Source organism: Erpetoichthys calabaricus, chromosome 1, assembly GCF_900747795.2.
Source record: "Erpetoichthys calabaricus chromosome 1, fErpCal1.3, whole genome shotgun sequence".
NCBI lineage: Eukaryota > Metazoa > Chordata > Cladistia > Polypteriformes > Polypteridae > Erpetoichthys > Erpetoichthys calabaricus.
In genome coordinates this window covers 182736368-182880546 of record NC_041394.2, presented here as the reverse complement: position 1 = coordinate 182880546, position 144179 = coordinate 182736368, and the positions used below count along the sequence as shown (strand labels likewise).

Here is a 144179-nt window from a genome sequence, read left to right as displayed (position 1 = left end):
ATGTACATATATATACATATAAATATATATATATCTACATATATATACACATATATATACATATGCACATATATATATATATAAATATAGACATACATATATACATACATACATACATTCACATATATATATATAGCAAAATACCCGCGCTTCGCAGCGGAGAAGTAGTGTGTTAAAGAGGGTTTCTCCTTTTATGATAGTGCAAACTGTTTCTTCTTCATTGATGTTTTCTCTTGGAGAGCTTTTTTCATTTCATTGAAAATTAAAGCAGCAGCTGCCAAAATATGTAGCTTTCTTATTAATTTTTCAACATTGTGTAAAATAACGTTATAAAGTAACATAAAAGGTTTAAATACTGGTTATCCTTTTACACTAAAATATTACTAAAGAGATACAAAAAAAGTAAAATGTATATGTTGTTTTTCTTTAAGGAGATTAAATATTACTGAAGAAAGAAAAAAAAAACTAAAACAGCCAAATGGGGCTATGCATATGAACTTAAAAGGTTTAAATAAAACAGAAATATACACTTTTATTTTTACTTCCTTAACTTGTGGAGGGTGTATCCTGTAGCAAAGCCCTAACTTTTTTCGTGAAAGCCCGTTTCAGTCAATAAGTCTTAAAAAGAGGTGTAAAGATATTCACAATAAGCTACGCAAACCCACTAAGACATGCAATCGTTTAAATCAAGGCGCGAGTCGAAAAACACCATCCCATACTATTAGTTAACGATTAACACATTTCTATATGTATTGTAAGCATACAATACAACTGATAATATGTTGCGCTTATTTATCTGGTGTACCGACATTTTTGCACGTTTAACGGCTGAAATCTAACGTGGTTTGTGCCCTTCAGAATGAAAACAGTTTGCATTTACCTTTTTAATAAAAGGCGAGCTTTTAAGCCTGAGAAATCACCCCGTAAATGCACACGTTTAATTGCACATGTGTTAATATGTATGCTTACACAGTATTAAAAGACACTCAACAATTAACGTCATTTACCTTCGTTCGTTTGACTCGTGCTGTAAATCTCTTCCTTGTTTCGTGCTGTAAATCTCTTCCTTGTTTTCAGTTCATGTGATTACGTAGGAGGCGTGATGACGCGATACGTGACTCCGCCTCCTCCATTAGAGTATATGGACAAAAAACAGGTTCCAGTTATGACCATTATGCGTAGAATTTCGAAATGAAACCTGCCTAACTTTAGTAAGTAAGCTGTAAGGAATGAGCCTGCCAAATTTCAGCCTTCTACCTACACGGGGAGTTGGAGAATTAGTGATGAGTGAGTCAGTCAGTCAGTCAGTCAGTGAGGGCTTTGCCTTTTATTAGTATACTAGCAAAATACCCGCGCTTCGCAGCGGAGAAGTAGTGTGTTAAAGAGGTTATGTAAACATATATATACATATACATATATACATATATACACATATCTACATATACATATATATACATATATATACATATACACATCCACATATATATACATATATATATACACATATGAACATATATATATACACATACATATACATACATACATAAACACACACATATACATATATACATATATACATACATACATACATAGTGCGTTGTAACACGGGCTGTGATTGTTACATGGGAGGGAGACGACAAATCACAGCTTCCCGCTTTCTAATTGGGCCTGTGATTGGTGCTTTGACTGATGCCTAGATCCCACAGTACGTCCCCTTAGGAGAGGCGTTAGGCGAGTGTAATTGAATAGCGGTGCTGCAAGTTTAGCTGTACACCTGTTTTTAAGGCTTATTGACTGAAAGGGGCTTTCATGAAAAAACTTAGGGCTTTGCTACAGGATACACCCTCCACAAGTTAAGGAAGTAAAAATAAAGGTATATATTTCTGTTTTATTTAAACCTTTTCAGTCTGTATGCGGGCGGCAAGGTGGCGCAGTGAAAGGTGCCAGTTAGGAGACCCGGGTTCGCTTCCCTGCGTGGAGTTTGAATGTTCTCCCCGTGTCTGTCTGGGTTTCCTCCAGGTACTCCGGTTTCCTCCCACAGTCCAAAGACATGCAGGTTAGGTGCATTGGCGATTGTAAATTGTCCCTGGTGTGTGGGTGTGTGTGCCCTGCGGTGGGCTGGCACCTTGCCCGGGGTTTGTTTCCTGCCTTGTGCGCTGTGTTGGCAGGGATTGGCTCCTGTATTTAGGATATAGCGGGTTGTATAATGGATGGATGGACATTTGTATGCATAGCCCCATTTGCCCGTTTTCGTCTTTTTTCTTTCTTCAGTAATATTTCAGCAAACCCGGAGCTTGTCAGTTCAAATCCTGGTACTGACACCACTGTGTGACCCTGAGGAAGTCACTTCACCTGCCTGTGCTGCAAGAAACAAAAGTAATGTAACAAATTGTACCTCAGATGTTGCAAGTTGCTGGAATAAAGGCATAAGTAAAATAGATAAATATGTATTATACACATAGGAAGTATTCATTTATTTTCAGTTAAGTCATCTGCAGCAAACCTTTATAAATGAGGGTTTCTCCTTTTTAGATAGTGCAAACTGTTTCTTCTTCATTGAGGTTTTCTCTTGGAGAGCTTTTTTCATTTCATTGAAAATTAAAGCAGCAGCTGCCAAATATGTAGCTTTCTTATTAATTTTTCAACATTGTGTAAAATAACTTTATAAAGTAACATAAAAGGTTTAAATACTGGTTATCCTTTTACACTAAAATATTACTAAAGAGATACAAAAAAAGTAAAATGCATATGTTGTTTTTCTTTAAGGAGATTAAATATTACTGAAGAAAGAAAAAAAAAACTAAAACAGCCAAATGGGGCTATGCATATGAACTTAAAAGGTTTAAATAAAACAGAAATATACACTTTTATTTTTACTTCCTTAACTTGTGGAGGGTGTATCCTGTAGCAAAGCCCTAACTTTCTTCGTGAAAGCCCGTTTTAGTCAATAAGTCTTAAAAACAGGTGTAAAGATATTGACAATAAGCTACGCAAACCCACCAAGACATGGAATCGTTTAAATCAAGTATCATTACATCTTCCTTTCTTAAAGAGAAGTAAGGCAGTACTTATAAGCTTACATATATATATATATATATAGAGAGAGAGAGAGAGAGACATACATACATACATATATATATATATATATATATATATATATATATATATATATATATATATATATATATATATATATATACAGTGATCCCTCGCTATATCGCACTTCGCCTTTCGCGGCTTCACTCTATCGCAGATTTTATATGTAAGCATTTTTAAATATATATCGCGGATTTTTTGCTGGTTCGCGGATTTCTGCGGACAATGGGTCTTTTAATTTCTGGTACATGCTTCCTCAGTTGGTTTGCCCAGTTGATTTCATACAAGGGACGCTATTGGCAGATGGCTGAGAAGCTACCCAGCTTACTTTTCTCTCTCTCTCTCTCTCTCTCTTGCGCTGACTTTTTCTGATCCTGACGTAGGGGGATTGAGCAGGGGGGCTGTTCGCACACCTAGACTATACGGACGCTCGTCTAAAAATGCTGAAAGATTATCTTCACGTTGGCTATCTTATGTACAGCTGCTTCGTGAAGCGACATGCAGCATGGTGCTTCCCATACTTAAAAGCACGAAGGGCACGTATTGATTTTTTATCTGTCTCTCTCTCTCTCTCTCTCTCTCTGCTCCTGACGGAGGGGGTGTGAGCTGCCGCCTTCAACAGCTTTGTGCCGCGGTGCTTCGCATACTTACAAGCCAAACAGCCCTATTGATTTGTTTGCTCCTTTGAAGAGGAAGATATGTTTGCATTCTTTTAATTGTGAGACTGAACTGTCATCTCTGTCTTGTCATGGAGCACAGTTTAAACTTTTGAAAAAGAGACAAATGTTTGTTTGCAGTGTTTGAATAACGTTCCTGTCTCTCTACAACCTCCTGTGTTTCTGCGCAAATCTGTGACCCAAGCATGACAATATAAAAATAATCATATAAACATATGGTTTCTACTTCGCGGATTTTCTTATTTCGCAGATGGCTCTGGAACGCAACCCCCCGCGATGGAGGAGGGATTACTGTAGGTAATGCTTGGGTCACAGATTTGCGCAGAAACACAGGAGGTTGTAGAGAGACAGGAACGTTATTCAAACACTGCAAACAAACATTTGTCTCTTTTTCAAAAGTTTAAACTGTGCTCCATGACAAGACAGAGATGACAGTTCAGTCTCACAATTAAAAGAATGCAAACATATCTTCCTCTTCAAAGGAGCAAACAAATCAATAGGGCTGTTTGGCTTGTAAGTATGCGAAGCACCGCGGCACAAAGCTGTTGAAGGCGGCAGCTCACACCCCCTCCGTCAGGAGCAGAGAGAGAGAGAGAGAGAGACAGATAAAAAAAATCAATACGTGCCCTTTGAGCTTTTAAGTATGCGAAGCACCGTGCAGCATACTTAAAAGCTGCACACAGAAGGTAACAACGTGAAGATAATCTTTCAGCATTTTTAGACGAGCGTCCGTATCGTCTAGGTGTGCGAGCAGCCCCCCTGCTCACACCCCCTACGTCAGGATCACAGATAGTCAGCGCAAGAGAGAGAGAAAGAAAAGTAAGTTGGGTAGCTTCTCAGCCATCTGCCAATAGCGTCCCTTGTATGAAATCAACTGGGCAAACCAACTGAGGAAACATGTACCAGAAATTAAAAGACCCATTGTCTGCAGAAACCCGCGAAGCAGCGAAAAATCCGCGATATATATTTAAATATGCTTACATATAAAATCTGCGATAGAGTGAAGCCGCGAAAGGCGAAGCGCGATATAGCGAGGGATTACTGTATATACATATATCTATCTATCTATCTATCTATCTATCTATCTATCTATCTATCTATCTATCTATCTATCTATCTATCTATCTATCTATCTATCTATCTATCTATCTATCTATCTATCTATCTATCTATCTATCTATCTATCTATCTATATCTAAATCCCCGCGAAGTACTGCTTTTAAATTTTTATTAAGAAGAAAAGCTTTTTAAATTGAGGGAAAATATCCCAATAACAATTTGTTAAGGATCTGTTTTTTTGTGAAGCTGCCTTCACTCGAGTGATCACTTCGAGCTGACTTGCTGGCTAACCATAAGCGTTACCTGGTAGGTAACCACCCATACAATCAGATTGTGAATCAGACTACGAATGGCGTGAATGTAATTACCCCGATCTACATGCTGTCAAATAAACGAACCACACGCCGTGGCGCAATTTTAGGGGCTTCGCCTGTAGCGCTGACGTCCGAGGTTCGATTCCCGTAAGGGAGTGAAGTGAGTGGGTGGTTACCTACCAGGTAACGCTTATGGTTGGCCAGCAAGTCAGCTAACATCAGCCACGGTGCCTTCAGTTGTGAGAAGCAGATCATAGAATGGATGAAAATAGTTTACTGTCAAATAATGCAAAGAGTACGCGACACGTCTTTCCCCCTTATTCTTGGCTCATCAGGCGTACACACTCACTGCACTCGCTTACGGGAATCGAACCTCGGACGTCAGCACGAGAGGGGCTTCGCAGCGGTGAAGTATTGCTTTTAAATTTTAATTAAGAAGAAAAGAAAACCTTTTTAAATTAAGTCTTAAAAAGAGGTGTAAAGATATTGACAATAAGATACACAAACCCACCAAGACATGCAATCGTTTAAATCAAGGCGCGAGTTGAAAAACGCCATCCCATAATATTAGTTAACGATTAACACATTTCTATATGTACTGTAAGTATACAATACAACTGATAATATGTTGCGCTTATTTATCTGGTGTACCGACATTTTTGCGCGTTTAACGGCTGAAATCTAACGTGGTTTGTGCCCTTCAGAATGAAAACAGTTTGCATTTACCTTTTTAATAAAAGGCGAGCTTTTAAGCCTGAGAAATCACCCCGTAAATGCACACGTTTAATTGCACATGTGTTAATATGTATGCTTACACAGTATTTAAAGACACTCAACAATTACACAGTATTAAAAGACAGTCAACAATTAACGTCATTTACCTTCGTTCCCGCGTTTGACTTGTGCTGTAAATCTCTTCCTCGTTTTCAGTTCACGTGCTTACGTAGGAGGCGTAATACGTGATGACGCGATATGTGACTCCGCCTCCTCCATTAGAGTATATGGACAAAAAACAGGTTCCAGTTATGACCATTACGCATAGAATTTCGAAATGAAACCTGCCTAACTTTTGTAAGTAAGCTGTAAGGAATGAGCCTGCCAAATTTCAGCCTTCTACCTACACGGGAAGTTGGAGAATTAGTGATGACTGAGTGAGTCAGTCAGTCAGTCAGTGAGTCAGTGAGGGCTTTGCCTTTTATTAGTATATATATATATATATATATATATATATATATATATATATACAGTATGTACATGTATATAGTCACACACATGTGCCTAGGGTTGGCACTGTTACCTAATGCTTCTCCTGCTTTTGTTCCTAAAGATGCCATCCCCATTACGCCACTTCTGGGTTGTTGTCTCCTGGCCCCCATCCCATCCGGTCTGGCTTCCTCTTAAGGGGCACAACCGCCATTTTAGCCTTATTCAACAATCTGAATTTGGTCTGAAAAGACCTGCAAACCTTTTGCCTCTTTTCCTTGATTCTTAAAATCAAATATATGGGGTTTGCCTTTGAGGTGCACCACATGGAGCTCCTGACAGTTGGAGTGTCTGCTGGTGATAATTTTTAGTACTAGGTTACATAAGAAGGCAGATTTCATGCCAGTATAATTCTGTCTTTATATGTCTATATATGTGTAGTTACATTTTGGACTGACAGCCCACTTTCCCCAATTTGACACTCACAAATACAAACAATCCAATATTTTTGCTTAACAAAAGTTACCTATCTATGTATGTTACCAGCAATGTCTGAAATTAGGCATTGCATAGAGTTCCTAGGAAATGTTTGCAATTTGAATTGTTCCATATTAGAAGTCCCTAAATATATATATATATATATATATATATATATATATATATATATAGAGTGCATCCGGAAAGTATTCACAGCGCATCACTTTTTCCACATTTTGTTATGTTACAGCCTTATTCCAAAATGGATTAAATTCATTTTTTTTCTCAGAATTCTACACACAACACCCCATAATGACAACGTGAAAAAGTTTACTTGAGATTTTTGCAAATTTATTAAAAATAAAAAAATTGAGAAAGCACATGTACATAAGTATTCACAGCCTTTGCCATGAAGCTCAAAATTGAGCTCAGGTGCATCCTGTTTCCCCTGATCGATGTTTCTGCAGCTTAATTGGAGTCCACCTGTGGTAAATTCAGTTGATTGGACATGATTTGGAAAGGCACACACCTGTCTATATAAGGTCCCACAGTTGACAGTTCATGTCAGAGCTCAAACCAAGCATGAAGTCAAAAGAATTGGCTGTAGACCTCCGAGACAGGATTGTCTCAAGGCACAAATCTGGGGAAGGTTACAGAAAAATTTCTGCTGCTTTGAAGGTCCCAATGAGCACAGTGGCCTCCATCATCCGTAAGTGGAAGAAGTTCGAAACCACCAGGACTCTTCGTAGAGCTGGCCAGCCATCAAAACTGAGCGATCGGGAGAGAAGGGCCTTAGTCAGGGAGGTGACCAAGAACCCGATGGTCACTTTGTCAGAGCTCCAGAGGTCCTCTGTAGAGAGAGGAGAACCTTCCAGAAGGACAACCATCTCTGCAGCAATCCACCAATCAGGCCTGTATGGTAGAGTGGCCAGACGGAAGCCACTCCTTAGTAAAAGGCACATGGCAGCCCGCCTGGAGTTTGCCAAAAGGCACCTGAAGGACTCTCAGACCACGAGAAAGAAAATTCTCTGGTCTGATTAGACAAAGATTGAACTCTTTGGTGTGAATGCCAGGCGTCACGTTTGGAGGAAACCAGGCACCACACATCACCAGGCCAATACCATCTCTACAGTGAAGCATGGTGGTGGCAGCATCATGCTGTGGGGATGTTTTCAGCGGCAGGAACTGGGAGACTAGTCCGGATAAAGAGAAAGATGACTGCAGCAATGTACAGAGACATCCTGGATGAAAACCTACTCCAGAGCGCTCTTGACCTCACACTGGGGCGACGGTTCATCTTTCAGCAGGACAACGACTCTAAGCACACAGCCAAGATATTAAAGGAGTGGCTTCAGGACAACTCTGTGAATGTCCTTGAGTGGCCCAGCCAGAGCCCAGACTTGAATCCGATTGAACATCTCTGGAAAGATCTTAAAATGGCTGTGCACCGACACTTCCCATCCAACCTGATGGAGCTTGAGAGGTGCTGCAAAGAGGAATGGGCGAAACTGGCCAAGGATAGGTGTGCCAAGCTTGTGGCATCATATTCAACAAGACTTGAGGCTGTAATTGCTGCCAAAGGTGCATCAACAAAGTATTGAGCAAAGGCTGTGAATACTTATGTACATGTGATTTCTCAGTTTTTTTATTTTTAATAAATTTGCAAAAACCTCAAGTAAACTTTTTTCACATTGTCATTATGGGGTGTTATGTGTAGAATTCTGAGGAAAAAAATGAATTTAATACATTTTGGAATAAGGCTGTAACACTGTATGTCACGTTTTTATGTCATGTTTTTCGTCACGCTTTAAATCGGGCTTATTTTAAAACCTACTTATATATGTTTGGTATCATTCTTTTCAGAATTTATCGAACTTTAATGTGATGTTGTTAGATTTTCAGGTTCTTATTCCATTTTTAAATTATAAACTAAAAAATATCAAGAACTCACATCCAGCGAGACGAGACTTGGAGATTTAACCAAGCCCAGGGCCGGAAATAAAAGACAAAGAGTAGCACAGCTGCTGTACAGGCTTTTAAATGTTCGAAGCGCTGTGCGAGATGCAGTTCATGCGGCACGGCAGCAGCAGCAAGCCAGCAGCTGATCGAGCAAAGAGGAGGTAAAAAAAACTGTATTTGTTTACCATTGTGTCACCGTTTAAGAGGGGGTTTCAGAGGAGCAACCGCATCTCCTTGGGTGGTGTTCAGCCCCCCCTCTTCACAACGCAAGCAACAGACTAGCTGCAACTGGGGCTTGCCCCCCTAGTATATATATATATATATATATATATATATATAGATATATATATATATATATATATATATTTATTGTAAAAGAAGCACACAATAACACAGTTAAAGGGTTGGGGAACCATCTCCATATACTATAGAATCAGGAAATTGGTCTGGCACGTTTGTTACAGGCAACTGTAAAAACATAGAAACAAGACAGTCTTTAGGTGGAAAGATGGAGTATTTATGGAGGAGGGGACGACGAAAAGGATGTTGGGAACAGCAGGTAATCCTGGGAAGGTTGTGATGTCATCGGGAAAGGATGAAACGTGACTAAGGAATGCAGAAGTGGCACGTCCGTCCAGGCGAGCAACTGGCGATGCTGTTACGGTGTCGGACACTTTTGTGGTTCGTCCTTCCTATGAGAGAGAGAACAGAGAGATGGGTTAGTACACTGGCTTTCTCCTCCGTCTTGCAGGTCCACGCAGTGCATCAAGTCCTTTGGTTGCACCCAGGGCCGGATTTATATGAAAAGAGGCCCTAGGCTATTCCACTTATGAGGCCCTTTCACCTTCCATTTTTAAGTTTGTAAATTACATGAGAGACAATAAAATTTTGCTAACAATTTGAATGTAGGCCCCTCTTGATCTTGAGGCCCTAGGCTGAAGCCTAGTTAGCCTATAGGAAAATCCGGCCCTGGTTGCACCCTAGTCACACGTGTGTCACAATATATATATATATATACGTAAAATCGTTGCACAAAATCGTTGCACTTTTAGGCTTAGGATTTTATATATATAGAGTAGATATATATTTATATATATACTGTATATATAAATATAAACATCACCATAACTTTATATATATTTCACCTTAACTAAAGTTAGCTTTTGGATTTGTTTGTGTTTGTGAGTGTCAAATTGGGGGAAGTGGGCTGGCAGTCCAAAATGTAACTACACATATAAAGACATATAAAGAGAGAATTATCTTGGCATGCAATCTGCCTTCTTTTGTAATCTAGTACTAAAAATTGTCACCAGCAGACATTCCATCTGTTAGCAGCTTCATCCTTGCTTTTGCTCTGGTATTTCCATTGTTCTTTCTTTCTGTGTTAATTGTTGTAAGCCATTTATGTTTGTGCTTAATGCTTACTTAAATGCAAGCATTTTCTATTTATTGCCTTTTCTTTTGTTAATTGATTTTTAATTATGCGATATGTAATTTAATATTTTAATAGTTTTTCACTTATTGATGTTGATTGTGGGGGGTAAAAACCCTTAAATATCCACATATGCCTTCATTTAGGCAGCCTCACCATCTAAGGTCCAGTCTTGAGTTCTATACTCTCACTTTGTAGGTGGTGCAGTAAGAAACTGAAGAATTTCTGTATCATTGCCTACTCAGGGACGCCAAATAAATGTAGGAAATTTATATATTGATGTCAGAAAAGGAATTCACTGATTGATTAACATTGATTAATTATCAGTTTTGCCTTTGGTAATGCCTGTAAGTAACTAAATAATTTGCTTAAGCTGCCACTTTATTTTCCCTACTTTTCACTATAGGAGATGTTTCCAGCCATTAGACTTATCAAGGTAGCTAAAGACAACTCATTTTAGGAACAGAACAATACAATTTATTGATAAACACAAGGAATATAGAAATACGCTAAGTGTATTTATATTGAAATAAAAAGCAGGGCACTAGACAGATGAGGCAAATGTATAACACACAAAAGACTGTTTACTGGCAATTTACAGTTCTTGTTTATCATGACACAGATAAACCAAGATACCAAGGCTTTAAGGATTTGTTGCTCTGGGTCCAAGTGGAGGAGTCTTCTTGCACTGGACTGCACTCTTCGTCTTTTCTACATGGTCCTTTGTAAGTGGTGTGGTATGATGACGTCTTCCACAGATCGCTGTTAGGGTGTTTGCTGTGTCCTCTGCAACTTCACGGGGAAAAGCATTACTCTTTCTGGTACAAGAGTGCAGACATTAAAGTTCCCTTTTTGAACTGATGCTGCTTCCCATACAGGATTCTGGCACAGAGCCTGGCAGAGTGGATCCTAAAGAAGCTAGTTCAGAGTCTCAGCTCCAAGGCTCTATGGAAGGTACTTTCCAAGCTCAAGACAGTTTATGAGCTCTTTGTGCCACAGAGAATGGGTGGTTTCTCACCTTAGAGAGAGCGCTGCATCAGCCTTCAGCTGTCCCAAAGAGACTGAAGAGATGAATGTACAGTAGCTAGTGTTGAAGGAAGGCATGACCTCTGATGATTTGATCAAAATTACTTCCAGTTACAGAACCAGTGTCTGCTTATCACATCCAGCCAGAGTACAGTTAGCAGTTACAAGCCTAAAATGAACGTCCATTTGGGTGCCTTTTTGTCTGATGAAGTCTCTGCAGTGGTGTCAGCTCAACTCTGATTTATACCTTTGCTATCAAGTGGTGTTCAGAGTTGACCAAACTGTTCACAGAGCTGCAGTTCAGTCATTCACTTTAGTGTTCACTCTGGAATGCTGATGGGGATGCAGCTGGATTTCTGCATCCCTGTTAAATCTACTATTCTAACCAGGGACGAAACTACAGAATTCAAAACAATGCTTGCATTTGGTTGATGTCAATTGTGAATTGTCAATTATTTGAGCCACTCGCCTCCAAGAGTCCCCCCCCCCCCCCCCACCCCACTTAAACCTTACATTGATCATCAATGAATCAATGAATCAAGCCACTCTAAACTTCTTAATATCAAGGGGAACAATGGAAATTGCCTCCGATTCACCAAAAATTTGACGTTTTAGAATTTAAAAATGGCTTATGGTTTGTCCCCAATACCCCCCAAAAATCCCCACAATATTGCTATTTCTGGCTTTGCTGCTGTTGTTAATAAGCTTTGTGTGCCACTGAAAGCCTAGTAAAATGGGCAATGCCCTCTTTGTCCTACAGGACCCCTTCACATAGACCCTTTCTGACATTGTAGTTAAGGTTCTAGTTAGCCCTTATTTGTCGAAATGAACTGTTGTCTAGCTTATTTTTCAGTTTTATTCCTGGGCATTTTGTTATATTTGGGTATAAAGCAGTGTGAAAAATGTCCTATGGTAATGAGAAGGTCCCATTATTTCCCCATTGAAATCTTATTCTGGAACGATTGAAATACAAACAATTATCTGTGGAGAATGTTATCAGTTACGACAACAGATTAATCCATCACAAATAAGCAATCCATCTTGTACTTCTGACTAGCATCACTCAGAACAGCCACTTTTAATGAGCCATTCACACTTTGGTGTGGGAGCTCCTCAGTCATGATGATGCTTGCTTCCACAGCAATGAAACTTTGAGTTGAAAATTCCTTATTTGGGACATTTGTCTTTTTCGGTTTGCAATTATAAAACAATTTTGATCAGTCAGTCTAAACAAAATATCATTAATGAACACTGCCACACACCACTGCTGCAGCTTTAGTCAATTACGAAGACAGACTGCAGAAGCAGGCCATGTGAAATGTGAAGCAGGCAAAAGAAAATAAATAAATCACCTAACAATTATCTTCATCTAAATTTCTATTTTAGTCGATTTTCTTTCAAACTCAGTCATGGGCACTAAGTGATTCATAATTTTATAATGTGCGAGTTAAAAAGTATTTTCAAAGAGACCCCACAATTTTGATTTTGAGGCTGTCGGGGGGGCCCAAAGGGTTAATTAATTCTGTATTTTGCTCTTAGTTTCGATGTGTGGAACACTGTAGTTAAAAGAGTCTTCAGATTATTTAAGATAATGAATTTTGCAATTAACTCTGGGCTTTTTATCCTTCTTTATCCTATGTAGTTTAGCTTGCTAAGGGTTAGACTTAGTCTACTTCTAGTGGTTTCCTGGAGGTTTTATTTTTCTTTGACAAATATTCTGGTTCTGATAGTCCTGTTTTCATTGTCACTTTTTCTTTATTTTGAAGTTGTATTTATTTCTGCTTATTCTGAGTTTAAACGTATCTTCTGTCATGTTAGTGTATGATTTGGTCATATCATTTTATAACCCATTTAATCCAGAGAAGGGTCTTGGTATGGGGAGCTGGAGTCTATCTCAGATAGCATAGGGTACAAGGCAGGAACAAACCCTGAACAGGACGTCAGTCCATCTCATGTGTATGATTTAATAATTTGCATTATTAAAATTCATGAAATTATTAGTTTCCATGTCTTCTTTCACCCTGATGTCCATGTCTTCATCTCTCCTCCTTCGATCCGCAGTTCCTTTCAGGTTTCAGACACTGTCAGGTTTTCTTGGGGGGCACATCACAATACCATCCCCTAATAAAGACAATATTATATATGCATGCTTGAGGACCTCCCAAAGGGCTCAGTTAATGCCAAAGTTACTACCACCCTGACACTACCCATATCTTTGTTTTCTTCTACAACAGGGGTTCCCAACTCCGGTCATGAAGGGCCCCAGTGGCTGCAGGTTTTCATTCTAATCCTTTTCTTAATTTAGTACACTGTTTTTGCTGATAATTAACTTCTTTTGAATTAATTTTAATTGGCTTGTTTTTTAAGATTTGTTCCTCTGAATTGCTTCATTTCTTTCCTTAAATGGCACCCAAACAGAAACGAAATGTGAAGTGAGTGAGCCAACAGAAGACCAACTAAGTCAGAGCCTCAAACTCCAACCAATTTCATTCCAACCAGTTACTTAATTAGGCGTCGATTCTTGTTGTTAATTAAACCCGCTCTTTAACTCCATGGCTTGTTGCTGCAGTCATTGTGCAACAGCAGATATTTCCAGAATTGCTGAATTTCTCTTTTCTAAGAGCACTGATAAAATGTTTTGGGGATCTGAGCAGATCAACATACCTGTGGCTTTCTCTTTTCTGTATTTTCAGATATTATATGATGGACAATGTTGGTCTTGTTTTGCTGGTCATGTTTTGGTTCATTTTGTATCTCTTTATTCTTTGGTTGCTAATTAAGGATAAAGAAACAATTATGGGGTCTGAGCCTTCAAATAAAAGTAATTCAAAAGTAGTTAATTAGGAGCAAAAACAGGTCACTAATTAGGAAAAGGGTTAGAATGAAAACCTGCAGCCACTGGGGCCCTCCAGGACCAGAGTTAGGGACCCCTGCTCTACAGTGTGAAGCCGTCACCAGGAAACAACACCTAGCTCCACCCCAAATCCCCCCTGCCCCCCACTTCCCCCCATCCCCCCCCCCTCCCCCCCATACACACAGAGACACCTTCTCTGTCAGGAGAAGACAGATATAAATGGAGAGACTACAGATCATGGTTGCCATTTGGGTCCATGAAGGAGAGAGAGAGAGATGGAGCTATTCCAATAGTTACTAATTGAACTGCACACGAGAAGTGTACTATTTATGATGTTACATTACGAGATCCTTTTTTGTTTTGTTCAGAATTAAACAGGGAATCACTGGGTTGGCACCACAACAATACTTACATCTCATTTATCCTTCGGTTCACACAAGGTAACAACATGGACTCTGTACAGACTGCGGTTACTGAAACCCTTTGCCTTTCCTTTAGTTTTTAAGCTGCTCACATATACGCTTAAATGATCTTCTGATATTTTGTTGGGAAATTTATTTCGATGCAGGTTGTCAGATTTCATTTTACTAACCCTTTATCCCCATGGTGTTATGTAATTTATACTTATCTGGCACATAGAACTAAATGATTTGTAGCCTTTCATTTCATCTTAAATTAATTTCTTGTTTACAATAATCAGTTTGCATTAGCATATTCATGAGGTGTCTTAGAAATATATTCTAAATATATTAAAGAGGACCACGAAGTGACTAAGTGCATCTGGCTTTTACCTGGCAGTGCCTGGATGTTGACTCCATTTCTAGTATGGAGTTGAGATCTTCACATGTTGATCAGGTTTTTGTTCTCTCACATTTCAGAGGTACGCGGTGGACTGGTTTGGATTACAGCCTTCGGACAGGCTCTGTCATGGAGAACATGGATCAATGGACCATTAAACTACAAAATAAAGTAAAAGTATTAGCACTTCAATTTTTACACAAGTTCCTTCACATGAACTGCATTAAAACTGAAATGCATTTGATCTTGAGATGATTAGTCCTGACTTTATTGGAATTATTGGTGGATTGAGAGTGGACCTTTACCTACAGTAAGAATAAAGAGACATTTTAAAGGATATGAAATGTCTCACATTTTTTGGATGCTATGTGAGTATAAACATACTATTCAATAGAGAGTGCCTTAAGTAAGCTGCTATTTGTTTAAACAGTTATTTTTTTTGCTTTTAAATATTTCAGATATGATAAATCATATGCTAAGGGTGCGTGGTATGGTATGCAGTGGTTAGGTGCTGCCTCACAGATCCAGCATCCTGGTTTCAAATTCTTCACCCTGCTGTTGTCTTTGTGGAGTCTGCACATTCTCCCCATGTCTGTCTGTGCTTATTCCACATTCCCAAAGACATTTGTGATACATTAACTAGTGGTTCCAACTTGACCCCGAGTGTGTGTGTGCATTAGGGGGCCATATCTGATGCTACTGAGCTTAACTGAGGCCCATGGTGAACCTAGATTGGACTAATCTGGTTTGAGAATGTTATATCATGTAAGCGATATGCAGTAAGCCTACCAGTGTGGAGTCATTTTCTAACTTTTAAAAGCTATGGATGAGCCTTATGTTTTTCATTGTCGGTTTCATAGCATAGTATAATATGACTCACCTAATCCAATTCAGTGTCAAGAATGGCCACAACTTACTTAGGCAGCATCAGGTATGGTTAGAGTCATTAAGAGCAAACTCAGTCCATCGCTAGACCAGTCGTGGACACAGCCAGTTCAGAATCATCAATTAACAAAAGTAGTTTTTGGGATGTGACAGAAAATCCCAAGTAGCTGGAGGAGGAGAATCCAAGCTAGGTTGGGGAGAAGAAGCAAACTCTACATTAGACAGTAAATGGCCATAAGATTTAAACTCATGCTCATAATGAACATTTTTAAAAAGCATTAATGTTGAGTTTCTTAACAGATACACAGTTGTATAGTAATTTTAAATTTCAAATATTCAAAACCTCTGCTGCACCGTTGCACTATTTACATTCAATCAATCTTAATTTTATATAGTGCCATTAACAGCATGTGCTGTCATAAGGTTGATTTACAGAGCAAATAAGATTACAGCCCAGCACGGCCCACCGGTGTATGGTGCTCATCTGTTAATCTATATTGATACAATAGCTGTGATGATAAATCAAAGTGTAATTCACACGAATAACATCATTAATGCATGCTTTACTCTATATGTGAAGAAAACAATCTAGAGCTAATGCATTTTTTGACAGATGGCGCACAGGCATGTTTAGTCCTTTTTCTAGGTGAGGACATGAGGACTGGAGGTCCATCACCAGCACAGGAAAAATCCTTTTTTCTTCCTATGTAAGCATTGAATATGTTGTGCTCTTTTAAGAAGCCATATTCATCAGTTGCATATGGAAATAAAATATTGTGGCTTGAAGGGAGCGCTCCAGCCACCAAACATCCAACACAAGCTGATGCAGACACAAGTTCAGCACAAGCACAGGCTTCTATTCAGCTGTGGGAAACACTTAAGTAAGTTTTTCCCACTAAACTTCAAACACAGTTACAAAGCACCACGCACTTTGTCTTTTCATCTGCTTTCTCTCTTCTTCCCTCTGTCTCTGTTCATCTGCCTCTACTCCTTCTCCCCCAGCCTGCAAAGTCTCCGTCCCTCCTCAAGTAGTGGCAGCGGGCTCCTTTTACCCTGAACCCAGGAGTACTTCCGGTGGCACATTAGCATGGTCCGAAGCACTTCCAGGTGAGGCGGAAGCCCAGCAAAGTAGGACTCCACAGTCCCTGCAGCACCTCCTGGAGGCACCCACAAAACCCAAAAGGGCTGCTCCAAACTCCAACTCCCATGGAGCCTTGTGGGAGTCCAAGGGAGGGCTGCCATCTAGTGCTCCAGGAGACGTAATGCCCTGTATGTTTTCTCTCCCCCAGGTCATTCCACTACACAGGTGCCCCAGCTGGGTAAGGGCCCCAGCTGTCCGCCACAAGATCAAAACATTTTAACACTCATAACTGTACATAACCCAGATCCAAGTGCATCTACCCCACAAGGAAGAAAACTTGGCTCGGTTTTAAGTCTTAGAAGCAAATAATGAGATGTTGCAGCAATGCCTCCTCCAATTTAAATATATCTTGTGCTAAATAAAATACTCGTTTTTCTTTACAAATTCCTTGTCTATCCTTAGGTAACTTATTACGATTAGAAAGTTGATGGTTTACAAACATATCCATCCATTCTCTGACCTGCATTGTGCTTTACTGTATTGTTAGAAACGTGAAACTTAATTTAGAAGCATCAAGTATAATAAGGCTGGCATCACTCTTACACTCACGCTCACTAACTCCTGGGTCCGTTTGAGTTGTTGGTGAATCTAATGGCACAAGAATTCACTCTGATAAGGTGAGAACATACAAACTCCAAAGAGACAGAAACTGAATTCACCTCCCTTTAGCTGTGAGTCAGTTACATTATCCAGTGTGCCACACCTTATAAACACAATTTAAACAATGAAAATCTTACATTTCATTTGTTTATTTCATTAAAACATGGTTCGGATTTTATCCAAGATTTTGAAGCCTGCAGTGTGCCTGTTGGTTTTGTTCCAAATAAAGTCATAGGCACTAAAAAAATGACATAATAATTTCAATATTGAAATAATAATTAGCTTGATCAGAGCTTTTAAATTTTATTTAAATACAGGGGCTGTGATGACACATACAGACTCTTTCCTTGATCATTAAAATTAATGCTTTTATCACTTCACACTTAATCCCTGTGTTAAAAAAAAACTTCATTTTTCCTGTTCTGCTTTAAATAGGTTTATAACATACGCAATTGTTTTATTTATTCATAGTATGTGGGAAAATTGGCATGAGAGCACAATTTAAATCTTTGAAGAATACAAAACAATAAACATTAGCAAAAAAAGATGGTGAAAGGATTATGTACAGTAGGCTGCTTGTTATACAGCTAGCATGTGAAAGCGAACAACACTAAACAAGATGGCTCTATTCATACAGTGAACACTCCGTTTGTTTAGCAATACAATGAAATTTCTAAATGACATCCAAGTCGATTGCTTTTTTATTCTTATTGATATTTTTAGTTTGGTTACTTAAGAAATAAAAACACTTACTATGCTTTTAGTCCTTTATTGAAAAAATAGCAGTTGTGAGACAAAAAAAAAGCTGGGTGTGGAAATTGTAACAATTGGTTTCAATTTACGTTATTAAAAATGGCATTCCGTCAGTATTATATTAACATATCATCCTTTCAGCAAATGTGCCAGTGAGATCTCTCATAAGAGTTTGTGAGTTTTGGACACTTAGCGAAATAATTGTGTTAAATTATGAGTGATTTATACCTAATGTCTTCAAAAATGCCATATTGCCATAGTATGTCCTGGCTTCTTGGACCAAATTTCATCTCACCTTTAAGGAATCTGATGCCTTAGCCTGTTCTGCTTCTTTTGCATGAGGGATGAAAATGAGAGACAGAGGAGCAGCAGAAGAGATCAGGCAGTTGACCCACAGAACCAACAGACCTTCCCTTGGACTATCGTTTATACTTGTTTGTTCCCACTCTGCTAGCTGGAAAGTTTAACCTTACTACTTTTTGATATTACCTGATCTGATAAAATGGGCAAGAAAATGACGAAGCTCTTTATTATCATATTTTTTTTTCTTTAAAAAAACAATAAAGACCCAGCATGGCTGGCATTACAGATTGTACAGTGATCCCTCCTCGATCGCGGGGGTTGCGTTCCAGAACCCCCCGCGAAAGGTGAAAATCTGCGAAGTAGAAACCATATGTTTATATGGTTATTTTCATATTGTCATGCTTGGGTCACAAATTTGCACAGAAACACAGGAGGTTGTAGAGAGACAGGAACTTTATTCAAACACTGCAAACAAACATTTGTCTCTTTTTCAAAAGTTTAAACGTGTTCCATGACAAGACAGAGATGACAGTTCCATCTCACAATTAAAAGAATGCAAACCTATCTTCCTCTTCAAAGCAGCAGAGAATGTCAGAGAGAGAGAAAGAGAGAGAGAGAGAGAGAGAAGCAAACAATCAAAAATGAATAGGTGCTGTTCGAGCTTTTAAGTATGCAAAGCACCATGCGGGAAGCATGTCGCTTGACAAAGCAGCGGCAAGAAAGCCCAGCAAGAAAGGGAGCAATGTGAAGGTAGCCTTTCAGCGTTTTTTGAGGAGCGGCCGTATCCTCTAGGGGTGCGAACAGCCCCCTTGCTCACAATATAGTTGAGGAGTTTTATTTAATACGTAATACGTGCTCTGATTGGGTAGCTTCTCTGCCATCTGCCAATAGCGTCCCTTGTATGAAATCAACTGGGAAAACCAACTGAGGAAGCATGTACCAGAAATTAAAAGACCCATTATCCACTGATCCGCAATATACTGTATATTTAAATATGCTTACATATAAAATCCGCTATAGAGTGAAGCCGCGAAAGTCAAAGAGCGATATAGTGAGAGATTACTGTATTCCAAGTATCATGACTTGATAAATTAAGCACCCTAAACAGACACTCTATGACTTCTCACAGTCACATAATCTCACAGTCACATAATCTTAAATAAGGTCATGGGGGACCACTGAATATCCTGGCAGCATTGGGCACAACTCAGCAAACATACAAGAGTGGATTGGCAGTCCTTCAAAGAGCCTCCTGTTGCCTTTTTGGATACAAAATTAAACTAATTTGCATGTGTTTAGGGGAGTGAAGGGGAAATGTTACATCATTTTTTTTTTTTGTTCTTTAGTTTGCCTTATACAATTTCTTGTATCAGGAATTTGTTAGTTTTCGCATACAGAGTGCAGGGTCAGCCATTGTACAGCGCCCCTGGAGCAAATACAGGTTAAGGGCCTTGCTCAAGGGCCCAGCAGAGTAGGATCTCTTTTGGCAGTGACAGAGATTCAAACCGGCAACCTTCTGGATACCAGCACAGATCCTGTATATATTGTCACGCACATGTGCTATGGGAGCTTGTTGGAGACACTGCTTATGAGGTATACTGGGGAACAGTTTTTCGTGGGACGCAGTTTCTAAGCTCTCTTCTGCTTCCAGAACTAGAGTGGCAGAAGAGACATCCTGAAGAGCCATGGGGATGCTTCTGGTCCTCACTGGAAAACGTCCCACTTTATAAGAAATTTTATGGTATTCATTGGACTGTGCCTCACAGAAACTAGCAGAAGCGATAAAAATCAGATCACTGAAACAATCCTTAACAACTTTATTTTCTTTCGCCTTTTTTCATTTCCCTTCAGTTTATTAGCATCGCTGCTATTAAATTGGAATCTTGTTAGACACATCAATATTTTATTTTGTCCCACTTTCTTTCATTCTACATCATCAATGTCCCGAAAGTGTTCAGAAGCCATTAAAAAAGCAAATACAATGTTAGGTTATATAGCACAAGGTCTGGACTACAAGTCCAAGGAGGTTCTGCTCAACCTTTCTAATGCACTGGGTACTGTGTGTAGTTTTGGTCTCCAGGCTACAAAAAGGACATAGCAGCACTTGAAAATGTCCAGAGAAAAGAAACTAGGCTGATTCCAGGACTACATGAGTTGAATTATGAAGAAAGAATAAAAGAGCTGACCCTATACAGTTTAAGCAAAAGAAGATTAAGAGGTGACATGATTGAAGTGTTTAAAATTATGAAGGGAATTAGTACAGTGGGTCGAGACTGTTATTTTAAAATTAATTCATCAAAAACACGGGGACACAGTTGGAAACTTGCTAAGGGTAAATTTTGTACAAATAACAACACAGTCCCAAAAAGCACTTAACTCCAAACAACAAACATTCTTCCTCTGGCACCACCACTCCTCCTAGGCAACCTCGTCCTCTTCCTCCCGATTCTGGCTTTGAGTGGTGGTTGCCGGCCCTTTTTATAGCCCACCTGGAAGTGCTCCAGGTGCTTGATCACTTGCTTCTGATTGCACTTCTGGGCGGGGCTGTAGAGTTGTCCAGGCTGGCTCAGGGACCCATGCAGCACCCCCTGGCGGCCACCCCAGATCCCAACAGGGCTGTGGAAAACTTTATCTCCCATGGAGCCCTGCAGGAAACTAAGGCACCATCCTCAGCCAGGGAGGCTGCCACCAAGCGTCCTGGGGGAGGTATTGAGCAGTACATGATTGCTCCCCCGGAACATGTGTAGAAGGGGTGTCCCGGCATGGAACCTGGCTGCCCACCACAATATATATATTTATATATATATATATATATATATATATATATATATATATATATATATATAGTTGAAATTCAGACAGACAGACAGCAAATGTTCAAAACACACATTTGAATATTCCTTTTCTTCTTTACAGCACCACACAATGCATAAATCAGCCACAAGTTACACAGTCCCTTCTTTCCTTCCAACTCTTCAGTTGCCTCTACACCTCCACACACAGCTTCATCCTTCTCCTCCCAACTTTGGCTCCTCTACTGGAGTGAAACAGCCCCTTTTATAATACCCTGGATGTGCTCCAGGTGCTTCACGATGATCTTCTGGCAACACTTCTGGGTGTGGTGGAAGTGCTGCAATCCAGGGCCCTATAATCCTCCGGGTGCCCCCTGGTGGTGGCCATGGACCCCAACAGGGTTGAGCTTCTAAGCTCTGAGCCCCTAGCCCCGATGCAGACCAGGCCAGCTGCCCTCTCTTGGTCCAGGAGAGGTATTTTCCCTCTTCCAGTCCTTCTAGGCATCCCGGCAGGGCATGATCCCCAGCCGTCTTCCACTATATATATATATATATATATCTATCAGTATCCTTGGCTTAATTCATTCCAGAGTTCCCTTATACACATGAAAGTTGATTAATAGGTTTTGTGATTGACCCACTAAGGGAACCAAACAAGTTTTATTCTTCAACATAACCCCCATGAACACTAAGACACTTGTTTTAATGATCACAAAGCTTTTTACGACACTTTTGAAGCAGACTTAATTTTTTTCATCATTGCCACAGTGCATCCGGTGGAGGTCACCCTTCAGATCGGGGAGCAGGTGGTTGTCACACAGTACCAGGTCTAGAAAGCAGAGCTGGTGTAGCATTTCTTTGACTTCACAATTTCACAGGCCATAGTACTTTGTAACCCATGCATGGTGAGCAGGGGCATTACCAATAATTGCAACAAAGATGATAATATGAAAAATGCACAAAAAAGTGTACAAAATAACAATTAATGAATAAAAACAATATCTATAATGCCCAGCAGTTGAAAGACTGAAAGCTGCAAAAAGATGCAAAACAACTTGTAAATGCTATAAATATGATATAAAAGATTAGAAAATGCTGAAAATAGCAGCTTCAATATGATAAATTAGTTTACAAAAACTTTGGAGTTCTTATTTTGATGAGATAGATAGATAGATAGATAGATAGATAGATAGATAGATAGATAGATAGATAGATAGATAGATAGATAGAACTTTGTGTTTTAATTTGGATTTTTAAATATATATATATATAATATATATATATATATAATATATATATATACAGTATATATATACATATATATATATATATATATATATATATATATATATATATATATATATATATATGTATATATATATATATATATATATATATATAGTGGGATATGGCCGGCCATTCATCCCGGCCAATACCCCCAGGCCGCCAGATGGAGCCCTCCCTGCAACATGGAGGTGCCCCGAATTCCAGCACGGCCTCATGGACAGTGGAGTTTTAATGCACAGCCCTGCTGGATACCATGGGGGCCACCAGGAGTCGCTGCAAGGAGGCCCAGGGATTTATATTTTCCATATACCCCGGAAGTATTTCCAAGTCACGGGAATGGAAGAAATGATATACTTCTGGGCTGAAGAAAAAAGAGAAGTTTTTACCTGACCCGGAAGTGCCGGATAATCACATGGACTGAGGGCTCAGAAGCACTTCCGGGTCGAGAACTATAAAGGACTGTGGGAAATCCCAGACGGATGAGCTGAGTTGGGAGGCAGGGTGGCTAAGTGTCTGGGAGATTGAAGGATTGTTTATTTGATTATTGATTGTTATTGAGTATAGTGGAGTGGTGGTGCTTTGTGCACTTATTTATAATAATAAAGTCAATTCTTGGACTTTTATCTGGTGTCTGACGTCTGGTCTGAGGGTTCAAGGGGTCACAGGGACCCTTAAACTGTCACTGTATATATATATATATATATATATATATATATATATATATATATATATATATATATATAAACCTTCACATAACATGTATTTTCAAGTCTCATCATAAAAACTTTGAAGTGTCTGGAGTTCTCATACCTCCATAAACAGTAAATGGGCAAAGTGTAGATTTGGAAGAAAGGATAACTCTTAACTAATAGTAAATGGTGTGGCAAAAGAGAATATGCAGTTCAACTCAATAAAGTTGTTGTTTGTTGCTGATATGGTGGAATGAGACCAGCAATATGGTGTTCACCTTTTTGGCTCTGCTAACGCTAGCTGAGCAGCTACACACGCTGCCCTGTTTGCATGTTCTCTCTATGTCTTTTTTGTAAGTCATGTTATTGATTGTTTTATAGATTTAATTTATCATTGCTTTTAATAGTTTTTAAACATGGCCTGCTGGCTAAACAGTGACAAGCAGCTTGTATGTGAATGTGTGTGACCATTTAGGTTTTGGAAATTATGGGATTAGAGAAGTGGAATTATTTACAAGTATCAGATGAGGTGGCCATAAGATAACGGAGGTGTGTTAGTGCTGGAGAAACAGTGAGAATGAAACAAGAAAAATGAAATGAGAACAAAAGAGCAATTAATTGTCCGAGGTTTGTCTGGAAGAGAGGTACAGCATACAGCCATGTGCCTTTTCTTCCTCCTGGAACATTGACAGTTATAACTGAGGATGAACTAAGGCGAGTTAGAACACAACAACAGTTAATGATGCACAAGGCAGCATTGGTCAAAATGTGCAGGCTTCAAAATCTTCATCACTAAATAATCCATAAAAACAGTCCGCTGCAGGAAGTTTAAAATCCAGTAAAAAAAATACAATTAATAAATAAAATCAAATTCCCAGTGCTCTCTCTCTCTCTCTCTCTGTCTTATCTCAGCCATCAGGCATGCTCAACAGGGTTGAGACACTGCCACCTTCTGTCAGGGTCTGCTGAGACGCTCCAACACAGATTCCGTCCACCTGGACCCCTGGAGCCCAGAATCATGTCCCTGCTGCACAAAATTAACAGGATTGATCCACCCCTAGAATGGCTCTGCCTAAGCTCCCTCACAGGGCTTCTCCAACCCCTCACCTCCTTCCACCAGCACTGGCTCCAACCCAATTCTGCTCATCCTTCTCCATGTACACTCAGTTTCTTCCTTCCTTGATATTTTCTATTCAGACCTTTTATAATTCTATAAGGGTAGGTGCACTAATTGATCCATAGACCACTAATTGGGATTGCTGAGCTGATTGGACTCGTGCACATGAATGCTTAATCAGCCTATTCCAACATTAATTTCTCACATTGCTCCCCCTTATTTCATACTGTTCTTCAGGGTACACTTAGATACACACAAACACCCACTTCCAAGGTCTGCATTAGAACATTGGAAACATTTGGACAAAAGCAGACCCAACAATTCTCACGAAACCTATCCTCCTGATTTCTCTAAAATAATATATAGGGCTTTGAAGGTCCCCTGAAGTCCACACTGCTTGCTAACATATTCCATGTGTCTACTGCTCTCTGTGTGAAGTAAAACTTTCTAACGCTTGAGCAAAGTTTACACTTGACAAGTTCCCAGCTGTGTCACTGTGTTCTTGTTGAACTCTCTTTAAAATAACATCCACTGTACTAATTCCATTTATAAATTTAAACACTTCGATCACATCTTCTCTTAAGCTTCTTTTGCTTAAACTGAAAAGGCTCAGCTCTTTTAATGTTTACTCATAATTCATCTCCTGTAGCCCTGGAATCAGACTAGTTGCTCTTCTCTGGACATTTTCTAGTGCTGCTATGTCCTTTTTGTAGCCTGTGGACCAAAACTATACATAATGCTCCAGATATGGCCACACCAGTGCATTATAAAGGTTGAGCAGAACCTCCTTGGACTTGTACTCCACATAACGTGCTATATAACCTAACATTCTGTTAGCCTTCTTAATGGCTTCTGAACACCGCCGGGAAGTCGATAGCTTAGAGTCCACTACGTCTCCTAAATCCTTCTCAAAAGGTGTACTCTCGATTTTCCGACCACCCATTGTGTATTCAAACCTAAAATTTTTACTTCCTATTTGTAATACTTTACATTTACCAACATTAAATTTCATCAGCCATAAATCTGCCCAAGCCTGTATGCTGATCAAGTCTCTCTGGTATGATTTATAGGATTCCAGATTATCTGCTAATCCACCTGTATTGGTATCATCTGCAAATTTAACCAGCTTGTTACTTATATTCCTATCTAAATCTTTTATATATTTTAAAAATAGCAGCAGCCCTAGCACTGACCCCTGTGGAGCATCACTCTTAACATCCGGCAATTCTGATAAAGTTCCTCACACCATAACCCTCTTCTTCCTGTGTCTGAACCCATGTTGTCTTTCGGAGAAGATCACGTCTCGACCCAAGATTTTTTTATTATAATAGAGAAATGTGGGGGGACAAGCGCAGTGCTCAGAACAAACCATGTGCGAACACAGGGAGAACATCGAGCTTCCATGCAGGTGTGGTGTAATGGTTAAAGCCTTGGACATTCAGACCCTGAGGTTGTGGGTTCAGATCCCACTACTAACACTGTGTGACCCTGAATAAGTCACTTGACCTGCCTCTGCTCCATTTGGAAAACCAAAAGTAATGTGACCAATTGTATCATAAATGTTGTAAGCTGCCTTGGGTAAATGTAAATGGTCTGGATTCTGGCTTAGTCCCCTGTGCCACTCCACAGCCTTAGAAAGATGTAATGCTAACAAGGGCAAATATTTAAATAATCTTTTTTTTTTCATTCCATTACTGTGCTTTACGAGTCCATTTTTTGTAGAGAGTCATAAGTGGCTAGAAAGCTTTTAAATATCCATAATGCATTTCCAAAAGTAAAAAAAGATGTGTTGAGTCTATAAATTTGTTTTAAAAAATGTCATTTTTCATGTTTTGCTCAGATTGAATGTGCACCCAGTTTTTGTTTTACTATGTATTCTTTTCACTTAATGTATTTATTCCCAACAAATTTCTAATTTAACACTTCTCATATTTTGTGAAATACATTCTCAAACTCACTTAAGCCAATTCAGGGTGCATCACCAAGCACAAGACAGCAAACAGCCCTGAACCAGGCGCCAGTCCATCATGGAGGCAGCCACACAGGGCCAAATGAGCTTATCAAGCAACCTAACCGCCTGTCCTTGGGGATGTGGGAGGAGATCCTGAGTGCCTGGATAAAAACCTACACAGACAAAGTGAGGACAATATCAGGGCCTGAGATATGAACCCCAGAATGAGGATCCATTAAGCAATAGCACTTACCCTTTTCTTGTATAATAATGTGTGCAGAATTCTTAACTTATTGATTATGCCCCACAATAATATAAATAAAAGCTTAAAATGAATTAATAATTACAAGACAGACCAACTATACCTCCATTTTCTGATGCTGCTTTCTCCATTACAAGGTTGTGAGGAGTCAGAGTCAAGGATGGGAATAGGATGGTAGTCCAGATCAATGAAGCTGTTATAACAAATGATACAAACGTCCAAGAACTATTATTAGTGTGTATTATTACTATTATAAACATAATTTAACTTCAAGCAAAGCAGTGGTGAGTGTTACCATCTCTCAACTCCAGTGTCCTGGTTTCAAATCCTGGCCCAAATCACGCCTTATCACTTTGCATGTTCCCTCCATGTTCATGCATTATTTATTCTCAGTGTGCTCCTATATCTCCAAGGCTTTTGTGCAGAGACTCCATCCATCCATCTATCCATCCATTTCCTAAATCCATCTTATCCTGAGCAAGATCATGGGGGAGCTGAAGCCTGTCCCAGCAAGCACAGGGAGCAAGGCAGGAACAATCCCTGCCAGTGTGGATGGACCATGGTCCAGGCTGGGATGGGCACTGTTCACTTACCTGACCAAGAAAACAGTGCAATGCACGTTCGGAAAGGAATGTAAGACATCCCCTGACAATGGAAGCTGGTATGCTGGGACTGGCATCCCAGGAAAAAGGGAAGGAAATCATCATCTGGTTGGGAGATCAGCATCATTGAATTCTGAGGCCTTCCAATCAGGAGAGATAGCGGTCCAGGCCAGAAGAAGTGAGGTACGCTGTAAGGCTGCATGCCCCCCATACAAGCCCTTGTATGGACACCAGCAGGACAGCATAGAAAATATGGTCCAATAGGGATGCCCTGTTGGGTTTCATGGGGGTAGTCAGGGATAGCTATTGGAAGATAATGTTCCAAGATGGTTTCACCTGACCTGGAAGGGCATCCCGAAGACAATTGCTTTGGCACTGAAAGTACTTCTGGGTTGGGTTTAAAAGGAATCCTCCACTGCGCCCAAGGAGTAAGAGTCGGATGTGGAGGAAGGACAAATCTCACCTGAGGAGGGGAGGAAGAGGAAAAGAGAAGAAAAGGAGAAGAAAAGAGATCTGAGTTGTGGAAGAGATCAGTGATAAGGCACTTTGTGAAATAAAAATCAGTTTATTTCAACAAGGGACTTGTGTCAGCTTCATTGTGTCTGGGGTTGTGTCTGGGGGTCTGAATCAGGACCGTACAAGTCACAGTATATAAAACTGTCTGAGCAGTCGCTGGTGCCCTGTCCACTGCCTTGCACCCAAGATATCCTCTGGCACCAAGACCCATATGCTGGATTAGGAAGGTTTGAAAAATGAATGGATACTCATTCTGTTCAGAAATACACAAGCAATTTGTCATTTAAGTCTTCTCTTCAATTTAACAAATGTATGTGTAACACATGCTCCTGGCCTCTAAATATTTCATTATTAACTGATAAATGAAACACAGTTTAGCCAGTTATCACTAAGTTGCGTCGGCCCAAAGTAGGATCATGCTTGCCCTCCTGTGGTATAACGCTGTCATGGCACCTTCAGGCTGCTCAAACGTTCAACTAGAAAATGCAAGAAAACAACAGTAAACAGAATAGATTGCTGTATACTTTATTCCCACATTGCCAGAAAATGTAATAGAATCCCAGGCAGTAAGACCATTCGCTTTCATTGAATGACAGAGAGTTGGCAGGGATTTTATCATGTGTAAAGCATATTTATGTGTTTGCCAAATGAAGTCATAGCTTGAAAAGAACCGTATCCCCTTGCTGACTCTTATAGCGCTGGAGCCTTGCTGTGCAGCGCAGCCTTTTCTCATTAATCGAATTTCTTCATCTTAAGCAGGAATGTACTGGCAGGGTCCATTATAGAGCCCTTGGGTGCAGTGGCAAATAAGCTACAAGCATTTTATAAATGAGTAAAGTTTAGATTTTTAAATAGCAAATTTAAAAAGAAGGCTTTTTTTTTGTGGTTTGCTGTTTAATAGATCTGGAGAAATTTGAAAAAATATATAGGAGCTGGGTGTGTCTTTAAAAGAAATTGAGTTGGCTCTGAAGAAAAAGATGCGTGTGGGGGGGAAGGAGTAGGAAGAATTATATTATGAAAAATGTTACCACTGCCCCGCACTTTTAAAATGAAATCTGGTAAATGATGTGAGCCCAAGAGAATGCAGGCGGCAGTGGAGCAGCGATACACGAGGGGACGGTCGACATCCTAGGAATTGATTGCTACTGTATAATGTGTTTGAACAAATATTCTGCTGCATTCCCTTCCTTTCTGTTATTATCTATCATACTGTAATTTGTTGTCTTCTCCCCTTTTTTTCTTCAGTGCATTGCTGTTGTGAATCAGTTGACCATGACCATGGAAAATCAAGAATGTCTTAGAGGCTTGACCGAAGAAAAATGTTTTACACAAATGGATGGTCAAATGTTGTTTTGGAGGTGCCTGTAGCTTTGCAAGAGAGAGAAGAGCAACCAATTCATGTCTTGAAATGCGCGCCATGGTATTTATCAGCAAGCAGTGACATATACAGTGGAAATACGAATCAGAGTGATTTAGCTGTGTATGTTTTCAAATTAACATACAAATATCACACCTTTTCAATGTATATATATATATATATATATATATATATATATATATATATATATATATATATATATATATATATTGTCACACACGTGTGACTAGGAGCGAGCTGAATGGACCAAGTGGAGGTGATTACCTGCCAGGCCAGGGGGTGACGGGGTGCTATAAATTTCTTTCTGTTAATTCTGCAGATCAAATACGGGAAAACCTGCCTGAGTCGACGTCACTTCCGGTTCCGGCTCCCAGACTGAAGTCACTTCCGGGTTACAGACTATAAATTCTCCATATTGCCAAACCAAGTGCAGTTCATGTTGGGAACTCAAACAAGCAACATCAGTTGTGAACGTAAAATCCTTTTGCAGCTAGGAACAATGTACGGGTGGCTGCCCCAATCCTTCTTTAGCGGGTTGAGACTTGTTATTTCACAATATATATATATATATATATATATATATATATATATATATATATGTTATACAACATTACTATCTATCTATCTATCTATCTATCTATCTATCTATCTATCTATCTATCTATCTATCTATCTATCTATCTATCTATCTATCATATACCACCTTTTTATCTATCTATCTATCTATCTATCTATCTATCTATCTATCTATCTATCTATCTATCTATCTATCTATCTATCTATCTATCATATACCACCTTTTTATCTATCTATCTATCTATCTATCTATCTATCTATCTATCTATCTATCTATCTATCTATCTATCTATCTATCATGACCTCTTCGTGCCATCACAGAGCCCCAAACCCTAGACACAACCTCACAAACACAAGTCCCGGGTTCAAACAAGAATTTATTTTTAGAGAAATACCGCAACAAAGGCTTTTTATTTGGTCCCATGCAACCTCAATGCTCTTCTTTTCTTACATCTTACTTTTCCTCCCAGACAAACTTTGTCCTTCCTCGACACTCAACTCCAACTCACCTGGGAGAACAAAATGGCGTCCTTTATCCCAAGCCTGACAGAACTTCCAGTGCTAACATTGTGCACCCAATAAGGATTTCTGGGTCAGGCAAAACTTCCATTTAAATAAGGAATCATTCTCCCCACACTCTCCCAACCCCCTGGGGGCTCCCAAAAAACCCAGCAGGGCTGCTCACCAGAACTCCAACTCCCATGTAGTCCGGTAGATGTGTTCATGGAGATTTCTTCAGAGGTGTGCTGCTGTCTGTTGTGCTGCAAGACCTTGTGACCCCAGGAGGCAGCTTCCCTCCATCTTTCCAATATGAAGGCCACTTGGCCTGGTATAGAGCCTTTAATCCCAGTCAGGAAGCCAACAAACTAATGCCCTCTACCTACAAAGATACTAAAAATGACTACATTTATTGTACTTAATGTTGTTTTTAGTTGGCCATCTAATTTTCAGTAGTTTAAAACCTTGACTGCCTTTGTTGTTTGATGACACCGACATCACAACCAAATGCCTGATTCAATAGTTCTATTTTTCTGATTAATGCTTCATTAAAACAGTTCAATAATATCTGTAAAGTGGTGGCCTTTCTCAAATCTGCACTACAAATTTACTTTGGATCATACATTTGGAGCAACATTTGATCTAAGTAAGGCTCTAGCATAAACACCCATCACCCAGTGGTATTTGACAGTCCAAGTCAGTTTGATGCTATATTCGACTTGCTTCAGTTGCAAGTGTCCAGTGTTGACCGTGTCTGCCCACCACTCCTTTGTCTTAACAGGTCTGAACTTTAAGATCCATCCATCCATTATCCAAACCGCTATACCCTAACTACAGGGTCACGGGGGTCTGCTGGAGCCAATCCCAGCCAACACAGGGCGCAAAGCAGGAAACAAACCCCGGGCAGGGCGCCAGCCCACCACAGGGCACGCACACACACACCCACACACCAAGCACACACTAGGAACAATTTAGAATCGCCAATGCACCTAACCTGCATGACTTTGGACTGTGGGAGGAAACCGGAGTACCCAGAGGAAACCCACGCAGACACAAGGAGAACATGCAAACTCCATGCAGGGAGGACCCGGGAACTGAACCCGGGTCTCCTAACTGCGAGGCAGCAGCGCTACCCATTGCGCCACCATGCCACCCTGAACTTTAAGATGCTGCTTAGAAATGAATTTGCCCTTGTTTACTTCATAATACACAATGTGCTGGTGTGCATTGTTATAAAATACAGAATTATTTATAGAACTTGCTTTTGTCACATCTGCAAAATATACCAGACAGATACACTCAATGCCAGTGTTTTATAGCAAGAGCCCTAAGCACAACCTGACTACTTTCTGGGTGAGTTGAGCCATGTTTAGAGCTCCACTCTTATCCCAAATGTACAGACCTGACTTGCTGATATTCCTTACCTCGCTAAGTCAGTGTCACATTACGTGACTTCTAGTTGCTGGGCATTTCAGACTAGCTGGTGTTGATCTTGTTGCCAGCCCAGGTCAATTTAAATGACTGAAAATCTCTGGGTATGTGAAATTTATTGACTGTGTGCTGACCTTCCAGACCATTTAAGTGACGGCCAATGCAGCCTGATAGAGCTTTGACAATCTCAACCCTTTTAGTTCTTTGTTGCCATTCTGTCATGGTATGTAAAACACGAGACAACGCTGCATTATATGAATTGTACTTCTGGGTGAGCATTCATTGGTTGTCAGCACTCACACACACAAGGCCCCTGTGACTAAGTCAAAATCAAACATGACTAGTCCCCCACTAGTTGGAGTAAGTCACTGGGTGTGTCACATAACATGACTGACTTTATGGAAGTGTACAGGATGACTGTCTCTGACTCACTACAGTTATATAAATGAAGGCTTCAATTGATAATCTCTGGAAAAGTGATGTGGTGTGACATAGCCTTTACATGCCTTGGTGGGCTGCTGGTGTGAAGATTGAAACATCCATTGTCACTCATCTTTCCACCTCCCTGTGATGTCTGCTATCGGAGCACCAGAAAAGCTCTAGAGTCAAGTAGAGAGACTGCAGATACCTCAAGGCATGGTCTGTATTCTTCACAGTTGAGAATTGGAAGTCTGGACCCCACAGGCACTGTGATTCACTAAGTCTATATAGTGCCAACAGGCACACATTTATCATCACAGAGATTTTACAGGAATATTATTCATAGTTTATCAGTCCTTTGAAAGCATTCTAGGAACAGCGCCATAGTGAAGCAATGCAGGGCAGGTTATAGTGGAGACAAATGCTGGCAATGGTGTTGTCCATCCATCCATCCATTGTCTCCCGCTTATCCGAGGTCGGGTCGCGGGGGCAGCAGCTTGAGCAGAGATGCACAGACTTCCCTCTCCCCGGCCACTTCTTCTAGCTCTTCTGGGAGAATCCAAAGGCGTTCCCAGGCCAGTCGAGAGACATAGTCCCTCCAGCGTGTCCTGGGTCTTCCCCGGGGCCTCCTCCCGGTTAGACGTGCCCGGAACACCTCACCAGGGAGGCGTCCAGGAGGCATCCTGATCAGATGCCCGAGCCACCTCATCTGACTCCTCTCGATGCGGAGGAGCAGCGGCTCTACTCTGAGCCCCTCCCGGATGACTGAGCTTCTCACCCTATCTTTAAGGGAAAGCCCAGACACCCTGCGGAGGAAACTCATTTCAGCCGCTTGTATTCGCGATCTCGTTCTTTCGGTCACTACCCATAGTTCATGACCATAGGTGAGGGTAGGAACATAGATCAACTGGTAAATTTCACCACGACAGACCGATGCAGAGCCCGCATTACTGCGGATGCCGCACCGATCTCATGCTCCATTCTTCCCTCACTCGTGAACAAGACCCCGAGATACTTGAACTCCTCCACTTGGGGCAGGATCTCGCTACCAACCCTGAGAGGGCACTCCACCCTTTTCCGGCTGAGGACCATGGTCTCGGATTTGGAGGTGCTGATTCTCATCCCTGCCGCTTCACACTCGGCTGCGAACCGATCCAGAGAGAGTTGAAGATCACGGCCTGATGAAGCAAACAGGACAACATCATCTGCAAAAAGCAGTGACCCAATCCTGAGCCCACCAAACCGGACCCCCTCAACGCCCTGGCTGCGCCTAGAAATTCTGTCCATAAAAGTTATGAACAGAATCGGTGACAAAGGGCAGCCCTGGCGGAGTCCAACTCTCACTGGAAACGGGTTCGACTTACTGCCGGCAATGCAGACCAAGCTCTGGCACCGATCGTACAGGGACCGAACAGCCCTTATCAGGGGGGGCCGGTACCCCATACTCTCGGAGTACCCCCCACAGGATTCCCCGAGGGACATGGTCGAATGCCTTTTCCAAGTCCACAAAACACATGTAGACTGGTTGGGCAAACTCCCATGCACCCTCCAGGACCCTGCTAAGGGTATAGAGCTGGTCCACTGTTCCGCAACCAGGACGAAAACCACACTGTTCCTCCTGAATCCGAGGCTCGACTATCCGACGGACCCTCCTCTCCAGGACCCCTGAATAGACTTTTCCAGGGAGGCTGAGGAGTGTGACCATTCTGTAGTTGGAACACACCCTCCGATCCCCCTTCTTAAAGAGGGGGACCACCACCCGGTCTGCCAATCCAGAGGCACTGTCCCTGATGTCCATGCGATGTTGCAGAGCCGTGTCAACCAAGACAGTCCGACAACATCCAGAGCCTTGAGGAACTCCGGGCGTATCTCATCCACCCCCGGGGCCCTGCCACCAAGGAGTTTTTTGACCACCTCGGTGACCTCAGTCCCAGAGATGGGGGAGCCCACCTCTGAGTCCCCAGGCTCTGCTTCCTCATTGGAAGGCATGTTAATGGGATTGAGGAGGTCTTCGAAGTACTCCCCCCCACCGACCCACAACGTCCCGAGTCGAGGTCAGCAGTGCACCATCCCCACCATATACAGTGTTGACACTGCACTGCTTCCCCTTCCTGAGACGCCGGATGGTGGACCAGAATCTCCTCGAAGCTGTCCGAAAGTCGTTTTCCATGGCCTCCCCAAACTCCTCCCACGCCCGAGTTTTTGCTTCAGCAACCACCAAAGCTGCATTCCGCTTGGCCTGCCGGTACCTATCAGCTGCCTCCAGGGTCCCACAGGACAAAAGGGTCCTGTAGGACTCCTTCTTCAGCTTGACGGCATCCTAACCGCCGGTGTCCACCAACGGGTTCGGGGATTGCCGCCACGACAGGTACCGACCACCTTGCGGCCACAGCTCCGGTCAGCTGCCTCAACAATAGAGGCATGGAACATGGCCCATTCGGACTCAATGTCCCCCACCTCCCTCGGGATGTGGTCGAAGTTCTGCCAGAGGTGGGAGTTGAAGCTACTTCTGACAGGGGGCTCTGCCAGACGTTCCCAGCAGACCCTCACAACACGTTTGGGCCTACCAGGCCTGACCGTCATCCTCCCCTACCATCGAAGCCAACTCACCACCAGGTGGTGATCAGTTGACAGCTCCGCCCCTCTCTTCACCCGAGTGTCCAAGACATGTGGCCGCAAGTCCGACGACACGACCACAAAGTCGATCATCGAACTGAGGCCTAGGGTGTCCTGGTGCCAAGTGCACATATGAACACCCCTATGCTTGAACATGGTGTTCGTTATGGACAATCCGTGACAAGCACAGAAGTCCAATAACAAAACACCACTCGGGTTCAGATCGGGGAGGCCATTCCTCCCAATCACGCCCTTCCAGGTCTCACTGTCATTGCCCACGTGAGCATTGAAGTCTCCCAGCAGAACGAGGGAGTCCCCAGAAGGTATGCCCTCTAGCACCCCCTCCAGGGACTCCAAAAAGGGTGGGTACTCCGAACTGCTGTTCGGTGCATACGCACAAACAACAGTTAGGACCCGTCCTGAAGGCGGAGGGAGGCTACCCTCTCGTCCACTGGGGTAAACCCCAATGTACAGGCTCCAAGTTGGGGGGCAATAAGTATACCCACACCCGCTCGGCGCCTCTCACCGGGGGCAACTCCAGAGTGGTACAGAGTCCAGCCCCTCTCCAGGAGATTGGTTCCAGAGTCCAAGCTGTGCGTCGAGGTGAGTCCGACTATATCTAGCCGGAACCTCTCAACTTCGTGCACTAGCTCAGGCTCCTTCCCCTTCAGAGAGGTGACATTCCATGTCCCAAGAGCCAGCTTCTGTAGCCGAGGATCGGACCGCCAAGGTCCCCGCCTTCAGCCACCACCCAACTCACACTGCACCCAACCTCCTTGGCCCCTTCCATAGGTGGTGAGCCCATGGGAAGGGGGACCCACGTTGCCTCTTCGGGCTGTGCCCGCCCGAGCCCCATGGGTGCAGGCCCGGCAACCAGGCGCTCGCCATCGAGCCCCACCTCCAGGCCTGGCTCCAGAGTGGGGCCCCGGTGACCCGCGTCCGGGCAAGGGAAAACGCCGTCCAAGATTGTTTTTCATCATAGGAGGTTTGTTTAACCGCTCTTTGTCTCATCCTTCACCTAGGACCAGTTTGCCTTGGGTGGCCCTACCAGGGGCATAAAGCCCCGGACAACAGAGCTCCTAGGATCATTGGGACACGCAAAACCCTCCACCACGATAAGGTGGCGGTTAAAGGAGGGGGCAATGGTGTTGTATTTCGGCCAAATCCAACCATCATCCATCCATCCATCCATCTTCTAACCCGCTGAATCCGAACACAGGGTCACGGGGGTCTGCTGGAGCCAATCCCAGCCAACACAGGGCACAAGGCAGGAAACAATCCCGGGCAGGGTGCCAACCCACTGCAGGACACACACAAGCACACCCACACACCAAGCACACACGCAAATGCATAATTTTTTTCTGTATATTTCCTGAAGATCCATAGTTTTTTGTGTGTCTATCATTTTTCCAAACAGCGTATCCAGCTTCCAAGTCAAGGGGACTATTCTAGCAATACTCGGTATGTGGCATGTACCAACTCCAAAAAGGGGGCACCACATGTTTATTTGAAAGCCATTATATTTAATTGCAAACACAAGGACTGTTTAATTCACAAAATGTATCAACCGTTAAAGTTTTGTTTCTGTATTTGATCACTTTCCTGCGTACATAAAATAGCTGCCAAAGACTGGATACCACCAAGCAAACAACTGAGATTGGGGAATATTAGTTTTAGCGCTAAGTGAAAATTCAAGTTGTTACTCACTTATAATATTGCAATACTGACACCAAAATTCATTTTGCAAGTGATTTTGCGATTATGAAACATTAAAGTCACTAAAAAGAGTTTTTTGGAGGTGTTGAAGGAAAGTTTCATTCACACTTTCCTGTATTCAGCTGTGTAATACAGGTCGTCTGACTCATACCTCTCATGTCAATTCTACTTATCGCTCTCGCAGTGCAGTGCATTTGTTTAAAAATGTGGCATGTTGAATACTTTACGCACAAAGACAGACTAAAACATTACCGTGTTATCTCACAGGAAAATCTCACTACATGCAAATCCATCCCCCACTCCTCCATTACTTCACAAGAGCCATTTCCTGTTTCTTGGCTCTTGCAGATGAGGATGAGGATATGCATAGATAGCTAGATAGCTAGATAGCTAGATAGATAGATAGATAGATAGATAGATAGATAGATAGATAGATAGATAGATAGATAGATAGATAGATAGATAGATAGATAGATAGATAGATAGATAGATAGATAGATAGATACTTTATTAATCCCAAGGGGAAATTCACATACTCCAGCAGCAGCATACTGATACAAAAACAATATTAAATTAAAGAGTAATAAAAATGCAGGTAAAAACAGACAATATCTTTGAAGAATGTTAACGTTTACCCCCCCCCCCCCCCGGGTGGAATTGAAGAGTCGCATAGTTTGGGGGAGGAACGATCTCCTCAGTCTGTCAGTGGAGCAGGACAGTTCATACTGCAAGTGCATGTGATGACACCTGCACCCTCATATACACTCACACTCCGGACGTCTGGAGTCATACCCGTGTAGATCAGTGGTGGAGACACACACCAAAAAATGTTTGTAAAAATAGCATTTTTTTTTTATTTCAAGTGCCATGAAAAAATGTCAGTGTCATACAGTCATTAATAAACACAGTTCTCTGCAATAACACAGAAACAAAACAAAACAAAAAGCAAAACAATAACAAAGAGACGAACATAACAAAAAAACATAAAAATAACAGCAGCAAAAAACAAGAATAAGTGCTGGTGATGATGTACAGTATGTATAGTGGCTCAAAAGAAAGAGTGTAGAAATAAATAACAAAAAACAAACAAACAAAATGAATCTTCATCTTCCGTCGAACAACAAAAAAGCAAGATGACAAAAAGAAAGCAAAAAGCCAAAAATATAAGTAACAGTGACTTTACTTACAAGAATGCTTCTTCTCGTTTTTGAACCCCACCCACTCTGCAGATTCACACCTACTCACCCGATGATCAAAACCCGTGCCCTATTAGTCTCAGTTCAGTTTTATGTGCCATCTACCAGTGTCCTGGCCAATCCCTGTTCACGTATGCCTCTCACAGCCAATCAAACAAAGACGTCACAATGTCCACCATGTTCTCTCGTCATGCGGGCTTCCTCTGTAGTTCACATGGATTAAGCTGACGTCCTTTCTACTGAGGCCACGGCACTTTGGTACTCAGGGTGAGTGCATTTTGGTTTGCCTACCTGAAGTTATACAACCAACTGATCATACGTCTGTCTGAAACACAACTTCATGTTGTAGCTCAACTGTTTCTTCCTTGGAGCTTTCATCATCACTATTTCATGTACCAAAGGTAAATAAACTGTATAACTAATTATGATAAGCAAATGGAGATATAACCAGTTATAATACTAAACAAAACAAACTCTGTTATACAGTCACCCACAGTACCCTGGAGCTTCTAACTTCTGATGCATTTTTAAGACTGTGACCATCTTTGTTGTCATCATAATTGGCAAAATGGGAACTGAACTACTAGAACACGTCTAACAGCTCCAAAAAATGCTTACATGTGACAGGAAATGAGTCCAGTGATTTTTTTTTTTTTTTTTTTTAATAGTAAACTTAATTTAAATACTAAGTGATTGGCAGATGTATGAAGAATTGTCATGTCATTTGCTAGCTGACCACAGTCACTGGAGAATATGCTAGCTAGCACAGGGTGCAAGGTAAGAACAAACTTTGGAGAGGGTACCAGTCCATCATGGGACAAACACACACACACACACCCCTGCATGTCTTTGGACAGAGGAAGGAAACCCACACTGACACAGGGAGAACATGCAAACTCCACACAGGGAGGACCCGGGACACGAGCCCTGGACTTCTTAGTGCAAGACAGCAGCACTACTGTTGCACCACCACATATGCAGAATTAATACATGTCAATGTTTCTTTCTTCTGTCACTGTCACAAATTTCATTGAAAGCACTTTGTTTCAAAAGTTTGTTGTGTAGCAAAACACAGAATTTCACCACAAAAATTCAATTTAGCACTAATCATTTCAATCATCATTAATTCATTTGTAACTCAGCCAAGGTAGCTGGATAACAAAACTTTCAGGTCTCCTATTTAGATTTCAAAAGACAAAGCCTGACACTGTTTATAGACTCTGTCCCAGAGGCAGCTTCTGGAATTTGGCTGAACCCCCTGCTGAATTAGCCCCACAGGTGGACCCAAGAAGGAGGCCCATTCAACCAGAGGAGAAGCAACCACATAAGAGGAGGACCAGATACTAGCGGAAGTTAGATAATACAATATCTAGATCTGTGCTAGAAACACACACAGACGTTGGAAAATCAGACTGTACACACTTGGGAGATGTTACCAAGTAGTATAGTGGACAGTATTGCTTTGTGGGTTTACAAAGCTTGACTTGAAGTCATTTTGTAGATATTAGATGAATAGGATTGACTAGCTTGCTGGGCTGAATCATTGGTTCTCATCAAAACTGACATATTGTTTTAAATCCAGATTTTTTGCTTGGTTTCTTTATCTGCATAGGCCGATGTGTGATATTATGCACATAAATTACCTATCCTTCCAATGTATAACTAGCATAATGATGGTCCGAGTTGAAGGGGCCGCATCATCTCTCAGAATCAGCACCACTCCTGACTGGGGTGCCAGTCCACTGCATGACATGCTTATTTATACCAGGCCAGTTTTAGTTGTCAAGTAACCAGACTTGAAGACTGCAGCAAAATTAAGCATACACTAAACAAGTAATATACAATTTCATGTTCACAATGACAGCTAACACAGCATGAGCTGGATTTAAAATCTGAGGTTTTATTATAAGCTTGAATTTTTATGAAGTTTACAAAAGGCTATCCGTCCACTTTCTGAAACTCTGTTTTCCACTACAGGGTCAAAGGGAAGCTGAGTCAATTCCAAAAGCATTGAACACAAGATGTCCAGCCAGGGTACACACGTGCAAATACTCACTGAGCCAATTTAGACTTCGGCGTTTTGAGGTCACACGGGAAAACTCACCTGACCACCAGGAGAATGTGCAAAGCCAACAGAGAGACAGTGACCAGACTTTGAACTCAGGCCCCAGGAGTTGTGAGGAAGAGGCTCTAAGCCACCCTGAAGAGAGTTCATCAGTATCTGTACATTGTTTCATGGCCGGAGGGACTGCTTAGCCCTTCATTCAACTGAAAAACCTGTGTTCCCGACAGACCATTAATGGAGTCCTTTACCACCAGGGACCTCATTTATAGAAATGAATAAGAACAAATGTTGGCACATTTCATGCTTCCTGCATTCTCCATGGAAAGTGTAGCATTTATTAATATGAGTGTGTAGAAAAGTGTGTTGATCTGCTTACACCCCTAGTCATGCCTTTACACAGTCTGATGGTTGTGTAATGGAGTCGCACATCAGATAAAATGGAAAAGCGAGACATTGTAGACATGCTGCCTGGAACTACCTGGAACTCCAGAGGGATTTGGCACATGGGGACACCTCGTCAGTTACCTTTGAGAGATAAAACCTGAAGCAATATAGCATAACATCATATAACTTCTGTTGTATGAAACTCCTCATCATCCTAATGTTTTAAATGGATGGAATAGCAGTAATAAAGACCACTGCCATCATTTGGAGTCAACCACGTTGCTTTGCTGTTATCAATGACACCAATAAATAATGCAAAACTACCTCCATTTGCTTTATCATTTATGTTTAGAGGAAGATGAGTATTTATTTAGCTGTGTTACCCAATAATAATCAACGTAGCATACTCAGCATTAACATTTGCAGTGCACCATCATTTGTCATGCATGTTGTAATACACTTTTCATTCTATCAGATGGCACATCACAAACATTAGCACTGCTGCTACAAATCCCACAACAAATGGCTTATTACAGAGATATCACAACCAGATGGACACACAGATACAGAAACACTTGCCCTTTTGTTAAGGTGGAGTGCACTTACCTTTCCACATTCTTCACAAGGTAGTGTTCTGAAAAACTGCATGCTTTCTTTAGATGAGCTACAGGACTTAGCAGATATTCTATATATGTAAATTGTCTAAACCTTGTACAAAAGATAGGGCTGTTCTCAGGCCAACCCTGAACACAGGATGAATACTATCCATCCATCCATCCAGTATCCAACCCGCTATATCCTAAGTACAGGGTCACGGGGGTCTGCTGGAGCCAACCCCAGCCAACACAGGGCGCAAGGCAGGAAACAAACCCCGGGCAGGGCGCCAGCCCACCGCAGGGTGCAGAGGAATACTAAAGATACCAAAATAAAAAAACAACAACTTTATCACAAACAAAGAACACAGAATCAGAATCAGAATCAGCTTTATTGGCCAAGTATATGTACACATACAAGGAATTGGACTCTGGTTTTACTTAGCATTGTCCCTGATGCTATGAGATTGACTTAAGTGTTCATGAGAGTGATGGCCTGAGGAAAGAAACTGTTCACATGTCTGGTAGTTTTGGCGTACAGTGCTCTGTAGCGCCTACCAGAGGGAAGAAGTTGAAAAAGGTTGTAACCAGGGTGTGATGGGTCTGCAATGATGTTTTCTGCCCGTTTCCTGACTCGAGATCTGTATAAGTCTTGAATGGAGGGCAGATAAACACCAATGATTTTTTCTGCAATCCTGACTGTCCGTTGAAGTCTGTTCCAGTCCTGTTTTGTGGCTGAGCCAAACCAGACTGTGATAGATGAACAGAGAACAGACTGGATTACTGCAGAGTAAAATTGGATGAGCAGCTCCTGAGGCAGGTTGAATTTCCTGAGCTGGCGCAGGAAGTACAACCTCTGCTGGGCCTTTTTAACAATTGTGTTTATGTTTAGTTCCCACTTTAGGTCCTGGGAAATTGTGGATCCCAGAAACCTAAAGTTTTCCACAGCAGACACAATGCTGTTGAGTAGTGTGAGAGGGGGCAGCACTGGGGGGCTCCTCCTGAAGTCCACTGTCATCTCCACAGTTTTAAGCTTGTTCAGCTCCAGGTTGTTTTGACCGCACCAGAGGGCCAGCTGTTCGACCTCTCGTCTGTATACAGACTCGTCACTGTCCTTAATGAGGCCAATGACAGGGGAGGAATAAACAGAAGGAGCAACACAAGTGCACACAAGAAACCCTGATGCATCTCTGTAGGCCTTCCTACACAGTTGGGCAACCGCCCCACTTTATAACTTTGTCCCTTAACCAAGACTTCCTTCCTCGAACCACACTTTTATAAATCTTCCCACTCACCGCCCAACTCCAGGTTCCATTATCCTTTGGGCTTAAGGAGTTCTTCGGTTCCATCCCTTATCCCCATAACACTTCTCGGGTTATGAAAGTCAGAGGGACTGTCTCTAATGGCCGCTAAATACACCTGAGCTCCTGCTTTCATTTCAAGGAGCAAGCCATTCCCTAGGCAGTCAACACAGACAGTAGAGGGGCCTTTTACTGCCCCCTAGTGGACAGTAGGACTTCTTTTCAAATGTTTCTTCTCCTTTCTCTTCACAGCTCTCCGGGACTAACTACTCGCAGGCACTGACAAATAATGTATGCCTTGGCAGTATGCCATCTTTTACTAGAGACGTTTTTTTTCATCATCAGGTTCGTGTTAAGTTTGCTTTGCCTTTTTTATTTTTCAGGCAGTCTTACATAGTTTGTCAACTGAAATCGTTGCATTGATATTTGTGTGCTGCTTCACTTTTAGCCTGGGGCGTATTTTTGAAAAAAGAGACTCTCAACTTTTTACGCTGTTGCCAGATTTGTTCAGACCTGTTACTCCAGTGCTTCAGGTGACTCAGTATCAAATTCTGTCTTGTTTGGATAGTTCAGATTGATGTATGATTTAATGGCATACTTACCATATTGTGCAATATTCTAGGGCCCCCTAGCACTGGTCTGTGGGTGGGGTACACTGGGCATGTGCTGTGTTGAGTAGCTGCAGTACAACAGATAATGCTCATTTATCACAAGCTAGCCTTTAACACACTTGTCCCCTTTAACCTGGTCTTGAAACTTAAAGATCTTAGCTTTTGTAATCCTACCTGCAAATGTCTGCCGGATTTCCTATCAGGCAGACTGCAGGTGGTACGGACAGGTAACAGAAGCTCCTCCACATTAGTCAGAAACACCAAAGCCCCTGAAAGCTGCTGCTTCAGCCCTAGAGTGTGTTTGCTCTTCGTTTCTGACAGTCCCATAAAATGTGGCAATAACCAGGGATTCTACCCTCATAAATCTGTAAGTATATGAAGAAAATGATCTGTTTAAATAATCATTTGGTTCCACTTTCACTTGCATTATTCAGTTTCCATATTGGTTTTCAAATAAATGCAATTGGCCAAAAAGAATTTCTTGTCATTGGTAGTGGCGGTCTTCATCAAAACAAAAACACATCTTAAGCGTGGTTGAGAAGTGCTATTTTTCAAAATTTGGAAAATAATGTGTTCACATAGGTTTCCTTGCACTGACATGTCCTTGTGGAAAAATGCATGCTCCAAAGCATAAATTTCAAGTCCCTAAAAGTTTTATTTAATTCTTTATCCTTGTGCCATAGGAAAGCTGAGTTAAAAAAGAAAGAGCACTGTAATTGGAGCCCTGCATGCCAGTGTGGGAAGACGATGCCAAAGCGAGAAAAAGAAGATGGTGACACGAGAGAAAAAGTGACAGAGCTTCAAGTTAAAGACACCTGACCTTCTCACAAAAAGCACGGGTCAATGGAGGACAGACAGGAGGTCAATGAAATCCCTCCTTTGTTGGCAGGTGCTCAGACTGTCCTGTCTGGAAGACAGCAGGCAGCTTAGCAGCTCCTTTGGACTCCATGTCCTTAAAGGGCTCTGCAGGGCTCAGAAACAGCTGATGGGACATTTTCCATGAAGAAGTTTAACTAAGCCAAGAATATTAGAGAAAAGTAAAGGGAAAGGATCGTTAGTGGGATTTGAAGATCAGGGTCCAGAGAAGTTGGAAGTGTTTTGACAGGACTTGAGAAACAAGCAAGTTTAAAAGCTTCCTAACCTGCCAGACAGTTAAAGTACCTGGTAAAGGATGGCCAAAAGGAGTTTATTTGTGTTTATATCCATTGCATCCATCCTAAGCCTTTGCCTGTACCCCACATCTTGCCATTATTCCGGATATGGAGGGACAGAAGGGGACTCATCTGCAGTAATTTCACAACTGTTAGAACAGCACACACATTTGGCTGTAATGGCACAACGTATCTGAAAAGCAGTGTGTGTATTTCGATGGCACACATCAGAACAGTTAATATAGGTGCAGATCGTTGCCAAGTTGGGCCCGTTTCAAATCGTACCCAAATAAACAGCAGAGGGGAACAGCTCCCCATGTCTGGGTGGATTTTCTTCTGGGATTTTTGTTCACATCCCAATGACATGTAAAGTTTTATTATGACTCGAAATTGGTGTTGTGTATGTGAAACAGTGAACGTTGTGGGAGCTGTTGCACCATTCACAGTCGTTTCTTGGCTATCACCCAAAGCTTCAGCCACCATGAACCTGACCTGAATTAAGCAGATTCAGTAAAGAGTAGATGGAAAACATTAGAGGCAATAATTTGTATAAAGCAATTTGCAGTATATTCAGAAAAGTATTAGGTCATAGCGGTTGAAGAGATGGGTCTTCTTAACTTGAAGACAAACTCGCATTCTGGCATACTAATTGGTTCCTTATCTCTGACTGGGTAGTACACAATTTCTTGATGGGATAAGTGGCAGGAAACAGTTCTGTGATACCTGTAGATGTTGAGTGCTGCATGTGCTCTGCACTGAGTGGCTCTGCACTTATGTAGTAGTAGTACTCAGCTACTAATTACTACCAAATAGAAAGGAATTCCCAGTTAGTAAAGATCGCAAGGTTGAACCAATTAAACACATGCTCTTTGTTCATACATTTTAAGTTTAGCACACACTGAATGGTTTAGTGAGGTCTTCTGACACAGAGAAGATCAACGTAATGTGAAGAATACTGTATGCCCTCATATTCTCAGCAGCCTAATGGCTGGCTACAATCAAACCCATTGACCCACAATCCAGTTTTGTGCTCTACCATACTTTTTGTCAATACTTTGTCACTCTCCACAACAGCTTGGGATGTGCTGAATGTGTCACGGAACACACATGACATAATAAAATGATGGAATCAACTGGCCGGTTAGCTCTCGTCATAAGGAATATCCACTGCTAGGTAGTGACCTGATGTGGCAAATGCAGCTGCAATTGCAGGACACAAGAGCAGATCATCTGATGTGATATGGTGTCACGTTACCATTGTCAGCTGGTGTCTAGTGCCATAATGTCAGCAAATGACCAGAATCATCAATTAGCAGCCCGTGTGCAAGTTTTCTCTGAGCCCAAGACAGAAAGACACCACAGTAGGGTACAAGAAGAATTGCCCCCTCAGTTATGGATGAAAGGATTTCTGAACACTTTCACTCAACTTGTGCATTGTGAACTCAGTGCAGGATAAAATCTCATGCAAATCACGCTGGCTAAATTCGGTATTTCATAAGGAAAGGAATAAAAACAATAGGTTTCGCAGTTTTATAACAATCCTTTTAGGTAATTTCTCAGCTTTTGTGCATCAGTGCTTACTGGTGATTTTATTTGTGTGTATTGCTTGTTTAATAAATTAATTGCACCTCGTTGCACAGTAATTGTGGATATTCCACAAATAAACTGTTTACTTTGCTTTAACATATAAAAATACTAGGGGGCTTTGCCCTCTGCTCACTTCGCTCGCCAACCCCCCGGCCCCTGCGTCCCTGCCGCTCGCATGTGAGGATTTCACTTTCACCAAACAACAAACCTTTTAATTCTCGCAGATATGTCTCTTCACTGGGAAGAAGCACTACTTTTTCATGATGGCAACACGAATTAGACGATCTACAAGTCTAAATCTGAACAATATATTCAACCTCTTCTCACTGTTCCGTTATTTCATTGAGTAATAATTTCCGTTGGTTTGCGCTAATGCGATCTTTGCTATCATTTTTTTGAGACTTTCGAATTTTAGTACTTTCATTATCTTTCACCCGCTCTGCATGTGTATCACGTCAACGTTTTTGAATTCTTTACGATGTTCTACTTTGTCATCTACTCTTTGTCTTTTATTTCTGGCCCCGGGCATGGTTAAATCTCTTGGCACAAAGACTCGTCTCGCGGGACTTGACAGTATCTCTCTGAAAAAATCATATTTCGTCCCAGGCTAAAATGTCTCATGTCATCCCAGGATTTTTTTATATAATAGAGAGACAGTTGTGACTCTGACCTGTGATGAAATATGCAGGTGAGAAGCTGTGGAGGACAGGAAAAAAGGAGCCGTGCTGAACAGTGCATCATGTGGGAGTAAAAATAATGAGAAGATGGACAGCAAAATGAGCAGAGCTTAGTACGATGGAGGCTCTCCTAAGGAGGTTACCAAACTGGGTGTCTCCCAATGCAGACAGGAAGGATCAGTCTAGGTTCCTGCCAGAAAAGAGCTAATAACTGGTCTTTCCAAGATCCATTGTGTCAGTCCTTTCTTCACCATACATAACATTCAATCTGTTAAGGAAGGAAAGCAAGGTCATGTTTAATTTTTTTGAGCAGAGGTTATTAGTAACATAATGAAATATCTATTAATCAAATAAAGAATACACTCGGTTTTATAATACCGAATTTTAGCATGGAGTATTTGTTGTTACTGCAGTTTATTGGAACTGAAAGTGAAAGTTTCACTTGGGTAGATGGAAAAAGTCCATTTTTAACCCAAATCTTCCTTCTGATAGCCATGCTGCTAGACATCCTCCAACAGATTTCCTTCAGTTATGTTAAAATTTTGTGGAATCTATAAATCAAACTCATAACCAGAGAAATACAATAATTAAAAACAATAATTTAATAACGAGTCAAATTAAATCATTTTCACCATATTGGCTGCTTCAATGATAAACTCAGCATCTGCCAGAGGGACGATCAGGAAGGATGAGGTGCTTGGGACAGAAGCAACTCAAAAGAGGCACCTGGAGCAAAAGTGTCAGGTGCTCAAGCACCCACTGTCCTGACTGGGAGTCCCAAAAAGAACTTCCAAATAATGTAGACTAGAGGGGGAGATACTGTCAAATCCCGGCTGGATAAATGGGCAAACACAGACACTTTCTAAAAACAAAAAGCTTTTATTGCCACATATGATACTCTGTAATACTGTGAAGCGTTGAAGAACACAATGGCAAAATGTAACACAAACAAACAAACAAAGTCCCAGATCACAAATCCAGAAAATGGTCAAAAAACAAACTGAGCAAGAGACGGTTTCACAAAACCAGAATTTCACAAAAGCAGAGCAAAACTGTGTAGCACATTTGAAATGGAGCTATGGGATACACTCCAGATTTATAGGGTGGAGGGCAGAGGCTGGTGGTGATTGTCAGATCCCTCCCACAAAGCACATTGAACATAACCTAGGCAAAGAACTCAAAGCACAGAATATATGAAAGTAACATCAACATAAAACAATGACCAAAAAGTGAATAAAAAATGCAAGAGTATGAACCCCTGTCAGGACAGGAAGCCTGGCTGACGTATAACACCTACAGGTCCCCAGCCACCCCTACAGACCACCAAAATATCAGACATAAACACACAGTAGCTCCACATCGATGTTGACTGTAGATTTATTAATGGCTTGGGACATATGATCATCCCAACTGGCATCACCTTTCACTCAACTTTAGATATTGTCTGCCAGAACATGAACATGACGTGCAGCAGTTGCTGCTCACAGAGGTAACAGTTTCACAGATTCAACAACTGTAGCCATCTATCACTAGCACCCCTGATAAGATGCCTACAATGAACTCTTTTAATTCCCCCACATCTCTGAAGGTCTTATTGTGCCTAACCAGTAACCAGATAGATTGGAGGAAAGCACCTGTTGCCCCTTCTTATTCATTTTCTGAAGGGCTGAGTATCTTTCTGCAGTGATCATAGCTTAGTTCAATCTTCCTGCACCAGGCCTCACACTGAGGTGGATAAGCTTAATTTTAAGTGTCTTTCTTCTGAAGATAGTGGTGCCCTCCATTCTGCTTTTATTATGAGAGCACCAGTTTCGTTGCAGATCAGACATTTCGAGGTAAGGAAGAAACAAGTAAAATAATAGTACTCACTAATCATAACGCTTGAGAGTGGTGACATGTTGCATGTTGATTAAGTAAGAATTTCACTGTAGTACACATGACAATAATGACCCTGTAAACCTATATTATAAAGGCGTACCGCTCTGTCTGCTTGCCGTTACAATAAGGGTTTTCAGTATCAATATTCCTCTCGAGACATTTTGACAGAGACATTTCTGCCAGCTAACACGTTTTGGCAGTGACCTGACTAATCAGTTTACATGATTGGATACAATCACGATGGATTTTCACGAGAAAAAGTCTGAGTTTAAATGATTGACTTGCTCATTTGGAATGATAATAAAATCAGAAGGAATTCATTGTAACATATGCTTGATGATTCCTTATCTTGCATAGATAAAAATTTAACAGGTTTCAATTAACTTATCATATGTGTGTGTGATGTAACTAAATAAGGCACTGGGTGAGAGTGGCCAGGAGTGAGTCTGCTGATACTGAATACTGAAGGAGTATTTGCCATGGAGAGAATTTGGCCTCTGGTCAGACCCATTTGATGACCCCTGATTCATGACATTTCCGAAATGTATAGCTCTTTAGATACCTTTTTCTGCCAACTTCTGTTGGTATGTTAACTCTTTCAGGACAAACGTCGACTTTTGTCAAAAGGAGGGGTTGACAGCAGTAATCCACTGTAAATGTTGACAAAACCCATCACTATGTTTTAGTTGGACTCTCTTTCCTAGAAGGAAAGTTAGCTTCATTGATTTGACTGAGATTCCCAGCGCAAGCAGCAAATACCAAAAAAAACGGTATCAACATCAAAGCGAATGTGTAAAGCAAAATATTCCGAGGATGACATTTTGCATATTACCGTTTATTTGGACTCTGACTCATCGGACTCTGATTTTGATATAAGTGATCGAGGTACCAGCATCAGCTGATCGATCCCTAGCTGATCGTGTCGTTGACGGGCGTACAACGGCATTCGCCTGGGAGGGCAACCACTTACAATGACTAGAGTTACAAAATCAGACTATGATGCGCCTCAAACCGAAATTGCTCTGTCGCCCTCGACATGCAAAGACAGCATGGCAGGCAGACTATCAGGTATTCTTGCATAACTGGCAGGCACAGCATGCAGCAACAGATGTTTTACGTTGATTTCTGTGTGAAACCATTGCTTTGTATGTTTTTCAGAAAACTGTGTTTTTTTGGAAAAAAATATTCAGCCCTCAAAGAGTTAAGAGGTTTTTTTATCACTGGAGAATTTGTTTTCTTCAAGGTGCAGTCATTAAAGCAAATTTTTATTTCTGTTCTGTCAAATGTTTATTATTTCACCATTTTGTTGGTTTTCCGGTGTTGTTGTCTGGATGCAGCAATTCAGTACTAGTGCCATTGCTCTAGAAGGTGTGTGTCGATACATCACAAGTGCAATGGTTTAAAAGCTGAAGAGCAAGAGTTGGGGTCATCTGAGACTGCAGATAAACAAAACAGTTCTGTGCGTGTTGTTTTCCTGAATTCTGATTGGGTTTACAATTGCTGTTCTTTTTGACTTTGATTGTTAGTTAGTATTTGGGCTTTGGCGGTGTTTGTTCTGGTTTCTTGAGTACAGATGTAACTGCCTAAGAGGATTGATGGGCATCCCAGCCTGGACTGGAGGCCACAATGGAAGAACAGGCGAGCTGGCTGGCTGGAGTAGGAAACATCTTCATACCCGGCTGGAATTATGTAATAGTTGGACCAGTGGAAGCCAGGAGCTGGGAGCAGTTCCATCCCATGTAGGACAGGTACCAGTGTCCTCTTGTGACATCCCAGTTTGGGCAGGGATGCTTGGGAGTTGGAGTCCGGAAGTACAACCCTGTTGGGGGCCCTTGGTGCTGTCGGGTGAGAACCTCCTTGCTTTCTATATGACCCAGAAGTGCTTCCAAAAGAGACACACTGTGGTACCGGAAGCATTCTCAGGTCCGGCTTGAAAAGGAGCCCACATCTGGGAAATAGAGTCAGAAGGCAGCAGGCGGCACTCAATGGGAGGATGGAAGGAGGAAGAATGTATTTATTTGTGTATACTGTAACTGGTCTTTGGAAGGGTGATTTTAGAAAGATGCTAAGGTTTAATAAATATCTTGTATTTAAACCTATGCATGTGTTGGGCTTTACTGTGTCTGAATTCTGGGGCTCCTTGGTGGTTGCAAAACCCTTACTGCATTTATTCATTTTATCCATCTCCAGGTCTGTTTAAACTTCTTTCCTTTTTCTTTCCTGGTTTTTCTGACAGAACACATGGGATATAGCATGTGTATGTACACCATTAGTGCTACTGCAGAGTCACTGCTTTGTACAGATGGCTGCAAGTCACACAGGTAAGATCTTGTCAGTGTCACACTCCCAAAATCCACTTTGGTATGCTGTGTGTGTTATGTGTCATTCAGATTTTTTTAACAGTGAAGATTAAAAAATATGAGATGGTGAACCAAATGACAAAAAAAGAACTGCAAGAAAGAACCTGAACCATAAGCCAGATTACCAACCCATCAAAAGCAAAATTCATAGTCAAAGCTTTAAACTAAGTGTACATCTGTGACAAAAGGTCCGTGGCAAAGTGCAGCCTTAAATAAATAATCAAGTCCCAGAGCGAGCAAACTCCAAATGAGTGCAGGTATGCACATGACAGCACTACTCTGGGCTTGATTGGGGTGCTTGGCTGATTGCACATTCACATGTAAAGGCGAGCAGATCAGTCAGGTGCCTCATTCACACTGTGCAGTAGGCATAGTACCACACCAGCACCCAACTGGGCAGTATAAAGGGAGCCTACATGGCAGACAGAAAAACCAACAAGGAAGGAAAAAGAAAAGAGAGAGAGAGAGAGAACCATGAGTGACAGCAAAGTATCAGATACGTGAGCCAATGTGAGGGACAAGAGGCAGAGCGGCTGGTAGCCCCGCAGAGGAGCAAGCGATCGGCGCTCCAGGTGTGGATTGTCTCCGCTGAATTCATGAAGGAGTGGGTATGATGGTGGTGGTGCTGCCATCCTAGGGGTCCCTAAAAACCTAGAAGAACAGAGTGGAAGATGGAAAGACAGTCGGCACGGAGCATCATGGCAGACTGGTGGTGTCGGGGAGATAGGGAGAGGAAGATGCACTGGGCTCAGGAAGGATAAGCAAAACAACCCAATGATTGCATGGTTTTATTCTGATTTTATTTATTTATTTATTTTGATCATTTATTTGATTTTAACTCATGGGCATCACTGATTTTTATGGATTATTTAATTATTTATAGATGCAGTACTGCACTTTTTGACCACTTTGTTTATTATTAATAAAACCATTTGACACTTATTGCACCAACCCCTTGTTGAATATGTGCATCCTCATTTGCCCCGCTCATCTCTGTTCATGACTATCGATGGTTCCAGGTTCAAGAGGCTCCTAGAAGCAACTCGGGAGGGTGGAGCTAACCCGGAGCATCACAATATCCTTAGTGCTCACTGACACTAATTCTTGTAACTTTGTTTTGAATTAACTCTGCACTCAAATGCCGGCATCTTATATAGGAGGAACATGATGGCACTGTGTGTCACATGATGCCTGTGCCACTTGATTGGCAACAGATATAGCAACAATCAAAAATTAGATGGCAGCACCAGTGACCAACAATGATTTCAAAACAGTGGCCAAATGACACCACTATCATAATGTTGAAAATAGTAAATAATTTGCAAAGCTTCTTATCTTTCTACCATGAAGTCACTTCACATATACAGTACCAATGGGGGGTGATCAGTCTTTCTTTCTTTCTTTCTTTCTTTCTTTCTTTCTTTCTTTCTTTCTTTCTTTCTTTCTTTCTTTCTTTCACACACACACACACACACATTTGAACTCCTGTTTAAAAACACAATTGCTGATAACTGCTGATGGCACTGCATCTTTTACATTGTACAACCACTCTATTAAAATGCTCACTCTTAGTTTCACATCATGAAGACCTCTGAGAGACTGGTCCTGGACTATATGAGCCCTCTTGAGGTAGACCACCTGGACCAACTTCAGTTTACCTATCAGACAAAGATTGGAAGTGGAAGATGCAATTATCTGTCTGCTCCGCAAGGCTTATTCTCACCTGGACAAAGTTGTCAGCACTGTGAGGATTATGTTTTATGATTTCTCCAGCACCTGCAATACCATCCAGGCACCCCAGTTAAGGAGTAAACTCAGAGATATACAGGTGGATGAGTCTGTGGTGTCCTGGATAATGGACTATCTGTTCGGCAGACCGCAGTTTGTGAGGCTCAAGGGCTGTGTTTCTGATATGGATGTGAGTAACACTGGAGCACCACAAGGAACAGTCCTGTCTCCTTTTCTCTTCACTCTGTACACTTCAGACTATAAATATAACACAAGGTCATGTCACTTGCAGAAATTCTACACTAGTGGTGTAAATTGATAATGGGGTTGAGAAAGAGTATAGGAGTCAGGAGGAGAAGTTTGTTTCATGGTGAATACAGAATTGTCTGCATCTTAACATCATCAAGAGCAAGGAACTGGTTATTGACTTTTATCTATGTCCAATCACTATTCAGGGAGTAGATATAGAGGTGGTCAACTCCTATATGTGGAGGTGGTCCATGTTAATGACAAGTTAGACTGGTCTTGGAACACAGAGGAGGGCTCTTTTTCCTTAGGAGACTGCGATCCTTTAATGGGGGAAATGACAACCTTCACATCTCCTATAACTCTGTTATGGCCAATGTGATTTTCTACACTGTGGTGTGCTGGGCTGGTAACATCACTTCAGGTGAGGCCCTCTGAATCAACAAGGGACATACTCAGTTATGGGACACACACTTGGACCCCCTGGAGGTCGTAGCGAAGGAGAGAATTAAAACAAAACTGAGTGCCATTATAAACAAAGCTGCACATCCTCTCTCTTACACACTAACACTGAGGACTTTCAGCCAATGAATCATTCAGCAGAAGTGTGTCAAGAAACACTAAAGTGGCTCTTTTATACCAACAGCAATAAGCCTGCATAATGCCTCACTGTGACTGTGAAGTCAATTTATTTGTCATTCTAGTGTGTGCTCACACCATAGTTTATCTATCTATCTATCTATCTATCTATCTATCTATCTATCTATCTATCTATCTATCTATCTATCTATCTATCTATCTATCTATCTATCTGACACATTCTAGCACTTTCATTTAAACACAGTCCAGTTGCTATATATTACAGTAAGGCCCTCAGGCTGTCTCTCTCTCACAAGCACAAACACACATTTGTGCTCCTATTGAAAGACATTGTTTTCAGGGCTCTTCTTTTATTTCTGATTGTCAGTGCATTTAAACTGTGCTCCTCAATCACATGTTATTTTAGTGCAGTTTTACATACGGCAATCCAGTCCTAATTAAGGATTTAAGCATCTGCTTATCTCAGCATTTGTATACATTTATTTACATACGGTACTGGCCAGCTTGGAAGCCAGGCAGACAAAGTGACTCGTTCAGTGTCATAGAGTGAGTTGGAAGTGGGGACTGAACCCAGAATGCAAAATTAAAATATTACCACAATTTACTTATTAATCACAATTATATGTGCAATATTAAATAATCAACCAAAGCCTAATGACTGACACCATCCTAGTAATAATCACATCATAGTTTTGGGGCAAATAATGAGACTGGAAGAAACAGGTATGAAGTGACAGATTTCACAAAATTGGGTCACAAAAACATCACAAACATGTCCTCACGTTCTGCTGGACTGTGCCTACTGAAAAGTGGGATGAGCAGGGAGTATTGACTAGCTTTTCTTGGTGGACTGCATGTTGTGTTTTACTGGTAGCGCCTGGTGCACGGGCACTTGCCTCTTTTCTCTATCTTAAATACAGTGAAGTGTCAATATAGTAATAAGTAAAAAAGGAAACATGTCAAGCAAATTTAACTTTTATAAATTACTGTATCTATTTTACCAATGATGTATTGAATAATTTTTACATGTTACCAATATTATATCCCACATTTCAGTAGTAGGGTGTTGTATTGTGTTAGCCATGATGGATGCAATGAGAAGTCAAGCAAAATGACACCTTTTATTGGCTAACTAAAAAGATTACAATTTGTAAGCTTTCGAAGGGAACTCAGGTCCCTTTTTCAGGCTGTTTGTAATAAAACTTACCTGAAGAAGGGGCCTCAGTTGCCACACCAGGAAGTGCTGCTGGAAGATTGTCAAGGAGCACCTGAAGCGCTTCCGGGTGCAATATAAAAGAGGCCGCCTCACTCCATTCAAGGAGCTGGAGTTGGGTGATAGAGGACAGAGCTTGAAGGAGACAAGTGGAGGTGGCAGTAAAGAAGAAGAAGAAAAGAAAGATGAAAAGGACTGAGCTATTGTGGGTGATCTGTGTACTTTGTGGTGCTGTAGAGAAAAGGAGAAAAAGAAAATAAAAATGTGTGTCCTTTTGGGACTTGTGTATCTCCGTGTCTGTGTCCGGGCTGATCTTTCACAATATATATATGTACAGAGTATACAGTATGTTATATTTTAAAGAAAAGGTGATACTGTAGATTTAATTTAGTTTAGTTTAATTTAAGTAACTTATACAGCTTTGATAATTTAAGCCAACTTTGCTTTCACCTTCTAATTTTGCTCAACACTTATAACTTAAGGAAACTTTGAAAAGTAACAAAAACAAAACAGCAACCACTCTGTAAGAGAAATAACTAACTTATATTGCCATAACCTTTGTTGGAGGTTATCTTGGCACAAAACAGAGTAAAGAAGGTGATGTGTACAGCACAGATGTAAAAGGTAGCAAATTGTACAACAGAAAGTGTAGTTTTCTTCCCAAGCTCTCCTCCCTCAAGTGACCTCTTCAACTACATAACCGAGCTCTATAGTGCAGTCGACTTTGTTTGAGTTAATTCTAGGGTGTGACTCCCAGAAATCTGAAGAAAAGACAGTCATTTGCTGACTTCTCTCCCTCTGTCTCCCCCATATCAGCAACATACCTATCTGTCAATGAAGTCCTTCACTCTAGATGGAGTGAAGAAGCAGTCTGCGCAGAGTCTCCTTGCCAGATAAAACCAGTTTCTGCTCCCTGGTGTGGGTGCACTGCTCACACCATCCTAAAGCCAGCCCTGTGGCTTATAGTCACAAATGACAGAAACAGTTCTTGGCACAAAGAAAGCTATGAATTCTGACTCCTTCACATCGGTTGGAAAGGTCAATTTGAAGTATGGCTAATGTGTAGTAAATATGGCCCGTACCACTTATTCAAGACAGGTAACAAATTAAACAGCTGAGACACTGCAATTGTCCAACAGAGGTCTATTAAATAGCATATTCGCTGCACTCCATCTTGTACCTTTTTCTACGCTGATCTAATAATGTTCTGCTCTGTGCTTTACTGTACTCTCTGTTGATTAGTGTATTGTACAACTGCAGTTTCCCTTTATATTCACTTCCTTAATTATTTCTTTTTATATTTTTATTGTTGAGAGGAGAATAAACAGGCATAGGAATTTCAATGTTTTGGTTGCATAGAACAAATAAATATCAAATGAGAATTTATATAGGATTCATTACATTCAAGCTGAAATGTTAATTGCTGATTGCTTTTAAGGTAAGCAGTTATTTTTCAAGTATGTATGCAGGATGTGATATTGTTGGATAAATTATTCTTTACTTTTGCTCATCCTCATGTGCATTTATTTAGTAGCCTGTATACATAATGTTACTGTTTAGGGAAGACAACTTGCATTAAAATAGTATTGTTGACTGCAACATAACAATAGTGGGCAAAAAGGTCAAAACACATATATGAATTTATGCTGAAATAAAGATGTTGAGTTTTAAAAGGCTGCATATTGTCATGCATCTGTGTTACTGGATCACCATCCAGGTTCATCTAAGGTAGGTAATACCCCACCAGGGCAAGAGGAGCCACTGTTGCTAATGGTGTTGTCTCTTCTTTGCCCCACAGCACTGAGAAGATGCCCATTGAATATAATTAACCCCGCCCCATCCGGTCAGAGACCAAAAAGAATCCAACACCCCAGAATCGTGGCAACTCAATTGGACTCAGACTTATGAGCCAATAGCTTTAGAAGGCAAAAGGGCTACTATTGTTTCTGTATAGTAATTGCATGTTTGTATTTTGGGCTCTTGTGCGCTTGTTTTGTTTGGCCAGCCAAAGAGATTAAATTGGATGACCCAGCTGGCACACCAATACATTTCTGGACTCGCACAGTAATTCTTCCACCTGACTGCAATATATTTTTATTAAAATTCAAGTTGTGGGTGGTAAGGGGCTTCAGTGAGTCCCAAACCCCAGACACAACTACAGCAACACAGTCACAGGTACAAATAAAGCATAATAGTTTTTACAGACTTCATGAAACAGTGCAACTCTTTCTTTCTTTCTTTTCCTTCCACTTCCTCCAGGTAAGCTTTGTCTGACTTTATGCCTGGCTCTGAAACCACCTAGGGAAGTCAAGATAGTTTCTTTTATGTTGAACCTGGGAACACTTCTGGTGCCAGAACATTGCACCCAGAAAGCACTTCTGGGTTAGATGGAACCTCCACACAACATTGGAGTCCTCTCCTTGCAGCCCCCCAAGGAACCCAGCATGGCTGTCTTCCCAAACTACAAATCCCATGCAGACCCATGGGGGTCCAAACTGGAGCCAAAACAGAGGAGTACTGCCACCTATCATACTGAGGGAATAGCGGTTCTGGCAGGCAGAATCCCCCCAGTCCATTTTCTCCCTAAATGTGACAGGGAACAGGACCCATGCTGGCTGGAATGTGCACCCAGAGTCTTCTTTCCATAATAGCCTCTCAGCCAGATAAGGGAATACTTCCCATTTGAGACATCAATCCATCCATCATGGCTATTATTATTATCATATTATCATTTAATCTTTAATTTATGTGCATCTGTATTATAATCTGTAGCTGCTACTGTATTAAACAGTAGAAAACAATGGAATGACCAAAAGAATACTTCCTCTGAACTGATATGGACACTATAGATAATGTCTTTATTTTCAAATAATGAATCTTTTGGGTTGATTTTAAGTATGGAGTATCTACCAACATCTAAACTCTTAAAAATAATGGTTATAAAATGGCACACTTCTGGGTTGTGGGGTTCCTTGTAGACCCATTGGTTGACAAAGAACCATTTTATTCAGGTGAGGATTTTTTACAAGCAGAATTGGTTCTTTGGGCTAGGAAAAGGTACCGAATATGTGGGCAAAACAAATATCTTTAATTTATATAAGCAGTTGGCTACCAAGCTAGATACTGACAGATCAGGAAAATCTGAACTAAGCCTGTGTGACTGAATACTGGAAGAGTGCTTTCAAAATCAGGAGACAAGTGGTATTTCACAAAAATATTTGTTCATGGTTATTTATGGAACCTGTTACAGATAAGAGGTTCTTTCTGGATCCTTCATGTGGATGGTTCTTTTGAGAACCAAAAATAGTTCCTCTATGAAATCATTCTGAAGAACAACTTTCTGAGAATGTAGATCACAAGCAAGCATGGAAGATAATGATCATATTTAATGGTAGTTATCTAATGATTTAGCAGTTCATTCACAGCAAAGTAAGATGTTTGAAGGTAAGCCCTGAAGGATCATCAATTGGTGCCACAGGAGGACCCATGAATGTCATGGACTTTCTCTCTTTGTCAACACAATCTTATTAGTCATGTCTTTTTTATCTGCTTGGAACTTGGCTCCTGATTGTCAATGTATCATTTTCAAGGGCAATTAGACAGACCGGCCTTTAGTATTTCCATCGGTATTCTTCTCATTGCAAAGCCTTGCTATTGCAGATTGTTCTCATCATTTCCTCATGTTTCAGACAAAAAAAGAATAATCAAATGGATCCCCTTTTTAATCTTCTATCCAGCAGGGTCTTCTTTGCATATCACACCTTACTTATTAAAGAGACCTGGGTTTGCATCCTGGGTCCTCCCTGCATGGAATTTGCATGTTCTTCCCATGTCTGCATGGGTTTCCTCCCACAGCCCAAAGACATGCAGGTTAGGCGGACGGACAATACTAAATTAGCCCTAGTGTATGGTTGATGTGTGTTTGTGTGTGTGCGTTCACCCTGCAATGGACTGGCACCCTGTCTAGGGTTTGCTCCTACCCTGCACCCTATGCTAGCTGTGAAAAGCTGTTCAGGACTAAGTGGGTTAGAAGATGATTGACCTTACTTATTCTAGATGAATTAAACAAACATCTGTTTGTTTATTTTCAAAGACCGGTGAACTGGCAACACTAAATGGGCCCTAGTTTGTGTTTGGTGTGTGTGTTCACCCTGCTCTCTGTACAGAGTTTGTTCCTGTCTTTCACCCTACGCTAGCTGGGAAAAGCTAACCCCCCAATGTGCAACCCTGATCTGGTTAGAAAGTGACATGACTTCAATCCATTCAGGGTCACAGGGTATCAGGGCCTTTTCTCACAGCACAGAAACCAGTGCTGCATAGGGCAGCAGTCAAACACACACTCCTCCAATTGCTCACACATTTTAAGGATATCAGTTAGGGAAATATGAAAATCTTTGGGATGTGCCCATGGTAAAACACACCCAAACACCTCCATACACGCTGTTCCAGAGAGTGTGAGGCAGCTAAACCACAGCTCCACCCGGACATGTGTATGGAAAACTAAACCCTGCATTATCAGCAGTTTGGGATGTTGAGTACACATGATGCTGAGTAACATACTCATATGTTGAAAGTAAGTAAAAAGTGAACAGCATACAATATAGGTTAATTAACAGTTTATTTGTTTTTATTTATTTAAAAGGCCACTCTTTACATTACCACATTTCTCTATTAAAGTGCAGAAGAGACAAAAAGGTAATTGGACGTTTCTAGCAACAAGACTTTGAAAAAAGAAAGGCTTACTTGTTTTACAAAGAAGTGAATTATATAATACATTGGCCATTGACCGAAATTATTAACACATCTGAGGTACAGCACGCTAGCGAAGTCTCAGTTAAAAATTTTTTAAAAATCAAATGGTGTCTATCTACATTCATTTTTACATTAAAAAGACCTTTAATATGAAATTTTGAATTATCTATTTTTCCAGGGTTTGACTGAAATCCAGTTTAGACTACAGTCTTCAAGCACGTGTACCACAGATGTACTAAGTTTACACAGCAGACATGGTTTCCTTTTTTTTTTTTTTTTAGAAAATCTAAGCATTATTACAACAGAAACAAAATCAAAAACAAAAAAAACAAAAAACAGCCCCAATAAAAATTAAGCTCTAAACTGAATAAACACTAAGGAAGGTCGCCTAAGGATTACATGTGCCTAAAGCCCTCCTTTACCAATACTGAAAACAATCAGTAAGAATAAAAAAACTATTGCTCTAAGCTTGTTAATGCAAACTTAAAGAATTATCTGTAGACTTTAATTGCTGTTACTATTAGTTTGAAATGTGATTACATTTTCCATACAAAAATAGTTCTCCTTTTATAAACAAAACCAACCACTCATTTTCTGATTCTTTCCAGATCACAGCAAATCTTTGATTTCATGCTATTGTATTGCATGTGTGAGCCTCTAGAGAGTAAAAGAACTATGCTCAATAAAAGTTTATTTATGTACAAACTCTGAGAAAAACAAAAAAGCATATATCATATATACAAATTCTATTCTTTTTTTGGTGATACAGCTAATTCTACTTTAGGGAGTTTCAAGCTTGACTTTGTGCCACTGTCACTACTTGATGTTGATGAGACACGAGACTTTTTAGAGGACAGTGAAACTCCACTACCTTGCGCTTTCCCTGACTCCTCGTCACTAAATGTCACTTCGTAGGATCCCTTGGATTTAGAGCCAAAACCTCCAAAGGTGCCAAATTTAAGCTTGCTTTTCTTTCCTTTCACTTTACCTCCTTCCATGACTAGCCCCCCTGCCTCAGCTTCAAGGTGACCTGTGGGGGAGGATGGACTAGCTAAGTCGGGATCATCACTAAGCGAGGATGATCGATGTCTGTGTTTTTTGAATAAATCTAATGAGGCAGATTTCGACTTAGGTGAAATTGGGCCGCCCACCTCTCCTTCTAGACCCATTGACAGTTTAGAGCCTTTCATTTCAACAGAACCTGAGCTACCTTTCAAGCCTTTTGCACCACTCCCTCCACCTGATATATCCAGTTCTGCACCCTCTGTGCTAATATCAGGTGCACTGCCCTTGGCCTTCGATTTATGAAAGAACTTTGGCATTTTAATTTTTGACTTTCCTCCACTCTTGATTTCAGCTCCTTTGACCTCAATTCCAGGAAGTTGCCCACTCACTTTGGGGCCTTTAATATCTATACCTGCCATGCCCTCACCTTTCAATTCAATTTTTTTCTTCTGACCTGCTTCTATGCCCATCTGCATCTCTGCAGAACCTACATCAACTGCCTTTTCTTGTCCTCCTGCTGTAAACATGGGCAGCTTCAATTTTGGAATAGCAACTTTGCCAAGCTCTCCTTCAAGATCAAACCCACCAACATCTACATCTACACCTGGAACACTTATATCAACTTTCTGCCCTTTGAACCCCCCTTCAATGCTAGGGCCCGAGAGACCTACTTTTGGACCTGACAAATGAGATTGTTCCATTCCAAAACCTCCTTTAACACCACCAGACACCTCAAGTTCAGGACCAGACAATTGGGGAGCAGACATATTCACAGATGGACCTTTTATTTCTGCTCCAAGGTTTTTCGTGTTTACATCACCCGAAATATCAAAGTCTCCTTTTACTTTCGGACTTTTCAACTTTATGTCAGAATCAGGTTTAGTCGTTGAAATACCAAATGATGGCATTTTATATTTGCCACCTTTCAATTCGGCATCAGATTCAATTTTGAGATCTGGTGCACTGACACTTACATTTCCCTCTGGAACAGTCACAGCACTTTGAACCTGTGGACCAGATAAGGTTCCTTTTGGACTTTTTACATTCAAGTCAAGTTCTGGGCCTTCCAGTTTAGAACCACCAAAACCCTTGATTCCAAATGTAGGCAGTTTTATATTAGGACCAGTAAATTTTTCTTCAGGACCTTCAACATCTATGTCAGGCTTGTGGACCTCTAATTTTGGAACTTTAATTTCCCCTGAACAGTCAAGGTCTCCTTTGACTTTGGGACCTTTGAGGTTAATATCCAAATCTGGGCCAGATATTTTTGGGACATTTATATCTAATGTTGGCATTTTAACCTTAGAGCCTTTGATTTTTCCTTCTGGACCTGCAATGTTCATGCTGGGGCCTTCAATATCAATCTTTGGTCCTTTCATGTCTCCAGAAACATCAAGGCCTCCGTCAGTCTGTAAATTTGGAATCTGAGCATCCCCAGACATATTAAAATCTCCTTTGACTTTGGGCCCCTTAAGGTTAATATCCAAATCTGGGAGCGTAATCTTTGGTGCTTTAATGTCTGCCTTTGGCAGCTTGATTTTAGGAACCTTTATCTTGCCTTCTGCACCATCAATATCAAAATCTGCTCCTTTCAGGTCAATACTAGGCTCTCCTAAGTCTCCAGACAATTTTGGAGTCTCAATGTCTATTTTTGGACCTTTCAGCTTAATATCACCTCCTGTTTCTAGTTTTGGACCCTTAAAACGGACATCGGGAGCATCCATTTTCAAATCAAGACCTGGAGCTGTGATGTCTCCTTCAAGTTTTGGTGCAGACATATCTCCCTTTACTTTAGGTCCTTTCAGGTTAATATCAAAATCACCCATTTTTAACTTGGGACCTTTGCCTTTGACATTAGGACCCTCAATGTCTGGTGTGTGTATGTCAGTTTTAATACTTGCTGATGGCAATTCAATGTCAGGTGTTTTTAGGTCCCCTTCAATTTTGGGCCCTGAAACATATGCATCACCTTTTACTTTTGGTGATTTTATGTCAAATTCAACATCAGGAAAACTGATTTTGCCAAAAAAAGCCTTCTTTCCCTTTGCAGGTTTTAAATGAACATCCGGGGTGTCAAAAGTGATGTCGGCATCGGGTGATTTTAAATCAATACTAGCATCAGGCTTTTTGACTTTTGTCTTCATTTTTGGCATCTTAAATTTTCCTTTCTTCCCTTTAATGTCAACATCAAGATCAGGGCTGTCAACACTGATGTCAGCCTCAGCCGTTGGTATTTCAGCAGAGCGAGATTTCATGTCTGCCTTAGGACCTTTGAAGCCAAATCCAAATTTTGGCTTTTTCACCTTTGGCATTTTAATATCTGGGCCTTCAATATTAACATCAGGAGCACTGATATTTACATCAGCACTCGGTCCCTTAAGATCAACATTAGGACTTTTAACCTTCAGGTCACCTTCAACCTTGGGACCAGAAAGTTTGAGGTCTGCTGAAGGCACACTTGCATCAAACTTAGGCCCTCCCACAGATGGCCCAGATATGCCAAATTTAGGAAGCTTCAGTTTTGGGAGATGTAAATCCAAACCTTCACTGTTAATATCTGGAGAGTCAATATCAACATCTCCTTTTAGCTTTGGACCTTTCAGGTTAAGGTCAATATCAGGCATTGATATCTTTGGTCCTGTTATTGTAGGCATTTTTAATTTCGGTCCTTTGATTTTCCCTTCAGGTCCTTCTATATCAACATCAAGCCCTTTAATATCACCTTCTATTTTTGGCCCAGCTATGTCAATATCTCCTTTAGGTAAGTTCACATCTACATCGGGACCTTCAAATTTAGGTCCCTTTATTCCAAACTTTGGCATTTTAAATTTTGGCTTCTTGAATCCACCTTCTGGTCCTTCAATGTCAACATCTGGTCCTTCGATATTCAAATCAGGTCCCTTAATGTCTACTTTTGGAGCTTGAATATCACCTTCAATCTTAGGAACTGAAGCATTTATATCTCCCTTTAGTTTTGGTCCTTTAAAATTAAGATCTATATCAGGCATAGAGATGTTTGGTCCTGAAATTTTAGGCATTTTGAATTTTGGCCCCTTAATTTTACCCTCCGGTCCTTCAATGTCAATATCTGGGCCTTCGATATCTCCTTCTACCTTGGGTCCTGCAACATCTATGTCTCCCTTAAGCTTGGGCCCTTTAAGATTGAAATCCATGTGGGGCATTTTTATATTTGGGCCAGAAATTACTGGCATCTTGAATTTGGGACCTTTAATTTTTCCTTCTGGGCCTTCAATGTCAATGTGAGGACCCTCAATTTCACCTTCAATCTTTGGGCCATATATATCAATATCTTCTTTAGGTAAGTTCACATTTACATCGGGACCTTCAAATTTAGGTCCCTTTATTCCAAACTTCGGCATTTTCAATTTTGGCATTTTGAATCCACCTTCAGGTCCTTCAATATCAAGATCTGGTCCTTCAATATTCACATCAGGACCTTTAATGTCTACTTCTGGAGCATGAATGTCACCTTCAATTTTTGGAACTGAAACATCAACATCTCCTTTTAATTTTGGTCCTTTCAGATTAAGATCTATGTCAGGCATGGATATGTTCGGCCCTGAAATTTTGGGCATTTTGAATTTTGGCCCCTTTATTTTACCCTCAGGTCCTTCAATGTCAACATCAGGGCCTTCAATGCCTCCTTCTACTTTAGGACCAGTAACATCCATGTCTCCCTTAAGCTTGGGCCCTTTCAGATTGAAATCCATGTGGGGCATTTTTATATTTGGGCCAGAAATGTGTGGCATCTTGAATTTGGGACCTTTAATTTTTCCTTCTGGGCCCTCAAACTCAGGACCTTCTATTTCACCTTCTATCTTTGGACCGGAGACATCAATATCTGCTTTAGGTAAGTTCACGTCTATATCTGGACCTCCAAATTTGGGCCCCTTTACTCCAAACTTAGGCACTTTAAATTTGGGCATTTTGAATCCACCTTCAGGTCCTTCAATGTTAACATCTGGCCCTTCAATATTCATATCAGGTCCTTTAATATCCACTTTTGGTGTATGAAGGTCACCTTCAATTTTTGGAACTGAAACATCAACATCTCCTTTCAATTTTGGTCCTTTCAGATTCAGGTCTATATCAGGCATAGAGAGGTTTGGACCAGTAATTTTAGGCATTTTGAATTTTGGCCCCTTTATTTTACCCTCAGGTCCTTCAATGTCAACATCAGGTCCTTCAATGTCTCCTTCTATTTTAGGTCCTGTAACATCCATGTCTCCCTTAAGCTTGGGCACTTTCAGATTAAAATCCATGTGGGGCATTTTTATATTTGGGCCAGAAATGTGTGGCATCTTGAATTTGGGACCTTTAATTTTTCCTTCTGGGCACTCAATATCAGGTCCCTCAAGTTCACCTTCTATCTTTGGACCAGATAGATCAATTTCTGCTTCAGGCAAGTTCACATCAATATCTGGACCTTCACCTTTAGGTCCCTTTACTCCAAATTTAGGAATTTTAAATTTAGGCATTTTGAATCCACCTTCAGGTCCTTCAATACTCATATCAGGTCCTTTAATATCCATCTTTGGTGCATGAATGTCACCTTCCAATTTAGGAACTGAAACATCAACATCTCCTTTCAATTTTGGTCCTTTCAGATTCAGGTCTATATCAGGCATAGAGAGGTTTGGACCAGTAATTTTAGGCATTTTGAATTTTGGCCCCTTTATTTTACCCTCAGGTCCTTCAATGTCAACATCAGGTCCTTCAATGTCTCCTTCTATTTTAGGTCCTGTAACATCCATGTCTCCCTTAAGCTTGGGCCCTTTCAGATTGAAATCCATGTGGGGCATTTTTATATTTGGGCCAGAAATGTGTGGCATCTTGAATTTGGGACCTTTAATTTTTCCTTCTGGACACTCAAACTCAGGACATTCTATTTCACCTTCTATCTTTGGACCGGAGACATCAATATCTGCTTTAGGTAAGTTCACGTCTATATCTGGACCTCCAAATTTGGGCCCCTTTACTCCAAACTTAGGCACTTTAAATTTGGGCATTTTGAATCCACCTTCAGGTCCTTCAATGTTAACATCTGGCCCTTCAATATTCATATCAGGTCCTTTAATATCCACTTTTGGTGCATGAAGGTCACCTTCAAAATTTGGAACTGAAACATCAACATCTCCTTTCAATTTTGGTCCTTTCAGATTCAGGTCTATATCAGGCATAGAGAGGTTTGGACCAGTAATTTTAGGCATTTTGAATTTTGGCCCCTTTATTTTACCCTCAGGTCCTTCAATGTCAACATCAGGTCCTTCAATGTCTCCTTCTATTTTAGGTCCTGTAACATCCATGTCTCCCTTAAGCTTGGGCCCTTTCAGATTGAAATCCATGTGGGGCATTTTTATATTTGGGCCAGAAATGTGTGGCATCTTGAATTTGGGACCTTTAATTTTTCCTTCTGGGCACTCAATGTCAGGTCCCTCAAGTTCACCTTCTATCTTTGGACCAGATAGATCAATTTCTGCTTCAGGCAAGTTCACATCAATATCTGGACCTTCACCTTTAGGTCCCTTTACTCCAAATTTAGGAATTTTAAATTTAGGCATTTTGAATCCACCTTCAGGTCCTTCAATACTCATATCAGGTCCTTTAATATCCATCTTTGGTGCATGAATGTCACCTTCCAATTTAGGAACTGAAACATCAACATCTCCTTTCAATTTTGGTCCTTTCAGATTCAGGTCTATATCAGGCATAGAGAGGTTTGGACCAGTAATTTTAGGCATTTTGAATTTTGGCCCCTTTATTTTACCCTCAGGTCCTTCAATGTCAACATCAGGTCCTTCAATGTCTCCTTCTATTTTAGGTCCTGTAACATCCATGTCTCCCTTAAGCTTGGGCCCTTTCAGATTGAAATCCATGTGGGGCATTTTTATATTTGGGCCAGAAATGTGTGGCATCTTGAATTTGGGACCTTTAATTTTTCCTTCTGGGCACTCAATGTCAGGTCCCTCAAGTTCACCTTCTATCTTTGGACCAGATAGATCAATTTCTGCTTCAGGCAAGTTCACATCAATATCTGGACCTTCAACTTTAGGTCCCTTTACTCCAAATTTAGGAATTTTAAATTTAGGCATTTTGAATCCACCTTCAGGTCCTTCAATACTCATATCAGGTCCTTTAATATCCATCTTTGGTGCATGAATGTCACCTTCCAATTTAGGAACTGAAACATCAACATCTCCTTTCAATTTTGGTCCTTTCAGATTCAGGTCTATATCAGGCATAGAGAGGTTTGGACCAGTAATTTTAGGCATTTTGAATTTTGGCCCCTTTATTTTACCCTCAGGTCCTTCAATGTCAACATCAGGTCCTTCAATGTCTCCTTCTATTTTAGGTCCTGTAACATCCATGTCTCCCTTAAGCTTGGGCCCTTTCAGATTGAAATCCATGTGGGGCATTTTTATATTTGGGCCAGAAATGTGTGGCATCTTGAATTTGGGACCTTTAATTTTTCCTTCTGGGCACTCAATGTCAGGTCCCTCAAGTTCACCTTCTATCTTTGGACCAGATAGATCAATTTCTGCTTCAGGCAAGTTCACATCAATATCTGGACCTTCACCTTTAGGTCCCTTTACTCCAAATTTAGGAATTTTAAATTTAGGCATTTTGAATCCACCTTCAGGTCCTTCAATACTCATATCAGGTCCTTTAATATCCATCTTTGGTGCATGAATGTCACCTTCCAATTTAGGAACTGAAACATCAACATCTCCTTTCAATTTTGGTCCTTTCAGATTCAGGTCTATATCAGGCATAGAGAGGTTTGGACCAGTAATTTTAGGCATTTTGAATTTTGGCCCCTTTATTTTACCCTCCGGTCCTTCAATGTCAACATCAGGTCCTTCAATGTCTCCTTCTATTTTAGGTCCTGTAACATCCATGTCTCCCTTAAGCTTGGGCCCTTTCAGATTGAAATCCATGTGGGGCATTTTTATATTTGGGCCAGAAATGTGTGGCATCTTGAATTTGGGACCTTTAATTTTTCCTTCTGGGCACTCAATGTCAGGTCCCTCAAGTTCACCTTCTGTCTTTGGACCAGATAGATCAATTTCTGCTTCAGGCAAGTTCACATCAATATCTGGACCTTCACTTTTAGGTCCCTTTACTCCAAATTTAGGAATTTTAAATTTAGGCATTTTGAATCCACCTTCAGGTCCCTCAATGTTAATATCTGGCCCTTCAATATTCATATCAGGTCCTTTAATGTCTGCTTTTGGAGAATTAAGGTCACCTTCAATCTTAGGTGCTGAAACATCAATGTCTCCTTTTAGTTTTGGTCCTTTAAAATTAAGATCTATATCAGGCATGGATATGTTTGGTCCTGAAATTTTGGGCATTTTGAATTTAGGCCCTTTTATTTTACCCTCAGGTCCTTCAATGTCAACATCTGGGCCTTCAATGTCTCCTTCTACCTTAGGACCAGTAACATCCAGGTCTCCTTTAAACTTGGGCCCTTTAAGATTGAAATCCATGCTGGGCATTTTTATATGTGGGCCAGAAATATGTGGCATCTTGAATTTGGGACCTTTTATTTTTGCATCTGGGCCTTCAATGTCAATATCAGGTCCTTCAATTTCCCCTTCCATCTTTGGACCAGATACATCAATATCTGCTTTGGGCAAGTTCACATCAACATCTAGACCTTCTATATGAGGACCCTTGATTCCAAATTTTGGCATCTTTAATTTTGGCATTTTAAATCCACCCTCTGGACCTTCAATGCCGACATCTGGTCCTTTAATATCTCCTTCTACAGTTGGAACAGAAATGTCCATGTCTCCCTTTAATTTTGGGCCTTTTAGATTAAAGTCAATATTGGGCATAGATATATTTGGTCCAGATATTGTTGGCATTTTGAACGTATGTCCTTTAAGTTTACCTTCTGGCCCATCAATATCCATATCTGGTCCTTCAATTTTAATATCTCCTTCTACTTTAGGAACTGAGGCATTAATGTCTCCTTTCACTTTTGGTCCTTTTAAGTTGATGTCTATATCAGGCATTGAGATCTTTGGTCCAGAAATGTTAGGTATTTTAAACTTAGGCCCTTTGATTTTACCCTCAGGTCCTTCAATGTCAACATCTGGCCCTTCCATCTCCACTTTAGGCTCTTTGATATCACCTTCAAATGTTGGACCAGTAACATCAACATTTGCTTTAGGCAGATTTACATCTACACTTGGGCCTTCAATTGTAGAGCCTTTAAATCCAAATTTTGGCATTTTAAATTTGGGCATTTTGAAACCTCCCTCATGTCCTTTGATGTCAATATCTGGCCCTTCAAGATCAGGTGTTCTGATGTCAAATTTTGGAGATTTTATATCACCTTCAATCTTGGGACTTGAAATATCGGCTTCTCCTTTTAACTTTGGGCTTTTCACATTAAATTCCACATCAGGCATTGATATCTTGGGCATCTTGAACTTTGGACCTTTTATTTTAGCATCTGGGCTCTCAATTTCCACATCAGGCCCTTCAATATCAACCACTGGGCTCCTTATGTCTCCTTCAATTTTTGGGCCAGATACATTTATATCTCCTTTAGGCAGTTTTACATCAATATCTGGGCTTTCAGCCTTAGAACCTTTAAAGCCAAATTTTGGCATTTTGAATTTGGGCTTTTTAAAACCACCCTCATGACCTTTGACATCAAAAGTTGGTGAACTTATACTCATATCTGGACCTTTGACATCTAACTTTGGAGATTTTATATCACCTTCAAACTTTGGCCCCGAAACATCCATGTCTCCTTTCAGCTTTGGTGACTTCAAATTGAAATCAATATCAGGCATAGATATCTTTGGTCCAGAAACTGTTCCCATTTTGAATTTAGGACCCTTTATTTTACCATCAGGTCCCTCAATATCAAAATCCGGGCCTTCAATGTCCACTTTAGGTCCCTTCACATCACACTCTATGTTTGGACCAGATATATCAATGTTGCCTTTAGGTAAGCTTACATCTACATCAGGAGCTTCTGCCTTAGGTCCTTTGATTCCAAACTTGGGCAATTTAAATTTAGGCATTTTAAAACCACCTTCTGGTCCTTCTATGTTAACATCAGGTCCCTGAAGGTTCAAATCAGTGCCTACATCAACTTTTGGAGCTTTTATGTTACCTTCTATTTTTGGAACAGAAATGTCCAAGTCTGCTTTTGGTAATTTTACATCTATATCTGGGCCTTCAAGTTTAGGGCCTTTGATTCCAAACTTGGGCATTTTAAATTTTGGCATTTTAAATCCTCCTTCTGGTGCTTCAATGTCAACATCTGGCCCTTCAATGTCAACCTTTGGTCCTTCAATATCTCCCTCTATCTTTGGAACTGAAACATCCACATCACTCTTAAGTTTTGGACCTTTTAGGTTGAAGTCAATATCAGGCATTGAAATCTTTGGAGCAGAAATTGATGGCATTTTGAATGTAGGGCCCTTGATTTTACCATCAGGTCCTTCAATATCAAAATCTGGGCCTTCAATGTCAACCTTCGGTCCTTTAATATCTCCCTCTATCTTGGGAACTGAAACATCCACATCACCCTTTAGTTTTGGACCTTTCAGGTTGAGATCAATATCAGGCATCGAAATCTTTGGTGCAGAAATTTTTGGCATTTTGAATTTAGGGCCCTTGATTTTACCTTCGGGTCCTTCAATGTCAACATCTGGCCCTTCAATGTCAACCTTGGGTCCTTTAATATCTCCCTCAATCTTGGGAATTGAAACAACCACATCACTCTTTAGTTTTGGACCTTTCAAGTTGAGATCAATATCAGGCATAGAAATATTTGGTGCAGAAATTTTTGGCATTTTGAATTTAGGGCCCTTGATTTTACCTTCAGGGCCTTCAATGTCAACATCTGGCCCTTCAATGTCAACCTTGGGTCCTTTGATATCTCCCTCTATCTTTGGAACTGAAACATCCACATCACCCTTTAGTTTTGGACCTTTCAGGTTGAGATCAAAATCAGGCATCGAAATCTTTGGTGCAGAAATTTTGGGCATTTTGAATTTAGGGCCCTTGATTTTACCTTCGGGTCCTTCAATGTCAACATCTGGCCCTTCAATGTCAACCTTGGGTCCTTTGATATCTCCCTCTATCTTTGGAACTGAAACATCCACATCACCCTTTACTTTGGGGCCTTTCAGGTTGAAGTCAATATCAGGCATTGAAATCTTTGGAGCAGAAATTGATGGCATTTGGAATTTAGGGCCCTTGATTTTGCCTTCAGGTCCTTCAATGTCAACATCTGGCCCTTCAATATCTCCTTCTATCTTGGGAACTAAAACATCCACATCACCCTGTAGTTTTGGACCTTTCAGTTTGAGATCAATATCAGGCATTGAAATCTTTGGTGCAGAAATTTTTGGCATTTTGAATTTCGGACCTATGATTTTACCTTCAGGTCCTTCAATGTCAACATCTGGCCCTTCAATATCTCCCTCTATCATGGGAACTGAAACATCCACATCGCCCTTTAGTTTTGGACTTTTCAGGTTAAGATCAATATCAGGCATTGAAATCTTTGGTGCAGAAATTTTTGGCATTTTGAATTTCGGACCTTTGATTTTACCTTCGGGTCCTTCAATGTCAACATCTGGCCCTTCAATGTCAACCTTGGGTCCTTTGATATCTCCCTCTATCTTTGGAACTGAAACATCCACATCACCCTTTACTTTGGGGCCTCTCAGGTTGAAGTCAATATCAGGCATTGAAATCTTTGGAGCAGAAATTTTTGGCATTAGGAATTTAGGGCCCTTGATTTTGCCTTCAGGTCCTTCAATGTCAACATCTGGCCCTTCAATGTCAACCTTCGGTCCTTTAATATCTCCCTCTATCTTGGGAACTGAAACATCTATATCACCCTTTAGTTTTGGACCTTTCAGGTTAAGATCAATATCAGGCATTGAAATCTTTGGTGCAGAAAGTTTTGGCATTTTGAATTTCGAACCTTTGATTTTACCTTCGGGTCCTTCAATGTCAACATCTGGCCCTTCAATGTCAACCTTGGGTCCTTTAATATCTCCCTCTATCTTTGGAACTGACACATCCACATCACCCTTTACTTTGGGGCCTCTCAGGTTGAAGTCAATATCAGGCATTGAAATCTTTGGAGCAGAAATTTTTGGCATTTGGAATTTAGGGCCCTTGATTTTACCTTCAGGTCCTTCAATGTCAACATCTGGCCCTTCAATGTCAACCTTAGGTCCTTTAATATCTCCCTCTATCTTTGGAACTGACACATCCACATCACCCTTTAGTTTTGGACCTTTCAGGTTGAGATCAAAATCAGGCATTGAAATCTTTGGAGCAGAAATTTTTGGCATTTGGAATTTAGGGCCCTTGATTTTACCTTCGGGTCCTTCAATGTCAACCTTCGGTCCTTTGATATCTCCCTCTATCTTTGGAACTGAAACATCCACATCACCCTTTAGTTTTGGACCTTTCAGGTTGAGATCAAAATCAGGCATAGAAATCTTTGGTGCAGAAATTTTTGGCATTTGGAATTTAGGGCCCTTGATTTTGCCTTCGGGTCCTTCAATGTCAACATGTGGCCCTTCAATGTCAACTTTGGGTCCTTTAATATCTCCCTCTATCTTTGGAACTGACACATCCACATCACCCTTTACTTTGGGGCCTCTCAGGTTGAAGTCAATATCAGGCATTGAAATCTTTGAAGCAGAAATTTTTGGCATTTGGAATTTAGGGCCCTTGATTTTGCCTTCAGGTCCTTCAATGTCAACATCTGGCCCTTCAATATCAACCTTCGGTCCTTTAATATCTCCCTCTATCTTGGGAACTGAAACATCCACATCACCCTTTAGTTTTGGACCTTTCAGGTTGAGATCAATATCAGGCATTGAAATCTTTGGTGCAGAAATTTTTGGCATTTTGAATTTAGGGCCCTTGATTTTACCTTCGGGTCCTTCAATGTCAACATCTGGCCCTTCAATGTCAACCTTGGGTCCTTTGATATCTCCCTCTATCTTTGGAACTGAAACATCCAAATCACCTTTTAGTTTTGGACCTTTCAGGTTGAGATCAATATCAGGCATCGAAATCTTTGGTGCAGAAATTTTTGGCATTTGGAATTTAGGGCCCTTGATTTTACCTTCGGGTCCTTCAATATCAACATCTGGCCCTTCAATATCTCCCTCTATCTTGGGAACTGAAACATCCACATCACCCTTTAGTTTTGGACCTTTCAGGTTAAGATCAATATCAGGCATTGAAATCTTTGGTGCAGAAATTTTTGGCATTTTGAATTTCGAACCTTTGATTTTACCTTCGGGTCCTTCAATGTCAACATCTGGCCCTTCAATGTCAACCTTGGGTCCTTTAATATCTCCCTCTATCTTTGGAACTGACACATCCACATCACCCTTTACTTTGGGGCCTCTCAGGTTGAAGTCAATATCAGGCATTGAAATCTTTGGAGCAGAAATTTTTGGCATTTGGAATTTAGGGCCCTTGATTTTACCTTCAGGTCCTTCAATGTCAACATCTGGCCCTTCAATGTCAACCTTGGGTCCTTTAATATCTCCCTCTATCTTTGGAACTGACACATCCACATCACCCTTTAGTTTTGGACCTTTCAGGTTGAGATCAAAATCAGGCATTGAAATCTTTGGAGCAGAAATTTTTGGCATTTGGAATTTAGGGCCCTTGATTTTACCTTCGGGTCCTTCAATGTCAACCTTCGGTCCTTTGATATCTCCCTCTATCTTTGGAACTGAAACATCCACATCACCCTTTAGTTTTGGACCTTTCAGGTTGAGATCAAAATCAGGCATAGAAATCTTTGGTGCAGAAATTTTTGGCATTTGGAATTTAGGGCCCTTGATTTTGCCTTCAGGTCCTTCAATGTCAACATCTGGCCCTTCAATATCAACCTTCGGTCCTTTAATATCTCCCTCTATCTTGGGAACTGAAACATCCACATCACCCTTTAGTTTTGGACCTTTCAGGTTGAGATCAATATCAGGCATTGAAATCTTTGGTGCAGAAATTTTTGGCATTTTGAATTTAGGGCCCTTGATTTTACCTTCGGGTCCTTCAATGTCAACATCTGGCCCTTCAATGTCAACCTTGGGTCCTTTAATATCTCCCTCTATCTTTGGAACTGAAACATCCAAATCACCTTTTAGTTTTGGACCTTTCAGGTTGAGATCAATATCAGGCATCGAAATCTTTGGTGCAGAAATTTTTGGCATTTTGAATTTCGAACCTTTGATTTTACCTTCGGGTCCTTCAATATCAACATCTGGCCCTTCAATATCTCCCTCTATCTTTGGAACTGAAACATCCACATCACCCTTTAGTTTTGGACCCTTCAGGTTGAGATCAAAATCAGGCATAGAAATATTTGGTGCAGAAATTTTTGGCATTTGGAATTTAGGGCCCTTGATTTTGCCTTCGGGTCCTTCAATGTCAACATGTGGCCCTTCAATGTCAACTTTGGGTCCTTTAATATCTCCCTCTATCTTTGGAACTGACACATCCACATCACCCTTTACTTTGGGGCCTCTTAGGTTGAAGTCAATATCAGGCATTGAAATCTTTGGAGCAGAAATTTTTGGCATTTGGAATTTAGGACCCTTGATTTTGCCTTCAGGTCCTTCAATGTCAACATCTGGCCCTTCAATATCAACCTTCGGTCCTTTAATATCTCCCTCTATCTTGGGAACTGAAACATCCACATCACCCTTTAGTTTTGGACTTTTCAGGTTGAGATCAATATCAGGCATTGAAATCTTTGGTGCAGAAATTTTTGGCATTTTGAATTTAGGGCCCTTGATTTTACCTTCGGGTCCTTCAATGTCAACATCTGGCCCTTCAATGTCAACCTTGGGTCCTTTGATATCTCCCTCTATCTTTGGAACTGAAACATCCACATCACCTTTTAGTTTTGGACCTTTCAGGTTGAGATCAATATCAGGCATCGAAATCTTTGGTGCAGAAATTTTTGGCATTTGGAATTTAGGGCCCTTGATTTTACCTTCGGGTCCTTCAATATCAACATCTGGCCCTTCAATATCTCCCTCTATCTTGGGAACTGAAACATCCACATCACCCTTTAGTTTTGGACCTTTCAGGTTAAGATCAATATCAGGCATTGAAATCTTTGGTGCAGAAATTTTTGGCATTTTGAATTTCGAACCTTTGATTTTACCTTCGGGTCCTTCAATATCAACATCTGGCCCTTCAATATCTCCCTCTATCTTTGGAACTGAAACATCCACATCACCCTTTAGTTTTGGACCCTTCAGGTTGAGATCAAAATCAGGCATAGAAATCTTTGGTGCAGAAATTTTTGGCATTTGGAATTTAGGGCCCTTGATTTTGCCTTCGGGTCCTTCAATGTCAACTTGTGGCCCTTCAATGTCAACTTTGGGTCCTTTAATATCTCCCTCTATCTTTGGAACTGACACATCCACATCACCCTTTACTTTGGGGCCTCTTAGGTTGAAGTCAATATCAGGCATTGAAATCTTTGGAGCAGAAATTTTTGGCATTTGGAATTTAGGGCCCTTGATTTTGCCTTCAGGTCCTTCAATGTCAACATCTGGCCCTTCAATATCAACCTTCGGTCCTTTAATATCTCCCTCTATCTTGGGAACTGAAACATCTATATCACCCTTTAGTTTTGGACCTTTCAGGTTAAGATCAATATCAGGCATTGAAATCTTTGGTGCAGAAATTTTTGGCATTTTGAATTTCGAACCTTTGATTTTACCTTCGGGTCCTTCAATGTCAACATCTGGCCCTTCAATGTCAACCTTGGGTCCTTTAATATCTCCCTCTATCTTTGGAACTGACACATCCACATCACCCTTTACTTTGGGGCCTCTCAGGTTGAAGTCAATATCAGGCATCGAAATCTTTGGAGCAGAAATTTTTGGCATTTGGAATTTAGGGCCCTTGATTTTACCTTCGGGTCCTTCAATGTCAACATCTGGCCCTTCAATGTCAACCTTCGGTCCTTTGATATCTCCCTCTATCTTTGGAACTGAAACATCCACATCACCCTTTAGTTTTGGGCCTTTCAGGTTGAGATCAAAATCAGGCATAGAAATGTTCGGTGTAGAAATTTTTGGCATTTGGAATTTAGGGCCCTTGATTTTGCCTTCAGGGCCTTCAATGTTAACATCTGGCCCTTCAATGTCAACCTTGGGTCCTTTAATATCTCCCTGTATCTTTGGAACTGACACATCCACATCACCCTTTACTTTCGGGCCTCTCAGGTTGAAGTCAATATCAGGCATTGAAATCTTTGGAGCAGAAATTTTTGGCATTTGGAATTTAGGGCCCTTGATTTTGCCTTCAGGTCCTTCAATGTCAACATCTGGCCCTTCAATATCTCCCTCTATCTTGGGAACTGAAACATCCACATCACTCTTTAGTTTTGGACCTTTCAGGTTGAGATCAATATCAGGCATCGAAATCTTTGGTGCAGAAATTTTGGGCATTTGGAATTTAGGGCCCTTGATTTTGCCTTCAGGGCCTTCAATGTTAACATCTGTCCCTTCAATGTCAAGTTTCGGCCCTTTGATATCTCCCTCTATCTTTGGAACTGAAACATCCACATCACCCTTTAGTTTTGGACCTTTCAGGTTGAGATCAAAATCAGGCATAGAAATCTTTGGTGCAGAAATTTTTGGCATTTGGAATTTAGGGCCCTTGATTTTACCTTCAGGGCCTTCAATGTTAACATCTGGCCCTTCAATGTCAACCTTGGGTCCTTTGATATCTCCCTCTATCTTTGGAACTGACACATCCACATCACCCTTTACTTTGGGGCCTCTCAGGTTGAAGTCAATATCAGGCATTGAAATCTTTGGAGCAGAAATTGGTGGCATTTTGAATTTAGGCCCCTTGATTTTGCCTTCCGGTCCTTCAATGTCAACATCTGGCCCTTCAATATCTCCCTCTATCTTGGGAACTGAAACATCCACATCACCCTTTAGTTTTGGACCTTTCAGGTTGAGATCAATATCAGGCATCGAAATCTTTGGTGCAGAAAATTTCGGCATTTTGAATTTAGGGCCTTTGATTTTACCTTCGGGTCCTTCAATGTCAACTTCCGGACCTTCAATATCAACTTTTGGTGCTTTGATGTCACCCTCTATCTTTGGAACAGAAACATCCACATCTCCTTTAACCTTTGGCCCTTTCAAATGAAGATCTAAATCAGGCATTGCAATCTTTGGTGCAGAAACAGTAGGCATTTTGAATGTAGGACCTTTAATTTTGCCTTCAGGCCCTTCAATGTCAACTTCAGGCCCTTTAATATCTAGGTTAGGTCCTTTCAAATCACCTTCTATGTTTGGTCCAGAAATAGCAATATCACCCTTGGGTAGGTGTACTTCTGGGCCTTCTACTTTAGGCCCTTTAAATCCAAACTTTGGCATTTTTATTCTGGGCATTTTAAAACCACCTTCTGGACCTTCAATATCAATATCTGGTCCTTGAATATTCAACTTGGGGCTTTCTATTTCTGCTTTAGGAGATTTAATGTCACCTTCTATTTTCACACCAGACACATCCATGTTCCCTTTTGGTAATTTTACATCTATATCAGGGCCTTCAAGTTTAGGGCCTTTCATTCCAAATTTTGGCATTTTGAACTTTGGCATTTTGAATCCTCCCTCAGGTCCTTCAATGTTAACATCTGGTCCTTCAATATTCATATCAGCTCCTTTAATATCCACTTTTGGTGCATGAAGGTCACCTTCAATTTTTGGAACTGAAACATCAACATCTCCTTTTAATTTTGGTCCTTTCAGGTTAAGGTCTATGTCAGGCATAGATATATTTGGACTGGAAATCTTAGGCATTTTGAATTTTGGACCTTTAATTTTTCCTTCTGGACCCTCAATGTCAATATCTGGATGTTCAATAACAATAGTTGATGATTTAACATCTCTCTCTACCTTTGGAACAGAAATATGCATGTCTCCCTTTAATTTTGGACCTTTCAGGTTGAGATCAATATCAGGCATAGAAATGTTTGGTGCAGAGATTGTTGGCATGTTGAAGTTAGGACCCTTGATTTTGCCTTCAGGTCCTTCAATGTCAACCTTGGGTCCTTTAATATCACCTCCAATGCTTGGACCAGAAATATCAATATGACCCTTTGGTAGGCTCGCATCTACTTCTGGACCTTCTACTTCAGGCCCTTTAAATCCAAACTTCGGCATTTTCAATTTGGGCATTCTGAAGCCACCTTCTGGGCCTTCAATATCAATGTCTGGTCCTTGAATGTTTAAATTGGGGTCCTCTATGTCTGCTTCTGGAGCTTTTATGCCACCTTCTATTTTCAGGACAGACATATCCAGGTCTGCTTTGGGTAATTTTACATATATATCAGGGCCTTCAATTTTAGGTCCTTTTACTCCAAATTTTGGCATTTTGAACTTTGGACCCTTTATTTTACCTTCCGGCCCTTCAATGTCAACTTCTGGCCCTTCAACATCAACATGTGGAACTTTCATATCAGCTTCTACGCTTGGCCCAGAAACATCAATTTCTTCCTTTGGAAGTTTTGTATCTATATCTGCACCTTCAATTTTGGGCCCCTTCATTCCAAATTTGGGCATTTTGAATTTGGGCAATTTGAACCCTCCCTCTGTTGTTTCAAAATCAGTGCCAGGCCCTTCTATTTTCACTTCTGGGCCCTTAATATCTACTTTTGGAGCTTTAAAGTCACCTTCAATTTTAGGGGCATGAATAGTAATAGCCTCTTTAGGTAATTTTACATCTACATCTGGGCCTTCAGGTTTTGGCCCTTTCATTCCAAACTTAGGCATTCGAAGTTTTGGCATTTTAAATCCACCTTCATTTCCTTCTATGTCAATCTCAGGTGCCTCAATATTCATGTCGGTGCCCTTTATGTCTACTTTTGTTGTTTTAATATCATATTCAACTTTTGAACCTGAAACTTTAATATCTCCTTTTGGTGATTTAACATCGATATCTGGTACTTCCGTTTTAGGGCCTTTCATACCAAATTTAGGCATTTTGAATTTGGGGAGTTTAAATCCACCTTCACTTGCTTCAATGTCAATATCAGGCTTCTCAATATTAATTTCTGGACCCTGTATGTCTATATTTGAAGTTTTAATATCACTTTCAATCTTTGGAACAGAAACATCCACATCTCCTTTAACCTTTGGCCCTTTCAGATTGAGATCTATATCAGGCATGGAGATCTTTGGTGCCGATATTGTAGGCATTTTCATTCCAGGACCTTTGACTTTACCATCTGGTCCTTCTATTTCAACTTCTGGACCTTCAAAGTCAATTTTTGGTGCTTTGATATCACCCTCTATCTTTGGAACTGAAACATCCACATCTCCCTTTAACTTCGGACCTTTCAAGTTGATATCTATATCAGGCACAGATATTGTAGGCATTTTAAATTTGGGTTCCTTGATTTTTCCTTCAGGTCCTTCAATATCCACATCTGGTACTTCAATGCCAACTTTTGGAGCTTTGATATCACCTTGTAGGCTTGGACCAGAAATGCCAATATCACCTTTAGGAAGCTTTACTTCTAATTCTGGACTGTCAACTTTAGGTCCTTTCATTCCAAATGTAGGCATTTTAATTTTTGGCATTTTGAAACCCCCTTCTGCACTTTCAATGTTAATATCCAGAGCTTCCATTTTTACATCTGGACATTTTACATCTAACTTTGGAGATTTGATGTCACCCTTAATTTTTGGGCCATGGATGTCAAAGTCTCCTTTTGGTATCTTCACATCTATATCTGGACCTTCAATGTTAGGTCCTTTGACTCCAACTGTAGGCATTTTCACTTTGGGCATTTTGAACCCACCCTCTGCTATCTCAGTGTCAATGGTAAGGCCCTTAACATTTACCTCTGGACTTTTAATGTCTATATTTGGACCTTGAATATCATGCTCCAGTTTTGGGATGGAAACATCCACATCTCCCTTTAGTTTTGGGCCTTTCATGTTAAAGTCAACATCAGGCATTGTAATTCTTGGTGCAGATATGGTAGGCATTTTCAGTCCAGATCCTTTAATTTTACTCCCTGGTCCTTCAACTTCTGGCCCTTTAATGCCAATTTTTGGAGCTTTGAGATTACCTTCTACCATTGGAACAGAATCATCCAAGTCTCCTTTAATCTTTGGCCCTTTCAGATTGAGATCTATGTCAGGCATGGAGACTTTAGGTGCAGATATTGTAGGCATTTTAAATATGGGTCCCTTAATTTTACCTTCAGGTCCTTCCATTTCAACATCTGGCACCTCAATGTCAACCTTTGGAGCTCTGATATTGCCTTCTACATTTGGAACAGATATGTCACCCTTAGGGAGCTGTATTTCTAATTGTGGGGTCTCAACTGTGGTTCCTTTAATTCCACATGTGGGCATTTTGAAACCCCCTTTTGCACTTTCGATGTTCACAGCAGGTGCATCCATTTTCACATCGGGACCCTTTGCATCTAACCTTGGAGCTTTGATGCCACCTTTAATCTCTGGGGCATGGATGGTAATGTCTCCTTTTGGCATCTTCACATTTATATCTGGACTTTCTATTTTAGGTCCTTTGATTCCAAATGTCGGCATTTTCACTGTGGGCATTTTGAATCCACCCGCTGCTATCTCAGTGTCAATGGCTGGGCCTTCAACATTTACATCTCGACTTTTAATGTCTATCTTTGGACCTTTAATGTCACCCTTCACCAATGCTGGCATTCTGAATCCACCTTCTGGACCTGCAATTCCAGTTTCAGGGCCTTCTATTTTCATTTTGTTTACTTTTATATCTACATTAGGCACTTTAATATCACCATGAATTTCTGGAGTGGAAATTTTGGACACTTTTAATCCACCTTCCATTGCTTCAGTATCTATTTTGGGCATCTCAACATTCATATTACCTCCTTGTATCTCTACATTTGGAATTGTAATACTCCCTTCAGTGTTTGAAATTGTTGGAATTGTAACTGTGGCATCTGAGTGCCCCATAATTGCAATATTTCCAGTACTAATATTAGAATCATCAATATCCACTTTTCCTCTAGGTATTTTTACATCAACATTTGGGGCATGAATTGTGTATCCTTTAATACCAATTTTAGGAACAGTAGTTCCTGTTTGTGACCCTTTAATGTCAATATTAGATCCCCCAGTAGACATGGCAGGACCTTTAATGTCTAATTCTGGACATGTAATGTCTGTTTTCATGCCAGAAGTTGAGATTTTCGATGATGACATTTCTGAGACATTCAAGAATGGTCCTTTAATTTTGGCTGAGGACTCTTCAACTTTAAACTCTAGGTTTTTAATGTCACCTTCTGTCTTAGGTAAAGCAAAACCTTCTTTGACATTAATACTTATATCTTTAAGTGAAATATCTCCTGAGTGTGCTGGAGCACCTGGTCCTTTAACATTGATTTCTGATGACGAAATTATTTTATCTGAAACTTTAATATCAGCAGTTGAAAAGGTAGATGTCACTGAAACTTTAGATCCCTTTGTATCAATTATTCCTCCATGAATATCTCCTCCTGACACAGTAAATTCTGTTGATTTTGACTCGCCTTCAGTTTCCTTAGAACCTCTGCTGATATGGTAGGATCCCAGACTTACACTGCCATCACTTTGCATCTTTGGATCTTTTATGGCAGATTTTACTTGAGGCATTGTCACATCCATTTTACTGCTTTCTTTGCCTCCAGAAAGTTCATATGAAATCAAACCAATTTTGCCTTTATGCCCTTCAATGGTGATTCCAGAACTGTGTATATCACCACTTAGATCTTTAGCATTTGCAGTCATTTCCGGTAACGAGACAGTAATATCATGTTCACTTCGTTTGGATTTTTGCATGTCTGCAGAGGGCATGTCTATTGTGCCTCCTTTAGTGGTATATCTGAATGTTTCAGTCACTGTAACTTTTCCACCAGGGACTCTAGTGTCACTGTCGGTGGAGACTCGTGAAGCATTGAATCCAATGTTTGATCCAGCAAAATCAGCACTGCCATCTGGCCCATGTACATTAGATTCAGATATTTGAATTCCAGGAACTGAGAATTTCATTGATTTGCCATCTAATCCTTCGATACTGTGACCGCCAACATCCGTTTTAAATGTTGAGCTTCTAATTTCTCTGATGCCACTTCCTTCCAGGCGAATATTTGACCTTCCTCTAGTGTCTAAACTTTTTTCTATTATTGTCTTTCCTCCAAGGTTGATTTGGGGGATGCTGCTTTTAGAAACTGAAAATTTTGTGTCAATATCCATTGCTGAGCTTTCTGATCCTTCCCGTCTTGGAACTTTGACTTTGAACTCCGGACTAGTAACATCAATATCTTTAGATCCAGACACATCAACCGTGTACGTTGTAACTTTTCGTGTCACTGTGATGGTACTGCTATGTCTTTCACTCTGTGAATCAGGACTTTCTGTCAAATCTTCAGACTTCAGTCGAGGTTTAATCTTCTTTGTGTATAGACGCCTGTAATCTTCATCATCCCCACTCTAAGGTAAAAGTGTGAAATGAAAAGAGGTTTTTTGAGTCAAATAATCTGGCATAAAGGTTTGTACTATTCTTTATGCACACCAACATTTTAACAAAATTTTGACAAAATGATATTTTTATCAAAATATTGTCATTTAAAAAATTAGTGTGTACTGACACTTTCTTCATCAATCAAAATAATTAATTACATAACAGAAATGTATTATATGCAATATCTCAAAATATTCTTACTGTGCACTTCTTCAAGATTCGACTCTTGCTTTAATTTTTGCGCATAGAAGTTTAAAATATTAATTTTCAATTATTTTTCTAATGAGAGTTCTCAGCAATTTAGTAGCAAAACGATTCTGTGCTCCCAATTAATACAATAGGATAATGTCTCTAACTGGAAATAATAAATAAAAGAAGCAAGAAATATTTGTCAGTAGTTGGCATTTGCTTCAGAAAATGTAAAAGCTATAGGATTTCCAGTAAATGAGTATGAACAAGAGTGAAATAATGTGAGGCACAGGAGAAGAAAGAAATAACTGGAATGTGCATTGAGTGAATTATCTAGGTCAGTTATGAGATGTAATCCTGTTCATATGTTAGAAAGACCCCTGATCTGATCTACTTATAGTACGATTTATGTTCTGTTCTGACGTAATCTTAGGTATGTGTTTGGACAACAACAGGTGTTACAAATCAATCCTGGGTGAATTTAACAAACTTAACTACCAACAATGTGTGGTTGCATATGACACCATTTAAAAAAATACACTTTTACATACATACATACATATATACAGTGGGGCAAAAAAGTATTTAGTCAGCCACCAATTGTGGAAGTTCTCCCACTTAAAAAGATGAGAGAGGCCTGTAATTTTCATCATAGGTATACCTCAACTATGAGAGACAAAATGAGAAAAAAAAATCCAGAAAATCACATTGTCTGATTTTTGAAGAATTTATTTGCAAATTATGGTAGAAAAAAAGTATTTGGTCAATAACAAAAGTTCATCTCAATACTTTGTTTTATACCCTTTGTTGGCAATGACAGAAGTCAAATGTTTTCTGTAACTCTTCACAAGATTTTCACACACTGTTGCTGGTATTTTGGCCCATTCCTCCATGCAGATCTCCTCTAGAGCAGTGATGTTTTGGGGCTGTCGTTGCGCAACACGGACTTTCAACTCCCTCCAAAGATTTTCTATGGGGTTGAGATCTGGAGACTGGCTAGGCCACTCCAGGACCTTGAAATGCTTCTTACGAAGCCACTCCTTCGTTACCCGGGCGGTGTGTTTGGGATCATTATCATGCTGAAAGACCCAGCCACGTTTCATCTTCAATGCCCAAGCTGATGGAAGGAGGTTTTCACTCAAAATCTGACGATACATGGCCCCATTCATTCTTTCCTTTACACGGATCAGTCGTCCTGGTCCCTTTGCAGAAAAACAGCCCCAAAGCATGATGTTTCCACCCCCATGCTTTACAGTAGGTATGGTGTTCTTTGGATGCAACTCGGCCCTCCAAACATGACAAGTAGAGTTTTTTTCATCTGACCATATGACATTCTCCCAATCCTCTTCTGGATCATCCACGTCTGGCACTGCAGGATTTCAGTCCCTGGCAGCGTAGTGTGTTACTGATGGTAGCCTTTGTTACTATGGTCCCAGCTCTCTGCAGGTCATTCACTAGGTCCCCCCGTGTGGTTCTGGGATTTTTGCTCACCGTTCTTGTGATCATTTTGACCCCACGGGGTGAGATCTTGTGTGGAGCCCCAGATCGAGGGAGATTATCAATGTTCTTGTATGTCTTCCATTTTCTAATAATTGCTCCCACAGCTGATTTCTTCACACCAAGCTGCTTACCTATTGCAGATTCAGTCTTCCCAGCCTGGTGCAGGTCTACAATTTTGTTTCTGGTGTCCTTTGACAGCTCTTTGGTCTTGGCCATAGTGGAGTTTGGAGTGTGACTGTTTGAGGTTGTAGACAGGTGTCTTTTATATTGATAATGAGTTCAAACGGGTGCCATTAATACAGGTAATGAGTGGAGGACAGTGGAGCCTCTTACAGAAGAAGTTACAGGTCTGTGAGAGCCAGAAATCTTGCTTGTTTGTAGGTGACCAAATACTTATTTTCCACCATAATTTGCAAATAAATTCTTTAAAAATCAGACAATGTGATTTTCTGGATTTTTTTTTCTCATTTTGTCTCTCATAGTTGAGGTATACCTATGATGAAAATTACAGGCCTCTCTCATCTTTTTAAGTGGGAGAACTTGCACAATTGGTGGCTGACTAAATACTTTTTTGCCCCACTGTACATACATACATATATATACATACATACATACCGTACATATATATGTATGTATATACAGTATATATGTATGTATTAATATATATCTGCGGTGGGCTGGCATCCTGCTGGGGATTTGGTTCCTGCCTTGTGCCCTGTGTTGGCTGGGATTGGCTCCAGCAGACCCCCGTGACCCTGTGTTCGGATTGGAAAATGGATGGATGGATGGATGGATATATATACATATATATATATACATATATATATATATATATATATATATATATATATATACAGTGGTGTGAAAAACTATTTGCCCCCTTCCTGATTTCTTATTCTTTTGCATGTTTGTCACACAAAATGTTTCTGATCATCAAACACATTTAACCATTAGTCAAATATAACACAAGTAAACACAAAATGCAGTTTTTAAATGATGGTGTTTATTATTTAGGGAGAAAAAAAATCCAAACCTACATGGCCCTGTGTGAAAAAGTAATTGCCCCCTTGTTAAAAAATAACCTAACTGTGGTGTATCACACCTGAGTTCAATTTCCGTAGCCACCCCCAGGCCTGATTACTGCCACACCTGTTTCAATCAAGAAGTCACTTAAATAGGAGCTGCCTGACACAGAGAAGTAGACCAAAAGCACCTCAAAAGCTAGACATCATGCCAAGATCCAAAGAAATTCAGGAACAAATGAGAACAGAAGTAATTGAGATCTATCAGTCTGGTAAAGGTTATAAAGCCATTTCTAAAGCTTTAGGACTCCAGCGAACCACAGTGAGAGGCATTATCCACAAATGGCAAAAACATGGAACAGTGGTGAACCTTCCCAGGAGTGGCCGGCCGACCAAAATTACCCCAAGAGCACAGAGACGACTCATCCGAGAGGTCACAAAAGACCCCAGGACAACGTCTAAAGAACTACAGGCCTCACTTGTCTCAATTAAGGTCAGTGTTCACGACTCCACCATAAGAAAGAGACTGGGCAAAAACGGCCTGCATGGCAGATTTCCAAGACGCAAACCACTGTTAAGCAAAAAGAACATTAGGGCTCATCTCAATTTTGCTAAGAAACATCTCAATGATTGCCAAGACTTTTGGGAAAATACCTTGTGGACTGATGAGTCAAAAGTTGAACTTTTTGGAAGGCAAATGTCCCGTTACATCTGGTGTAAAAGGAACACAGCATTTCAGAAAAAGAACATCATACCAACAGTAAAATATGGTGGTGGTAGTGTGATGGTCTGGGGTTGTTTTGCTGCTTCAGGACCTGGAAGGCTTGCTGTGATAGATGGAACCATGAATTCTACTGTCTACCAAAAAATCCTGAAGGAGAATGTCCGGCCATCTGTTCGTCAACTCAAGCTGAAGCGATCTTGGGTGCTGCAACAGGACAATGACCCAAAACACACCAGCAAATCCACCTCTGAATGGCTGAAGAAAAACAAAATGAAGACTTTGGAGTGGCCTAGTCAAAGTCCTGACCTGAATCCAATTGAGATGCTATGGCATGACCTTAAAAAGGCGGTTCATGCTAGAAAACCCTCAAATAAAGCTGAATTACAACAATTTTGCAAAGATGAGTGGGCCAAAATTCCTCCAGAGCGCTGTAAAAGACTCATTGCAAGTTATCGCAAACGCTTGATTGCAGTTATTGCTGCTAAGGGTGGCCCAACCAGTTATTAGGTTCAGGGGGCAATTACTTTTTCACACAGGGCCATGTAGGTTTGGATTTTTTTTTCTCCCTAAATAATAAAAACCACCATTTACAAACTGCATTTTGTGTTTACTTGTGTTATATTTGACTAATGGTTAAATGTGTTTGATGATCAGAAACATTTTGTGTGACAAACATGCAAAAGAATAAGAAATCAGGAAGGGGGCAAATAGTTTTTCACACCACTGTATATATATACATACATACATACATACATACATACATTATATATTATATATATATATATATATATATATATATATATATAGAGTGAGTAATAATCTTGTATTTGGAACAGCACGAAAAGATCATTCACGTGAGATGATTCTCTTATTTGTTACTTTTTCTAATGTCTACAAATTGAGAGGTACATATTTTATTCACTAAATTACAGCCGTCATATACTGTTAGATCAGCAAATCAAGCATCCTACCAGAACAATGTCAGGGCTTGAGCCTCCAAATTGACTGCTTCCTTCCCAGGCCATCCCTGGTCCAGGGGAGCGACATGGTGACTTGTCTCCTTTGCGCTGCAGCTTCAGTCCTACTGTATGCCGATTCAAAGTTTTCAAGAGCTCTGATGTCTCCTCTGAGCTCATGTTCTCAAAGTAGATGGTTGCTCCCACGATTTGATCTCCTGAAAAGAAAGATGCACAGGAAGAAATTTAATTGTAAGGGCGAGCCTCTTACATAGAATGTGCCACAGACAGCTATCTACCTTGTAGTTTTCCTAACACCATACAAGCCATGGCTAAAAGATGTGTTGGTTAATAAAAACCAAATATCTGTTACATTTCCTCCAATTAAAAAAAAAATCAAGCTAACAATCAATACCGCTAATCGATTTATCAACATAAAATATTTTGTCCTATTGGCAGTCTTTTCAAACAATATACATTAAAGTAAGTTCCTCTCGCAATGTGATGGTACTGTGCATACAACTGAATTAACTTATATTTGTGTAATACTTTTTTAAAGGCTTTGAAAAATATTAAACTTGAAAAATTGCATCCACTCAATATCAAACCGGTTTAATCCAGTGCAGTTTTAGAGAAACCTACTACAGACTGACTGAAGCAGTTCATTAAAATCATAAGGCTGGCACAATCAAGTATTATGTGTAAGTGGGCAATTACTTCTTCCCCTAATTCCAGCTGGTTTTTAATTACTTTGTTAATTGCATAATTGAAATAAATAAAAAAAATTATTATTTGATGACCCAGGTGCCCCAAATTTATTAACAGATTTTGGTTGAAGACCTATAGGACATTCAGTATATTTGCAATAATAAATTAAATGAAGGAAGGGGAAAACACCTTAGCCCGCATGCACTGTATACAAATATGGTTTGAGGTATCAATATGAGCTCATGTGTCAATTCCCAGCCTGGTTTTCATCTACAGTATAATGAATTTGCATGCTCTCATAATCTGAGTACTTGGGGTTCTTCACCACCATTTTAAGATGCACATGTCAGTTTAATTGCCAGCTCTAAATGTACATGTACTGTGTGCTCATGCAGGACTGGGTTTGTTTTTGTATTTTGCCTAATAGTACCCAGGTAGATTCCCATACCACATGCTAACAGGAATAACAAAAGTGGGTTCAAACAATGCAAAGTTGGATGTACATAACTGTATATTTTCTACTGATAGAATAGGCTCCTGCTACCTGTGACAATGAATTCAATTTGCAAGAATAAGAAGTACATCGAAGCATCTTTAAATTTAATCATAAGAACCATTTAAAGACTTTAGAAACTATAAGTAATAATCAATTACTAGTGAATCAAACATAATTATATAATAAGAGTAGAAACTCCATAATAAACAAGTTATTCTCTTTAACAAACATTTCAAGTATCTTTGACTTTCACCCGTAGCATACAAGAACAAACATAATCCCCAAACAGGAGCCTTGATGCTGAAACTGCTGTATCCTTAGAGAGCTCGTATACCTTGGTGCACCTTCCCAGTCTTGCCGGCAGGTGACTCATTCTTCACCTCCTTCACATAAATCTCTCCCTCGCTGGTTTGTTCAATGGTAAGCCCATGCTTGTCAGGGCCCATCCAATCAGGAAACAACACTTCCCGAGTATCTTCTTCTTCTGCCATCTGCAGGGAACAAAAAAATGACCTATTAATAGCTCATAAGGCTTTATCCTAGCACCATCATCTGCATTAAGCAGTATGAATAGTTAAACTAAATTAAGCAGCTTACCATATAACATAAAAGAAGTCCACTAGCCGAAACGTGCAAGATAATCATAGCTTACACGATTTTAAATATCAGGTAAATTGTTATTTTCAGATTATGTTAAAATCACAAAATTTGAGTTGCACATAAATTAATTCTGTATTAAGGAAGGCAAAATCTCAAACATTACTGATTTTATAAGCACTCTAGACAAAAGTGCACTATATGTCTCGTTTTTTTTTTTTTACTTTGCCATGCATAAAGGCATACCAGCTATGCAAAGAAGTTTGGCGATTTAATCTTTTTCATACCTTCTTCTCTTTTTAGGTACCTGCACACAAATGCACTGTTCAGAAAAAGGAAACACTGGATCCCCGTCAGCCTTGGATCAGGTCCCGCCACTAAAAAGAAAAGGAAAAACAGCTCAGTTTAAACTAAGTTGTTTTTTCAGAACTTTGTTTTAAACAAATCAGCCATAACATTTATAGTTAAAGGTGCAACAAGGTACACAAGGGTTTGAAAAATACTTTTTAACTGTGACGGCAATTGTTAATAAAATCTAAATGTAAAAGGAGGTTTATATTCCTATTTACCCCATGGTGAAACTGAAGTCTTCGGAATCTTAACATGGTTGTTTAGCCTTTCAGCAGGGTAATAGTTCAGTAAGACAGTATTATGTTCAAGGTGCCACTTTTGGTGATCCTGCCATGCTTTTTATTATAACAACAAAGCAATCAGGATACACTCCTAAGCAGAACATCTAGTTAAACACATTCATAACTAATAAGCACAGGCATTCTTCCTCTACAACGTCTGAGGCTGTTATTGTACATAAAGTCAATCACCAGTCCACCATTTCTTGTTATCCTTATGAAACGAAAAATTACCTTTTAAACTAGTTGGTCTGAAAATAGAGGAAGATTATACGAATTATGGAAATAATATTATTTGGCAATAACATATATACTGTAACTAAGGTCAGGTGGTAATACAAGATTTACCATTTATTTCTGCACATGAAGGGTGTGTAATTTTTTTTAATTTATTTTTTTATCTTTTTTGAATATGTGGTTAAAAAGTTAAGAGTGTCATGCTTCACTTTGAAGTCACTAAATAAACGCTTTTTTTTTTTTTAAGTTCCTGTGTGAATCCACAAGGTGGAGCTAAAATTACAGTCACAACTTAATGCTGACAAGTGTTAGTTTTAATCTCTTCTGATCTGTGATCTGTGTCATTAATAGCCACCTCAACTTGTCTTATCAAAACCTCAGAGTAAATTTTCTGTGTCTGCATTACCCACATGTGTATGTATTCTTTTGACAACAGACACTGCATCTGGAAAAAAAGTTGAAAATCAAGCTTAACTTGACCCTGCCTTTTTGTGACAACAACTGATCCTCAGAGAAAGACTCTGAAAATGCTGCACCTCATGGCTGAAGGCTGGTGTTACATTATGCTGCTCACTAAGTGCTCTAAGCTGTCGTCTAGCTTATTTAGGTTACGTCTGCAGTTTCTTTATTTACCAAACCACTCCTAAGAAAGTTTATTTCATTTTAAGCCTGTTTGATGTCAATGTACAGTTCCTGCCCCAGTCATCAGCAGGCCTTTCTGCAAAAAAACTGAAGTGTCTCATATCTGAAAGCAGTGTAGCTTGTCTTTCACAAGTACCCACAAACATATTTACTTGGCAACAGAAATGGAGAAGCTGAGATTTGCATACTGTAACTACAAAAAAATACCAATCCTAGGCACACAGGGCAACTCCGACTATCTTTCTCCATTCCTTACACATTAATGATTCCAAGCTCATTCATAAAAATTAGAGCTGGGCCTGCCACCTACTGGTGAGTCTCAAGGGCAGCTCCAGAGGCATCCAAACAATGTCATCACAGATGAGAAAAACAGTCTTAAGTGCGACATCCTTTAGTTTTCCTGCTCCAAATCAACCAGAACACCTCCAAGTGAGCTGACTAAAAACAATAAAAAAATGTTTCCACCAAAAGATGTTACCATGACATCCACATAACATTTTCAAAGTGCATAATATCAACTATGTTGAAATTAAAATTGGTCTAAAAATAGCCTTTGGGCTCTAGCTGATGAGGGAGGTAGGTGGTAGCAGCCGCCCATGGCTGATACCAAGTACAGGAAGTGACTGGGTGTTTTCTAGTGCTCTGTTAGGAGAACTGCCACAGCACTACCACACAATCACAGACTCCTCCTGTTAAAAAGGAAACAAGGTTGCATATACTTTGAGCTCTGATAACACCTCATGTGCTGCTCAGAAATCCAGAACAGGGTTACGCAGCAGCAACAATGGGTGATGGCTTCAGGGTTTGTTAATGTAGCTTTCATGCTGCATCATGTTTCACGGTTTTCTTTTTAATCCAATAATGGATTTTTTTAAAGGAGCCTTTCTTTAAATTAAACAAGATATCTAAAAAAAATATATACATATGGTTTAAAATTATTGCAGCACCAATGGCCAATGACCAAGCCACACTAAAGCAAGGCTCTACCAAGTCCAAATACTTCTCACTTCTCACAAAATAGTCACTAAAAACTTTTTGGATTGAAATTAAAATTTAGTCAGAGAGACAAACACAGTGGGCAAGTCATCAAACTTTTACATGTTGTGCCTGCAGCACCACAAAATGGCTGCAAGTTCTTGCTGAACAGTGCTCACAGTCAGCTAGTAATCAAAATGGTGGGAATCGCAGCATGGGATGTTAGCTTGGATGAATTCATGGAAAACTGCCGGAGATCTGACGAATATATTTACGCCAAGAACCCACAGCAAGCTTTTATCGTCTATAAATTTAAGAACAAGCAAGTCCTGGCATGCTGGCAGTAAACTCGAATGTAATGCATCTCTACTTTGTACAGCAGGCCCCATAGCTTTTCAAAGTAATCTACATCATTGTAAAGGACTGTTTTGAGGAGATGACAACAAAAATGTGATGCACAGACATTCAGCAATAATAGCACCATCACAAGCATAGGTTGGATAAGAAATAGATTTTTCATTTTGTTTAGAACACACACTTTTTTTATGAAACAATTGGAAACATATGCAGCTAGAAGCCTAGGTGCACTGCAATGCAGCTTCACAGGATTTTTTTAAGCCCTGACTCTACCAAAGTGTCCAGGCAAAAAACAAACAAAAAAAAACTGAAGAATACATGTTTTTCCATATGTGAACTTGGCATCTCACTTGAAGGACAGTAACAAATGACAAGAATGAATGCATCCTGAAGGCTGTTTAAATTGCTTTCCAAATGACACATGCTCCACCGAGAAGGTTATACACATTATAATGAACAGAAATGACATATTGAACAAAAGTAATAATAAAAGGCAGCAGATGGACATCTCTTTTTTCATCCCTTCTGCTTCCTTATCTTTGCAGGAGAAGTCTAACACAGAAGTGGAAGTAGAGCTTGGGAAGACTATTTCCACAGTCAACTGCAGGAATTTAAAGTCACATCCCTCAAGAGACCTTATCACAGTTCCTTAAAACAAACATTCACTATTCAACATTCTGGTGCCCTGATGGATTTCAATCTATTTATTGTTCCTTCAAAATATCTGCAAACTGTTTCATCAAGAATACTTCATTAAGAATATTCCTGGGACATAATATTCCTTAAACTGTACCCAGTAATCTCATATAAAATAACAGAAAATCACAAAAGGGAAATGAACAATATGGTGAAAAATAAGACAAAAATTGAAAAATATAAGAATCAATGCTTAAGATAGAACACACTATGTCTGAGCAGCAATTTTAGAAAAGCAGTTATCACAAAATCCAGTGTCAGGTAAGTTGTAAGAATTTCTATAGGACCATTGTTACTCTTCTTATGTTATAACACAATAAGCAGGTGACAGCACTGACTACACTCCATATTTTTTAGATGTTAACCATAAAGATGGCATAAAAACATATCAAGGCATCTTAATGTCACCAACAAACTTCTGTAGGTCCGCACAGGACTGGACTTATTTGCATGTAAACACAAATGTTGAGGCTTCACATCCTGGAGTCAGTGTGGTCAGAATGGGGGGGTGCAGCATCATGGGCAAACAAATACAAGAACATCTGAAATGACGGTTTCTTCAAAACCTTCAGCAGGTTTCTATGCATTTCTAATTGTTAACTATTAACTGCATCTCTAAAGGTTTTTAGAGTTTCATGAACACGGCCCAAGTGGCACAAAGTCTAACAACCATTCATGTATTTTCCAGGAGAGTGCTGTACCAATTGTCATACTGCAGAACACAGCCATAGACAAAAGACAGTGTACCAATACAGAATACTTGAAAAAATGATGAATGCCATCTTTGTTTATATATTTGTTAAAGTTGTATTGATGACACTTGACTGACTTACACTCAGGTGTTTGAACAGCAGTGAAATTATATTAAAGGGGTCATTTCACCTGTAACTGAGGGAGCCTGTGCCACCTTTTTAAAGATGTGGAAATTACTACATAAGAAAATGTATTATAGTTACATTTTTAATATTTCTGTTACAAAATATATTTTCAATTACTTATTTTTCTCCTTTGCTGTAAAACAGTGGCTATTGTAAATACAGCGAGAGAAAGGACCCATTCATTGGATGAAGAGCAGCTTAGGGATGTGTTTCTAGATCTTGACTAATACACAGTGAAGGGTACTCACAAACTTGCTATAAACATTTATTGCATAATATTGCTTAATGCTAAAACTTTTAAAAGCAAAATGTTATTCCCCTATTCTCTGAATTTTACTGAAGGGTGGTGGTGTTTATCTTTGAAGGATTTGGTACATATCCCCATCCATGCAATCAATGCCCATCCATTACAGGGCACACCTATGACCATAGATACACACCTACTCAAATCTTGCCAGTTTATATTTGCAAATTAACTCAATAGACGTGGCTTAATTATTTGAAAGAAAACCCAAACACATGACAATGACCAGGCTGTGAACAGAAACAGGTCCCTGTTCAGATTTCACTGGGTTGCCCTGGCATAGATTGTTAAAATACACTGTGTGCCTGGTATAATATACTGTAGTAAAGTATGTATAGGGTCTTTATAATTTCACACACACTCCCTTAAATTTTCCTTGTGTATCATGTAATTAAGTCAAAGAGACAAACAAAAGGGAACATTGGTGCAAAAGGCCAAATTAAGTTTGTCTGCATAGTTTTTGTTTTATCCCGAACAGTGAAAAAGTTCCAAGGGCTACCCATGTTGAAACAGGACAGGCATACTAAGACTGACTATTCAGCCCTTAACTAAGCTGTAACATGCACATTTTCTCTAAGAATTAAACTACGTTTGAAAAACACAGCCAACAAAGCGATGGGTGCCCACCTTTTGAAAGCCACTTTCATTATCAGATAAAAACCTTTGTCCTTTTTTGACTGGAATGTAGCTTACTGCGCATTTTTAATGTCCACTTCATCCTGTTGTCACATTATGAAAGATTCCGACTACTGGACTTTTGGGAGACCCATCAGAAGATTGCCCCTCCAGTCTTAAGGGAGCAGTTTGGGTTCCCAGAGACAAGAATACAACATTATAGTGCTCTGTGTGAATCTAGCACTGCTCACAAGTAATTACAGGATAGAAGACCTAACGTATGAAAGGGGACCATTGAAGCAATGCACTTCTGGCTATGGCACATCCTGCCGCCTATCTTTTCTAATTTGCAGGTGCTGGCTGATTTTTACCTGTTGTGCAAGCAGGTGGGAAGAATAGCCATTTTGTGCAAGTTGCTGTTTTTAACCAGAGGGTTGACACGATATTAGACCATTTTGGAGTTAATTTTAAGTGAGATGTTACTTTTTATAGATTTATTTATAAAAAAAATAAATAATTGCTTCCTCTTTCTTGAGAGTTCTATAAAGTTTAATGTCTGCGGGTCATCTGAATATGAAGGAAGACGTTTATCTGAGATAAAAAATTACCCTCGTTTGAGACAGAAATCATTCGTGGAAGTTGAAGAGAAACAGACTTTGGATACATTTGACAGACTGATGCTGTTTTCAACACACTACTTCTCTGTCTTCCTTTTTCCTTTTAACTATTCCCAACATCTATGCACCCATAGATTCCAACAGAACCTCAAGAAATATCTGATGCACCTCACAGATGTCTGGAATTCTTGAAATGTTTTGATGTTCTGGTGAAACCATTACAGCTCACTCTTTACAAAAAGCAATGCAATTTTTAGCTGCTGTGTGCACATACAGTATAACACAATACATCTTTACATAATAAATGAGGTGCAACCCCTGCAAAAGAACAGCTTCCAGGCCTAGGGGAAAGCTTAGTCTGAACTCGTGTTTTCTGCTACAGCTGTCACATAAAACAGACCTAGTGTGCTGTTCCATGAGTGTATATTACTTGTTCATAAAGCTAATTTTAGTATAACAGTTGTAGTTTTGCCCTGATTTTTGCTGTTCCATCATGCTGAATTAGGAGTAAATTTTTAAGGCAGAAATCTTGATTTGTTTTGCATCCGTGGTCAAACTGTGAGCGGTGAATAAAATGATAAGGTCATGGGTAAAACAGATATAATATTAGGTTTGTCTTCCAAGGTTCCAAACTTAGTTTCCAAGACAGAGTAATGAACTTGGCAGCCCGGAAGAGAGCCACTGCTCCATTGCATCATGAGCAGCCAGTTATGGTGGTTAGAGCACCTGATGCTGTGCTTCCCAGTAGCAGTTCAGGAGATATCAAACACTGGAAAGACATTCAGCAGCAGGCCCCAGGAGGTCTGGTAACACCTAGGAGTCGCTAAAGAAGAGATGGGATCTTTAAGTAGAGATAGGGAAAGTTAGGTCTACCTTGCTGTCCATGGAGGAACTACAGCTTTAACCTGCATTAGAAAATGGTTGGATGACAGGAGTAACACACTGAGATTAACACATCAGGCAACTAACTCTATCTCTAGCAATAGGCTCCATGTACTTTGACAGAACTCCCACACATTCTTGCATTCTGACCAAAAAAAAGAGATTCTCTTCCAAATTGAGGACACATTCTTGGATTTAGACCTGCGTGTAGTAATCTGGGGCCTCATGTATAACGCTGTGCGTAGAACTCACACTATAACATGGCGTAAGCACAAAAGCGGGATTGTGCGTACGCACAGAAAAATTCAGATGCAGGAATCTGTGCGCACGCATACTTTCACGTTCTTCTACTACATAAATCCCGATTTGCGTGAAAAGTAACGCACGTGCACGTGCCTTCTGTCCCGCCCCAACTCCTCCCAGAATTACGCCTCTTTGAATATGCAAATCAATATAAATAGCCTTCTGTGAAAAGACAATGGGAAAAGCACGGGAGAAAATATAAGAATTTCAGCGAATACCAAGTGGAGGCAAATGAAAAACGTACTATTTGTTGGTTTAAACAGTGGTATAATCAACAAAAGGAAGCTGATCGAGTGACAGTGTGTCGGAGAAACTCGAAGGCTCAACTTCACAAAGTCGCACAGTGCCCGAAATAAAAAAGAAATCACATATCAAAGTCGCCGTGAAAAAGCGAGTCGTAGCCCACCGTCTGAGTGTCATATGAAAGCTTATTAGGGTACAGACAAAAAAAAGGCACACAGTGGGGAAAAAAGCACGAAATGTCAACTTTAATCTCGAAATTTCCACTTTAATCATGTAGTTTATTTTGCCATTAAAGTAGAACATCTTAAACTTCATCTTAAAATCGTTTAATTTACTAGTTTCTCAAATCCTATTGTAACTAAAGTGGCATGTTAAATGCTTTGTTCTGTATTTGATCTTCTATGTGCTCTATGTGTATGAATCACTACCTGCTTTTTAAACGGGCTTTCTCTTTCTCCGACGGGACACATACTCCATTACATTCTTGATATTACAGCTCTCTGAATAATTAAAATACTGAGATGTATACGTGATATCTTTTTCATGATGATAGGAATGAAAGCATGTTATTAAACATGGGAACACGGTGGCGCAGTGCTTGTTCATGTCTCACGCAAGAGGCTTGCTGCGCCATGTGCAACCTTCAGTTAAATAATTTATCACAGCAGTACTGTCTCTTTCAAACGTACTAACCTCCAATTCCTGTCCTTACTTTTCTTTCTCCAAAAACTCAATCGCCACACAATAAGCTATGTAATAGACGTGAAGCCATCTGTAAGCTTAGAACTTCGATTCTTCAAAACTTTTAAGGAACATTGAAATATCTTAGTAGTACGTGTTTAATTATTATATCCGTCTATCTTTCCAGTGTCGCGTCAGCACCAGCAATAATACAGCGCAAGGCAGGAACAATTACTGAACTAGCTAGCGCTGCGGCACCGTGTCCTCACATGTTTAATTATTAACAATACAGATTATTTAAATGAAGTTAAAGTTTTATCTGTATAATATAATCAACATGTTTTGCTGCATTTCGTCTTAGAAATGAATACCATCATCACATGTAAATACGCGCTTTATAAAGTGGCGCAGGTTGTGCAATATTATAACTGTAGTGCAAGTTTACAGTGGGGTAATTGTACTTATAAGTCCAAATATTTCTACAAGGAGCACTTGATGGACTGATTTAGTGTGTTTAGAGTTCTTGGGATGAAACTGTTTCTAAACCGCGAAGTCCGTACAGGGACTAAAGCGTTTGCTGTGGCTCAGGCAGCATCTGCTTCATGCTGTGTACCGATAATTCTCTTTCCAATCAGCTGCTGCTGTGATTTCCCACTCAGATACAGTAATATAAATACTCCGAGTGGTGCAGTGAGAGTAATGTGGAAAAAGATGATCTGCTGTGGCAGCCCTTAACGGGATCAGCTGAAAGAACATGCAGTGAGAGTTACAACGCTAAAGCAGTTATGGTATTTGGAATACTATGGCTATTCCCTGGACCATTATATTGCTACAGGTTAATTACAATCAGATGCATTACACTAATAAACAATATGCAGTTAATTTCAGTGTATTTATAAAGCCTCGCCAGGAATGTGGATTTAAGAAAGAAAGAGTGATCACACAGGAACAGTAGCACTGCTTTGACACTGGGTGCCGCCAGTCTGCAAAACCGGGTGGATAAATTGCGTACGCCAAGGAATGAGTTACCGTGGAAATGTGCGTGGCTTTACGCCAAGTTTAGGTTTTATACATCGCGATTTGAGCGTGGAAAGGTTCGTACGCAACGTTTCTGTGCGTACGCACCGTTTATACATGAGGCCCCAGGTGTTCAACATAGCTCAGTATTACTGTGTTCCAAAGAGTATTGTGAAATATGGAGAAAATGGTTGGAGATCAGGTGACAGGAATATGCAAAACAGTTCAAGACACGCTATATACAATACTATATATATGGGGCACAAGGTGGGAATCAGTCCATCTCCAGGTACAGTCCCAGACAATGGACTATTTAACATTTTCAATCAGCCATGCGTGTATATTGTGAGTAATGGAAAGAAAGTGGAATAATAAAAAAAAAAAAGACAGCAGGACAATGTACAAAATCCATATATTCAGAATCTTTTGACTTTGCTTTACAGGATTACATTTTCATATTAGGAAATTTTATTGGAGGCTTTGATAACTTTTTTTTTTTTTTTTTTAAAGTAAATTATTTCTTGGCAACACGTCAGTGAATTTGGCAAATGTGTATTTCCAGCTTTTGTTATTCTTTGCAGATGAAAATTCCCCTTTGATTCATGCTAGAGGTGTCATGTTAATTTTCTGAGCTTATCATTAAATTTACTGACATGGTAGCCTACTGGCTAGCTAGAGTCAAGCTAGGTGCATAAATGCCTTTTATAAAGAGCTGAATACATGCAATATTATGGATCATTCCCTCTCACACTTTGCCCCTAGACCCTGAGAGTTTTTTTAGGTGAACCAACAGAAAAGTAAGAAAAAACAATATTTTCATAATCATATAATCAAATAGCTGTATATGTAATCATATAACTGTGTACTAACACAAGCATGGTGAACACTGAGAAGTGTAGAAAAGTCAGAGTGACAAAGTACCTTTATGTACCTTATGTATAGACATGAAAAAATAAGTGACAGACTGTATACAGTCACTGAGTGAGCTGAGAGCCATCCTTCTGCCCTGCAGAGTGCCTAATTGTTTTATGACACATGTCAATTAACCCCTGAGAAAAGCACACTGGCAATCAGAAGCTAATGAGACCCACCTGTTCTCTAATTAGCCTTTGATTGCTTGCATGCTTTTCCATAGGTTCATATTTAAGTGGGAGTTGAGGGAAAAGGAAGAATACACGGTAATTCATTTTCCTGCCTCGTGGCATAAATGTGCAGGGTAAGTTGACTGGTGACTTTATGTTGGCACAATATATGTGAATTTTTAATATTTTAACCCTAGACACTACATTTCAATGTATTAAATTGGTTTAATTTGCCTTGCAGCAGTGGCAAAGATGGATCCTGAATAAAGTCAAACTCTTTCTCGGCTGCTGAAATTTCATGCTGTCAATGGCAGGCACAACACGTGAGAACATTGTCGTTGTGTGTCTAATTCAAATGCCAAGAATTACAATTTTGCTCTTTACTGTGGGATTTCTACTAGAGCCAAAGAGTCGTTTCTTCATTGTTTTTCATAATGAATGCTTTGCCCAAAGAAAAGGACTTTTAATGTGATAAAAACATTTCTATGCATCTGGTTGAGATTAGGGGCAGCTCTGGGGTATGTTAATGGAAAAGGGACCAAAAAATCCAGATAATTTAAAAGTGGCCGTCTACTGTACACTGAAAATGAAAGAATTAAAAGATGCATTTGGAATTAAAACAAAGATGTGCATTAGCTTGCTTCTAAATTGGAATACCAAAATTTATTAACATGACTGGGTTCACACTTAGCATTCATGAGAGCTCATCAACCTCCTAGGATGGAAACCTTGATCTCACACTACCAGATTAGCACAAGCAACAAAAGCATCTGAGCATCTGAGCTGAACAAGATTTTTCAATAGTCGGAGATGTGAGTTTCTGCCTTTGAGGCAGATGCTGTCAATACATTTATAAAAGATGCACATGCTGGACACAGATGAAAATAAAACTCACATTATGAAAGATTCTATTTATTCTGATTTGTATTCTTAGCATTATTAACTATTCAGAGTTCTATAAAGTTGAATGTAATAGTACTCACTATAAAATCCATTTATTTAATCCACTTAATCCAATTTTAGGGTGTCTGGTCTTGGCAGCATCACACATAAGGCAGGAACACACCATCTACAAGATGCCTGCTCTCAGGGCACAAAACACTCACACACACCCACCCACATTTACTCATTCTGGGCTGCTTTAGAGATACAAAATGAAAGCCTCACATGCTGGATGCTGTTATAATATACATGAAAATGAAACTCTGGCATTAGAAAGAATATCTGATTTGTATTCTAAAGCATTGTTAACTATTTAGAGTTCTATAAAATTTAATGCAACAGCGCTTGGTATAAAATCAATTTACTGAATCCACTTAATCCAATTTCAGCGTGGCAGGAACACACCATCTACGAGATGCCTGCTCTTCACAGGGCACACCCATGCAATCCCACATTTACTCATTCTGGGCTGCTTTTGAGGCGTAAAATGAAAGCTTTTTGACTGCATTTTCTCTACTTCCCGCTTTCCTCACAGACAGCCTTATGATGGCATATATTCTGATGACTTTATATAGTGTTTAATGAAGTGGCCAGAAAGGAACTACACAAAGTAACTGTAACTGTAAAATCTGAACAGACTGCAGCAATTGTTTGCTTCCATCATCTTGTGACTGGTGTCTAAAAATTGCAAATCAATTAAACTGACCAAATCTTAAATACCTGTAAGTAAGAATGGTGTGAATCAGCTTGAAAAAAACTCTGAGGAGCAGTCATTAGACTGTAGTTTTATCACACAGCTGACAAACGACTTTTCAGGGCTGGGCAATAACTTGAATAATTAATTTTCTTCATCAAGTGTTCAAGTTCTTTCCCTCCACTTTGGGCACCAGCTTCACTGTTTGTCTGTCAGAAGGCTGGCTGAACTGAATGCTATCCCTTTCCCATCCCTTCTCTCTCTGCCTTTCTGATGAGCCAAATGCCCAGGCACAGCTGAGAAAAGTGTCAACAAGGCAGAAATGCTTAAGCCCAAAGCAATCTCGCCCATCTCCGTCACATGCCTTGCCATGATGTTGGCAAATATTTTTCTGAAGTAATCGCTGAGAACAATAAGCCACACCAAACATGTAAGCAAATTTCTGTGTTTGAGTCAGACCTTCTTAAATGCAAAAACCACACACAAATAAATCCCACTCTGTATGCATCAACTGCAATCAGATACTCCATGTGTTACGTCCACAGATGGATATTGCTAAGGGTAGTTATTAAGCAAGCCCATGACAAACTGCGGCATGATACACTTCCCTTCAGACTGAGATCAAGTGATCTTCACTTTCTTACAGAATATGAGAACATTAAATTTATGTTTTCTTAGCTAAGATCTTAAAGAAAACATAGGCTATACAAACAACTGTTAAAGTATCTTATGACTCATCGATATAGACCCACTAATGAAAGGAAACACCCTTCCAAACTTCCTGATCTGGGATTTTATCACTCTTTCAGGAGTTCAAAAGCAGATGGTTTCCTTTTCCCTCTGAGGTACAGCCTGATGAATCCTCTTCACACCAGGTAATGTAAAGCTAGCAGTGCCCCTTGATGCAGTACAGTCACTTCATCCCCCAGTAATATGGCTAAGCTTATATAAGAACCTCTTTCATGTTCTTTAAAGATACAAGAGGTTAGTCATTTGATCTTTATTTTGTTTTGAGCCTTCCACACCTGGGTGTATCACCTGGCTGGCAGTTGGGAGTTAGCAGAGGTATTTGCATAGCAGGGTGGATCTGCTACAGAAACACAACGAGCTACAACTGCATTTAAATGAGTGCCTCCCCACACTTACAGCATTCATTATTGTGTTTACTGGGCTCCCTTAAGAACTTACAGTATCAGCGTTTAAAGAAGAGTTGGCTTTTAGCATGATATGGCTTGGTAGTTTTTATTGGCTGGGTAGTTTTTATTTGCTGAACGTTTCCTAGCATCACTGAGTTGACACCTGAAGGTCCCTATTGTACTTTTTGCAAACACATCAAAACAGCAGGAGGCACCTTTACAATTATGTGGAAATGTTTTTTTTTTTAAATTTGTAAGGCATTTACTCTTATTTAGCTTACAATTGTATCCTTGCCTAATTGCCTAAATCTTTTCCTTGTCCAAATCGGAATTTTATACACTTTCACCACATTTAGACAGAATATATTCATTTTCTCCCCTCCTTTAACCGCCACCTTATCGTGGTGGAGGGGTTTGCGTGTCCCAATGATCCTAGGAGCTCTGTTGTCCGGGGCTTTATGCCCCTGGTAGGGCCACCCAAGGCAAACTGGTCCTAGGTGAGGGATGAGACAAAGAGCGGTTAAACAAACCTCCTATGAAGAAAAACAATTTTGGACGGCGTTTTCCCTTGCCCGGACGCGGGTCACCGGGGCCCCACTCTGGAGCCAGGCCTGGAGGTGGGGCTCGATGGTGAGCACTTGGTGGCCGGGCCTGCACCCATGGGGCTCGGCCGGGCACAGCCCGAAGAGGCAACGTGGGTCCCCCTTCCCATGGGCTCACCACCTATGGGAGGGGCCAAGGAGGTCGGGTGCAGTGTGAGTTTTCTACAATATTTTCTACAATATTTCCTCATAGCTACTACCCTGCAGTTCTGGAATTAGTCTAATAACTCTTCTCTGGATATTCTTTTTTTAATATGGAGACTAAAGCTGCAAACAGTTTTCCAGATATGTCCTCACAACCATGTTGAAAAGTATCAAGCTGGAGCAATACAATAAAGGTTCCTATAGTGAGTGACTTTATGAAGTACACTAGCAGTGCTACCCATCTAAGACAGGATGAAGTTAAGTAATCAACATAGACCTCAGTGTTAACATTTGCTATGCAGTATCTATTGGAATGTATTTTGTAATGCATGTAGTAATAAAATGCATTGTGCTTGTCATTCCAACAGATGGCACATCACAAACATTTGTAGCAATTAAATGCATTACAACAAATGTTTGTAATGTGACATTTGTTGAAATGACAAATGCAATGCATTTTATTACTGCAAGTGCTTGTAATGCGCCAGTCTGTTGGAATGAAAGAGACATAGCAAATGGACAGACACACAGATACACTTATCCTTTTACTGAGGTGGATCAAAAGTCACATATTCCTTTAGCAATTTTTATTTTATGTGGTACATTTTATAAGGATGGAATAATAATGGTTACATTGCTGCCTCTGAAATCTCCAGGAGACTTGGTTGAAATCCAGAGCCCTGTGTGGGGTTTGCATGTTCTCCTGGTGTCAGTATCCATTTTCTCTGGGTATGCTAAATTTCCTCCCAATTCCTAAAGGCGAATGTGGTAAGCTAATTGGAAAATTTAAATTGGCTTGGTTCTGGAGCGTGTGAGTGTGCCCAGAGATGGACTACGTGACCCCTTGTGTCCAATGCAGCCAGACAGGTTTCAGTCGCCCTGCAACCCTGAACCTAAAAAAGCAAATTTGAAAATGGATAACTAGATGAACCTTTCCTAAAAGTGCCAAATAAAATTACAGTGCCTGACCTTGCAAACGCACTGCACAGAAACGGAGTAATTACCAGAGTCCATGGATAAGAATGTGCTGTCTACCAAACTCTTCTACTCTCAGATCCTCTCCACATATTACCTACACTGATCAGTATCACTGTGTAAGGCTAATGGATGCCCACCCATTCACACATCTACTTTGTCTGACTTTTACTTACAGTGGCTGTCATGGCTATACAGTATGTGTCACTTAAACTCTCAGCATTGTGTTCATTTGCACCATCCTTGTTTACACTGTACATCTATTGTCCTCATTCTGGGACCTGGAATGTTGTACCCTCATAATACTATAAAGGGGCCCTGTTAAGAGACTGCAAAATGCAATTCGACTCAGCTACTAATTAAAATGCAGGGAATGGTTTTCTTGTTCTGACAGGCTACATTTCAAACCATTTCTTTAAGAACGTGCTCAGACGTGCAGGTAGAACTGTAATATCACGAACAAGCCGAGCTGATGCAGTGTTTATTCTAGGGCTGCTTATTCCATGTAATCATAGACTATTTTACTTACCCTCTAGTTCAATACTGAAAGCAAGGCTGAGGCACAAACTAAATTAAAAGAAATTGCTCTGCTCAGTTTTACAGTTTTACAAAGCTGCCTCCTAACCAAGACAAGGCCAGAGTTTCCAAAGTTACAGATGAATGTTAAAGTACAGAGGAGCCACAGAAAAGGGCATGCTCAATCTGTGATGCACTCTCAGATGGCTTCATGCAGCAAAACCTTCACTGGTAGATCAGTCCACAGTGTAAAATACAAATACCTTTTTACAGTCAAGACGCTGCCAACAAAGCTCTGCATTAGCAGCAGCCCCTGGGTGCAGCTCACCATATATATTGAAGCTACTATAAAGTTTTAGTGGCTAGGGACTACTGGGAATATATTGTCCATTAATTAGTGCATACCGAAATGATGGAAGTAAATAATGTGTATGCTGTACTCTATAAAGAAATCATCTGCAGTATGTGTTACTGAATGACTACAGGTAATTACTAAAGAGTTCACGCAGTAACATCATTGCTACCAAATTACACTAATACATATTAGGTGTGCTATCCTACTGTATACATCAGAGAAGATGTATATACATTACTCTATACTGTATACCATATTCCAATATTTCTTTAAGGGCAGAAAGTTAAATGAGGCCTGAAAGTTACAATATAGCATACATTAATTCACCATAATATTACAAATATATGTTGGTTTTAAGTATTTGTATTTTAAAAGGATCTATAAGCTACACAAATTTAGGTGTTGTGTTTACGATCTACTAAAGACACTTCTTTCTGAAGAGCTATAAACCACAAGCTAGACTCTGACTTCCTGTACGTTTCTATTAAAAGCACACCTTGTAAAATGGCAGTAGGCCATAAGAAGCCTGTGCAGCCCGCTGCCTTGGAAGCAATATCTTACTCCTCATAGATAGCCATAATGAAGTACTGTAAGGCATACTATAAATGCAAAATATAACAAAACTGATTTATATATCATGTCCACTACAAATAACCAGGGTATCCCAGAGGGTGAGGGCAGTCTCTGTTAGGTAGACGGCAAAAGACAGTGTGGCAGGAACAGGTAGAATGTTAGGGCTCTGCCAATCACAGAATGCTGACAAGTGCACAATTTGCTTTCAAGACACGCCTTGTTTTCTATAAACTGCTCAGTCTTCAGGCACTGAGGTCTGGGAGCACTGCCATTTTCAAGGCTACAGACACACTGGCAGAGTACGAGAACAGTAAAGTTGCAAACTGGGATGAAATTGGAATGCCGGAAGTAACAAACAATGCTACAGCTTTATTACTTTCATTATTCAGCCAAGCCATCTGTTTTATTTTAGTCTCTAATAAGTAGAGTCCTTAAAGAAATTCTGTCTGTAATATCAACAAAGTCAGGTGATCATAAAAATCGGGAGAAAGAAGGTTTAGTTTAACTGGTCACCATTTGGACCCCCCCATCTACAGCACCTCTTTAATTGACTCAAGCAAACTGAATCTAGATCACGCATATAATATGTGTATAGTAATTCCAGGGTTCTGACAATAGCCGTATATTGTTTATCTAAAGGGTACAAACGGGAGTGCACCACACTATGCACTTTAATACATTGGTCACACTTTAGTTTAGATACTGCAAAAATACCTTTATTACTCATTTACCCTTATGTAACAAGACCGTAACATTTTTGTCTTTTAGTCTTCATGACAGTTACAAAGCATCAGTAAAGTGGTTATTCATCTCTGCAATGTCACCTGCTAACCAAACTTCACTTTGGAGTGCTCTGAGGTGGCTTAACTTAGACATATTTCTCTTGATATTTCATACTTAATATAAGAACTGTGAATACCAATACATTTTATTATACTGTACACACCAGGGGGCAGCCCTACCTAAATATGGCTTTTACTGAACAGCAACTTTGAAACTGCTCATCAAGTCACTTTCTAGAAAATAAATGGTATCTCTCATGCTTCTGCATGTAGTCTTTGGAGCTGGGAAAACAGTTTCTTAAGCCGAGATAAAAGGAGCCTGTAATGTCATTAGGGCCACAAGATTTTCTTGTATGTGTAAAGCAGTCAAGGGTGTTTGACTTGGAGAAGACACTAGATGTTATTTTGTGCATGTGATTTGTGTGTGCAATAGTAGAGAGAGAGAGAGTTACTAACAGAAACAGAATACAATTGCAGCTCGATAAAAGAAGGACTTATTGGTTGTTGGTCAAAGTGAAACAGAGTAAACTTCTGTCACTGGTGAGGAATCAGTCAACCATGATGGCTCTACTGCTCTGTCATAGTCCTCTCTGTAATGGTAGAAGTTAGACATGAACTTAGGGCATTGGGATAAAAAGCTGGCAATTCTGCCGCTCAGCTAAAAAAGACGTATATTAGCCAGCTGTAGATTTGGCTGTCTTAGCTTGGCATCCACATTTTCCTTTGCAGCAGTAACTCTCTCAGCCTTGCTACACGAATCAACTGTTACAATTTCTTAACAGGAGAAGAAAGTTGTCAGGGCCAGAGTGAGATCAAGATCAGTGTGGCTGTGTTAAAATCATCGTAATTCATAAAAGACAAACACAAAACCAAAAAATTCAAATAGAAATTACTCAATAACGTGACTTTCTTAACTTAAGAGTCTTTCTTTTATTATAAACAAAGTGCAGATGCTTTCTGAGCACACAGCCACCATCCTGACATGTCCATCTGTGTGGTATTAGGCACACTTACACAGGCATTATAGCAACCATTCCAAAATGGCAGTACATGATGAATAACCAAATAAATAAAATAAAGGGGAAAAGTATTCTTGTTGGGTTTTATCCAATGCATAGAACAACATAGCAGGGTTTTCTTATAGTTTGAAAATGAATGCCATGGTGCTTGGTCTTTACTTGTTTCTGAATCCTTGTACTCAACTCTGCTCTAGGCTGTTTCCTTGAAGAGCTGCCTTGGTGACAGGTAATTTAACTCCTTTCAGGAATGGGTCTAAAGAACACTATGGCTAAAGTGAGTTAATTTCCTGCACCAGAATTTGATCAAGCAATTTAGTTTCTGTTCAGCCTGATAACCTACAGGTTGGGCATTGAGGAGTAAATGGCAATGGAACTGTTTACTTCAGTTTAACGAGTCAGCACAGTTCACGGTATTTAATAAATGAAACTGGTCTACAAATAGTATATAGCCACACCCATCTTCTTTGTTGTCTGTCTGCTTTCTCCACCTTCTTTAACTGGATCAGACTTGCTTTGTTAGGTGACACTACATTTTAAATAATCAGGCCCAGGTAGACAATGATCTAGAAGGTTTACCTTTACTGTCTAGGACCTAAATTAGGCAAATTGTCACACGCCAAAGTTCATTGATTGTTAACAGTCATTGCATTAATTTGCCAGTAATTCACGGAATGGAAAAATATAAATGAAATGCTATATTCCCCTGTATAGAGGCTGCCAGTATTGCAAATGTAAATAGTGTGTGGAGTCCTTTCTTGATTATAGGACTCTGGTGTAAACACTAAAAAGTCATACTTATTATATCAATTAAAAAAAATATGCAAAACACTGTTGCCTGTTATTAAAATGCACTGTTGCACTGAAGTCTACAATTAAAGCCCAGACTATTTATACTCTCTGTTTCAGCAACATCCAGGCAGGCAGATGCTGATAGGGATAAACACGCTTTTCTGACCTAGCATATTTCTCTGCTGAGTCACTGCTCCACCCCCCTATTAACTCAATTAATCCCCCAGCATTCTTTTTTATGATTTTAATGGTTTATAGCAGAATGAAAGGGACTTAGAGCACTGACCTGCCTGAAAAACAGCAACAACATTTTCAGCAATCACCAATTCCAGAAATGTCTTGTTAGTCAAAAGCTGGATTCATCCACTGAGCCACCCACGCCACTGAAGCAGCAAAAAATGATAAAACAAAATTGTTCGTCTCCCCTCAAGAACCTAGAAACAGAGAGACATTGTATAAATGTGTGGGTATGTACTGTGGAGTGGAGGTCAGGTTTCTACAGAAAACTGCCGCATTGAAGGAATAAAATTGTTCCCAAGATTTTAATAGCATGTTGCACATCTGCGGGGAAACAACTTGAACACAATAATAAATTATTATTGTATATGAAGGAATACTCATAGTAAGCCTACAAAAATTAAAAACTGACATACTTCTGCTTAATTGTCACACTTACATTTTGCTCACAACTGATAGTTTAACATGAATTAGCAATGTCTGGATAGAAATGTCATTTTGTAACACTTTTTGTTAACTGAGTCTTCAAATACAATAAACCAGATGCCTTTTTTTTTTTAGCTTTCTTCACATCTGAACTTTTATTGGTTTTGAGTTGAGGGTTAACAATGAAAATAAACTGAGTCTTCAAAAGTACAAAAAAACAAAAATGCTTGTGTTTGTGTATCTGATAGTTTGGACTGGTTTCTGCAAAGGAAACAGCTGGATTTAAATTAAATAGTACAGGTTTCCATGGAAAGCTTCTTTTTTTAAACTGTGCAAGGTTTGTCTAATGTGTGTGTCACTCACTAATGAGTAAAGAATGGAAAGTCAAGGGCTTTTTAACTGCTTTATTTTTTTCATTTACGTACACATGGAGAGGTGTCCTGCTTGCGTGTTAAAAAAGTGATAACTGATAAAAGACACACCAAGAGCTCAGCATTTGCAATGTTGTTTTTGTCTATAGGAGCACAGGAAACACCCCCTGTTGTTCCTTTCCAGCTCAAGTATTATATCATCTCTGTATTTAGTTCAGATGAGTGGATTACATTTTTACCATAGTTATACTGATATCTAAGCAGAGTGTGCTAATACTAAAATCAGTGGAAGAACTATGATCCTACCTTAAAGGATAATTTCAGTATTTTTCAGTTCTAAGTTATTTCTTCACAAACATGTTATATATGCATTTGCCACACAAAACTGTGTTCTAAACTTAACAGCTTTCTATAAATATAAAAACAATATCTTGCCCACATTGGTGCTTTACAATGCAGGGTATGGGGCAAGGAGGAAAAGCTTAAAAACTTACCATATTCGTCCATTTTTGAGCCAAGACAGTTGTCCAATATTTTTCCACACCTTCTGTGTTTCAACTGTGCATTTGTTACAACAAAGGACATCTGAAAAAACTCATTTTATTACATATTCCTGGAACTATTTTTCTTGTGGTAAGGATAAGTTTTCTTTTTGCTTGTGCAATTCTCACATAAATATGGAAGTAAATCAAAATTGTGATTTGGTCTTTTGGGACGAAATCACCCCCTGGGGGCATGAAAGGTTGTTGCACAAGAAGACTAAGTGCTGAGCTATCGCACATGGCTGGTCTTCTTTTAAAATGGGTGAATCTCATAATATTGGGTATTTTTGTTAAAAAAAAAATGACGCTATAAAATATTTTACAATGTGTGTGTAATTGCAAGAGGCAGATCAATGCTCAATAACTGCCTTGTTTTGAAAAATTAACCTATTTGGAAAGTGAAGTTTTCCATCCATGCCCCATTGCCTCCAATGTAAAGTGCTAGTGGGCAAGATGACTTTTTTAAATTTATAGAAAGAGAACAATTTTAGAACACAATTTTGCATGGCAAATATACCATGTTTGTGGAGAAATAACTTTGACTTAAAAAATTCCTCACTTATCCTTAAAGTGAAGACAACTACTTAAGAGTAAATGGAATCAGATTAAATTTTGAGTTCTTTTTCTGATTTTCCACATGTTTTTATATACAATTCTTTGCAGAAAATTCTGTAAATGACAAATGATACTGGTCCCATGTACTTCATCTACTACAGAAATTAAACTGGAAAAGAAGAAAATTTACTCTACCTGTATTGGGGAATTCTTGTAGATATCACTACAAAAATTGTACTACTTACAAAATACAAGCAAGCACTTGCAATTACTGGCACTGTAACTAGAAATGGAAAAGAGCAATGTCTCATTATAAGCTGTTTAGAATGAAACAAGAGAGAGAGTAAAAATGAAAGGCATAGCCAACATACTTCAGAGTTTCTGAGGATCTGAAAAAATATTGCCTTCTTCCTCTCTGTTTTTTCCTGGTCAGTCCTTCATTTGTGTGTACACTTTTGTATTGGGAGATACATTATTATCAAATTTGAAACAAATTTTAGTAAAATGCTAACACAAAAATAGCATCATTAATAAAGGGCAATACAAAGACAGTTTTCTCATAGGTATAGAACAAAATTTGCCTTGTCAGATTTTAAATGTTGTGATTATGTTTGGAATATTAAATAAAAGTGACCAAATAATGGGAATTCAGCCATATGAATGCACAATTTTAGGCACTATTGACAGAGTGTAAAGCAACCTCTTGCCACAATTTCAGAAAAACAAAGCAGCCTCGATAAAGCTCTGCACACATTATGGAGATATAGGAATTCAAAATGTGATCTACCGCAAAGCCACATTGGCCAAAAAAAATCCTTCTCCATGTGCATAAAATACACTGTACTGTACAGCAACTGTTATTGTTGGCTGATGCTTGTATATTTCAATATCCACTAGCAGTAGAGTAAAAATGAAGAAAAAAATATGCACTTTAACTTCCTATGCAGACTACATGGAAAAAAAAAACAAACTTTTGAGCTACTAAATTCTTCTTCTGTTTTTAATGGGATGAGGAATCGACAGGCAGATTTTTCTCACGGGCCTAAAACATTCCAGTAGAGGGGTGGGTGGGTGTGTGAGCCTGTTGGTGTTAAAAGGGTGGATGCTAAATCTGAGTGAGTAATGGTGCCCTTGTGCTTCAGCACTTGAGGTGCAAGATAAAGATCAGCAGCAGCAACATGAAACATACAAAGAAAAAGCCCAAGAATTCCAGAAATGGGGAAGGAGGGGGAGGGGGAGTTAGAGGCCAGAATCAGAAGAACAGCAACAATTCTACATCCCTTTTTAAAAGCAGCTGAGTGCCAACAACCTCCTTCACAGGATGTGCACAGCTCTACCATGGCAATGAGTCACCTTCTTATTCACACAAAAACACCCAGCTCTCTCTCTATCTGAGCATGCCGCTTCCTGTCCTCTTGCACCATGTCTGCAGCTTTAGTCAGGCTGGCAGGCAGGGTGTTGGACTCTTCTTAAGGACTACCCTGACTTCTCCCTTGCTCACTGGTCTCTCTGTGTTCTGTTTCTTATCCTGCTGTGATTACAGTCACAAGATTACAACTTGGCATTCTAAATGAAAGAATGCAGATGGCAATTCCTCACACAATTCAGAATCAAGTATTTCAAAATAAGATTTTTTTTCTTGTCTGGATTTTGTTCAAAACAAGAATGACCCACACCAATCAACCATGCTTGTCTTGTATGTGGGAAATGATGAGTGATAGGACCACACAATTCTATGCATCCATTTATATACTTGTCCATTTTTTAATAGATGATTAGCCCTTTAGGGTCAATAGAGCATATCCCATTAGCATCACGCGTAAAACATGAACTGAGACTGGACAGGACACAAGTGCATTACAGAGCACACTCACACACCATCACAGTAGGCCAAATTCAGAGCTACTTGTTATCTTAGCCTGCACATTGGACAGGCAATGAAAACTGGAGGCACAGACATGAGAAAAACATACGGATTGCAAAATAGACAATGTTCAGGATGAGATTTGAATCCAGAAATATGGAGCTGTAAAACAGCTGTGCTAACCTTTAAAACACTTTGCCATTTCAGGCTAATTTTAATGGTGTGTTAAAATTGTGTATATATCAAGCTATGGGCAGTATGGCCAGTGCCTCCATAACTGGTGCTGAAGTCCCAGTGCAGCTACATCTGCCTGAGGTATTCTAGTATTCGTCCAATATCCAAAAAGCTGTTAGTGCTACATTAGTAGTCAATTCTTAAATCACCCCATGAGAGTATTAAGGTGTTTGCCTGAGTGGACATTGATAGACTATCACAGCGTCTATAACTGGTTTGTGCCTTACACCCCATGTCTTCAAAAAGGCTTCATCACCCTGTGACACTGAATTGAATTAAGTTGGACTGAAAATGTTATGTTATAAAGTTATACCAGACACCACAAAGGATGGGTTTGTGCTAAAAAACCCACCTCTCTGATACCGCTCCGGCTTTTAAACAGAGACAATTTTGTTTTAGAAGTTTTCTAAGCTTGGGGTTTCTGGAATGGAAAGTTTATGATTATTCCAGCATGTAATAACCCTGGGAATAACCTAAAAAAAGTTACTTGCCTCAGCAGATGACATGCAATATATAAAGGGAATTTGGAATAAAGCCTTAACCTAGTAAAGATACCACTTGCACCTGCTCACCTAACAGTCTTCCTTATAACTGAAGTGGGCTTAGTCACCAGAGACTTACAAACAGGGCTGCTACTTTTTTTTGTCCCTACTGGTACAGGAGCACTTTAGAATCTCCCACAGCCAACAGACAACTTATTTTCATAAACAAGAAAACATCTCCTCTAACTGTCGCTGCAGTGAACACATCAAAACATATGGTCAAAAACAACTTCAGAAGAGAGGATAATTCAAAGCATTTTCAAATATACCCCCACTCCAATTACAGATTCAGTGAATGAGTCTCTAGACCAACTTTTGAATCATGTCTAAACCAGAATAAGGTAAATCTGTCAGCCTTTGCCACCTTTAGTTTTTCATTGATGTAGGGGCTTGTCCATTTTCAGCAAGCCAAAGAGAGATGATTAACCTTGACTTTGGCTAAAGTGATAGCATTCATCTGGTTAGCAACCATAAATACCCTAACCATTAATACCTTGTTCTGTGAAAAGAAGGGTACACTTAATATGTTTTCTAATTTGTCTCCTACAATTTATATGTTCCAAAAAACATGATGAAAGTCAGAACTATTACACAACAGTGGCATACTGGTGCACTTCTGCAGTTGTTAGCACTGGTACTACATTTGGTCACTCTCTCTGTGCCACATCCATGTTCTCCTCAAGGCTTTGTGGGATTTTTCTCCAGGTACTGTGCAGTTGTTTCATACATGCACTTAAATGACTTGAACGGTTTCACATTTATCTGGACGACTCCCAAAAAAACATAGCTTTGCTTGTCGATGACATTTTTAAACGCAACTCAAAATCACAGGTTGACTGCACTCTATACACATGACCATAACCCACCTTAATAAAAAGATATGTGTCTGTCTGTCTGTCCGGTTGCTATGTCTCTGTCATTCCAACAGATGGCACATCCCAAACATTACCACAATTTTTACGAAGCCCATATCAAAATGTCACATAACGGAGAGATATATGTTGCATGATGGACTGCAAACATTAGCAATGAGGTCTGAATTGATTATTTAGATTTCAACCCACCTTGGACAGTTTGCACAAACAGTGACCGTATAAATTTATAAACCTATCAACTAGTTAGTGTCAATCAACACTCAAGTCTGACTCATGTTCAAATATACCCAGATACTTTTTACTTTTTCTTACTTATTTATTTCCCAGAAACTCTGATGTGGAAAACTGCAATAGGTCATTAGGAGACTTACACATTCTACATGACCATAAGCTTGTTGTATGAGCCACAGCTTGCACAGTAACCCAAATAAATGAAAGTGGAACTTCACTTTGGTCAAATGAGCTTATTCAGCACATTAATGCATGTGTTATTTTCAAATATGCTCCACTACATTTCAAATATGAATTTTCCAATGGTTCATCCCAAGTGAACTCTAAGCAGCTGTGTTCTCATCTTCAAAAACACCGCACTTCCTGCAAGTGGTCTAAAGTAGCCAGATGCCTTGGTATTTTTTCCAAGTGGCTTACAGCAGACAGTCCCACATAACATCTACGCAGCCAGCATATCCCTTTCTTCCAGGAAGCCACACTCTGCCCTCTTTTCTAGCAAGCGTTATTCAGCAGCTACTTTGGGTTTCTCAGTGAGATAGTGTCAATAAACATTCAACCAATCCAAGTACATAGTATATCTTTGTCTTTATCTGTATCATCATTACACATGGCTGTCTTCATTTCCTAGCATCATCATCACCTATTAGTGTACAAGCGTCTGTTCCTACCAACTGACTGTTGATCCTCTGTTTATTATTCCTTAGTGACAACAAATTCTGTTAGAAAGTTGACAAACCAGGCAGCCACAAATTGTAAAAATGAGCTAAACAATTTAAACATAATATGGTTATGAATGTAACTGTAAAATGTATATTAATGCATTTTTATGCTATTACTGATTGTAATTTATTTTTATGAGCATCTACAAGATATTTAACATAAGCATGCTTATTTTGTTTGTCACGTGCATACGCATGGAATACAGCTTAACGGCTCCGGTGAGGGTAATTACCTGCCAAACCACGGGTTGGTGCTGCATACTAATGCCTTCTCTTATCCTCCACCTGGAGAACATAGCCATTCCACCACTGAGGTCACTTCTGTTAACCACCTTCCTGGACCCACTCCTTTCTGCCTGGAACCCATATTACTAGAAGTTCTATCATTTTGAGTTCAGTTCAGTTCTGAGCTCCCATCTGAAAGGATATTATCCACAACTTGCTGCGTATTTTCATTACCTTCTTATTTAAATTACACGGAGTCACCAGGGCGATGCCCCACAACTTTGACGTTTTGTCTCCTCTTTACACATTATAGCACAATTATACTGCATAACATCCCATAACTTTTAGATAATGAAGAGTTATACCAATTTTTTTTGGCTCTATGCGTTGTATCAAACCCCAAAAAACATGGAAAGGTCAGATCTCCACCTGTTCTCTCGTTTCACGGTCCATCCTAAAGATGTACATTGTTAGGTGCCATGGTTATTCTAAATGGATGTACTGTGAGATAGTGTGAGTATGTGTCTGGCACGCCATCTAAGGTTGCATCCTGTTTTGTAAAATAGTGCTGCCTTAAATACTGTACCTTAATAACAAGTATTATAAAGTTAATGAAATGAACACCAGTGATAATATTGTGGATCTGAAACAAAAATGTATCCTGCATAGTCCCAAAATGCAACACTCCGCTCATTTATGAGCAATGCCCCAGCAGTGTTTCAGAAGTAAACATGTGTTAACTATTAACAGAAATAAATATATAAAGCAGACAATTAGTATTCCTAAAATATTCAGGCAGTTTTGAAAAACAACTGCTTCTGTAATTCACATTCATTTGATTAGCAAAGGAGCAACTGATGCTGATGATTCTCCAAACTTACTGTTCAGCAGATTTAGAGATTGCATTCTCAGAATCAGACTGATCAGAACAGTGTTCAGACATACAATTTCTATTGCATCCATTACTGTCAGCTTGGAGTCCCTTATAAACATAACATCAGCTGACACAAGCCAATAATTTCTCAATTAAAATCTCAATTCCTAAAATGCAGTTCTGACTTTTCTTTTGTTTTCTAATGTCCATTCACTTGTTCATATGCAGCTCAAAATGCATGTCTAATTGTTAATTACAAAATTTAAAGGTACATATACAGTATTAAATATATCCACAATAACATGTATTTTGAATTACTATGGTAATGTGAATAAGCAGTATAATCAGATTTGCAGTAAACCTATTTTAAAGTAATGGTTACTTAATGAGCAAAAGGTCATCTCATTTTTGGTCTATGTCTACGTATAGTACCTATTAGCAAGATGAATGCTGCCACCATTACTACAGAAACAGATACAAATCGGACTGCTGGGCTTAGAACTGAACAGCCTCTACTGGGCACCCTAGCTGCTTTATTTTCCCTTTGTGAGCAATCTTGCTGCTTTATACTAGCCCAATCGTTATACAACTAGACTCTTTGCATCTGCCTTTTTTTTTTAAACTACTGCATTGTTTGACAGAGGCAAGAATGGGTGGCAGAAATGAAACTGAATTCCTTCTTCTTTCATAAAAGCCAACGCCCATTCTTGATGCCAAAATAAAGACGTTTTGACTAAGTTAACCATTCTTTTCCCAGATGAGGACAACTGAACTTACTACATAAACCAATTCGCATCAAGTTTGCTACAAGGTATTGGAAAAATGAATGAAAGGTGCGCATTACTGTTTTGTTATACAGTACAAAATTATATGGCCTTACAGTTAAGGAAGTACACTTTACCTTGCATGTTTACAGGTTCTGATTGCGATTTGCCTCACATTATGACCCTCAGCCAATCACTTAATGTCTGTATTGTGCTTTAATATCTAATTGAATAACATGTTATTCATCATGAAATGTGTTATATGTAGAACAACTAAGCAATGCAGTTCAGGATGAAACGCTAAGGGTGGGTATTTGGTATTTCCTATTCTACAGCTTTTCCTGCTAGGTGGAGTATGCTACCTTAAACCCTACAATCCACTGCCCCCCTACAAGACTGCATGTCAGACCCTTGTATCTTTCGGCAAACCTGACTCTGCAATGACACTACAGAAGACTACTGGCACATTACGCTAAAACCCAGGAGGTGGCAGCCATTTGATTAATTTTTTTATCCACAAAAAATACCCTGTTCATCAATGGACCTGAATTAATCTTTTCCAGTTTGACTTCCCTCGGAGATGTGCACCTCTTATTCAAAAGGGAGCTCATACAGCTGTGTGATGCACTGTATCTAACTCTTGACATATACACAGTAAATGCTTTGTCATGACTAAGTGTGCTCTACAGATTATGTCTGTGTGACTATATTGGGAGGAACATAAAGCATCGCCTTTATTTTGTGCTCCATTGATGTAAAGTTATTACATAATAATAATTTGGTATAGCTTCTCTAAGATCAAGAATTTGATAGTATAAGACCAATGAGGAAGCATTAGTTATGGCACTACGGCCATGTGGCCTGATTTCCCAAGGGTGATCCAGCTCAGAGGATCCTCACTGCTGAGGGCCGAGCAGCTGGACCAGGCCAAGGGGACACCCACGTAACACCTGGCTGTGGCAGATAGATGGTCATTTCCGGCGAGTGGGACTGGACCGCGTGTCTGCCTGGGGGGTTGCCAACTGGGATCCTGAACTGTTTCATTGTGTGGTGGGTGCAGGAATGGGCTGCTCCCCAACCTGACCTGATTTGTGATTATGTGAATGCATATAAATGCTTAATAATACACTGATTGACAAATAGTACTGATTCATGTTCATTTATGTTAGTTATCCCTCCTAGTCCATTCAGAATGATATCACTTTCTTTGTTATTCTTCATTAGCAGATAAGTAATGGAGACTAGGTTCCACTTAAGTGTGGACTCAGTATCAAAAACAAATAGAGATACAATCAACCACTACACCCTGCCACATGCAACCCAGACCTTCCTCACTTGCTCAATGGTCTCCTTATACAAGATGTTTCCCCCCCCCCCAATACAGAATCTAGTGCTAGATTTGAAAAAAACAAGTAGCCTGGTAAGATTATTTGATGCTTAGATTTGCATATATTTTCTCTTTTAATTAAGTCTGAGTAATAGGCAAAAGGAGAAATACAAAGGAGCTGGTTGGCTGCACTCTTTGTTGTGTGTGAACAGACAGATAAAGCATTTAATCAAATCAAATTAATAAATAATTTGTAACCATGGTGAACATTCCACCATGTTCTGGTTCACTGAAGGCACCACCCAACAGGTACCAACTATCTGGGCCGACCATGCTATAGAAAATACATCACTTGCAAATTGTGTCCATGTTGAGATTGTGAGTGTAAGGGTTAAGGGTGGGGATGAAGTATAGTGGGCGCAAATGACTATCCTAGTTTTGGTTACCTTATCTCTCTTTTATATTTATATAATGCAGGACATACACTCACATACACTTAGCTGTATGCCCAGAGTGTTCTTAGGCTGAAAGTGATCCTCTCCTGCAGCTGCCTGGGATCATCTTCGGCTCCTCCTCAACTCAAATTGATATACACGTACTTAGAAATTGAAGTTAGTTTAATAGCTGTCCTAGTTTTAAATAGTGCATCTGTATGCAGAGAACATGCTCTATATTTAAGTGAACAACTTGAAGATTGTTTGCTTTGTCTTCCTGCTTCAATTACACATTGTGGTGGATTGCCGGCTTCTTTCTCCGGCCCTCACCCCCAGGCCACCAGGAGGAGCTCTCCCAGCAGCGTGGACATGCCCGGGTTCCAGCAGGGCCTCATGGACTATGTAGTTTTTATGCACAGCCCTGCTGGATACCTTGGGGGCCACCAGGCGTCGCTGTAGGGGGGCTCGTAGGCTCGCATGTGCCCTATAACCCGGGAGTATGTCACGGTCACGTGACAGGAAGAAACGACATGCTCCCGAGTTGAAGAAAAGGACTGTTTACCCTGACCCGGAAGGGAAAAGGAACTGTGGACTGTTGAACGGGAACACCTCCGGGTCAGGGTGTATAAAAGGACTCTGGGAAGCCCAGTACACTGAGCTGAGCTGGGAGGTAGGGTGGCAAAGTGTCTGGGCGAGGAGGATTGGTTATTGAGAGAGTTATTGTGATTTATGAGTGGGGTGTGGAGAGTGCTTTGTGCACGGTATTTTTATAAAATAAAGAATATTTATACTTTCACCTGGTCATCAGAGTGGTACCTGAGGGTTCAAGAGGTGGACAAAGCCTCTATCTGTCACAACATGCATATGTTTATTAGGGAGAGTGTGGTGAAGATTCATACAGCGGACAGAAGGTGTGCTGTTTACACCTCTGTTTAGCAACAAAAGCCAGATCAGCATATCAGCTGCCTGCTGAAAGGGCTTCTGTTCCAAGTGCTTGGCAACTCCTGCTTTGCTTTTAAACACGCAATCCTGAAAACATAAAGCACAATAGCCCTAGTTACTGTATCTGACAGGAAAATTGATCATATTGCATTTTATGTTAGTGCACCAAGATCTTCTTCCTGTCCATTTGTAGTCTGAGTAAACATGAGGAACATGGTTTTCAGTGTATAGCTAAAATAATTAAAACTGGGCATCTGCAAAAAAAATCACATACGGAGGACCTAAATAGTATTCAGATCCACCTTCTGCAGCTGAAATTTAGAGGCCAGCAGTTTGGGCAATTTTCAAAACACAGTGCAGTCCTTTCCAGGGCGGCCTGAACAAGAGTTTTTCCTGTGTTCCTCAGCTTGATATTCAATGCTGGCATTAAATCATACATTCACCCCCCTCCCTCCCCAACCCCCCGCCCCCCCCCCCCCCAAGCATGCAACCTTCCCAGTTCCCAGTAACACTGACGGAAAACAAATAATTCTGCAAGGGTCTCACAGTGAACAAAAGTTCCAAGCATAATTTGGGCCACATTTCCCAAAGGGCTGCCTGTCCAAATCTGGCTTGGCTGCATGTCTGTTTGTGTGATTCCATTAAGGCGGTATCTAAAGTGTTCACTGCAGAGGACTGTAACTGGATCCCCTGCTGGAATTTACAAACACATGGCCTATGGCCCACAGCCCAGCTTAGACCTCCTAGCCTTCAGTCATTTCTACTCCAGCTTAGGCAATTGCGTTTCACTAGATTCTTTGAGAAGGGTAATGTTTTTGAAAAGGCAAGAGATTCTACTCCATCCAACAAATAAAATAAACAACATAACGAAAGGAGGAATGCCTCCTAGAAAATGACGGCTTACCCACTCATTCACCTCTAGCCTGTTGTGTCTATGCTGTACACCCGAATTACTAACTGTTTGCCTGCTTCATTGTAATTACATGGAATATCGAAGTGAACAGAGGAAGTTCTCCAGTTTCAGGTTAGACCCTGCTCTGCTCACCCACTGTTATTCATTTTTTTGTAGCATAAAAAAGTTTTTCTGTGGCACTGCATTTATATTTTCCCACTCCACAATGTTTAAGGACATCAATATTTAGTTAACACATTCAGTGTGGTGGGGTATAGGTTGAACATTTAAATTCCCCTTTATTTGAGAGGCACTTAAGCAAAATTACGTTCTTCACGCATTAATAGACCACAATTACAACCACAATGCAGAAACCTAAAAGTTTAAATGTAGGTGTGGAGATGGCCTGCTGAAATTGCAAATGTTTAAATCATTCAGGGAGTCTAGATTTTTATCTGTCATAGGAGCCCAAAATTAGAGACCTAGCCACAAGGTGCTCTTTTCTATGCAACACTCTCCCGACATTTCACCTTACATTTAACACCTTGCTGTCAGTAAGAGTTCAGCTTTCATAAAGATGATGCATGATCACAAGAACTCAAAATTCCTTGACTCGCCGACCTCTATGAGATTTAGGACTACGTGACAAACTGAACAGCTGTGGTAGTGGTGGGTGTTTTATTTCTTAATCATATGCTGAATGTACTGAGCACACACCGATAGCATATAAAACAAAGTTGCCTTCTATTTAATGTCTGTTATTCCAAAGCACATTGCTTAGCCGTTCTCTTGTATGATCTTCTAAAGTGCATTTTCTGAGGTGCATGGCCCTTTCCTTCAGACATATGCTTCCTTGTGTGGACATTGAAAACACTTCTGTCATTTGTAGAATGCCGCTTCAGCTCAGGCAAATAAAAACAAACAATAAGGAAAGCATGAGAGGCCTGTGGGTGGAGGGTAACAGCAGACAGACGCTCTAGTAACATTTTCATCCAAAATAGACCAAAGAGTATATTCTGTTAAGTGAATTTGATACAACAAATTTTTAATTAATTATTTTGGAAAACGATTGTTGTCATTTTTAAATATATTTACCACATTTTACACAAATAGTCCTCCTTGTCTCTTAATCACTTCTACAAAAAAGCTTCCTCTCTGTGTGGTATTTAATCTTACTAGCTAATAACAGGAATAGACTGAATGATATAAAATAGAGGTAGCTGATAAAGTGATAGAAATATTAACAAAGCTGACTCCACTACAATTGAAATATGTTACACAAATAGCCCTTCTACCACACACACTTAAGCTGTAGGTACAGCAAATGTACCTTCATCTTTGTTTGTGATACAAATGAATTAATAAAATAAACTACTGAAGGTGGAGAAGAGGGCTTTGAATATCACTATCACTATCATTAGATGGAGCACTTGATAAATGGTCATTATTGTATAATGAATTACAATGTGTTACACTGATACTTTAAAAATCAACAAAATATAAAGTGAAATATACTGAAACAGATCTAAAACAATGTGTTTGTGGCCAAACTGAGTCAACTGGTCACATATCGAAGTGTAGGCAGATAAAAAGGCAAGAGGGGCTGCTCGTTCAGTACATGGATCACTTTAAATTTGGAAAAAATGATAAATGAACAGTTCTTGAAAACTATATCAAATGTGGTGAATGAAAATGTGCATTGCCCTGCCTTATAAAGATTTTTTTTAATGAGTTTTCAAATAATCAGGAAGTTTCTAGGATTGTATTATGTCATTATTCATGTGCATGGTTCAAAATGAATAAAATTGCTTTTGCCATTGCATTCCCAGAATTGTCTGTATAGTGTTGTAGACGCACACTAAGTCAAGAAGCCATTGTCTTCTTGTTCACAAAAAAGGTATTTTGTGAGAGTTGCAGGCAGAAACCCATAGCTTTGGTGGTGTATAGCATTAAGTTATATAACACAGTATTACAGATTCACTGTGACTTTATTCTTCAATCTCCTGTCACTGTGACAGAATTCTATTATTCTTCTAAGTGTGGCTGAATTCTGTAACTTTTATACTCCATTAAATAGTTTAATCATTATGAAACATTATGTCATTGGAAGTTTTCTAAAACTTTTTTCTTCATATGCAAATATAAATTTTAAAATATTTTGGTTTCCTTGCATGTTTAACAAGCCAAGCATCTCAAAATTGCTTAGCACATTAACAATGCAATTTTTAAATAATGATTTGGTTAATGACGTGGCTATTGGTTAGCGTGCCTGACTTAACAATGACTATACTTGTATTTCTGGTGACACTAGCAGCACTCGTAAACTCTAGCAAGGCTGTCCCTCCCACATACCAGCTCATATACGGCAGACTAAACTTGCAATGAAGTGCACTGTCCCAGGACACCACAGATGTGTGCCTGAGTACGTATTTGGCACACTTCTAGGGAATTGTTCTGTTTATATTTTCTGCATTGTCTCCTCTACTAATGTCTTCTGGAGACTTTCACCAACAACCTGTTTTATTTACATAAAAATGTTTGAATTTTTGTTTTGTTATCCTCCCAGTATATCATAGATGTGTTGCAGACACACATGCTTTATTTTATTATTTCAACAAGTTAAGCTATCACAGACAGTATTCACTTAAAGAGAACATGTATTTAATTTTTAGAAAAAAACATTTATGAATGTATCTTGGGAAGAGTCTTACAGTAATCTTATCAAACCACCTGCATTTTTTATTATGTACATACAGTATTCTTCAAGTTTCTACAGTAATGTTATCAAACAGCCTGTATATTTTGATTATGTGCTATAATGCACTGTGCATTTTGCATGTTGATGTGAGCGGTTTTTAAAGAATATCTGTGAAAACAAATCTAAGAATGAGTATTTTTTTAAAATACATATGGAACGACTGATTACATGCAGCAATTCAACAACAGATGCACAAAGTACAAAGCCCTAATAACCTTTCCAAATAATTTTTGGAAGACTACTTAATTTTACATTTCTATTTCTCAAACTTTTTTTTTTTTTTTCTTCAATAATGGGTTCTCAGGAGCTAAGGCTCACTGCACACAAATAAGTCCAGAAGGGGCACTGCTTCATAGCAGGGCATGCTTAGTCACAGTGGGGAAATTTAGAGTGCTCATTTAATGTAAAATGTTCTGAAATGTGTACAGAAATCTGATAACCTGGTGAAAATATCCAGCTCCACCCAGAGAGCGAATGGGTTAGTGATCAAAACCAGGTACCTAGAGCTGTGAGGCAGTACTGCTAACCGCTTCTCTACTGTGCAAAGGAGTATCACAGTGAATGCTTTGGAAGAAACATGCAAATTAGAAAGAAACAACATTAAATGAACATGCATAAAAAACATAAAGCTAGGGACTGTATATATTTTACTACCAATGTATATGGGAAAACCAGGTACACAAGTTATTTGCATTTTACTAAATGTAGCACCAGAGGATGATTTCACAAAGACCTCAAAGAAAAATATAGTAATGACTTGTGTGAGATAAGTCAGTTTTTTCTAATTTTGCTGCTGACACTCTTTGCATAACATTACTATTGTAAATCCATGTAGCTGAGACTAAAACCTTTGGTTAAAAATGCCACATGCTGGTTTACCGCTTCCCATGTCACACAAGCAAATATTCCTCCTATCCTTTTTGTCCTTAACCCAGAGCTGAGCATTCCTAGAGACTGAAATTATATTATGGTCACTACTGATCACTACTGATACTCATATATGCAGGCAGGCAAGTAGTATGGTGTCATCTTTAGGAAGCTGGAAGTTCATATTCTACTGGTTCTCTATGTGATTCTGAATAAGCTACTTAAAATGGCATTGTGCCACTTAGAAAAAACTTAATTAACAAAGCTTGGCTTTCTACTACAAATAGATAGTTCTTATGGCACTCATAATTCATTGTACTATATGACTGATAATTAAATACATGTTTCTGTAAAAAAAATAGATATGTGTAATTAAATAAAGACTTATGTCACTAGACAAGCTGCTCTTCACTAATGAGTAGGACTTAAACTCTAACACAACCAGCACAAAACGTACACAGTGTGCACACCTCCTCACATACAAGTCTTTGGTTTTGTTTCTTTAACATTCCCTCCTCTACCTCCCAGTTTATATTGACAAAAAATGTATGCTGTTCAGTTAATCATCATTAAAGACTCTTCTTTTGTTAATGCCATCTAGCCACAGACCATGATCACACAGTTTCTACTTATTCTTTTACAATTAAGGAGAAATTCCTTGCTTATTAAAATAATCTTAATTACAACACTCACTACATCAGTCAAGTCGCAGCAAGTAAAAAGACTCATGCTAAGCCTGGAAGGTATAGGAGCTGAAACAAGGAACAAGGAGTTGGGAGGTTCCATTTCATGTACGTTGCAACACCATTGAAATGTTTCTCAGTATGCTGTCAGATGTAGGCATGTAGCCCAAACACGTCTTTTAATTAGTTGGGTTTTTTTCCTAGAGTACAGAGCTGTTTGTCTTTTTTTCTTACAAAAGCAAACATCTAACCATTTTCCATCCATTGGTTGTAACACTGGACATCCTGCTGTGCCCACTTTCAGCTGACCAACCTAATTCTGCAAATGAAACATGTATAAAATGCATATATGCCACTATAGCCATTTCTGACAATCCAGACTACAAAAAATCCTCTATCTGAGCCAGCATAAAAATTAACATGCCACAGTAAAAAAAAAATTAATTAATTAACAAGAAAAGTTTTATAAACTGAACCTCATGTTAAACCGTATTGTGAAAAAGCACATGCGAGGTAGCATTCTTGATGGCAGCACAGGAAACAGTAACTTGGTAAATTGTTATCAGGGTCAAGCAAAACTGTTTGTGGTGGATGGTAGCGGTTGCTGTGCAGCTCAAATGCCAACCCCCCCCAACACACACACACACCTTGCAGAGACAATGCTGCCACATCCGGATCTACAATCACCATGCCAGTGCACCACCCAGCACGTGATAATGGCATCAAGTGCTAACAAATCAAGATATACCACGTGTTTTAGCATTCAGTCAATTGCCACTGAGAAGTAAGTCTAACCAGTGTCCATAATGCCTCATAACTTTCTCTTCTCTTTTTAGAATGAGAAGTCTTCTTTAAGCCAAAGCAAGGGACTTAAAGATTCACCTTATTAGGGTCACAAATAATTACAAGCAATTGAAATTATTCCTGCGGTTCTTTGCCAGCTTTTGTCAATTACGCCAGATATGGTTAGGAGTAATGGTAGCTTTGGCAATCCTTAGCAAACAAGCATTATTTTCAAACTCCTGAGACTATAAATCAGAAGCAAATTACAAGATGGAGACTATAAATCCTGAAAACGTGATTTCCCCTTCTTCTACTTCACACATTATTAAATGAGCCACAATACTGCCCCTGGGCCACACACTTTTTCTTCTCTATTTAAAATGTCTGTTATGGTACTCTTTACTTGCCTTGAATCATTTAGTGCCATGAAAGCATTCTGTCTGGTTTTCAAGATTAAAAAATAGAAATAGAAAACAGCTGTGTCACTATGCATTGCACTTCCACTGCCTGTATTCAACTGCTGAGCAGCTTAATCAATAACAACTTGATCTATTTTTCTATATTCTGTACAAAGTACCACTGTGGATCCGAACAGCGTGGATTAGACTGACTGAACTCAACTGCTGTGATATTTTGGTGCTTCACTGCCTCATTGTTGCAACACCACGCCACATATTAGCAAGTTAAATTAAAGCACTCGCTCGACTGGTGGATTTAAAATTAAATACTCTCACATACACATACACAGAGAGAGAGAGAGCTGTACACACACACACACACACACACACACACACAGTACTGACCCTCAAGGGCACATTTCACTGGAGAGTGCGATTACCAGACAGCAAGGTGTACACAAAGGAGGAATAACATAAAAGGCAAGAGGCCTAGATAGAGGGAGTAAAACAGGAAATACTTAAGTCATACAATATCTACTAAAAGTACTTTGACAGATGAATAAATTGATTAAATTGTATATCTGTGATATATTTAGGAAAACATTTCAACATAGTCTCTTAGGATATTAACATACTTAGTTCATCAATTTGTCTGAACTATGTTATGGGCACTGCAGCCTGTTCATCGCTAATCTGTTACACTTGTATGACTATCATTGAGCTTTTCAGTCCTGTCCGTTTGTAGACACTTCACTAAGGCAAAATATTGCTTCCTTACCATGCTGAAAATCAACAATGGAGTGGTGTCCCCGATAGATATTCATATCACAAAAAAGAGATGACAGAATGTTGCTCTTCTTTGGTACATAAAGAAAGGGGAGAGGCCATATTGAAAATGGTATAACATGCTAACATTTAACCAAGCCAGTCTGGACCTGTGTGGCAGAAACCTTGACATACAAAGCGCATGCACACATGTGAAATCATAGCTGAAGCCAACAGTAAAAAAAAAAAAAAAAAAAAGACACTTTTTCGCCTACAATGTAGGCATAATGTGTATATTCAGAGCTGGGGACACCAGGAAACAGGCAAGAAATAACCTGGAGCATATTCTTCTCTTTTTAATGGAAACACCTAAATAAAACTTGTAAAGAACATGCCCACTAAGGAAATCAAAGGTACTTGTAAGCATAGACAGCTCAGTGAGGTCAATATCAGAAGCCCTTCTACAGTATTTCTGGTCCCATGTCAACTTGTGGATGTCCCATGTCTTAACTATATATGTCATTATCTTGATTCTGCCCCCAGCTCCCCCTCTTCCAGCAAGGGAATAAAAAAGAAGTCTAAGACAGGAAGTTGTGGTCATATGACCAAGCAGCATACCAGAGAACACATACTGTAACTACTCTTGCTCAGTGTTATAAAAACAAAGATAAACTCTTACCTTTATGGAAATGCCATCTGACTTTTTCAGAAATTAAACTGGATATTCCTGGCTATGACACCAGCTCTTTTTAACATTCCTCTCTATTTATTTTACTATATACTGTATGCTCAAATATTACATACAAGTAAGAATTCTACAGAAACCCAGAAAAATCCAATATAAGGCACACCCAGGTAATAAGCAAACACAGGGAGAACAGGCAAATAGCTAATATTCCAGCTAATGAACACAAAGTTTACATCTCTCTTTTGGGCAGTGTCCTCCACTTTCACAACAAAGCATTCAATCCGAATGTCTTGTTTTTTCCACCTGACCGTACTTTTCACCAATCACATAAAAATTCACTAGACTACTAAAATATGTAATTCCTCAATAATGAATCCCCCCAACCCCCCCCCCCCCACCCCCCCCCCCCCCCCTTCCATTCCACCAAAAAAAAAAACACCTGATTGGCACTTAACAGGCATCAGGGGCTTCACATTAAAGACCGAAGGTGAAGGAGTAATTTCCTGGAAGACTTACCTCACATGACAGTTGCAACCATAAACCCCACTTAACATGTAACACTTTCTATTTCTGTCCTACTTTATGTCTCCAAAGATCCCAATCCCTTGTTTTCCCCATTTTATTCACAAGAGAAAAGAAAAATATGACTGGCCTCATTCCAATCTATGAAGTGTTTCCTTAGGCTTTTTTATGTACTGGATGAAGCTACCATCACCCAAGGACACAGATCTGACTCCCCCACAATATGAATGGTTCCTGCTCGGATGTGTGTGGTACACTTTCAGATATGAACTTGCAACCTACCTTGTTTCAATAAAGTGCACTTCTACCACTGTAACCCATCACTCAATATTTACCTCCTCATCCATTCATCTCTGCAACCTGCTTTTTCCAAAACAGAAGGACTGACTGACATGTTTTACTGTTGTAAAAGGAAATCTGTGTAGTCCAGTTAGATGGACTGTGATACATCAGTGTGCTATAGAGTGAACCAATATGATTATTGATCATTGAACAAAGCCACTATTGCACAATACTGAATACAGTCATATGAAAAAGTTTGGGAACCCCTCTTAATTCTTTGGATTTTTGTTTATCATTGGCTGAGCTTTCAAAGTAGCAACTTCCTTTTTAATATATGACATGCCTTATGGAAACAGTAGTATTTCAGTAGTGACATTAAGTTTATTGGATTAACAGAAAATATGCAATATGCATCATAACAAAATTAGACAGGTGTATAAATTTGGGCACCCCAACAGAGATATTACATTAATACTTAGTTGAGCCTCCTTTTGCAAATATAACAGCCTCTAGACTCCTCCTATAGCCTTTGATGAGTATCTGGATTCTGGATGGAGGTATTTTTGACCATTCTTCCATACAAAATCTCTCCTGTTCAGTTAAACTTGATGGCTGCCGAGCATGGACAGCCTGCTTCAAATCATCCCATAGATTTTCGATGATATTCAAGTCAGGGGACTGTGACGGCCATTCCAGAATATTGTACTTCTCCCTCTGCATGAATGCCTGTGTAGATTTCGAACTGTGTTTTGGGTCATTGTCTCGTTGGAATATCCAACCTCTGCGTAACTTCACCTTTGTGACTGATGCTTGAACATTATCCTGAAGAATTTGTTGATATTGGGTTGAATTCATCTGACCCTCGACTTTAACAAGGGCCCCAGTCCCTGAACTAGCCACACAGCCCCACAGCATGATGGAACCTCCACCAAATTTGACAGTAGGTAGCAGATGTTTTTCTTGGAATGCAGTGTTCTTCTTCCGCCATGCAAAACGATTTTTGTTATGACCAAATAACTCAATTTTTGTCTCACCAGTCCAAAGCACTTTGTTCCAAAATTAATCTGGCTTTTCTAAATGAGAATTTGCATACAACAAGCGAGTCTGTTTGTGGCGTGAGTGCAGAAAGGGCTTCTTTCTCATCACCCTGCCATACAGATGTTCTTTGTGCAAATTGCGCTGAATTGTAGAACGATGTACAGATACACCATCTGCAGCAAGATGTTCTTGCAGGTCTTTGGAGGTGATCTGTGGGTTGTCTGTAACCATTCTCACAATTCTGAGCATATGCTGCTCCTGTATTTTTCTTGGCCTGCCATACCTGGGTTTGGATGGAGTGGTGGCTCTGAGGCTAAGGATCTGTGCTGGTATCCAGAAGGTTGCCGGTTCGAATCCCCATCACTGCCAAAAGAGATCCTACTCTGCTGGGCCCTTGAGTAAGACCCTTAACCTGTAATTGCTCCAGGGGCGTTGTACAATGGCTGACCCTGCACTCTGACCCCAAGGGGTATGCGAAAACTAACAAATTCCTAATACATGAAATTAGGCGAAATAAACAACAACAAAAAAAAACAACAACAACTGTGCCTGTGGCCTTCCATTTCATGATTACATTCCTTACAGTTGAAACTGACAGTTTAAACCTCTGAGATAGCTTTTTGTAGCCTTCCCCTAAACCATGATACTGAACAATCTTTGTTTCCAGATCTTTTGAGAGTTACTTTGAGGATCTCACACTGTTACTCTTCAGAAGAGAGTCAAAGGGAAGCACAACTTGTAATTGACCACCTTAAATACCTTTTCTCATGATTGCACACACCTGTCTATGAAGTTCAAGGCTTAACGAGCTAATCCAACCAATTTGGTGTTGCAAGTAATCATTATTGAGCAGTTACATGCATTCAAATCAGCAAAATTACAAGGGGGCCCAAATTTTTGCACAGCCAGTTTTTCATATTTGATTTAATTTTATACAACTAAATACTGCTTCACTAAAAATCTTTGTTCAAAAAACACCCCAGTACTGAAATGTTCCTAGGAAATGAAAGACATACCACTGTTATCTTTTTTGTTGAAAGTAGAGTAAATTATGCAGGCTGACAGGGGTTCCCAAACTTTTTCATATGACTGTATATAAAACAATCATGTAAAAAAATGTTTTAAAAGTTTTATAACATTTCACATTTTTCTTAAAATGGTTTTACTGTGTTTCTCTGGAAGTAATACTGAGCAACGGCATCACTTTGATAATAAATTAATACAACTTTTCCCTCTTGACCCCTGCGTACATACATATTGTCACTAGAAGATCATAATCAACCACTCATCAATTTATCAATTATCTAACCAAGCCAGCTAAATTCAAGGATCCTGAGAGTCCGTTAACAGCCAGTCTTCATTGTACCATTTGTTCATATGTTTGATGCCGATTAATTTTTGGAAACACTGAACGTGTTTTAGGCTAGTCTGTTAACCTATTTCTTAACATTAGTGGAAACTGTCAAAACATATAGGTGTCTTGCTTTGTAGTCTGAGTTTATGTGATTAGCACACTTAACAACTCTAACATGACAAAGCAGAAAGCAGAAAGCAACAGCAACTTTTTCCTGTGTGATCTTTCAAGATAATCCAAAAATGTTCTGATTGCACTATATGGCTGCGCCTTTATCTGGTTTCTAGACATTTACCTAAGGGTGTAGCTCACATGATTAATCTGAAGGCAATACCTTAATCCCCATTCTGTATCTGTGGTGCTCGTTCTTAATCACAGGCTGTTTTGTAAGGATGGTGTATGCCAGGATGGGAAATCAATGTAACTGCACTGATGGTAATGTGTAGATTTTGAATGAACGCACCAACATACAATCCAGTAAACCTGTAGCCAGGCGGATTAGTCTAAACAGAACAGATAAAGATGAAGATAGTTGCCTAATGTCTACCAATGTCATTCTCAGTTAATGAGTGCAGACTCCTTAAATATTTGATAATTTACATAAACCTACTACTTCACTAAAACACACACACACACAAGACAAACAATATCAGAGCACATTTATAATAGTCAACAGTTCAATTCAGTTTGACATTGCCTGAGAAAGCTGTGAAAATGCATATCTGTCCTATGACTGGATAATAGTTTGTTTTTGTTTTTCACTAAAATTTTTAACATACAAGAAACTGAATTCTACCTCTCACTTGTGAACAACAGTAAATGAGTAAATGAGTCTGTTCTTAGCCAGCAGAAAAACTGAACAGAAAGTCTGTTTTTACCAAGCTTGAAGACAGTTTACTCAAAGTCACCAGACTGAGGTTTTAAGTCACAGGGTATAAGGAAAAAAAATCACTTTGCTTCTTATAATGAGGCACACCCTTCAGTTGGAATCTGGCCGCTGGAAAGCTCCTATTGTTAATTGAAAGTTTATTCTCAGGTGTTTTACTAAAGGAGTGACTCAGAAAAAAATCTGCTACACCCAGTCCACAGACAGGCTTTGATGTGATAAAGCAGAATTGAAATGGAAAAATCACACCTTGGCTATCGGCTCCTTCCTGTTGATGAGATATTAAAATTGCAAAGCAAAAACTGCACAAAATACTCAGTTTCAACAAGTCCCTTAGTGAGAAAGCTAATGTCCTTATAAAATATGTTACAGATATGTTCCTGTCTAGTTAACATCCATAAAGAAAAAGAAAAATATGTAGACAATTTATCACTGACAGTCATTAACTTGCCAAATTAAAAAAAAATACATAACCTAATATGCTGGGAGATTATTGTAGGCTCCCATCTTATATTTCTTGTAGTCTATCACATTTTAATTGGGCAAAATGCACCAAGATGGAAAGTGTTGGAGTTATTTATATACTCATACATATGTGTAATGAGAGAAAAAGAGGTATATATTATGCTGCACAAGTTAGTTTCTTTATAAAGTCTGCAATTTCACTCCTTTTCTATGTGTATCCTGCTTTCCTCTCATATCTAAAGGCATGCACGTTATGTTAGTGGACATTTCCAAACTAGAATGTGTGCGTGAAAGGTGGTGTCTGTATGATTGGCCCCTTATCTAGAATTGGTTCCTTCATTCACCAGGTATTGCAGGGAATGGCCACAGATACTTGTGATCCTATACTGGACTAAGTATAAACTATTGTAGAGATGTACAAATGAGATATGCATATCTCCTTTTGCGTTCAGGCTCTTTTATCCAGCTTAGTCACGACAAGCAGGAACCCTACAAAGTATATACACAAGTAAAACCAGGAACACTCATCCCAAGGAAATCTTAGAGCAACCAAATAACTTCACTGAAGGCCGAAACCAGAAATAAACAAAAAAGTAGCATGAATGAGTGGAACATGTGAATTTAAAGCAGAACACTCCTGAGTCTAGAACTGAAATCAAGAGATACATTCTGTGAAGAAACAATACTACCCACAATACAAGAGCCTTTGCATATTTAATTGTTTTTGTACATCTGCATTGTTGCAGAGGCAGGCAAGGCCGAAAACTACATTTATAATAGGCTAAAGCACTGAGGTTTCATTTTGGATCTGTAGAATTCTAAATGTAATTATTGGCACAGTGATGAAGTAGTTGCTGGTGCCTTCATGATCTCTCCAGGTGTAACAGTTTTCTTTCACATGCTCTTAACTGCCCCCTATAAGTAAGCATAGATGTGTGCATGAATTTGTGAATGTAATGGATTTGTGCCCTGTGCTGAGATGGCCCCCGTCATTAACTGAACTAAACATTTTCAGGTTGAAAATGTGCTTTTTATTGAAATTTAGAAAAGTTCTATGGACTTTTAAATAGTACGTCTTCAGGAGTGGAACAGACACAAGCTACATACACAGAACGCCATCTAAATAGTTTTGCCCAAGAACTGAGAAGCCTGAAAACTGCATTGAGGGTCTGGCTTCCACGAAGAAAGCAGAATGTTGTTCTATGAATCTGTAAATGTAGGAGACTTGGGAGGAGAGTAAATTGGTTGCTCCCCTTTTCAGCACTGATGTGGCCGAGTCTGATGTGTACCCCTCAAAATGACAGTTCTGCCCACTTTATAATGCCAGCTCTACATGTTCTTCTTGAACATTTAATCACAACAGCACTACAACCAAACTGACGCTGCAGCACTAAGTGTATCCGGACGGCACTTGGCGCAGTTCCGAGAACCACCGCCCAACTCTGACTGCAAAGCGCGCATCTCCGCCACGAGTGTCGTCTCTGCTTCAAAAGCGAAAAACAGATGCGGAACGGAAAGAGGGAGGGTGGTGGGGGTGGTACAATTACATTAAGATATGGAATTGCTTAGTGTGTGTCAATGGGTACCCGAAAACGTGTCGCCAGGTGTCCCATGCCTGTGCAGTGCTTTTCCTGGGTGTGTCGTACGTCTTTCTCCTTTGCAACACTGTCCTCATGCACACCTGCCCCCTCCTTCTACAAACTCCGATTTTCTGCAAAGGTACAGCAGTTCCAACTTTTCACCAAAAAAAAAAGGATATTAACGGCCTTTAAACTTGATAAAAAAATATATATTTAATACTGATTTTGTTGTAGTCATCTATTAAAAGGATTGATTAGCAAATTTATCTTTACTTTATACAGTGTCTTTTACAATGGGTGCCCACATAAAATGTCCTACAAAGCAGTGAGGACTCTTAATGAAATGGTTTCAAGTTTCCAACTTTATGCAGCACTTTTCTACCAGCCATGCAGCGGGTACATTTCGGAAATGGCGATCACTGTTCCATCGCGAGTAGCTCACTATCCTCCATCTGCTTTTTTTTTTCTTATTACTACAACTGCTACTACTACTACTGCGATACGCCCTTTCTTCCTTAAATACATAACACTCCTCGATCCCCTTGCCATGCGAAGTCCCTCTCCCTCTCTCCCATTCCTTCTCTCTCTCTTGCTCGCTCTCTGTCTCTCTTTCCCAAAACCTGGTTTCAATTAGTCAGTCTTTCCAAGCCACTACATTCCAACCCTAACCCCCCCCCCCCCCAGTTTGGCAGAAAGCCCAGGTTAAGAAAACGAGCGAATGGAGGGAAGATGAATCCCGTGACTCCACCCATTGAAACTGTAAAAAAAAAAAAAAAAGTTTGCAAAAGCAAGAAAAAAGTTTTTTAACTTTTTTTTAAAAGCTGCGCAACTTCGCTCCTTCTCGTCAGCCCCCTTCTAGAAACCTTTCCTTCACCACACCTTCTATTCCATTTCTTCAAATCCAAATAACACCTACATATAGATAAAAATGTCACATTTTCTTCTAGTTTTTTTCACTCATTTGTGCGCATCCACCCTGCACATTCGAAAAGATCTCCTCTTGCACCAGCAGCGTGTTCTAGTGCATTTTTTGGCCCACCAAAACTTTTTTCTTCCTTTCTTTACCGATTTTATTTCCATCCGAAACACGTTCGATAATACTTAAACCCTCATGTCCTCTTCACCCACCCGTCTTCTCTATTTTTTAGTCCTCAGTTTTGGCATCCTCCTGGCGAACGTGATCGCCAAGCTTTCTTGCACCAGGGTCTGTACAAATGCGTAATACTGGATTGTACCAATGTCCACGCTGATTTGCTTACATTTGGCATCTATTTAACTGCCCTCTGGAGTCTCTTCTTTCCAATACACTGGTACATGACAGGAGCCATCCAGGAACGGGACGCCTGGCGATCAAAGGGTACATGCATGTCCTAATCACATCGGACCAGTGGGCCAATCAAGGTGGTGCGCACAGCTAGTTAGGTACCAAGCTACCCACACCCAAAATCACACTCAACGAAGTCCCGCCTACGTGCAATAGCAAAAATATCAAAAGAAAATGAAATTTAAAAGAATTGAACATGCTGCATATCCGCTATGCCCATTAATTCAGTCGATCTTCTCGTTCGATCCTCTGAAAAACAGAAGTACGCAGAAGCCTTGACAGCATCGTGCCAGACGAAACTGGGGCAACACCTTTCCACGTTACGCATCTTTGCGCGCAGCTTACACCACACGAGCTTTGCACATTTGACTACGCAGCGCTGTACTGACAAACAGCCACTGTAAAATGGAAATTCTAAACGACAAAATATGATCAATCGACTGAAAAGACCACACAGACAACTTTTAAACTATATTTAGTTGACAATACATGTTTATAACAAAATGTTTCTGTTTCAACAGCTTTCATCTGTACAATGCACACCAAACTGCACCATCCAGCACCAGTTTACCCTGCTTAGTATTTTTGAACTCGCATTTCGCATAAACCATTCAGCACTCGATATTTTAGTGCCCCACCCCCTCCAGTTCAACAAGTTTCTAATAAGTTTGGCACATGTAAACGAGCCTCACCTTCTTATGTTTAAAGTGTCCAGGCTCTCATCCTCAGCTGCGAGTCCCGTTTCCCCAGTTTAGAAAGGCACCCTGTGCGCCTCCACCCAACAATCTGTTGCCGTGTCTCCCTTAGTTTGCTATGGTGAGCTGTGCCTCTCCTCTCCAAGTCTGTATAGTTGTAACTCCAGGCTCTGAAAGTGGAGAATGGCAGTGTTGTGTTTAAGGGCTGGGCTCTTGTATTGCAGAGGCAGAGCAGGGAGTGGCCCTGTGCCTTTTGGAAGCGCCGCTCGCAGCGTTTACACACAAGGGTGGGGAAGCTGGGCGCGCGCTCGCATGTTTGTGTGTGTGTGCGTTCGTGTGAGGGTCTGCCAGTGTGATCTTGTGGAAAACGGAATCCTCAGTGTCCCAAAGACGTCGTTTACATCCTCCATATTAATTTTTTTAAGAACTGTACTGCAGATATACCGAGTACACGTACAAAGTCAGTTAAGTTAAAAAACAAAAAACAAAAAGCAGTCCATGATACACACAGCAGAAAACTTCTCAACATCTGCTGTCTGGCAGAAGAACTGTTTGAAAAATTGTTAGTGCCCATCCCCCTTTTGCGAAAAAAAACTACACTGACACATTAGTTATACATTGCTAAAATGTTATCTTTTGAAAATATATTGGTATTTCTATTATACACAAGTTTTTTTTTCAGTTTACCACATTAAACGATAAATTAAAACACACGTTTACCTATCTATACAGAGGACACAACTATGATGATACCTTAATTATAACTATAAAGCATGTTGTGTGCTTTCTTTACAGCTGAAGCCACTGTAAGTGTTCATTCATCAATCCATTTCCTGAAGGCCATAATAAAGGTCGCTATCCTGAAATCATCAAGTGCGAAGGAGGTACCACCACTAAACAGGTTGCCAGACCATTTCAGCACAGATGTTTATACCCACATGTATACCAATCAGTTCAAATGGGCATTCATGTGTATGTGAGGAGAAATCTGCAAACTCAAATAATATTCACAAAAACAAAATGGGGAATGAAAATACTCTGAACATGTAGTGACCAGGCCAGGATTTGAACCTCAGACTCTACCACTTCGAGGCAGCATCAATCAAACTTTATATTGCATTTTAAACCAAAGGATAGTACAGTGGTGCTGCAGTTACAGCTGTTTACTTACAGCTTCGCTATGCTGGGGTTTGAATTTGGGCCCCAGTGTGAGCATGAAGTCTGCATGTTTTTATGGTAGAGTATCCACATTATTTTTCCCTGGGTAGCTGAGTTTCCAGTGACCCTAAAATTGAAATATGCAGCTTCAATAAATGGATGGGTGTATCAGTCATTCACAAATAACTGTTATGAAAGGCACTACAGAAACCATATAAAGGTACATTTAAATTCAAAGTCATTAGTTCTGATAAGTTAAAACAAACCTGATATTAGATAAAGGAAATTTGCAGTGCTGTACACGTTATTTGACAGTCCTGGCAGAAGGTCTGAAGCTAAAAATAAATATCTAACCATCTATCCATTTTCTGAATCAAATTATCCAATACAGTGTCTTAGCCAATTAGAACCTAAACTGGAAGCTTCAGATGCAAGTTCCTATCTCCATTTCTTCTTCTGCCTCTGCTGATGACAATACAAAATTCTATCATAGTGAGTCTGTATTCCTTCCTATCCACATTTGTCTGCAAATGAATCTTGAATTAAAAACCTAAGACTGCATTTTCCTAGGTTCCGAGGGAAAAGATCTGTGACTCAAACTGGCTTCAATTCCACAGAAAAACAAATGTTCACAATTATTGTTACTATCCATTCTTCTTCTTCTTTTGGCTGCATCTGTTAGGGGTCGCCACAGCGCATAATCTTCTTCCATATCTTTGTTCTCTGCATCTTGTTCTGTTACACCCATCACCTGCATGTCCTCTCTCACCACATCCATAAACCTTCTCTTGGGCCTTCCTCTTTTTCTCTTGCCTGGCAGCTCTATCCTTAGCATCCTTCTCCCAATATACTCAGCATTTCTCTTCTGCACATGTCCAAACCAACGTAATCTCGCCTCTCTGACTTTGTCTCCCAACCGTCCAACTTGAGCTGACCCTCTAACGTACTCATTTCTAATCCTGTCCATCCTCGTCACACCCAATGCAAATCTTAGCATCTTTAACTCTGCCACCTCCAGCTCTGTCTCCTGCTTTCTGGTCAGTGCCACCGTCTCCAACCCATATAACATAGCTGGTCTCACTACCGTCCTGTAGACCATCCCTTTCACTCTTGCTGATGCCCGTCTGTCACAAATCACTCCCGACACTCTTCTACACCCATTCCACCCTGCCTGCGCTCTCTTTTGCACCTCTCTTCCACAATACCCATTACTCTGTACTTTTTCATCAAGTATTTAAACTCATCCACCTTCACCAACTCTACTCCTTGCATCCTCACCATTACACTGACCTCCCTCTCATTTACACACATGTATTCTGTCTTGTTCCTACTGACCTTTATTCCTCTCCTCTCCAGAGCACATCTCCACCTCTCCAAGGTCTCCTCAACCTGCTCCCTACAGATCACAATGTCATCAGCAAACATCATAGTCCACGGGGATGCCTATCTCGTCTGTCAACCTTTCCATCACCATTGCAAATAAGAAAGGTCTCGAAACCGATCCCTGATGTAATCCCACCTCCACCTTGAATGCATCCGTTACTCCTACCGCAGACCTCACCACAGTCACACTTCCCTCATACATATCCTGTACAACTCTTACATACTTCTCTGCCACTCCCGACTTCCTCATACAATACCACAGCTCCTCTTGAGGCACCCTGTCATATGCTTTCTCCAGGTCCACAAAGACGCAATGCAACTCCTTCTGGCCTTCTCTATACTTCTCCATCAACACCCTCAGAGCAAACATCGCTTCTGTAGTGCTCTTTCTTGGCATGAAACCATACTACTGCTCACTAACCATCACCTCACTTCTTAACCTAGCTTCCACAACTCTTTCCCATAACGTCATGCTGTGGGTCATCAATTTTATACCCCTGTAGTTACTACAGTCCTGCACATCCCCCTTATTCTTAAATATCGGCACCAGTACACTTCTTCTCCACTCCTGAGGCATCCTCTCACTTTCCAAGATTCAATTAAACAATCTGGTTAAAAACTCCACTGCCATCTCTCCTAAACATCTCCATGCTTCCACAGGTATGTCATCTGGACCAATGGCTTTTCCATTCTTCATCCTCTCCATAGCTGTCCTTACTTCCTCCTTGGTAATCCGTTGCACTTCCTAATTCACTATCTCCACATCATCCAACCTCTTCTCTCTCTCGTTCTCTTCATTCATCAGCCTTTCAAAGTACTCTTTCCATCTGCTCAACACACTCTCCTCATTTGTGAGTACGTTTCCATCTCACCTGTATTTCCTCATTCCACCACCAGGTTTCCTTTTCCTCCTTCCTCTTCCAGATGTCACACCAAGCACCCTTCTTGCTGTCACCCTTACTACATCTGCTGTAGTTTCCCAACTGTCTGGTAACTCTTCACTGCCACCCAATGCCTGTCTCACCTTCTCCCTAAACTCAACCTTGCAGTCTTCCTTTTTCAACTTCCACCATTTGATCCTTGGCTCTGCCCTCACTCTCTTCCTCTTCTTGATCTCCAACGTCATCCTACAGACCACCATTCTATGCTGCTTAACTACACTTTCCCCTGCCACTACTCTGCAGTCTTCAATCTCCTTCAGATTGACTCTTCTGCATATGAGGTAATCTACCTGTGTGCATCTTCCTCCATTCTTGTACGTCACCCTATGTTCCTCCCTCTTCTTAAAATACGTATTCACCACAGCCATGTCCATCCTTTTGGCAAAATCCACTGTCCTCTGACCTTCTTCATTCCTCTCCTTGACACCATCCCTACCCATCACCTCCTCGTCTCCACTGTTCCCTTCACCAACATGCCCACTGAAATCCGCTTCAATCACCACTTTCTGTCCCTTGGGTACACTGTTCATCACTTCATCCAACTCACTCCAGAAATCTTCTCTCTCATCCATTGCACACCCAACTTGCAGTGCATATGCACTAACAACATTCATCATCACACCTCCAATTTCCAGCTTCATAATCATTACTCTGCCTGACACTCTTTTCACCTCCAAAATACTCTTGACATACTGTCCCTGGGCGGCACGGTGGCGCACTGGGTAGCGCTGCTGCCTCACAGTTGGGAGATCTGAGGACCCGGGTTCGCTTCCCGGGCCCTCCCTGCGTGGAGTTTGCATGTTCTCCCCGTGTCTGCGTGGGTTTCCTCCAGGCGCTCCGGTTTCCTCCCACAGTCCAAAGACATGCTGGTTAGGTGGATTGGCGATTCTAAATTGGCCCTAGTGTGTGCTTGGTGTGTGGGTGTGTGTCCTGCGGTGGGTTGGCACCCTGCCCAGGATTGGTTCCTGCCTTGTGCCCTGTGTTGGCTGGGATTGGCTCCAGCAGACCCCCCGTGACCCTGTGTTCGGATTCAGCGGGTTGGAAAATGGATGGATGGATACTGTTCCTTCAGAATAACCCCTACTCCATTTCTCCTCCTATCCACACCATGATAGAACAATTTGAATCCACCTCCGATCCACCTGGCCTTTCTCCCCTTTCATTTAGTCTCTTGCATGCACAATATATCAACCTTCCTTCTCTCCATCATATCAGCTAACTCTCTCCCCTTACCAGTCATACTGCCAACATTCAAAGTTCCTACCCTCAGTTCCACTCTCTTTACCTTCCTCCTCTCCTCCTGCCTCCGGACACGTCTCCCCCCTCTTCTTCTCCTTCTTCAGCCAACAGTAGCCCAATTTCCGCCAGCACCCTGTTGGCTAACAGCACTGGTGGCGGTCGTTGTTAACCCGGAACTCGACCAATCCGGTATGGAAATTTGTATTGTTGTCTGCATATTGATTTGGGAAAGTTTTACACCAGATGCCTTTCCTGACGTAACCCTCCCCATTTATCCGGTCTTGGGACCGACACAAAGAAACACACTGGTTTGTGCATCCCTTGTGGCTGAGTTATTGTTACTATCCATTGATGAACCACAGCCGATCCCAATGCTAATTCTGCATATCTCAGGAGGTAGCCCTGGACAGAATGTCAGTCAATGATAGGACAGATTCTGTTACGCATGGGGACAACTGAAAATGGACAATCAACTTAACCTATATATTAGATAGATAGATAGATAGATACTTTATTAATCCCAATGGGAAATTCACATGGGTTGTGTAAGGAAAACTGGAGAGCTTGAAGAAACATCTTGAAGACACAGAGTCACATCATGTCATTTCCTAACCTGTTTAATCCAGACCAGGGTCATGTTGGGTGCTGGAGCTTATCCCAGCTAGCACAGGGTGCAAGGTAAGAATAGGGCAACAGGGCAAGGTTATTTGCAGTGTGAACACACACACACCCCAACCACACACTAGGGCCAGTTCACTTAGCCTACATGTCTTTGGATGGTGGGATGGAAACCGGAATACCCAAAGGAAACCCATGCAGACACAAGGAGAACATTCAGATTATACACAGGGAGGATCCAGGACACAAATCCTGGTCTCCTTACTGCGAGGCAGAAGTGATATCACTGTGCCACCCAAGACACAATGTTCTGACTGGTACTCAAATAGGTAGATTGGTACCCTGTGTCTACAAGTCAGCAGCAGTAACCACTGTGCCACTGTACTCTCAGCCAGTTTATTCAATCAAACATGATTTTAAATTCCATCTTTCATTAAGAACACCATTTCAATGCACATTAAAAATCCTAAATGTATAAACTGCGGCAGCAGTGGCATTCATGACTCTTATTACCCATCCATTCATCCATTTTCCAACCTAATTATGAAGTTCAGGGTTATACAAACCAGAGCCGATTTCAGTAGCTCTGGTTATAAAGCAGTAATCAACCCTTGATAGGACACTAACCAGTTACAGGGCATACTCATACACATACATGCAGTCACAAAAGACCAAATTAGAGTGTTTAATAAGCCTTAAATGCTTGTAACCGTGAGGTGGGAACTGAGCACCCAGAGGAGAACCCATGTAGATCCTAGGAAAGGGCTGCAATGGACTAGCATACTATGCAGAAGTGGTTGCTACCTGGTACATAGTACTGCTGAGATATGTTCTAGTTGTGAGAGAAAAACAAATTTAGGAAATTTAGGGATTGATGGAAATTTTTGTTTACAGTTTACTTTAAGTCATTATTTTTATGATCAAATTTATTTTAGTTTAAAAATGAGTATTTTTTCCCATGAAAAAAGATGTTCCACTGTGGCAACCCCTTACGGAAGTAGCCGAAAGAAGAGGAAGAAGAATAATTAATATTTTTGCCGTTTCAGAGTATTTTTTGGCAACATTTTACAACCTTTTTGAAAGTGTTCCTTCTTGTTCTTTCCAATACTAATAAAGTATAGATAATTCTTAATCAGCCTACTTAGCAATGTCACATATTGATATTCTGCCTGTATTTAGTTTGACGCTCTGTCCATTGTTAAAGAGCTTGAGTTGGATGTACTGAGCAATCAGTCCTTTCTGTATTACTCCATTAAGTTACAGTGATTTAATTAAAAACTCAGAAATACTGAATATACATAAAAATAACAATTTCAGCTTCAGAGTTTGTCCTTGCTATGCTCTGTTAGTGTTGCTGCCATGTGGACTCAGGTTACTTTGCTCAAATCCAGGCCCAGTCACTTTGTAAGGTTTCAGTGTTCACCCGGCATGAATTTTTCTCCAAGATTTTGATTCCCCCCCCCCCCCCCCCCCCCCCCCCCTCCTCAATAACATAAAGGTAAGCGAATGGTGACTCTAAGGTGTGTTTAAGTGTATATTTTTGTCATGCGAGTATAAATGTGGCCTGTGATGGACCCATTCTGGTACTGGCTCCTGCCTTGTGTTGTGATGGGGTGAACAGACCAAGGAAAGTGAGAAGGAATGTTGTGGAATCAACCAGGCAATCCCTTTTTAATTGGCACAAAAAAAGCAACAAAAGAAATAGTTCTCTTAGAACAAAATAGGGTTACCTGTAATTAGCCTAGTAAGGTTACATGTTGTTGAGGGCATAGCCTAAACTGAAACGACAACTTCCTGGGATCACCAGTTTTACGGCATCCAAGGTGGAAGGGGTGAAGCCAGCATTGGGCACTGTGGGCAGGGCTCGGGGGTCTTTCTTGTGCATCTTCTCTGAACTACGGTTGAAAGAGGATATAGAGCTAGTGCCAGCACCCCCGCTCATCCTGGAGTGGTATCGCTAATGTCATTAGATCCAAGACAATGGTCTCCAGGCATACAAGTGTGACAGTGTCAAGTACCGCTAGATTACTCTCTTGCTTTCCTTTAATGTATAAAAAGGGTTCCAATAATGCCTGGATGGATAGGTTTGCCCACAGTGATGCAGATAACAATTCAGTTTTTATATTTTTCCTCTTTTATTAATATTGTTGTGGACTAGGAGTCCCAAAGTGCATAAGTGCCAACACGTTCCAAAAGCACTTCCAAAACTGCCCCAAAATATAACTGACAAGGCCAAGCACTGAATCTTTATAATAAAACATAGCTCTAAAATTAATAAATAAGAAGTTTATTTAAAAAAAAATCTCTGCCTCACTATGAAGCTCCAAAAAGCAAAAAAGGAATACAGGATTTGCCATTGCCCAATGCAATAATCCAAAACAATATCAAAATACACAGCACTGGTTAAAAAATCCAGTAGACACATAAGCACTGCAAAAAACACAGTAACTCACGTTCAAAATTAACCTCCTTACCGTTAGACCCGAGCATTACTTGGGGTTTAAAAAAAAGTGCAAAAAGTGTTAGTGCTGAGTATCACTTGGACAACTGTATAGACACGTCTGAGGTCTTTACTCTCACTTCACCCCCATGGTCAAGTACAATGTTTGCAAAACTGTTGTTACCACACCAATTCGTTCCTCAGTGTCAAAATCACTTCATTCCTCACTCGTAAACAAGACCCTTAGCTTCTTGTACTCCTCCAGTTTGAGCATCGTTCAAACTCTATTAGAAAGCAAGCCCTTTTTTCATGAAAAAACATGACCTCAGATTTAGAGGTGCTGATTTTCATTCCAGTTGCTTTACACTCAAGCATTAAGTTTTCTATCGTTGCCGGCAATCACAGTCTGATGAGTCCAAGAGGACACCATAATCTACAAACAGCAGAGATACAATCTGTACGTTTTCATACTACATTCTCTCCATAACCCCTTCATAACCTGGCCATGAAAATCATAAACAGGTGAGGAGAAAGAATGCGCCCTTGGTGGAATCCTGTGTCCACATTGAACTAACATGACTTTCAAATATGTGATACAATTCTTACTCTGCAAATACAGGAACCGAATGGCACACAACTACATCTTCATAACCCCATTGCATTTAAGGACCTCCCGTAGGATAGTATGAAGGTATACAGTAATAACAGCACATGAGGGGTTTCATCTCACAATGCGATAAATGCATGTTCAAATGTTTAAAATCTCTGGTGGACCATTCATTTGAGAGCCCCATGCTGTATTGTAATCATCTTTTAAAAGAATAGGACATATCCTGCTGTCTAACATGTTAGGACATAATCTTTGATTTCAGAATATCATAAATGCCACTTGCCTTTTACTGTAATATAAACTACTATACATACATTCATCAGAGTCTTTGAAACATTAAAAATGATGGCATGACGTTTCTTTGTTTGTAAAGCAAGCCACCTGCTTTATTTACTTTTCTTAATTATGTATTTATTCTTAATCATTGTAGTCTGTTAGCACTTGCTAACTGCCCCATGTTTGTTCATTTCACCTCAACGACCTGGGATTGCACCTAATATGAGGTCTTTGTGTGCCCTGTGTCAACAGCTGTTGAGAACTGAAAGAAGTAGGCTGCTGTGGGTAAGTTGACAGCTCAGCTCCCCTCCGTACATAAATGTCCAGAACATGTGGCCTCAGATCAGATGACACAACTGTCAATTACTGAACTTTAGCCAAGGTACTCTAGTACCAGGTACACTAATTAGCATCCTTGTGTTTAAACATGGTGGATGTTCTGGACAATCCCCGTCTATCATAGCAAATCAGTAACAATTCGCCAGTTGGACTTAGATTAGTTAGACTATTCCTTCCTGTCATGCCACCTCAGGTATGTCTGCCATTCCTGTTGTGTGCGCTGAAGTATGTCAGTTAGCAGAATACTATCAAATAACTTCCTTTAAATGAAATTAAACACTTCATCTACTTTTGGAAGCAATGAATGAAATCTTAAGTTTTAGTTAAAGTAATAATAGTTAATAGGTAGTCTTCTTCTGAGTTGCATATCCAACATCTTCAAAAAGGATAAAATTTCTGAATTCGTCTTTGCTACTAACATAAAAAAACAACAATCAGGATTTGCTGTGTGCAAGTCATTGTTACATTTGAGTGACGCTCTTGTCCACTAGCAAAACTTCCAGCAGTACTTTGGCCTCATTAGTGTCCCTATACCCAACTTCTCCCAAGGAACAACTCCAGAGTAGAAGAGAGGACACCCTTGATTGAGAAGGCAGGATCTATATATTGCAGTACTTTTCTCACCTAAGAACATACAAGTATGTTCCACATCCCAAGAGTCAGTTTCCATTACCTAGCCAATAACTACAGAATATCTGTGCCACTCTTGCTCATTCCCCAACTGGCATCACACCTAACCTTAATCCTTCTTCTTGTAGATGGAGAGGCCACATGGTGACTACACACAACTTTTTTCTGGACCACCAGGTGATCACTGAAGAGCTCTACTCCCAGGCCATGCCCTGTGAATCATGAGAGTCATTAATGATCCAGAAAAGTTATCAGACCAGCTCTTAGGAACACCCCTCTCCAAACATTTTAATTATAAGACCAGTGAGGCACACAAATCCTCCCACCATGGCAAGATCATTTAACCAGTTAAAAAATTAAGTAGAAAAGTGTTTTATAACCAAGAGCAATAAATATTAAGTATGCTAATGGAAATTTAACATGGAACACTAGGAAATATTCTTAACTCTTGAAAAGGCTGGTAATAAATGTCATAGCATCTTCAGTATGGGAAAGGTGCTATATAAATAAAATGTATTATTATTATTATTATTGTTTTAGCCAGGGTTCCTCTCCTAGATTGGGTTCAAATTCATGTTTTAAGTCTCTTTTGTTCTTTTTTGATTCTTTTATTTATGTTGATTATGTGTACGATTCTTTATTTTTATTTTGTCTAAGTACGTAAACTGCCTTCGTTATTTTCCATGAGTGAGTGAACCCCCAAGAGATGGGGCCAACTGCCCATCACTAATATGAACTGCCCCCCACCATACAAATACGGAGGGTTTTTTACAGTTCCTGGCAGTTAATTTAGTTAAGTCTATATGCCCATCTTCAGCTATAGCCAGGAGCTCTGGAAAGTGACGGAAAGAATACAACTAATAGTACAACTGTTTGAAATAAGGTTCCTTTGCAAGGTTACTGGGATCTTTCTCTCTGCTAGTGTAAGAAAGTTGGATAATACAGATGGAGAGTAACTTGGATTAGAACCAAATTATATCAAGAGCAGCCAATAAAGGTGGTTTGGGCATGTGGACAGAAGAAACCTTAACATCTTATACAGGATGTGTACAAGACATGTATCCCACTGGGAGAATACCTATCAGCAAACCCAAGTCACACTAAAGAGATTTTATCTCTCAGCTTGTATGGGTGTATCTGGGAATTATCCAGAAGGAGCTGGAAGAAGTTGC

General features: G+C 40.1%; 1 protein-coding gene across 1 annotated transcript; it reads right to left on the bottom strand.

Annotated features, from left to right (window-relative positions):
* Positions 1-58629: 58629 nt before the first annotated feature.
* On the bottom strand, positions 58630-133561 carry ahnak (AHNAK nucleoprotein). Its single transcript, XM_051930897.1, has 12 exons — positions 133371-133561; positions 106518-106665; positions 87834-87923; positions 87284-87440; positions 85761-85963; positions 76856-81323; positions 76346-76660; positions 73982-76114; positions 67361-73831; positions 66851-67207; positions 65369-66682; positions 58630-65206 (listed from the first exon to the last, which is right to left on the bottom strand). The coding sequence occupies exons 4-12, from the start codon at positions 87438-87440 to the stop codon at positions 59517-59519; spliced, it is 21108 nt and encodes a 7035-aa protein (XP_051786857.1). The 5' UTR covers positions 87834-87923; positions 106518-106665; positions 133371-133561; the 3' UTR covers positions 58630-59516.
* Between the last annotated feature and the right edge of the window lie 10618 nt (positions 133562-144179).

Coding starts and splice junctions, on each gene's coding strand:
- ahnak (XM_051930897.1), bottom strand. CDS start 87,440: ATGGCAGAAGAAGAAGATACTCGGGAAGTGTTGTTTCCTGATTGGATG. Junction 81,324..85,760: donor CAAGCCCTGACATTGTTCTG/GTAGGATGCTTG, acceptor CTTTTACCTTAG/AGTGGGGATGATGAAGATTA. Junction 66,683..66,850: donor AGCAGAAATTGATCTATCTG/GTCCAAAGACAG, acceptor TGGATGTTACAG/GACCTAAAATAGAAGGAGAC.